Raw genomic sequence first — 127,190 nt, 5'->3', positions numbered from 1 at the left:
GTATAGATTCTCGGACCCGAGCCTCCTCTGATCTGTCAGATGGAAAATTCGCCCAAAAATTGATTGACGTTGACCGTTGACGCCATCATCGAGACCCCAGCTGGCAATTTTCGTCCTGCATTTCAGATTTACGTTGCCTAACAATTTGCGGAAAAGCAAACCGCCCAATTTTCTTTGTTCAAATTTAGAATGTGATTTTATTGCGCGTGCAAAGAAAGCCGCCCAGGAGATCAAACCGGTTAGGGTTTTCTCTTTGGTAGTTGAGCTGAAAATAGTCTCGATGACGTACCATGGAAAGTATTGTGGTCTTACTAGAGGTTGTTGCATTGATTATGAGCAAATGGATCGAGAGATTAGGTAGCCTTTTTTGTTTGAAAATCGCCACGAATGAAGTTGCTACTAGATTCTAGACCTTGTTGATGCACAGGACCAATTCGATTTTACTCATCAATACTTTTTGTCTTAGAATTTATTGAAAAAAAAGAAACAAATGACTCACAAAGTACAAAAGAGATTAAGATAATAGGGTTATAGAGAATCGTGAGATGTAGAAAAGTCACTATAAATATGAATTGTATAATATACTTGTGTGAGATATACAGTGGAATTTTGTATTGTCAATGTTGAGATTAATATATTGCAATAATCATGTCGACATTTGAATTCACGTGTATTAATCAATAGTTATGCAGGCTTAATCGGTTGGATTTTCTATTTATGATGCCCTTTCAAAAGTGCTAAAGATATATTAGAACTGAGAATGGAAACTAAGGATATATTAGAACTGAGAATGGAAAAAATAAAAATAAAGTGTGAATTTTGAGAAAAGTAAACAATCTAATTAAGAAATTTTCTAGCACCCTCGTTATCCCTTTGCTATTTAGTTTTTTTTTGTAATTTGTATTGATTTGATTTCATTCGTAAAATAAGAATCTATAGATATGTGAGTTCGAAAGGTAATTAACATCATCAGAATTCCTCCAGAAAACATCATCAATAGTCACGTTCACTATTCCATCCATTTATTTAGAAATTAATAATGCATACAAATTGTAGTTTTAGGGTTAGGTACAAAGGAAAAAAGAATATAGATAAATAAAAGTCATTGAAAAGTTTTTAAAGGGCCACATAAATCCGATTACTATTCATTGTCCTGTCGCTTTAATATAAAAACCATTTGTCTGGAATAGAAAATAAAAGTCATTGAAAAGCTTTTAAGGGACCACATAAATCCGATTACTATTCATTGTCCAATTGCTTTAATATAAACATTGCATGGAAGTAGGTAAGAGCTCTAATCAAGACTGTACAATTTTTTTAATGACATTAGTAGCATTTCTCTTGTGATTAATTAAGACTTATATGTTGCAACTTAAAAGATGAAAGCGCTTGTAAAAAAAAAAAAAAAGATCTTAACGATTTGCAGTAGCACTAACTACAAAAAGCAATTTAATGATGAGTGAATTAATCAAACTATTGCACGCGATTAGAACAACACCAAATATCGAAATAACGTGATCTTTTGGAACAAAGTTTTAGCTCATCAAGGTAGCAAAATGAACTGTATCTTTCTACGTTTCTTTTCTATAGATCGTGGTCATAGTTGGTGAAATTCCATGGAGAAGGTAAGGTAGTTGTGGATGGATTGATTTGTTCATCCTAACTTGACCATGTTAGAGAACGACATGCATGACAATAACATAAAGCAAGAAAAGACATTCTAAAATGGAACATCTTGACGAGGTTCCAACTGGGAAAATTGGTAATTCGGGAAGCAAATTAGTGGGTAGGAAGAAAATAGCCCGATTGATGCAAAATAATAATAAGAATAAGAATAGAAAACATAGATTAAGATATAATTAATTTCATGCCCTAATTAAGTTATAAATTAATATTTTTTTTTGATAATCCAAGTCATGGGCATAGAGACCTAGCTATTCAAAGCTCATAAAACACTTTGCAAATCCAATCAATCTGTTAAGTTTGAATCATTGGTTTAAGCAACCACGCGATTAGTAGGATGGGAATTAAAAATCGCCTAATAACTTTATCACTTACATCAATATTGAGGCGTTCCAATTGATTTATAATTGCAAAAGTTTGTAGATGGAACTGCGCTCTAAACCATATTCATGTTAAGTGTGCCCAGAAAAGATTTTTGTTTTGTTTGCTGGTCATATTAAGAAGATGTAGCTGGAAAGGTGCATCTTGAGCATCTAGAAAGTTGGGTCTTCCATGAAGAGACTGAAAAGAGGAAAATGACAAGTCGGAATTTGAGTCTTTTCTTTTCGTTTCCACTTTTCACCTAAAACCACAGAAGAACCTGGTTTACTTTTCTAAAACCACAAAAGAAATCTATTTATTTTTTATTTTATTTTTTTGTGCCGCTTCTAGGTAGAAGTAACTCTTCAATTTGTATATACTATCAAATGAGCACAAGCATTGAGTGTGTTCAAAAAATTGGGATTTAAAAAATTAATTAAAGCAATTTTCTTATAACATATTTGAATCATCAAATGAGGGAAATTATTAAGAAAATACACAACGTAAAAAAAAAAAAAAAGTGTGTAAATAAGTATAGGAAAAGAAGAATGTTGCAAGATCTAGCATCTTTTTTAGGAAGGCTGTTGCACGGTAGAAAATCACAAAAATTTGATACTAAAACGTTTTGAGAGACAATTATGAATTTATGCCATGCATATAATATGTGTAATATGAATCATTAAGGATATTCTAGGGAAGGAAAAAATAACTGAGATTTTTAAAAACAGAAGATTTCCTTACATTATCTAAAGTACAAAAAATCATATCCATTCGAATTCATGAGTGCTATGTACATATAAATTGCTCAATAAAAATTGTCACACAAAATTATGGAGGATAGTTTGTAATTGTTCTTGCCTGGATAATTTGATATTGACATCATAATCTAGTTTGAACTTTTTTTTTTTTTTTTTGGTGAAAATCTAGTTTGAAATTGGATGGAGCTATTTTCACATCTTTTTTTTTTGGCTAAAATACAGCATTTTTCAGTTAACTGATCAAATCGTCCTCTAAATACTAAATAATTTGAGTACCTCTCTCTCTCTCTCTCTCTCTTCAATAGAATAAAAAAAAAATTCATTTTATTTAAAATTCAAAAGGAAAATCTCTAAAGTAAACTAAAATATTACTTGATTCAATTCAAGTAATATGTAATTGCTTGATTATGAAAGTTTATTTGGAGAAGATATTGATGGTCTGATATTTTGAAAACATCTTGAAAATATGATGGTGTATTAGATGACATAATATTTTTTGGAATACAATTGATATATTCACACGTCATGTTCCCAATTCAACTTGGCATGCTATTGTTCAACCACTTGGCAATGTGGTTGCCCCCCCCTCCGCCCTCCCCAAAAAATCTCAGCCACGAATCTTTTTCTTCCCCGTCGACTGAGATACAGGAAGATAGTATAGGATCTCTCACCTCAAGGTGGATCCTCCCTATTATTTCTTCCTTTAAGCCTTTTAAGGACATGTCTAGGTCCAAAGAATTCAATTGATATCTGCACACATCATGTTCCCAATCCCATCATAACCATGTGGTCGGCATTGAGGCGCAATGCAAGAGATGCACCCAGGGTCGACACAATTCATGGCAATAGCGTCAGGGTGCTTGTGTTAGCAATTCGAGGATGAAATTGTTATTATTATTTTAGGGGATTTTTAATGGCCGAGAAGGCCTCCCGTGCACATATTGGTCGCTAATGCCTTCTCCACATGATAAACTCGGCAGGCTAAAATCAGTTTTTGCGTAAAATGATTCATACGTCTCACTCGAAGAATAAAACATCCAAGCACGCTGTTCCGGTTCATCAGGCTCCTCACGAGCTAATCCTAAGCCAAGAAAATGTTATGTTCCACTACACATATCCAATTATATATGTGTGGATTATTACCATTTCTAATTTCCGGTTTGCTGATGTTTTTCTTTCCAATCATTTATTCAGGATCCGTTTATTTCGTGGAAAATGGGACATTTCGAAAAATATTTTTCAGGAAGTCATTTTCAAAAAAATGAATATTTTTTGTTTAATTAAAACTTAAAAATGTTTGGAAAATATTTTTCACCTGACATTGGTGAGCATGAAAACGAACATTTTTGAGATCGACAATAAAGGTTCGTTTTCGTGAAAATGGAAAACAAAGAAAATAAAAAAAAAATAAAAAAATCATTCGAATAAAAAAAAAAGAATAAAAAGAAAGGAAATGAGGATTTGTAGAGGTGTGAGATAAGAACAAGTGAGGAAAATATTTTCCACTTAACATTTTGCCAAAAAAATTTATTTTCTGTGAAATAAACGACGGAAAATGAGGAAAACGTTTTCGAAACTTTTGTCCAAGAAAAATTTATTATCTCGACTTTTGTCCTTTTCCCCTTGTCGTTTCCGCCGTCGAGACAGGACTCGACCTCAAGGAGGTCCCCCGTGGGGACTGGGGGAAGTCTGGAACGAGGCCAACACCTTCCCCGCCGAAAAGACGAAACTGCCCCTTGACTTTCCAAACGTTGACACGGACGTCGTGGGGAACGCCGGCCCGCCTCACCTACTCCCGCGCGGACCAAAACGCCCCTCCTCGTCCAATTGGAAAAAAAAAAAACATGTAAAGCCAACCCGGTCCCACTCGATATACGTATGGTCAACCGTATACAGTATCTGGCGTGAGATTTTCCACGCATCGGAGGGTGGCGGATGATTTGATTCAGTCAACTTTTTTTTTTTTTTTTTGGCGATCCGGGTATTGGAGACATGTAAAATGTGATACCAATACCATGTACTCAGCTCATGGATTGTTCTTCTTTTACATTATTTAATCGAACTTCTAGAAGCTAAGGCAGCCGCGGAGCAGACGTACCAAATTTGGAGGAAAATTAAACTGATGTGACCAACCTAAATTATAATTAATCATTGTGTATCGTCATCAAAAGACAAGGATAGATCTTAGAAATTTTTTTTTTTTTTTTTTGGGTTATGTCCATGTCCATGTTCATGATTATCATTGTTTATCGCCTATTGGCTAAGAGCCTTTGCCTCCGAGGACGGTTTGCACAAACTCTAATTTAATTGGATTTCAATGAGACGAGGGAAACTAAGTTGTTGACTTGAATTGTTGTTGGTGAGAGCCTTAAACTGCATAATTCTTGCCTTCAAGTGATGTATATGTGTCCAAGGATGAACAATTATGGCCAATTTAATATGAGAACCAATTGATCATCTTTCAAGCAAAAGATTTGAGAATTCAATTCAATTCACGATTCATGGCCTTGAACCTATTTTGAAGTGGTTTCGAGGTTGATTCTTTGGTAAAACCAGTTTAAAACCAAATTCTTTGACTCTCTTTAAAACCAAAAAAAAAAAAAAAAAGATAATGAGATTTAGCATTCCAACGTAACTAAATCATTATGACGTAAAAATAAAAAAAATAAAATAAAAATAAAAGTAAACCAGTCCCTGGATGGCCCAAAACACCAATTGGTTTGGTCCTAGGATCAACGGTACGATTCTTGATTTCAAAAATTGAGAACCAACTCTAATAGCGTGTAGAACATGTTCATTTTAAAAGTGATCATTCCTAAATATGTCTACCTCTTACAACCTATATTTATTTATGAAAGTGACTTGTTGGATTTAATCATACTAAAGTCATGGATTAGAAGCAACAAAAAATTATGCAAACCCCACACAAGTTTAACACCTTCTAATAGTTTCTACCTAATAAAAAAGCTGATGAAGTCAAGAAGTTCTGTGCCGTCTCTAGCAAGTTTCAGGGACTAGTCTTCAATGTGCCACCGGTGCCCTTTGCTCCCAAGAAATTCTACTACCAAGAAATACTAGTCTTGAATGTGCCACCGGTCCCCTTGGTTTCCAAGAAACAGTAGTACCGAGCTTTTGATCCAAATTCTGTAGATACTCCACCCAAAGTCAAGGGAGGGCAGCACTGTCTTTTGCCTCTTGAACCACCTATGTGGACTTATCACCCATCACTCTTTTCATAAATCAATAAACTATAGCCCCTCTCCGACAGACATATGCGTTGCAGTGGAAGAATTCCATGCTGTGTGTAGAACATGAGACTACAAATATAAAACCCCATTCACTTTGCCAAAACCAAGTCGTAACCTTCTCTTCTCCTTCTCCTTCTCCTCCTTCTTCGACTTTATGTCTGCAATTGGACTGGAGAGCAGGTGATGATTTGAAAACCATTAGCCCACAATTTGTCTCTGCCTTTGAAGAGTCCCACCAACCATCTTGCGATCTGCAACGCCCAGATCTCTTGTATCAGGCCTCTCATTCTTCGTCAGTTCTTCCATTTCTTGACAAGAAAGATTAGGATGATTGCTTAGTGTTTGCATCCAAGAAGTGCAAGTTCTGAAGTTCCTGGATCAGTTCAATCAGAAGCTTTTCTGCAAATGGCTGTGAAGAAGATCTCATGGAGGTGTATGGTCCTGAGCTGTTACAAAACGAAGGAAGAAACCGAGAAGTGCAAGCCCAAGAAGGAGGTGACAAAGCAGAACTCGTTCCAGAGGCTCTCTCTACTGGATTTGAGCAACCCCAGTTCGACGACACTCTCGGAGGACCTCTCGATATCACTCGCCGGATCAAACCTCCATGTGTTCGCCCACCAGGAGCTGAAGCTGATAACGCAGAGTTTCTCATCGAGCAACTTCCTCGGGCAAGGCGGGTTTGGGCCCGTACACAAGGGATTCATCGACGACAAGCTGCGGCCCGGGCTGAAGGCCCAGCCCGTCGCCGTCAAGCTCCTGGATTTGGAAGGGATGCAGGGTCATAGGGAGTGGCTGGTACGTCCAAAGACCTTTCCGTCATCCTGACCACACCGAAAATCTTTTCCTTACAAATGACGTAATTTTTAATCATTTTGATTCCTTCTTATCCACAGACAGAAGTGATCCTTCTTGGGCAATTGAGGCATCCTCATCTGGTGAAGCTGATTGGTTACTGTTGTGAAGATGAACATAGACTTCTGGTCTATGAATACATGCCTCGAGGGAGCTTGGAAAACCAATTATTCAGAAGTACGTATTTGATCAATTCAGAGTCCAACAATATTCTCTCACTTGTGGCTTTTAAGGAAACTAATGCATTGGTATCGGTCTTCAGGGTATGCGGCAACTTTACCGTGGTCCGCGAGAATGAAAATAGCGGTCGGAGCGGCAAAGGGTCTGGCGTTCCTGCACGAAGCAGAGAATCCGGTCATTTATAGAGATTTCAAGGCATCAAACATATTGTTAGACTCTGTGAGCATCCATTCAATGTCCTATTTGCCTTCCCATCCCCAACTTGTGTTTTCACCGGAATTGAATGATATTGTCGCTTTATTTCTTATTGATTTTTGCAAACTTTATGCAGGATTATACGGCAAAGCTCTCAGATTTTGGGCTTGCAAAAGATGGTCCAGAAGGTGATGACACACATGTCTCAACCAGAGTGATGGGGACACACGGCTATGCTGCCCCTGAATACATCATGACTGGTAATTTTTTTTCTCTAAGATTACCCAGAAAGAAGTTCAATTCTTTTTTCCCATAGAGCACATTGTTTTTACTAAGTAAAGCCAAATTCACCATCAAGCAAGTAGCTCATTCATAATAGGGCGACACTATCTTTCATTAGATCATACTTCAAATCATATAGTAGCAAACTTTTAATGAATTTACGTCTTGAACATTTGCTCCTCATATGGAGAGAGCTCATATTTTTCAGCAGGTCAATAGGGTTGCAATGAAGAGTTTGCACGCCTGTAGACTAAGTAGTTTGGTTCAAACCAAATATTTCCTAACCCTTATGTTCACGTTTCAAAACAGTTAGTTGCTTTGATCCCCCTCCTACCCTTTAAAGTATATAAAGAAAAAAAAATGATAAATGCATTACATCTTTATAAACATCATATGTTCCATCACTAAAGTCAAATGTGTGTTCATTTGCCTTTTAGGCCATTTGACAGCGATGAGCGACGTTTATAGCTTCGGTGTAGTACTCCTAGAACTCCTGACCGGAAGGAAATCCGTGGAAAAGAACCGCCCTCACCGGGAGCAAAACCTTGCTGAGTGGGCCCGGCCCATGCTGAATGACTCCAAGAAGCTCTCACGATTGATGGACCCGAGGCTCGAGGGGCAATACTCCGAGAGCGGGGCACGGAAGGCGGCCACGCTGGCCTACCAGTGCCTGAGCCACAGGCCCAAGATGAGGCCAACCATGAGCACAGTGGTCAAGACCTTGGAGCCACTCAAGAACTTTGATGACATCCCAATTGGCCCATTTGTCTACACAGTCCCCATGGAGATTGATTCATTGCAGAAAGAAGGAAAACGGAAGGAAGTGAAGAAAAGGAATGGGCATCGTCACCATAACCATCAACTTCACCAGGGCCATAGACACAATCACCGTCACCATCACCAAGATGTCAGGCCTCCAACGAAGTCTCCAAGTCACTCTGATTCTGCTCTTAGACACAACAACCACACGAATGGATTGAATTCTCCCTTGAGAAGCTGTTGAAGCCTAATGCAAATAAGATTGGGAATAGATTTGCCAAATAGTGTGCAACACAGTATAGGGTCAAGGGCAAGGTTTAACTCTCGCAAGTTAGTTTCGAGGAGGCTGTTTTTGTCCTTTCCTTTTGTCTTTTGGATAGTTGACGAATGTCTGCGGATCACTATTATATTTTGAAATTGTAAAAAGTGCTTTTTTTTATTGCACATAGTTTTGTTCTCTTTAAGCGTCACTCTTTAATCAAAATCTTTTTTTTCCTATGATTTTGGCAGTAAAAGGGGTATATAACCCCATCAACTTATGTGTCCATAGAAAATGCCATTTGAATTTCATGTAATCATTGAACCCATAACTTAATTTAAATGAAACAAAAGACTTGTTCAAAGTTAACCACCGACTTCATGAATTGACTCCCTAAAATAAATGAAAATGCTCAGTATTGTCAAAAAAACAGGTAAGCAATTTGAACACATGTGAGATATTTTCCAAGAGACAAACTGCCTCCTCCCTTCTCTGAAAATATATTATTATTATAATCTCGATCTTGATTGTATAATTGTTTTTTTTTAAAAGTGATTTGTGGACCATCTTCCTCGGAAAATAATAACAATTACTTAATGTTAAGAAAAGATTCTTGATCGTACTATTTCCGAACAATTTACACGTCCGTGCTGAGGTCATCATTTAAGGAGCAAGATGATTACAAAGAAAAAATATGCTGAAGACAACAGTCTAAAAGTCAAATCTAAAAACTGGAGGAATCTCGGCCATGCGCGTCCCTCGGCATAGGCCAATAATTCGAGGGCCTTTTTGGGTTCTCAATCAAGATTGTTTTGTCGTGGTGCAGAAAAATGAGCGATCCCAAACATGAATCATTATGAGAAGATTGAACGTGCAAATTCAGCTAAAAAGCACTAATTGGTTGAGGGGATAGATGTGATGGCTGAATTAGCCGACATGTTTTATTTCAATTTCTCGAAAGCAAATAAGCTCGAAATGATGTGACTCACTTTCTATGCCTCCTTTTCGTCCAAAACCACGAGATACATGCAGACAAAAATGTCTGTGCTGGATTGAAAGCATGATGTTGCTGTTGAAATTAAGCAATCGAGAACTTCGAGTAAAAGGAAGATTAATAAGATAATCAAGTATGAGCAAATTAGCAACAACAAAAAAAAAGCTTTGCTCAAAGATGTTAAACGAAATATGATTGAAAGAATGTATAGTGAGACATCACATTATCGCTAGCGAACTAACCAGATTGAAAAATTGATGAGTTGAACGTTACTAGATATGGCTTATAAAATGTTCTATAAAGACAGTATAATTAGAAAATTCCTAATAGATGCGTTTGGTACAACAAGTTATCAAATGAATAAATCAATTAATGTATGATCATCTACCAAATTAAACCCAATCCATCAAATTTTCACAATCACTTGTGAAATCATGTCCATACGCCGAAAAGGGACACGGAAAGTAGCAGGTAACCGTGCACTATGATCAATATAGTGTACCTCATGAGGAATGATTTAATCAGGCCAATAACATTTTCCCTCGTGAGGCAATTCCTTCGTGTACTTTCTCTCAAGAACCAACTTCTCTTTCATTAATTCATGAGTTTTGTTCCACCTAACAATGTAAGGAAGGAGTGGGGACTACCATTAAATCCACCTTGAAGTTCGTCGTGATCGCCGTCTTGGTGTTCACGGCTTCCATGGTCGATGGTGCCGAGGTGATGCCGATGTGACGCGCGGACGATGGCTATTGTGGCTGCCGTGCTCGGACGGATGTCCTTGAATATAAAGTGGGAGTTCATACAATTCGAGGGTTCCGGCTTAGGGTACTGCTTTATGAGGCTTTTTCTATGTGCTCTTTATAAATCTGTCAAATGGTTTACGAGCATGGACCTGTGTGCTTTCTACAATCATCTGCCAGTGCATATACTGCGAATTAACACATTTGTGGAATTACTTGCCGATAGTAAAAATAACTAATAAAGTATATAAATATATATACACACACATGTATGTATATGTATACAAAATTTTGCTACACTAATATCTTTTTTCAAGAGAATATAAAATGACTTAGAGTACTTCTCGTTCAGCAATTCAAACTTTAGCTCTCAAAGGCACCTGAGATAAAATTTTGGTGTTTGATAACACAATTTCAAGGGCCTTTGGTACAAATTTTTTCTTCACAAACGCTCAAAACAAGGCAAGTCCACCTTTAATTTAGGTCGCTTTAGGGTGCGTTTAATTTGGTTTTGGAAGAATGTCTTTAGGAAAATACAAAAACCTTTGAGCTAAAAGAGTATTTGAAATGTATTAGTGTTTGGTGTATTTTAAAAACACACTTAAAAGCAATTTTGATTTAAAATAGCATTTAGTATGAACTACACTTAGTAAATGATTTTTGCTTCTTTTTTTTTTAATGAAAAACTTCGAACTATTTGCCAACAGAACTCATCCGTTGTTGGCAAGCCAAATTGGCCGTTGGCCAGCCTCGCCTAATGTCACGCAACCTTAGATGAAGGTGGCGGTCACTCACTAGCTGTTTGTCGATTACTAATTGATAGTTGAGGCAAAGTTAGGGTTTTCAAAAGTATATTCGGAATTATGGAACTGAGACAAGGCAAGATTGGAAGAAAAAAAAATCTATTTGCATTTCAGAAATGCGACATTTAACACATCTCCAAACTTGTCATGAGCTAAAGGACTAACAAATTTTATTCCTTCCAACATCATCCTCACTAAACTATCTAAGTTTCAATTTTATCCTAAAAAAAAAGTGTTTTGGATTTTTCGACGTTTAGTTCACAGAACATAAACTAGTTAAGAAAAACATTGTTTGGTCAATGGAAAAAACACTTTCAAAGGTGAGGAAAATAATTTTCTCTTATGAGACCACTAGTGACTATTCTAAAAAACTTAAGCTGATAGATAAAAATATGGTTTAATATTTAATTTCTCTAATACTCCCCCTTACGCATAGACTGGGTGTAATTACTCTAACACTCCCCCTCATACATGGGCTGAACTTTAGCCTAAACTTAAAGCGTGAAAATATATAATTGGGGAAGCAAATAGGAGCATGAAAAGATTTGAAATGCAGACCTCTTGCTTTGATATCATATGAAATTTTGTAGGATCATTACTAATTGTTCTAAAAACTTAAGCTATTAGATGAAGACGTGGTTTGCTCTTAACACCGACCAACCTTGCCGTTGAAGCTCAAATGCCATGCATGTTGCCGCTTGCTTGACTCCGTTCAATCTCCCTGAACCACCGCCACCGCTTGTCATTGTTGATCCTATCGCCGCACTCGAACGCCCCTCTCTCGTCAAAGGAGAAGACCCGAGTGACTCTCTTCCTCCTCCAGAGCAAAAAGAACCTCGAGTGTATCATCACACATTTGTCACTTAGCAGCCCTCACCCTACAATTCCACCTCGACCGCATCCCTTCTCCACCACAATCTTGAAGCTGACAAAGTTGAACCACTTCGATGAGATTCGAAGGTTCCTCGAGCAATCAAAGGCGAGACCAAATTTGAAGAACGAGTGTTACATGTGCCACACCATCATGCTTTGCAGGCAGGGCGAGATGATTGATGAGGCGATCAACACGTTCGAACAGGTCAAAGCACTCAATAAATGCTCAATCCTCGCAAGGAAATAGCAATTCTTCCCTGACTTGCTTGCAAATTTTAGGATCCTCGGCAGCAGAGTCTGCGCATTCGCTAGCTGTGAGGACGCAGTCGCGGGAGGAGGCGAGTTCGAAGGTGGCTGAGGTTGGGGCTATTGAAAAAAGAAAAATAATTAAAAATTCGATTTTATTTGTAATTTTTTTCAAGAAAATCAAATTGGATTTTCATACGACACAATAGAAAATTTTTTCTAATTCATTTTTAGGTTTTAGCTAAATATTAAAAAAATATTATTATGTTCCTGAAAAATGACTTTCTATAAAATATTTCCTAAAAAAGTCACACTTTTCGCGAAACAAATAGAGCATAAATAAACATATCTCTAAAACTTGTATTTGATTTTAACCACCGTGCACCATGGGCTGGCATCAAAATTTGCTTAAAGAGATGTATAAACTCCACACAAGCGGAATTCATTAAGGAAGAGACTTGATAATTGCCAAGAAAGCTTCCAAAGATGGGAGAATTATCAAAAAACTTATAAACCCCTTGTAATTGTTTTAATTCAGTCATCATTTTTTCTTTTGGATCAATTCAATCTTAAACATTTTGTATTTATGTAATTTTGACTAGCTAGCGTTAACGTGAGAGCCGGTCGTCCGACCGACACGATGTAGACAATTTTTAATAATATTTTATTTTCTATTACCTATTTTCTTTTTCTTTTTTTCTTTTCTTCCTTCTTTGCTTCTTTTCCCCATAGTGGCCGGCAAGCCTCCGTGAGGCTTGGGGGCTGTGGGTGAGGTGGATTGCGATGCCCTCAGTATGTCATGACTAACACAATTACTAAAGTCTTTTCACTTCTTAAGTATGCAGAAGCGTATACGGTTAAAGAACACCCAAGATATATAAAAATTCAAAGGAACACACATGGAAATACAAACTAGGCAATCTCATTTCATTTCTTGTTTATGTATATTTTAGGTGACAGGGTCAAGGTATACTAGGGGACGAGCAAAAAGGTACCACTACTCCGTACCACACCTAGAAGCCTTAGGAGCTGCATCACCCCGATTTGGATACCATGCATATACTATATCATCTGTCTCCCACCCACAATATGTCCAAAATCTTGGCTTGGTCTTCCTAAAATGCTACTGATCTGAGAAATAATGATCAACCAAGAGTGAGCGCAAAGCTCAGCAAGCAAATTACTAACCATTTTATACCACATAAGTCAATAACAGCACGTGCGATGAAGTTTAAATATAAAATATAGAAAGACTATTTCGAAATCAACTTGCCCGAGAACCTTTCTCAAAATTAGGATAACAAGGGGAAACATTTCCTCTAAAAACAGTGACTCAATAAAACTTGAATGAAATCTAAGAATATCAATGATCATTTTTTGCTATGAATTAGCTACTACCATCTTCCGGGGAACCCTGTTACCCCTTGGGCATCTTGCACCCATCTAGCATCGCGAGAACATTTGAGAGAACCGTGTTACACCCCCCAAGCATTCAAAGGAACCTAGTTATCCCTCTAGGCATCACTACTACCACTCGGGGCATCATTGTCCCAAGGACCGACGGCATTCCCAAATCACACACTCATTCCTTGGTGCAGCAATTCCATAATTCAATTTTAAATATGCCATCCACTAAGTTAATGTACAAGAATCGTTCAGTGTCTATCATCAACTATACTTTATAAGCTATAGAAATGATACAAATATTTAGTTTGGCAGTGTTAGCCAAAATGATGGTTTACAAAAGGGAGTTTAGCCAAAATTAGCAGAAAGAGGGCAGCGCCCCCGCTTGAAGAAATCAGGGCATTTGCCAAGTAAATCAGTTCGAAAAATTACAAAATGTTAACACATGGATGAGACTCTGAGGAAGGTTTTTTGTGAAGAAGTCAAAGTTAGGTTTAGCTTGTACAGGTCTCAATAATTTTCTGCAATTCGGATCAAAACAAGGAAAATCCAGATTGCAACAAGTTCAGGAAATGGCATTTTGGACGCCTAATTAAACTCCAAAAATCATGGAAAAATTCCATATTATATTTTAAGATGTGATCTAAAAATTTTATGAAGGACACAAGTTCAAATTGTTTATAAATAAAATCCTGTAGAAAATGGAAACCGAGTAAAGGTTTGGAAACGGCTTATAAAAATAATTTCGAACCTGCATAATTTTTTAAATATATTTTGCACATATAAAGTTTGAAAAATCTGAATTTAAAGCATGTTGTAAAACAAGGCATAACGTATAACTTTCGTGAAGAAAGTCTTATCAAATTTGTACTACAAAGACCTGCACAAAATTAGAAAATTTCAGTCCACGGTAAATTGACCCAAGAATCATCGTAACCTCAGATTCGTCCATAACTCGTGTCAATTAAGCTCAAAACAATGCACACTTCAATATCAAGCATTCCAACAATATATTAATATATTCAATGTACTGACATATCACCACTACTCACAACACGTATTTTCCGAAACTGTTGATGAACACAATTAAGCATGAAACCAACCGAGGTGACTACAACTCAAGGAAATCGACCTTGACGTACAAACGACAACTTATGTACCGTAAACGGGCAGTAATTCACTTGCCTCAGGTCTGAGTCGAGTGTTGACACGGCTTGATGAGGTCTTGGAAGTCCCGGTTGCAGCTGTTTTCAAGCGGTCCGAGTTGTGTGAAGGAAATGACGCCGGACGGCAAGGTGGCACGAGCGGTCGTTGGACGAGGACGCGTCGCTGGTGAGGTTGATTGTCGGGACTGTGGTGTCGTGCGCGAGATGAGAAAAACACCGAGAGAGAGTGTGAGGATCGGCGATGAGGTAGGAAATGGAGGAAGGAGAGGGAAATACCGCTGCTATTTTTGTTTCCTGGTCTCCCCATGCCTCCACCGTTTGACTTGTATACTTGGCAGCCAAAAGGGAGCAACGTGGGGGCTGGTGGCATTGCTGATCAGCTCCTCTTGCAATCACGTTTGTTGACTTAGAATAGAAGTTTTGCCAGCTGGTGACATGTCGCCCATTTTAGAGAAACGGTGGGAGTGAGGGAATGGCACGGGGCTTTGTTCTTCGCGTTTCTTCTTCCACCTATAGCTGTTGTCGTCCATGAGGAAGGACACATGGAGAGAGAAAGCGGTGCGGACAGCTGGGTGGCATCACGGTGGCGTCACGCTGAGGGCTAGTGGCTGGACTCGTGGTGACGTGGAGTCACAGGTGATGCGGTAGCGTCGTGGGTGAGGTTGAGGAGGCGAAATCAACGATGGCTCGGGTGATATGTCAGAGCTATGCTAACTTGGCAGAGCGAGGTGGCTCGACTGAGGTGTCGCGGTTGGTGGTGGGAAGGCACAGTTGGCAAGACACGGCAGTGACGTGAATGACATCGTCCGGTGACGAGTTTGGTGTTGAGGTGATGACTACTAATCGCTTGAGGATCACAATTCCGTCGAGTGAAAATCCGGATGTACACAGATTCGCCTAGATCTAAGTGAGGCTAGCCTCACCATGACCTTGAGGGGCTCAGGCGAAGGTGGTCTTGCCCACGCCTAGCGAGGCTATGGCTGCTTCACCCTAACCCCTTGGCCTCAGCCAAATCTGGGTGAAGCCCCTCACCCATGGCCGCTAAGCCAAGCTTGCTACCATTGTGGGAAAAAGAAGCAAAGAAGAAGAAAAGAAAAAAAATTAAAAATCAAATAAATCAAATAAAAGAGGTCTAAATCTACGAGGAAAGAGAATATACAATAAATCAAATAAAAAAATATTCCCCGCAATCGAGATCAATTCAGATCACTATCTATCGGTAATAGTATCTTCACCACTCCCCCTTAAGCTTGGCGGTATATAAACATCATGGACGCCTAGCTTGCTTAATAAATACGAATGTTGCCTTTGACATAAAAGCTCGATAAAAATGTCCACGGGTTACTCTACTGTTCTTATTCCTCTTTTTCTTATCACCCACTTGGAATCTTGTCTCGAATGAAATAATAATTAACTTCTACATGCTTCATCCTCTCATGGAAAACTAGGTTCATTGTGAGTTTAAGCACATATCATTATCACAGAATAAAAATAGTGGCTCATTCACCTATACCCTGAGATCTTAGAGAAGGCCTCTTATCCAAACTATCTTACAGCTAGTTTTTGTCATCGCTCAATATTCTACCTTGATGGATGATAAGGAAACAACCGATTATTTCTTTATCTTCAATGAAGTAAAGAATCTCCTAGTTTTATACATAAACATGTAACAAATTTTCTACTTGTTGAAACTTAAATTTTGGCGATCTAGTCATTTATTTATTGCATGGAAAATTATGGGTTAATTTTATCCCTAGAAAAATATTAATTGCATAGCATATAAATTTATGTGCATTTATTTTTAATTTGCATTTTTGCTTTTATTGGACCGATGGCAGATGGGTTCGAATTAGTGGTTCTAAGCTTTAACTTGCAGGCCAAACTAAGCTCACGAAGCGAAAAAATTGGTGAAAGTCCTTTTTTTTTAATGATAAAAAATTATCAAAAATTATCTCATGAAAAAATAGGGAATTTGAATTTTTTCAGGATATGATGGAATTTTTTTGGATATGGCAAATAACAAAAAATATTGCAAATTTGGAAAATAAATCTTTGTGGATATGAATTTGGAAAAAATTAAAACCTAATTCTTGGCCTATAAATAAGTTGTTCGCATAGGGTTTCAAGGGCCACACAATTGAGAACACACGGCCAAAAAAAAAAAAGAGAACTCACGTTCTCCACAGAGAGAGAGAGAGAGGCAATACCGAGGAGACGACTCCTTTTTCACGAAAATGGCGATAGAGCAAAGTCAAAATACCGTTCCAGCCATCTTTTTGGCGTCGTGCGGCCTCAGTTCTTCATCCGCAACGCCTTGTTAATGAGTGCTACCCTATTGAGCTGTTGCCGACACCATGGTTTGACGTGCCCGAGTTGTGTCGAGTTCCCCGATGTACTGTCCTCATCACGTTTAAAGCTCTTGGTTTGTGGAATTTCCAGCGAATTGCTCCGACAAATTTTAATCCCAACCCTGAGCACACCACCAAGAGTTGTTTCATCGTGCTGAGAAGCATCACCGCAAAAAAAAAAAAAAAAAGCCTTGTTGCAATCCGTCACCGACCTTTGCCCCGTGATCTCTCCGGGCTGAGCACCAGCAAGACCCGCCCCGTAAGAGCCGGACCACTAGTGGCTACCCTCATCGATGACCCCGGCCTCGACAACTCGCCACTCGGATTGTACCGTTGAATTTCTTTGTTTTGCGGGCTGACTTGTGCACCGGTGACCAGGTGGCCATGTCCCTATGATTCCTGAGTATATCGTCCGTGAAGAAATTCACTCGTGTTCACACTTTGGCGTCCATCAAGTCATGACACTACCGGTTGAAATGAAAGAAGAAAAATACGAGAATTCTCGATGGAATATTTGAATTCACGGCCACTCATGAAGTTCACCTGAAAAGTTATAGCCAAAGGACAATTGGCCTCCGTGTAGCCCGAGGCGGTGGAAATTTGGCTTTTGGTGGGAGAGGGGGGTTAGATAAAAAAAAAAAAAATAGAAATATAAGGGGGCATGGCAGCAGGGGAAACGCCGGCAGTAAGGGATTCGAGGGTTTGGGGTCTAATTCTTTGATTCTATATATTGCGTTGGTCCTTGCCGCGCATTTGTTTTGATTTTGCAGTCAACCGAGCACCACACCGTGAATTACCAGCTCGAGCATCCCAAGCTGAGATGTCTTGCTGGCTTGCCCTGAAGCACAGCTGGTCATCACAAGCTGGCCCCCGATTCGATTTGGGAACGTCACCTGCATGACATTGTGAATTAGGTAAGACTCTCGATTAATTTGATTTTCACATATGTCGCTGCCTAATACATAATATCGCAATCTTTCTTTGAATGTTTTGATATCGCCATATCAAAAGACCTCCATTAATGCTTGTCACGAAAGAACCATCTAGGGTTTGGCTAATGATCCCTCATTAACTTTCGGTTCAGGATTAATGCAAATTTTTTAATTGACAATCTATTTTTGGTGGGTCGATTAGAAACCCAAGTAAAGTAATAGGAGTTTTACTTTACTCCTAACTGAGATTTGGAATTTGGGTGGGGGACTTGATTTCTCTAATGCCCTTTCGGTACCATTCTTTTAATTTCAAAAATGTTTTTGCAGGCAGCTTGAATTGATTTTAAATTCTAACATGGAAAAATCGCCAAACCACCAATTTCCAAATTTCCAGGACTTACCTTATAAATGCAATATTAAATTAAAATCCATATCAACAACCCTAGATATGGTTTCTAATTAACAAGCAATTACTCAATTTTATGTTTTCGCTTTTCTTAATGAAAATCATAAGATGCATTCTAATAATCTAATATGACATGGCAGCATGACCTAAACTATATGACATGAAGAAATGCAATAATTAGATGCAATCTAAATGACCTAATTCTAATGACATGCAATGACATTTTTTATTTTAAAAATGCAATCTATCCTAGAAATTGCAACTAACTTAACCTTAAAACAAAATTTATGAAATTTGAAATGATCTAGCTAGATTAGATTCTATCTAATTTAAACTAGGGATTAAGTCATATTAAATCCTAATTTAAACTAAGACATTATCTAAATCTAAAATGCAATTTATCTGAAAAAGGTGATATAAATTTAAAATGAAACATGTAATTCTAATCTAATATGCACAATGATTTTTTTGTGTTTTTCTTTAAGAAATTCGAAATTAAAACTAACACATAATTAAACATGCAATTCAAATAAAAAAACTAACAACCTAAATGATTGCGCTTTCTTTTTTGGATTTTTTATTTAAAAATTCATAATAAGATTGCAATCCCAAATATGCAAGATGACAACAAACCTAATCCTAATTAAGATTTTTTGATTTTTGATTTTACGAAAATAAGATTTGACTCAACCAACTTGACGATAGCAAATCAAACAAAAGATAAGATTGATAAGATTGATATCCAAAATTGAACCATATCTCGCGTGAGATCGGGTTGGTCGATTTTAAATTAAATCAAATCGAATCTCGGACTTGAGATTGGATTGTCGATTTTTGAAGTGATTGCGAGTCGGATTTCGGGCGCGAAAATCGGACTGTCAATCCTGCTTGATAGACTATTTCATATTAGGATATCAATAATATATTGAGGAGCAATTCCACTAAAACAGAATATTAAAAAAAAAAGGTAAAATAAAAGAAAAGAAAAACCACCTAATCAGATTTTCTTTTTGTTTCTTTTTTCTTCCTTCCTTTCCACGCTCCGTGTTCGTGGCAAGTCACCAAAGCAGAGGATCGGAGGTCCGGCAGGAGAAACTCCGGCAAAGGCAGTGGCTGTGTGGTGGGTCACCGTCAAAGGAAGTCACGGTGGTCGGAGCTCCGCCGAAGGGACTCGATGGCTGGTGGACACAGCTGCAGCAGCTGGTCACGGGTGCTACACGGCGTCGCTCGGATGGGGAGCAAGCTCGGAACGGCGTGCAGGGGCAGAGACCGATTCGGCGGAGGGCTGCTACAGGCGTCGTGGGTCGTCGCAAGGACTTGGGTGGCAGCAGGCCGCCGGGATCGCGAGATCTGGACAGTGGGCCACGAGCAGAGGACTCCGGGTCGCGGCACGGCAGAGCAACTCAGGTGTCAGCACTTGGGCAGCAATAGCGTCGGATCGCTAGGCCTCGGGGCAACGGCGTCAGGCTTCAACGGGGCCAGCGGCGAAGCTTCAGGTGTTGGGCTAGGCGAAAGCAGCAAGGTGCAGGCGGTGGGCGGACGAACGGCGATGGTGTTGCGGTTTGCTCGCGGAGGAGGTGCGGCGGGGCGACGTCGGACCGTCGTGGGTCGGTGCGGGCTGCAGGCGAATCACCGGCTAAGGCGTGGCTGCGTTGCTGCTCGGAGACCGGCGTTCGGATCTGGACCTGCTGTCGTCAGGGGCCGCGAGCAGCGAGCGAGGAAGGCTGGGTCGCGGCTATTGGCGTCGGACGAAGCGAGCTGTCGGAGCGGGGCTCAGGCGCGGCGGGCTTCGTGGCTGCGAGTGGAGGGCAAAGCAGAGCCGGCGAGCGTGAGGGAGACGATGAACAGTAAACGTCCCCTCACCTCTGCCTTTTTACCTTCTACCTTTTCCCCTCTCTCTCTCTCACGTTCTTTTTTTCTGCCCTGTGTACTTTCTGCAGCTTCTCTTTTTCTTTTCTTTTCTGAAATTTTTTTCAGAGAAGCCCCCCACACTGGTCATCGTACACGGTTGCTTTTATAGGGAGTAAGAGATAACCTTTCGATTTCTTCTTCAAATCTACATCTGCGATACATTTTCACCAACCGATCACTATTGATAAAGATTTAAGATTATGATGAATATTTTTCGAAATCCAAATCTCACAGAGATAAATCGCAATATTTTTTTCACCCATGTCTTTCTTATCCAAAATATTCATATCAGGAAAAATTTCAAAACTTTATATTCCCACAAGATAATTTTTAATTATTAAAAAGACGGGCCGGCAATTAAGCGCTGCTAGCGGGCCGATCCATCTAATTTGAATATATCCGCCACCGGTCCAATAAAATGCAAAAAATGCAAATAACAAATAAATGCAACTTAAATCTATATGCTATGCAATTAATAAAATTAACCCCTAATTTCCTATGTAATAAATAAATAAACTAAATCGTCAAAATTTAGGTGTCAACAATGCTTATAATTGACAATCCGATTTTCGCGCCCGAAATCGATTTTGAAATCGCACGGAAAAATCGCCAATCGATTTCACGCTCGAGATTTGATTCGCGATTTTGTTTAAAATTGGCCAATCCGATCTAAGATTGAGATAAGATTCGCCAATTTATGGATATTAATCTTATCTTGTTCTGATTTGCCATCGTGTGGTTTGAGTCGACTTTATTTTAGTAAAAGAAAAATCCAAAAAAATTGAGTTAGATTAGGTTTATTGTTTTAGGGTTATTTTGGATAGGAAATTTATTTATTTTGAACTTTTGAAAAAGTAAAAATCCAAAAAAAAAAAATGCATTCATTTAGGATGTTAGCTCTTCTTTTTTCAAATATAAATTGCATGGTTAATTATGTGTCAATTTTTAATTTCGAATTCCATAAAAAAAAAATTAGAATTTTGGCATTCTTTGCACGTCATTGCATATTAGGATAAGATTGCATTTTTTTTTAATTAATTATAGGTTTAGATAATTTCTCTTAGATAGATTGCATTTTAGGATTAATTGGTTAAGATAAGATTCTAGTTTAAATTAGGATTTGGCTTAACCTAATTCCTAATACAAATTGAATAGAACCTAGCTTGATAATCCTTGCATTTTTCTAATTTCGAATTTCATGGAAAATACAAAAATTGCCTTAGAATTAATCAATTTCATTCTTTAGGATTGACTGCATTTTATTTATGTCATATAGTTTAGGTCATATTGCCATACCATATCATTCTATGTTAGGTTAGTAGCATGCATTGCATAAAGCATGATTCCCATTAAATAAGTGAAAAAAAATTGTTTGTTAATTAAAAATCATATCTAAGACTGTCGATGTGAATTTTGAACTAACATTGCAGATGATATCATTACTATCAAGTAAGTCCTGCAATTTATTCACTACTTTATCTAGATGTTAAATTATTGGTTTGCGCACCCGCATGATCACTTCACATGTTAGGAAAGTGAATTAAAATAAATTCAAGCTGCTTGCAAAACATTATTTTTCAAAATAAAATAAAAGGATACCGAAAGGGCATTAGAGAAATCTAGCGTAACCAAGTCCCCAAACTAACAATCTCTGGTTCATAGGAGTAAAGTGAATCTCCTGTTACTGTAGTTGAGTTTCTAATTCGACCCAACCAAAATAGATTAGTGGCAACTCTTAATTAAAAAATCAATTGCATGTTAAGAACTTGAATCTAAGTTGTAAATTAATATGGGCTTGGGAGAGTCCGAGCTAATTTTAGGCTTAGTAATCCATTAGCCAGATCATAAGTGGTTCACCTAAAAATTTGGTCACGACACTACTCATAGGACAAGTAGTATAATCAATGTCACAATATGCTGACATCTCCATGTTGCTGTCTCGAGATAATAATATTCCCAAACTCGAACACCCTTTCAAGTATTTTATAAACTTTAATGTTGCATTCATGTGAGAGTGTTTTGGAGCATGCATGAATTGACTGAGAATATGTACCTTGTAGCAAATGTCAGGTCTGATCATGGTGAAATAGATGAGTTTTCCAACCAGTTTTGGTTAAGCAAAAGGGTCCTCAAGCAAAGGATCCCTATTTATGAGTGACAATCATTTATCATATTAAGCTATTGTCAACCTGACATTCAGGTCGATTGGAATAGCATCTAGCTTAGATCTTGACAATCCTGCTTTTGATATAATTTTTAAGATAAATTTGCGCTGAGAAAAATGCCCTTATTTGACCATGCAATTTATATCCCGAGAAAGTATTTGGGAGGCCACAAATCTTTAACGTGAAATATAAAATGCAGGTACTTCTTAAATCTATCAATGGCAGATGTATCATTTCCCATAATGAGTATGTCGTCCACATATATGAGTAAGTAGATTGACAATGTACCTTGTCTCCATGTGAACATATGGGCCTGAAAAAAAATTGTCCAAGGTTAGATTGACCTCTAGGACGTGCTCAACAGGGCTTGATTGTCCTTCATTGTCTGATGGTCTTATTTGGTGTTCCACAAGAACGTTGCCTCCTGTTCGGTTGTTGGGAGATTCTTCATCACCTTCAGACACACCAGAATTTGTGCTTTGGTTCTTCGGCATGGTGCCCCCCTTTGTTGACTAAAAATTTCTTCCCAGGTCTGGCGTAAATGATGCTGCCAAGCCAGGAAGATGAACCAAAATCAAAGGAAAATTTTTGGGAAATGATGGAAAAAAAAAAGGTATAATGGAAGCTAGATGGATGAGGGAGGCTCTAATACCATGCCGGAAGTTTAGATGATCGAAAGCAGCAGATGGTTTGGAGAATTTGTAACTCTTTTTATATGTGTCTAATTACATCACTATTTATAATACAAGAGGTCTAAATCTATAAGAAAAGAGTATATACAATAAATAAAATAAAAGGACATTCCCCGTGATTGAGATCAATTAAGATCACTATCAATCGGCAATAGTATATTCAACAAAACAAAATATTATTAAAAATTATCCATATCAACGTCGATCGAACAACCAGCGTTCACGTTCATATTGACCAGCCAAAACTAGCCGAATGGACTATATTATCGCATTTGCAAAAGTTTCGGGATTAAATTGACAAAAAAGAAATTATAACTGAAATGACACAATTATAATAAATTTATGATTTTTTTAGTAATTTTCACACTTCAACTCACCACGCTTGATTCTCTTTTATGGCCGTTCCGTGCAAAGACTATTTGGTCGAAGACAATCTCATACACGTTCACCGCGTAAAGAATTGCAGAGATCCAATCATAATCTCCCCCTCTAACTTCCTCGAATTTGCACAGAAATTGTCAACACGGCCAGATTCCTCACACCAGAGAAAAAATCTCACCACTTCCCTTCTCTATTTAAGAGCAATCATTTCGAAAAGTTCCTCATAATGCTGTCTCAGAACCCCCGAAATCAGGAGCAAAAAATGTAGAAGAGCAGCCGTTTCTTGAAGCAAAGGAAGCAAAGAGAAAATGCAAGGGGACTTGCGCATAGACAAGGCGCTCCGGAGGCGGCGAAGGCGTCCACGTCGTGGCCGGCCCGGCCTTGAGGAAACGGGAGAAGACGCCGTCACAGTTGCCGCCCGACTTTGTCTGTTCCTCCTCTTTGTCGTTGCCATGGCTTTGTGCACGTATTTTCTCCTTAACCTGTTAGGATTTGCTAACGCGTGATGCGATTCGATCCGAGGGATGGTCGCACGTGATCGAGGGAAGGATCTATCTCCATACACCTCTGACCGCCGGGAACGCTGATCGTCGTCTAGTCTCAATCGTGATGCTAAGTTCGTACTCTGATTTCATGTGGCGGGGTCGAAGAAGAATCTTTATAAGAGGCCTCGTCCTCGGACGTACCGTAGATTGGAGGACTCATTGTCCTAGTTAGTCTGCATTTCTTTTTTTCCAGTTCAAAGCAAAGTCATCATTATTTTTATATTTTAAGTAGTGGTATAATTATTTTTGGTTATAAAAATTGTGGGTTGCCAGATGGAACTTTTACTTTCTGAATTTTTTTATAGTTTAGTGTCTGAATATCTCATTTAATGTTTGAATGTCTCCAGCTGACGAAGATCTAAGGTAGCCTTGTTTCCTTTTCTCATTATTTAAAGGGAAAATTGTGAATTGGGTGTTGTTTTGATGGGCTTATTGGGTGAAATTGAGCCATGTAATAATTCAGAGATAAATTTCTGCGAAGATGAATATAATTTTTTAACTAAATATTATTGCAAAAAAAGGGGAGGCTCTAATTTGTACGCTTTTTTTTAATTAAAAAAAAGGGTACTTAGGGTGACAAAATCACACATCTAATTTCAAAATTAAAAATTAAAAGTCGAATAATATATATTATATCCTTTTAGTTGAAGAAGAGTGAACATAAAGAGGCGGTGTCATTTATAAAGTCAATCAATCAAATTTCACAATCACGTGTAAAGCTCTTGTTCACACCCCAAGAAAGGACACGCAAATTAGTAAGTAATCAAGCAACATGATTTGAAATATTGTGCCTCAAAAGTACAGATTAAGCTTAAGTAGGAAATGACAATTTTATCCGGAGGGAAATTACAAATCTAGTCATCACTTGGCATCATGGCGTTCTTGATTAAAGAAAATATCCAAATATGAAGCTTATCATCAATAATATACAATTGGATATATATGTATATATATAATATTATTTAGTCGCTCAATCCAAATCCATCTTCAAGTCAAAAAGCACAAGTAAAATGATAAAAGAATCAGCATTAAATGACAGAGCCAATAAAATAACTGATAATTGGTGAGGGTGGACTATGAAACTCAACATGCGTAGATCTTTAATAAATTAGGGGATAAGTGCTACATAAATCCTAAAACTTATCACGAAAATGCAATTGAATTCTAAAACTTGTAAAAAGTGCAATCAAGTTATAAAACTTGTCAAATTGTTTCAATCGAGTCCTAAAGTTAATACCATTAGCATTTTTAACGAAAAATGCTTGACATGGCCTTTTAAATAATTTTCTTTTTTTCAGATGGCTTTTTAAATTATTTTTATTCAATTTTTAAAAAATAGATTTAAAAACTAAAAAGAAAAGTTAAAATTTATTTTTAAAAATTTTTAAAAATAAAATAAAATAAAATTAGCGCCACCGCCGCCGCCCATTGCTAAAGGGGGGCGACCATCGCCGGCCCCTCCGACGATGGGTGACGACTGCCTTTTGTTTCTTTTTTCTAACAATTTTTAAAAATAAGATTTAACTTTTCTTTTTTTAGTTTTTAAATCTATTTTTTTAAATGAATAAAAAATAATTGAAAAAGCCACTTGGAAAATAAAAATTAATTTTAAATGCCACATCGGCATTTTCCGTTAAAAAAAGTCGACGGTGTTAACTTTAAAATTCGATTGAAACAATTTGACAAGTTTTAAGACTTGATTGCACTTTTTGCAAGTTTTAGAACTCAATTGCATTTTCGTGACAAGTTTTAGGACCTCTGTAGCACTTATCCCATAAATTAGACAGCCGAATATTAAGACATAGTGCTTCCAATTAACATTAAAAAAAATACAAGTTTCATACATTTCTTGCATTATTGATATGCTCTCTCCACCTTATCTTCTATGAAATGGACCTCTCCGACACTTTTCTATAACATGGTATTTTGAAAATATTTGATAACTTAAACAGCTCAACCCGACTTGGTGAAAGAGCCCACATGTATATTTCAAAGAAATATATTTTAGGCTTTTAAATTAAAAAAAAAATTACACTCATTATTGATCAAAGAAGGCAATAAGTTGCCAATATAAAATAAGTGGTTCATAAGTCACGATACATCCATTATCGATGCATTCAAGAATGTACTTCGTATTAAGAACCAACTTCTCTTTCATCGATTCATGAGTTTTGCTCCCCCTAGCAAATGTCAAATTTGCATGACTTGACTGAGAATATGTACCGCATAGCAAATGTCAGATTTGATCATGGTCAAATAGATGAGTTTTCCAACAAGTCTTTGATAAGTAGAAGGGTCCTTAAGCAAAGGATCCCTCTTTACAAGTGACAATCTTTTATCATATTCAATTGTTGTCAACTTGACATTCTAATTGATTGAAATGGTAGCTGGCTTAGATCTCGACAATCTTGCTTCCATAATTTCTAAGACAAATTTGCGTTGGTTGAGACAAATGCCCTTATTTGACCATGCAATTTCTATCCTAAGGAAGTATTTGGGAGTTCCTAATGTGAAATATAGAATGTAGGTACTTCTTAAATCTATCAATGGCATATGTATCATTTCCCATATGTCATCCACATATATGAGTAAGTAGATTGATGATGTACCTTGTCTCCATGTGAACAGATGGGTCTGAAAAAAATTGTCCAAGGTTAGACTGACCTCTGAGACGTGCTCAACGGGGCTCTATTGTCCTTCATTGTCTAATGGTCTTGTTTAGTGTTCCGCAAGAACATTGTCTCCTGTTTGGCTGTTGAGAGACTCTTCATCGCCTATAGACACACCAAAATTTGTGCTTTGGTTCTTCGGCATGGTGCCCCCTTTGTTGACTAAAAAATTATTCATATATCCGGCATTAATGATGCTACCAAGCCAGGAAGATGAACCAAAATCAATGGAAATTTTCTGGAAAAAGATGAAAAAAAGAAGGGTATAGCAGAAGCTAGATGGATGAGGGAGGTTCTAATACTGTGTTAGAAGTTTAGAAGATAGAAAGTATAAGATGGTTTGGAGAATTTGCAACTCTTTCTATATCATTCATGTGTCTAATTACATCACTATAAACTATTTATAATACAAGAGGTCTAAATCTATAAGAAAAGAGAATATACAATAAATCAAATAAAAGAATATTCCAACAATCGATATCAATTAAGATCACTATCTATTGGCACAAGATCAATTAAGATCACTATCCATGGGCAATAATATCTTTAACAAAATAAAATATTATTAAAAATTATCTACGTCAGTATTGGTCAAACGGCCGGCGTCCATGTTAATATCAACCGGTCAAAATTGACCGGATGAATTATATTAACACATTTACAAAAGTTTTAGGACTAAATTAATAAAAAAAATTATGACCGAATTTAATTATAATAAGTTTATGACTTTTTTAGTAATTTGTCCCCTTTAACCGACCATGCTTTCTGACAAAAAAAAAAACCGACCACGCTTGATTCTCTTTTATGGCCGTTGCATGAAAACGACTATTTGGTCGAAGGACAATCTTATATACGTTTTTTTTTTTTCTTTCAAACAGAATCTTATACACGTTCACCGCGTGAAGAATTGCAGAGGTCCAACCATAATCTTCCCCTTTAAATTCCTCGAAGTTGCAGAGAAATTGTCAACACAGCCAAATTCCTCACACCAGAGAAAAATCTCATGACTTTCCCTCTCTATTTCAGAGCAATGATTTCCGAAAGTTCCTCAGAATTCTGTCTCCGGACCCCCGAAATCAGAAGAGAGACATGTAGAAGAAAAAATCTCACCACTTCCCTTCTCTATTTAAGAGCAATCATTTCCGAAAGTTTCCTCATAATTCTGTCTCAGAACCCCCGAAATCATGAGCAAAAAATGTAGAAGAGCAGCCGTTCCTTGAAGCAAAGGAAGCAAAGAGAAATGCAGGGGGACTTGCGCATGGACAGGCCGCTCCGGAGGCGGCGAAGGCATCCGCATCGTGGCCGGCCCCGCGTCGAAGATATAGAAGAAGACGCGGCCGCCATCGCTGCCCATCTCTGTCTGTTCCTCCTCTTCGTCGCCGCCGTGGCTTTGTGCGCGTATTTTCTCCTTAACCTATTAGGGTTTGCCGACACATAACGCGATTCAATCCGAGGGATGATCGCACGTGATCGAGGGAAGGATCTATCTCCATACACCTCCGACCGCTGGGACCGCTGATCGTCGTCGAGTCTCAGTCGTGATACTAAGTCCGTACTCTGATTCATGCGGCGGGGTCGAAGAAGAATCTTTGTAAGAGGCCTCGTCCTCGGACGTATCGAAGATTGGCGGACTCATTGACATATATATGCGTGTCTGTCGGCTACAAAAAATAATGGGGTGCATGGGGCTAGATCCATCTTGTCCTAGTTAGTTTGCATTTCTTTTTTTCCAGTTCAAAGCAATGTCATCATTATTTTTATATTTTAAGCCGTGGTATAATTATTTTTGGTTATAAAAATTGTGGGTTGCCGGATGGAACTTTTACTTTCTGAATTTTTTATAGTTTAGCGTATGAATATCTCATCTAAGGTTTGAATGTCTCCGGCTGACGAAGATCTAAGGTAGCCTTGTTTCTTTTCTCATCATTTATAGGGAAAATTGTGAATTGGGTGTTGTTTCGATGGGCTTATTCCATGTAATAATTCATAGATAATTTCTGCGAAAATGAATATAATATTTTAACTAAATATTATTGCAAAAAAAAAAAATAGGGGGGCTCTAATTTGTATGCTTTAAAAAAAAAAAAAAGGTACTTAGGTGACAAAATCACACATCTAATTTCAAAAATTAAATTAAAAGTCGAATAAGATATATAATATCTTTTTAGTAGAAGAAGAGTGGACACAAAGAGGCGGTGTCGTTTATAAAGTCAACCAATTAAATTTCACAATCACGTGTGAAACTCGTGCTCGCACCCCAAGAAAGAACATGAAAATTAGTAAGTAATCAAGCAACATGATTTGAAATATTGTGCCTCAAAAGTACAAATTAAGCTTAATTAGGATATGACAGATTTACCCGGAGGGAAATTACAAATCTAGTCATCTCGTGGCATCGTGGCGTTCATGATTAAAGAAAATATCCAAATATGAAGCTTATCATCTATACTATACATTTAGATATGTATGTATATGTTGACACCTAAATTTTAATAACATGTTTAGTCATTTATTACATTAAAAATTATGGGTTAATTTTATTCCTGAAAAAATAGTTAATTGCATAGCATATAATTTTAGATGCATTTATTTTTTAATTTGTATTTACATTGGACTACTGACGGATGAGTTCGAATTGATGGTTCATAAATTTTAATTTGATGAGTCGGACTAAGCTCACGAAGAGAGCAAATCGGCTTACACCCGTATCTTCGATGAGATTTTACGGATTTATTTTTGTAAGATTTCAATTCAAACGTAAATATTGCGTTTGAAAAAACAATCTTCGTGAATATGATGTTGAAAAATTAAAAACCCTAATCTGTGGCCTACAAATATATTAAAACGTGTAGAAATATATTAAAATGCGTAGGGTTTTTTGGGCTACACATTGAATACACGGCCGCATGTAGGAGTTTTTCTAGGTCAAAAATTGAAGACGAAAGAGACTTCGTTTCTAGGGTTTATGGGTAGTTTTCGAGGTCAACAATTCAGGAAAAAAGAGAGGAAGTGTTCGTTTTCTGGGGAAAAAGGACAAAGTCAGCAAGGAATTTTCCTTCTGCTGAAAAGTGCTGCAGAAAGTACAACAGCAGCAAGAGGGAGAAGACGTGAGAAGACAGAGAAAAAAGATAAAAGAAAAATTCATCTTCTTTCCCCATCCGCATCAACGATCACAGCAGACCACCGCCATCAGCGACGACGGCAGCTTCGAACAGCTGCTTCGCCGGCCACGAGCACCGCCGCTTGACTCCTCGCCGCGACGCCACTGCTGCCTCGGTTCTGTCCACGCCTCCTCCGACGCTGTGACCGACCCCTGCACGCTGCTCCGACGCCTGTAGATCCGCTACGAGCCTCCTGCAACCCGAAGCCCGCGACGCCTCTTCAGTTTCGCCCTCTGCTGCTCCCGGCGACCCGACGCTCCGCAGCTCGCGAACTGTCCCCTCGCCGCGACCCACTGTCCCCACCCGTCGTCCGAGCACCAGGCCCGCTCCGCCAGACGCCCCAACGCCGTTGCTTCCTGCTCGCCCGCCACCGCGCCGGAGCGCCTCCCGATCCGCCGCACCCCTGCTGCCCGAGTCCCGCGCCCAGCTCCGCCGGCTGTCTTCCTCGCCCTCGCCGCCGCGCTCGCACCGCCGCGCCTCCACCTCCGCCGCGCCCCGCCTCGTCTGCTTTACCGATCTCGCCCGCGACGCTCACTGCGCTGCCTCTGCGTGCCCGACCATCTGAAGCCCGCGATCTGCAACTCCCGAGCACCTCCGCCGACGCTCCCTGCTACCCGCTGATCCGGCCACCGTTCGCCTCCGCCCGCGAGCCAGAACCCGAACCCACTGCAACGCCGATTTTCCCCTTCGCCGGAGCCCGACGCCACCGCGCCTCAGCCACCGCGGCTCCGCCTCTGCAGCAACCGACGCCGCCGCGCCTCTGCACCCGCGAGCTCGTCCCGACGCCACTGCAATACCAGTCACCGCTGCAACTCCGAGCGCCGACGACCGCGCGTCTACCTCCGCCCGCACCTCCCGTCGCCGACACCGCTGCACGCTCGCCCGCGCCTCCCGTCGCCGACGCCACAGCATCTCTGCCCTCGCCGGAGCTCCGACGCCGGCCATCCGACCTCCCCGTCGCCGCGTACACCCGCATCGCGCTGCTGTCCTCCCTGCAATACCCCTCTTAGGTGGTTTATTTTTCATTTTTTTTTTATTTTATTTTTATTTATTTATTTATTTTAAATTTTGTTATTGCTTAAGTTAGAACATGATATATCAATGTTAATTATTTGTATGATTTAGGCATGCCCAAAATTATTGTAATTATTAATTTACTCCGTAAGACGTGGGATCATTTTATTTAATTATAGTAATTTATGGGTATTTTTATAATATTTTAATTGTTAAATCATTATAGTTATTAATTTGATCAGTAAGACTTCGAATTAAATTTTTAATTATTTTGAACTTAGGTTATTTTTAGATTATTTTAATTATTTATTTGATGAATATCTTGATTGTTTAGATATAGTTGATTATCTTGGAAAAACACTAAAAAATCAAAAGAAATCAAAAATCAAATTTTGCTTTGGAACTGTTGGTTTAGTAAATTAATAATGCATTTTTAGGATTGCACTTTTAGATAATTTTTGAAATAGATTAGGATTGATTTTAGATAATGTTTGCACATTTAAATAATCTCATTTTTCTTTTAAAAAAAATAGTTTTCTAAGATAGAATATGGTTTAAGTCAAATTAACCCCTAAAATAAATTAGAAAATTATTCATTTTAGATAATTTAATTAGGGTTTTTATTAATTCCGAATTTCAATAAAAAAAATACAAAAAATATTAGGTGCATAGTTTGCATAATAGGTTTATTTAATTAGAATTTGTTTGTTAGTAAAATTAGGTCATGTAGTTAGAATGCATGTTTTAATTTTGAGATAAAAGAAAACTCAAAAAATAAATAATAATAATTACTTGCTTTAGTGTGTTAAATTCATTTGGTATAATTTATTTTATTAAATGTTTAATAACCCGCCGCGGTGGCTCCGCTAGATAAGACCCCGTTGATCCTTGCCCTCAAGAGGTGAAGGGTTCAAAACCCAGTAAAGGCGCTTAGTGCCTTAACCGCTTGCACGAGGTGGTGGTTCCCTTTGCGGCCTTAGGGTTTACTCGCCGACTACCAGCTGTACGGGGTACTCTGGGTCATAAAAAAAAATGATTGAGCATCTGCGTGATCACCTCATTACATAATAATAATTTAGGTTAAAATAAATCCAAACTACCTACAAAAATATTTTTGAAATTAAAAAGAAATGGTACCGAAATAGCATTAGAGAAATCTAGTGTAACCAAATCTTTGTACCCTTAGTCTCTGATTCGTAAGAGTAAAATAATTCTCTCATTATTTTACTTAGGTGTCTAATCGACCTACCATAAACTAATTAGTGGCAACTCCTAAATAAAATCCATTTGCATATTAAAAAAAATTAAACCTAAGTCGCAAATTGGTATGGGTTTTGGAAAGCCCGAGTTAAGTCTAGGCTTAACAATCCATTAGCTTAATCTTAGGTGGTGCACCTGAAACTTAAGTCGCAACAATATATATAATAATATGGGAAAATTTCAAATAATGACCTAAAGTGAGCCTATTTTCTCAAATAAAGACTCGAAGTAGTTGTTATTCCAAATAAAGACCTGAAGTGGCTAACAAGTCTCAAATAAAAACTTGATCTTGCTGGCCGGCCAAAATGCTCACTAGCCGGTTTCCGGTGGCCAGAATATAGACAATTTTGTCCCAAAAATAGAGATAGAAATTAACAAACCTACCACCGCACTGAGTAGCACTACTGGTTTCGAGCTTTCTCCCCCTCATGAAGGGGAGAAATTCGAATCCCCAGCACGTTGCAAGTGGACTTTACCTACTTCACGGGGGTAGTAAGTTCCTCCGTGGGCTCTAGGGTTTGCCCGCCGGCTGTCGGCTTACGGATTTCCTGGATCATCAAAAAAAAAAATTAACAAACCCTAAAAACAAAACCCCCAAACTCTTCACGTTCTTTTCACCTAAAAAAACTCTTCACATTCTCACGTTTTTCTTCTTCTACTCTTTATCTTCTCCGTTCTTTGTCCTCTCTTGCTTGGAGCACTGAAATTTTCTATTAATGGAACATGAATTGAAACACAACAAGAAACCCCTACCTTCATTTCTTCACATCTTCTTCTTTGTTCCATTAAGAGAGAATTTGGATTCTTGAAACAAGAGGGGACAAAGAACGAAAAAGATGAAGAGCAGAGGAAGAAGAACGTGAAAAGTTTGGGATTTTTTTTTTTTTTTTTTTTTTTAGGTTTTGTTAATTTTTATCTTCTTTTTTTGGACAAAATTGCCCATATGCCAGCCACCAAAAATGTCACACACTCGCTGGCCGGTGAATATTTTGGCTGGCCGGCGAGTTCAAATCCTTATTTGAGACTTGTTAGCCACTTCGGGTCCTTATTTGAAATAATGGTTACTTCAAATCCTTATTTGAGAAAGTAAGTTTACTTTGACTCCTTCTTTGAGATTTTCCCTAATAATATTTAGTTGCTCAATCCAAATCCATCTTCAAGTCAAAAAGCACAAGTAAAATGATAAAAGAATCGGCTTAAATGACAGAGCCAATGAAATAACTGATAATTGGTGAGGGCAAACTATGAAACTCCAAATGCGTAGATCTTTAATAAATTAGACAGCCGAATACCAAGACATAGTACTTCCAATTAACATACTAAAAAGTACAAATTTCAGACATTTCTTGCATTATTGATATGCTCTCTCCACCTTATCTTCTATGAAATGGACCTCTCCGACACTTTGCTATAACATGATATTTCGAAAAATTTTGATAACTTAAAAAGCTCAACCCAATTTGGCGAAAGAGCCCACATGTATATTTCAAAGAAATATATTTTAGGCTTTTAAATTAAAAAAAAAAAACATTCATTATTGATCAAAGAAGGCAATAAGTTACCAATATAAAAATAGGTAGTTCACAAGTGACGACACATCCATTATCAATGCATTCAATAATGTACTTTTGTATCAAGAACCAAGTTCTCTTTCATCAATTCATGAGTTCTGCTCCCCCTATCTATGCAAAAGAAGGAGCTCCTATAGATAAGGCACGTCCTATCGCACAAAGCTCCATATACGCACTCTCGCTTAGAGCAATGGAGCACGACTGAAAAGTTCCAGTGTTGAAGTTCCTCTTTGATCGCAATTCTTGGTGTTTATGGCTTCCATTGGTTAAAGAAACATGCCTTCTTAGCGTTCATGGCTCCCTTAGATTTGGCGTCTCCCGAGCCTGATGAGGCCGATTCTATCTCGGCAACGCCGGATCTAGCATCTCCAGCCCTAACCCAATCCACGAGACTGGGAAAGGGTCAGGCTTGGGGCATAAGCGTGGCACGAAGAGATTGAGAGAGGGTCAGGCTCGTGCGATCAATGTCAGCGAGTGCAGCAATGTCGCATCGGCGAGGGTGGGCCTAGTGGCGTCAACCATGCGAGCGGAGGTTGTGGGTTTGGTCTTCTTCTCTCTTCTAAGGCCAAAGCACGTTTTCGGGGGCAAGGACAAAGTGGGGGACAAAAAGAGAAGAAAGGAAATTAGAGACCATCGATATGGATTGTCCATTTGCTCAGCGGCTGATTTGTTCAAATCTGGAGGTTCTGAATTGACCTAAATTTGGAGCATTCTAGCTTTAGAAGGGGTCAATCCCCTAACATAGATAATGAGAAAATTATCCAAAAAATTTTAAAATTATTGCACATTTGTCAATTCAGTCCTAAAGGCCCCATTTGTTTCATGGAAAATAAATTCCGAGAAAAATATTTTTTGGATTTTCTAGCGTTCGTTTTCCGTAAAACCGACTAGTCAAGTAAAACGCTTTCCATTATTAGAAAAAACACATTCAAAAGTGGGGAAAATATTTTTCACTAGTGAAAAACATGTTCCATAACATCTTCCACCTTACTTTATTTCACCAAATACATTTTCATTTTTTTTTTTTTTTCTTTTCTTTTTTTCTTTCATTTTCATCTTCTTCCTTGGCCTTGGCCGATCACTAGCCACTGCGGCAACTGGCGATTGGCCTTAGGCAGGCCTCACCCAAGCTCGTTGAACTGGTGAAGCCAAGCTCGCCCGACAAACCTCAGCTTCGCCAAATCAAGCAAGGCTCAAGTTGGCCTGCAGTTAGTTGACAGTCGCCGTCGTGGCCAACAACCAACCAAGGCCAAGGAAGAAGATGAAAAGGAAAGAAAAAAAAAAGGAAAAAAAGAAAAGGAAAGGAAGGAAAAATTTAAAATTTAAAAATGATTTAAAAATATTTTCTGAAAACGTCATATTTTTCACAAAACAAATGGAGTCTAAACCTTTCACATTTGTCAATTGAGTTTTAAATATTTTCACCTTTAACTAATTAAGTCCATTCGACCAATTTTTCCCATAATTTGTTAATATGGACGCCGATCATCCTATGTAGCACAGCTGGTATTGACATTGACAATTTTTGTATTAATTTGTTCTTCTTTTCCCATTTTTTCTCTTTTTCTTCTTTTTTTTTTTTTCAGTGAAGGGCTACAACCCCTACCCATGGCTGACGAGGGTGTTACGATTCAATGACCCTTGCCCAGTGGACCCTCTCCGGCCATAGAGAGAGAGAGAGAGAGAAAGACAAAGACAGAGACAAAGACGGAGACAAAGAGACAAAGAGAGACAGAGAAGGAAAAAGAAGAAAACATAGATAAATAAATTTGACTAATTATTAAAAATTGTCCCTAGCACCAATGTCCATGTTCATGAATTCCGACCAAAATTAATCATATAGATTCAATTATCAAAATTTAAAAGATTAGAACTAAATTAGTAAAAGTGCAATAGGTTTAGAATTTTTTTGATAATTTTAACTACCATGCACCAATGGGCCACCCTAGGAATTTGCTTAAAGAGATGTATGCATGGTTCTAAGGTAGAATTGAGAGCCTAAGACTCAATTGATGAAAACTTATCCAATTCCAAGTTTTAAAATATGTAGGGGCATGCCCAAGTTTGAACTTTTTTCCGATTGATAGATAACCTAGAATCTAGAAAAAGTCTTTATGTTTTTCTTATTATATGTCTTCGCACAATCTTAGGGTATTTCATGGTGTCCAATGATGAATATGTAATATAAAACTATTAGTCTAGATTTCATATTCAACGATATCCAAACTGAGACTTTTACTTTATTAATATTTCATTTTTTTGCGTATCTAAATATTAATTATGATAAGTGGATTGTAGCAAATAGTAATCGTTAAAGATGATGATTCACTACAATCATTCAATTAAGAGTACACGTGGAACTTGGATAAGCTCTAAAATTGATCCCAAAACCTATGACAATGTAAGTTCTAAGTTGAGTAAGCATGATAGATTCGGATTCCAAAAATTAGGAAATCTATTCTCTCCTCTCCGTTCTCACCCCTAGACGTATGAACTCAAACAAGCCTAATTCACTGAAATGCCACTTGATATTTGCCAAGAAAGCTTCCGAAATACCTTTAGTTCTCCTATTATTGTCGTTGCCTGCACAGAGTATCTGGTCAAGGCAATTTCATACACGTCCAACGCGTAAAGACTCGTTTTGAAACCAAATCACACTCTTCCTTTTACTTCCTCGAAGTCACGCAGAAACATTCTGCATACGACCCGATTCTTCATACCAAAGAAAATACTCATGATTTTCTTCTCTATTTAAGAGCAATAATTCTCAACAATTCGTCATAATTTTGTATTAGAACCCTCAAATACAGGAAAGAAAAATTGTAGAAGAGAAGCCGTTTCTTGAACAAGCTTCAACATCCTTCCAATTTCTCTCCTCTGTGGGTGTTCTTGTTTTTTGGGTTTGAAGTAAAGGAAGCGAAAGAAATGCAAGGGGACCTGCGCAGGGACATGGCGCTCGGAAGGCGGCGAATACGCCCACGTCACGGTCGTGGCCGGCGCCGCCTCGAGGAAGATGTAGTAGAAGACGCCTTCGCCATCCGTCTTTGTTTGTTCCTCCTCTTTGTCGCCGCCGTGGGTTTGTGTATGTACTTTCTCCTTAACCTATTGGGGTTTGCCAACACATAACCCGATTCGATCCAAGTGATTATCAGATGTGATCGAGAGAGGATCTACCCTTGAACGCCGGGACCGTCAAAAATCTCCATCGCGATCCTAAGTACGCACTTGATTCATGCGGGGTCAAAGAAGAATCTAAGAAGCCTCGGACTTGGACTAATCGACATATATGTGCGTGTTTCTCGGGTTGAAAATAATGGGGTGCGAGGAGCTAGATATTATCTTGTACTAGTGACTTTCTTGTCCTTTTTCCAGTTCACAACAATGTCAAACTTTGATGATTGCCACTCATTTTTTGAGGTTCCCGTTTCAAAGTGATGTTCTTTAGTGAAATCAGCACGACACTTCCAAAAAAACCAAGGTCAACTTCACAAATTCTTGGCATTTACCTCGCACAGAATCGTCTTTTTTTTTCTTGTAAGTCGGAAATTATCGAATTTTTCTTATATTTATAAACAAATAAAATAAAGATTCGACTGAATTTGAAGTTCGGGATCTCTAAGATGCGTTAAATCACTTTTCCTGAGGCAATTGCTGCTTCCACGATTTATCACATTCATAGGGAAGTTGACTCTAAGGGCACGACAATATCTGTCCAATTTCCTAAAAACTCCCAGCATTAGACTAGCCCCGCTCTGCCAAGAAGTTTTTTTGTCTTAGAAAAAACTTCAAATTTTACGTTAAATTCCAAATTTACCTTGACTGTTTTTTTTTTTTTTTTTTGGGATAACACCCCAAATTTTACATCTAGTCCCAAATTTGCCCTAAATTTTGCTTTGACTAAAAAAAAATCACCAATTTTCAATCTATTCTCAAATCTAGCCCCATGGTCTAGTCCTAACTTGACATGACATTTCCACATCAATAACAAGTCTACATCAGCGAGGTGTCTTGGAATATTATCTCAATAGTCATACCATTCTATGATATGAAAATTAGGGACGACCAATGGCAATTTTTGGATAGAGAGCTAATGGTGGTAGATTTGGGACTAGAGTATAAATTGGTGAGATTTCTCTTAAATAAAAAGGGCTAGACCTAAAGTGTTTTTCCTTTGGACAACTAAAATTTCAAGGTAGATTTGGACTAGACCTAAAATTGATGGGTTTTTCTAGACAAAAAAAAAAAGTCTGGGAAAGAATTGGGAATCTACCTAAAGTTGGGGTTTTTTTTTAATAAATTAGGCTCAACTAATTTCTCGAAACTAATCATAATGTAGACTAGCTAATCACAATCGACGGTCGCAATTCCCCATTTGGATCATAATCTTGGGCTTCGAGAGTCACAAGAGTTAAACGTCATCCAGACAAACTCAAGCCCAATTTTCCAAAGGACCCAACGAAGATCTGTAATATGAGAGAGCCCATCTAATGATCCAATGCTCTTAGGCCTACTAGCGAGCCCACACGCAAATAATAATCATTATTGTTTATACCCTCCTTCACATATTTGAACTCTTCATCTCCTCACCTCTTACTTTTGATATTGAACTTTTTCCCAAAAGCACATTACAAATTCCACAGTCAATTTACATATGTGCTCTTAAGACTAATATGTACTTAAGCAATTGCTCTCATGGTGATATGCAACTTGTGTCATTTTGTGAAGATCTGTTTTCTTTATGCGATAAAGCCCTGCAAACGAACGGGAGATAAGTGCCAAATCAGCACATTTGCACGTTCTATCAGATCCATTCCCATGAGTTCAGTGTGTCTTCGGCAATTAAATTATCGATAGAGATTCGCCAGGTGCTCCAAAACCTTAAATACCCCCATTAATATTAAAGGAAAAAAAAGGTAAGTTATCTTGTGGGGATATATGTACTCAATATATGAAACGTCTCTTAGGAAAATTGTAATTTCATTTAAATAGGGTTTGATTAGGCAGAGAAGACACCCTAACGGGTGAAAGGATTTTCCTGGCATGTGTTCTTTCCATTATTTTTCCTCTCTTAACGAGTCCTTCTTTTCTAGTTTGAGGCTTCATTTTGGAAAATGTGACATACATATTTTCCAGAAAAATTGCAATATTTTTTATATTCAACTGAAACATGAAAACAAACTGAGAAATATATGTTGTCATTTGATTAAAAAAATCTGATTTGATTTTCCTAAATAAACATACCTTATTTGAACACTTGCGCATAAGCAACCGAAAATTGAGTACAAACACTAAGGTTTGGAGTTTGGCCTCAATGGACCTTGACTCGAGCATGCGTACCTAGTCCCGAGTGCAAGCATCGGCATCAATCTCAGGTTTGGCCTTGATGGATCCAAGTGTTGGAGACCAGGGCACAAGCCGACTTCAATGAATTCGAGCGCAAGTGTCAAGGACTCATGCGTGGGCATCAGAGTGTCAAGCCCAACCTTGATGGACTTGGCCTTGATAAATAGGGGTGCAGACATTGGGGTCCCGAGCCTAGCCTTGGAAGGACGCAGGTATGGGCATAAGTGGCAAATTCCCAAACCTAATTTCAATGGAACAAAGCCTGAACACAAGGCGTCGAGGTCCCAGGCCCACCTTCAATAAACCCAAGCACTATCATTAAGCTTTGCCTCAATGCATTTAGTCCCCAATGTAGGGACATGGATACTAGGGACCCAAGCTCGGCCTCAATGATATGGGCACGGCCTCGATGGATACAAGCCTGGGCATCGAGGACCCAAGCATTGGCACAAGGGTCGCAGGACTAGCCTTAATAGGCCTAATCCTAGGCATGGGGTCTTGAGCTTAGCCTTAATGAACCTAGTCCCAAGCCTGGGGTCTTTAGCCCGAGTGCTTTGGACCTGAGCCCAACCTCAATGGACCCTTGCTCAAGCAAGACCACTGTGGTCTCAAGCTTGGCGTTTGTTGACCCTAGCCAAGTCGTTGAGGAGCCACCAATATTTTGAAGTCCTAGACCCTCCTAGACTCAACCACCAACATTAGTGTCCCAAGTCCAACCTCTATGGATTTAGACCTAGGTTTGAGGTTCCAAATCTAGTCTCATTGACCTAGGCTTGGCTTCAATTGATCTCGGTGGACCCAACCCGAACCTCGAGGCTCAAGTCCACCATCAAGGGCCGAGAACAAGTGTCGAGGTTTCTATGCCCAAACACTGTGTTTCTAGTTCAAGTGTAAAAATCTAATCATATTTTAAATAAAATTTTAATTTTTCAAGAAGAATTATTTTCTTGGATTTAAGTATATATTTTTCTTTGATTACAAAAACCATTTTCCATTAACTATTTTTCCTAAGCAGTCCAAACACCTAAAAATGAAGAAAAATCATAAAACAAGCGAAGTCTAATCACTAGCGCGTCAGTTTCCCAAAAGACCCATGATTTGCAAAAGATTTTTCAAATAACAGTTGCTCATGTCACTTATAAAAATATAGGAAAACATTTTTATCTACCATAAAACTAATTAAGCATAAATTACTATCGATTGTGAAAATATAATGTTTATTGACTAAATTTTTTAAGAAATATATTTTTGGAAAATATTGCAGCGTCGTCACGATTACTCCACCGTGAAGTAATGGAACTAGTACTACTAACGATGTCGCGAGGATGACTCCATCTTCCAACAAAAGTACAACTCCGCCTCGGGTCATAAATTCCCCAAGCCCGCGTTCCTCAGTCAAATCTCCAAGCCATGGCGACCCTGGACTCCGACGTGCCGATGACCCCTGCCGGCGAGGGGTCCAGCAGCGCCGCCGCCGCCGCCCCTCCTCCTCCTCCGTTGTCCTCCTCCTGCTGCTCGTCGTCGTCGTCGAGGAAGCCGAAGCGGTTCGAGATCAAGAAGTGGAACGCCGTCTCGCTCTGGGCCTGGGGTAACTTCGCCCTCTTAAACCCTAAACCCTATTTTCCCTCTGCTTCCTTATAGCTTTATGGGTGCATTCGGTATTGATCGGAATCTCCGTTCCCTCTGCTGGGTTAATTGCAGATATCGTCGTGGACAACTGCGCTATCTGCAGGAACCACATCATGGATCTTTGTGAGTTCTTGGTCGGCTGCCTCGGTAACGTGATTTCGAAGCCTATTTAGATTGTGTGTGTGATCTCTGAGGTTGTGTTTTTTGGGTTCTTGTCGTCAGGCATTGAGTGCCAAGCTAATCAGGCGAGCGCGACCAGCGAGGAGTGCACGGTCGCTTGGGGTAAGCATCGAATTTTCGCAATTCTGTCTGTTTAGGGCGCCGTCATAGTGCAGCGTTGCGGTTATTAGATATTTTCTGTTTGATGAGGGAATAGTGGATTGCGATGATGCTAGAATTTGGAATTTAACTGATGATGCGTGGTGAATGTGGGAGCATTGGGGTTTTTAATTAAGGGTATTCGTCGATTGGTGTTCTCGAATCAAAGCATGTAGATGGTGATTACTGTTTATCTTATGAGCAAATCAGTGTTCTTTGAGAGTAACCTCAATTTGTACTTGAACACGTGCATTATCAACTTTCATCACGGAATCATAAAAGGTCTGTTATTATACTAAAATGAAGTTTCCGGTGTGAAGATTTCTGTGATTGAAAATGCTATGTTTCCTAATTGTAATGATTCCTGTGTCTATTTGCTTTGGTCTTCTTTCAATCCCTTATCAACTGAGGACTTAGTCATTAGATCAGTTCTTCTGAATGGGGATCAGCTGTAGGAGGGAAGATCTTTGAGGGTTTTGATACCCATCGTTCTGGGCTTATTTCTCTGTAATATTCTCACCAGTGGAAATTTTAGCTTTTTAAGATGATTTGTACCCTAATAAATTGATCTTTACCAACAGTCCATTTCGCCTCACATGAATAAGACTCGCCATGATTGATATTAGCATAATGGAAATTAGAGGAAAAAGCACACTTTGATGTATGAGTGCACTTTTTGCTCTCGGAATAGTAGGAGTTCGTTGCGATCAGTTGTGTTTTCGTTGCTACTTGTGTTCGTAGTTTATATTGGCATATTGACTACTTTCCTTAGCTGAAATTTTCCATGTGGGGCACAGTCCATTTCCTTGTCTAAGATGTCCCATTTACCTGCCTAAGTGTGCCCACTGTAAAAGTTTAGTTACAACATTTATTATGAACCATTACTCCTGGGTTCTCTGACCAACAAAAGAGAAAAAAATTCTGGGTGCTTGAGAGTCAATCACTTAATATTCTAATTGGGAAGTACTATATAACAGTTTGTACTCTTTTGAGAGTAATCGTCTGGCGGTTCCCTTGTTGCTCTTTCATTGTAGTTGTAAAATTATTTTGAGGAAGGAACGCTCTGCCCTGTTTTAAGAAACTGGATTACCATGAAGATGATTCTTTTATTCAATTTTAGTCTATCTAGGTTTCTACTATCATAAATGATAGATGGATGATTTTAATTTTTTAAGGTTCATTGTTCTTTTGAAGAACAAAAGAAAGGTCCATTATTCTTTTGTTATCTCTGGTAAGAGCAGTCTGTTTATCTTGGGCAACTGTTTCCTTGGCTCATCAAATCTCTCTACTTGATGCTATAGGAGTTTGCAACCATGCATTTCATTTTCACTGCATCAGCCGATGGCTCAAAACTCGTCAAGTGTGTCCATTGGGTATGTTTTAAGCTGAAATCCTTGTCTCTAATTAATTACACATTGCTGAATAGTTTAGGTATGTGGTCTGATCTTTTGATTGTGCCTTGCATTTTACAGATAATAGCGAATGGGAATTTCAGAAGTATGGTCATTAGAGCCTCCTATTGGACATCCTTTTGCTGCTATTTCGATACTGCACTTAAGTCGGAAGGCACTATGTGTTGAGCTGTCGAAACATTTGACTTTCAGCCCTCTAACTTCCCCCCTCCCCCTGTTACAGTTTCATTGAATGGAGAGTGATCAGAAAACATGATTTGCAGTTAATGCGATTCTCTCTCTCTCTCTCTCTCTCTCTCTCTCTCTCTAGTCTGCAGGCTGTTCTATTGGGGTCTGCATATGTTACGTGATTTTACATTAGGCATTGGGCTGTGATTTGGCGCTTTAGTTAGGCTATGCTTCTAACTTTTGAGGCGTGAAACCTGTTGTGCATAAGTATCTCTGCTCTCTTTGTTACCCTCGTGTTCCTGATGCTACTCTTCCCCGGAGCACGCTCTTCGGTCCCGACTTGGTAGTGTTGATTGGTGACTCAGATAATTATATAGCTCGTGCTAAGTTCAATGGCTCGTGCATGTAATTGAATCCCAGTCATCATAAAACCGAACTAACATTTTGCAGAACTTGCGTAGCTGCCGTTTTGTAGCCTTGTTCCTTTCCTTTGTGGAAAGGGCGAGAACGACGGTACCTGGAGGAACTGTTCAAGATGACAGGTTGTGCATTATCATCGTTTTTCATTCGACTCAGTTGTCACAGCGGTGCGGCCAATGCTACATTTGTAACTCCACTTCAACTCCAAACCGATTGTGTGGAAAAAGTTGAACTAAACGAAATTGAATGGAGCACAGAACCGGAGAATGTGAAAAACAAAACTACAAAAAGGAAAGGAAAAGGAGATAGTTTTTCTCATGGGTGGGGCAGGCACTTCTATCCTATAGTTTCCTATATGATTCATTCGAGGGAGAGATTGGGCTTCAAGAAGTAGTGAATGGTCTTATAAATACACAAATGCATAACTCTTCATGTATTCTAATTGCTTTCTATTCATCACCGTAGAATTGGGTTCAAATTTTCCCTTGCCCTTTCTCATCAATGGACTCCTAATGGGTATGGAGGAGTGTGGTTTGTTTTATAAGTTTATACCTCTCTATCTATCTTTGAGATGTTTCGAATTTTCAAAACTCCATGGACACACAGAAGAGAAATGCCATTCCCACTTGGACTAAGATATGATTTTTACTTGTTCAAATAATAATTAAGGTAATGTAGAGTCAGGAACAACAAATCTATTTATAATAAATAAATCCATTTTGAAAGTTTGTTATTATGGGTAGTTGCTGTAAGAATCTGACTCATGATGTATATAATACTTGAATTATTGATATAGATGCTACTTAATTGGTTCTCATCCTTTAGAGACTATGAGTGTAATGAGAGCATCCATTGACAAAAGAACACTCTAGATAATAATCTCACGATTATTGAGAATAAATCAAATCAATTTGTTCAATTTTTTAATCTTTCTGACTTGCTCTCATGCAATCAAGGTCAAAAAGATTTTTAAGTACTGATGAAATTCCTTGAAAAAAAAAATTGATAATCCTTTTCAAAAAAAATCAATCATTCACAAGTACCGATGAAGGATTCTTTGAAAAGTTACAAATTGATAATCCTTTTCAAAAATCGAATTGACTCTATCTTACACATACACAAGTCCTATACTTCTTGTTTTTGATAGGATTCCTTACGAGCGTTATTTTTATCTATCATTATCTAAAAATAATCAATAAATCAATCATTCACAAGTATCGATGAAGGATTCCTTGAAAAGTCACAAATTAATAATCCTTTTCAAAAATCGAATTGACTCAATCTTACACATACACAAGTCCTATACTTCTTGTTTTCAATAGGATTCCTTACGAGCATTATTTTATCTATCATTATTTAAAATTAATCAATTTATGACCAAATGAAACCAAGAAAGAACACCTCATGTATAGAAATCCCCTTTTAAGATCAAACAATTCCAACAAATTGCATAGGTTGTATATGCAACATCATCTACCATATCAATATCAATGAACCTAATTATTGCAATTGCTCCGTATACCTTTTCTAACTTGTAGCATCTACTTTTAGTTCAAGATCCCTTTTACTAATTGATATTAAAGAATTAGTATATGCATTTTGTCCAAAATGGAAATGGGCTATGAACTTATAATTTATAATCCGATGATCAAGTCAATTCCATAATTATAAGTTCATTTACATATAGATTAGATCAAAACTTCTTGACCATACCGTTCCACGAAACATGCTCTTTGCTTCAGAGTTTATAGTGTTGAATCAGTGACCTAGATTAACACATAGTTTGTGCCCGATTTATTAGCATGTGTATGTAGTCGAATCCCCATCATCATAACAACCAAACTGACATTAACATCGTTTTTTATTATCTGGCTCAATAGTCATACCGGGGCAACCAATGCTACTTTAAAACTCCACTTTGATTCCAAATAAATCGTGTGGGGGAAGCTGAACAAAACGAAATTGAATGGAGCTTGGAAAATAGAGAGGGAGAGAGTGAAAAAAAAAGGAAAAAAGAGGGAAACGTCGCCTGAGAGATTCGAACTCTCGCGGGGAAACCCCATGTACTTAGCAGGCACACGCCTTAACCACTCGGCCAAAGCGACGGTTGACGACGAGGTTGTCATGATATTTATTTTATTTTGAAATCTGATGTAGCGCCACCGCAAAACAGCCCGTTGCTATGTAATCGAGCGCGGAAAAGGAAACGGACGGCAATCTCAAGATTTTTACCATGTCTCGTTACATGTGCAACAAGCAATGGGAATGTTATTTTTTTCTGGTCATTCTCGTGACTTCAGATTTCTTACTCTCATGCTTATCATTCACAGAACTTACATGATTCTTTTCTCATGCACTATATCAAACTCACGAAATAACCCAGGCCCACCATAAGAAATCTCCCCACGCGGTCTCTCTCTTCTTCTTTTTTTCAAGGTGAAAGAGAACCTTTTGGAGGACTGACCTTGGCAACCAATTATATATATGTCCTACATGCGGGGAAATTCAATCCAAAGTCGCGACGGGCTGTATAATCAATTTGCAATTACACGCGAATTTGGTAAAGAGGCAACCTCTCTTTCCAAGTGGGCACCACGAATTAGACATAAAGTGACCATCCTAATACCACAAAGAGAGTGTGGCCCATATAAAATTATTCTAACTGCTAGTAGGTGACAAAGTAGGCAATCATGCACTATGATAATTCCATATAGCATGTGAACCGTGAAGCACGGAGTAGCTATTACTACACGAGGTCCCCTTATGATGTTTAATTAGTAATGCTTTTCAAGCGTGGGGCATCGTATCGAAATTTAGTTGACGATGGAGACCGTAGAGGTCCGGGGATCATGTTAGGATTAGGTGCTCAAATGCAACGAAATAGCAAGACACAAGATTTATCCCGGTTTATCCTTAAATAAGAGCTACATCTAGTAGAGAATTTCATTATATTTAGCACCATCGCGCCTTTATGTTACAACCTTCAATTACAAGAGAAAAAGACTATATATACTAAGTAACATTGCTCAAAGATCCCTGCCTGCTCATTGGAGAAAGACTTCCATGCATTCTTATCGATAGAGAATATAAGCTACACCCCTACAGGTCATTGGATACTATTTGACGGCATCTCGCCACCTTCTCGTGGTGATGCGTGAGAAACCCTCCTTACAAATCTTAAAAGGGTCCCTTTTAAAGTTAGGCATCGATCACATGAATGAGTTGGCCATATTCGAGCATCCATCTACGCGATTCCGCAGCATTTCTTTCTCTGTCTTCTTCCTCCTTTTTCAATTGAAATGTCTAGGGATTTCTGGCTTGAGGAGGGGGAGGAGGGGGAGTCGGTGGAAAGTGCAAAGACGCAAAAAGGTGGCGTGCGGTTCCTTCTCTTTGCGTCTGTTCGATAGAAAATCTGTGTTTGTAGAATTCGCCGGAAGATTTGGTATTTATGGCGCGCGCCGCCCGATGCCAAAAGGGATTGGGCTCAATCGTCGCCACCATCTCCGGTTTTTGCATGTTTTCTCCCAACTCGCCCCCATCCCTGTTCCATGTGAAATCATGTTTTCTATTGCAACTTTTTCCTTTGGCTTGCTTCGATGTCTTGACTATCTTCCCACCACTCTCCTCAGCTTGGTCAGTGAGATCCACGCGCCCATAATGAAAATCCAAGTTCGCTCTATTGAACTTTGATCTAACTCTCGAGCCTTTTATGAATTCCACCTTTCTGTCGTTTATTTTTAAAAATATGATATTTAAAAAAATATTTTTAAGAAGTCATTTTTTAGAAAAATATTTATATTTTATGATGTTTGATTGAAATCTGAAAATTAATTAAAAATATTTTTAACTGTTCAATAAGAAAAATCTTTTTTTTGTGCACCAATTTCAAAAAAAATTATTAGTGTATTTTTAAATCGATTTTTAATTATTTTTTACTCTTATTTTCCTTTTTTTTTCTTCATTGATCGGTTGCTAGTCACGTCATTGGTTGACAAACTCGCTTGTGGCCAATGATCGGCGCCGCCACCGACCAATGAAGAAGAAAGAGAAAAAGAATAAAAAAATAATTAAAACTCAATTTTGAAATATAAAAAGAAGAGGAAAAGGTATTTGATGAAGCAAAGTGAGGTAAAAGAATGTATGAAAAATATTTTCCTCTTTCTCAAAAGTAGAAAATATTTTCTCCTATTTTTAGAAGACTTTTTCGCTCCATGAAAAAAAAATTCCCCAATCAACTCATTTTCCATGAAACGAAGATGGAAAAATCCAAAAACGTTTTTTTTTTTATATTATTTTCCGTGAAACGAGCAAAGCATTAGTTTTAAAGAGGTTACCTAGAGCTTTAGGGCGTTTGGTAGTCAGATTTGAGTCTAGATAGGATAATTTGTTATCCTATCCAATGTTTGGGAATGTCCACCGGATCGGACAAACCCAGATACATCCGGATAAAACGCCGGATAAAAATCCAGGGGAGGGGTGGGATAAGCCCGGATTGGATAAGATTTTTTTTTTTTAAGGAAAGAAAGAACTTAACAAAAGAGAAGATATCATAAGCATCTACGTCAAATGGATGCCTCCGTCTCTCCGATTCATTGTCAGTCCCTCTTCTTCCACTTCTTCTCCCATCTTCGCATCTCGCCGTTTTCAATGGTGGCCACAATTCCTAGATCTAGGGCTTTTTCATGGCATTTAATTAATTAAATTTTCTATTTTTTAATTTTATAATTTAATTGAATATCATATTTATTTTTTAATCTTATCCTGAAGTGCGCCAAACACTTGATAGGATTAGATATGTCCGCCTTTATTATCCAGATGATTTAATATCCTACTTTATCCTATCATATCCCGATTATTATCCCGACGACCAAACATAGCCTTATTGGATAAAAATTAAAAAGAAAAAATAAATTAAAAGTTTGACTAAATTACGTGACAAAGAGAAAGGAAATAACTCAATCTTGTTTTTACCAAAAAAAGAAAAAAAAAAACTCAATCTTGCGTTGGTTGCTGTGACCATTGCTGATTGCCTCCCTTGACGGACATAGTCAACAATGGCGACCACCCTTGCACACTCGCCTCTCCACGGAGACTGTTGCGGTGGTAGAGTTGCGTTTTGTTGTGGTGGTTGTCAACTTGTCACTTCCACATAAAAATGCCTAGAGAGACAATGAGTTTGAGGACATAAGTGAGTAGCGATTTGCAAGGGCATCGAGGTGGTTTCATGGTCTCAAATTTGCTGGGGCGAGCACAAACAATGGTCGCCAACAATGCTGGTTGTGACATTGACGGCAACGTCATTACCACGGAAGGCCCTATTATTTCCTTTTACGATAAGTGCATTGAAAGTTATAAAACTCATCACGCAAGTGCATTTGACGTCCAAAATTTCCAAAAAAATATTCATATTAAAACTCGTCGAATCTGTGTAACGAAGTCCTTTTATTAATTCCATCAAATTTAATTAGCGGAGAACGCTAACGTGTCTTTTACATTATTGTTTTCGCTATTCCCTATAATGCCGACATGAATAAAACACGAAGAACACTGCCAACCCACGCGGTTTTGGTCCGAATCCATCACAAGTTTCGGGCGGCTACCAAACGCGGCGTCGGCGGATCGTTAACTGCTGGGACAACCGCGCCACGGCGCGCGTGACGGAGGTGGAGGTTGGTCGAGAGACGCGAGTGCGAAGTGACTCGTGATGAGTCAGTCAGCGGTGGCACGCACGAGCCGTGAGGTGTGGAAACTGGAAACGGGCGGGTACCGCCGCACTCGGATTGGACCGTTCCGGTCAGAATTGTTGACTCCTCGAACACGAAAGAAAAACAGAAACGAGGAAAGCGGGGAGGTAGTAGCCGTTAGTGTGTGAGTAGGCAGTGTCGCTGTCGGCGTTGCTCTCCCTCCCCTGGATTGGCGTGATCTCGTCCCCCCACGCGCTACGCGACAGCATCATGCGGCCCCACGCCGTGCCCCGCGTGTCCCGATCCTTCCCTATGTACGGCGTGTCGAGCCTGCGTTCCCATTTTTGCCCCTCGATTTCGTCGGAATTTCTTTTTCAATTTTCTTTGATATGAACCGGTCACTCATACATGTATGAAGCTACTCGTTCATTCGTTTAAAGTCCTAAAACTTTTCAAGTACATGCGATTAAATCCCAAAGCTTTCTTTTAACCAAGAAAATCCTCAAATTTTCAAAAGGTATAATCAAGTTCTATAATTTATCATAAAAATGCAATCAAGTTCTGAAAATTTTAAAACAAAAATTAGGTATAGAACTTGTCATGTCAAAAAATGCAATTAACAAATGGACTTAATTGGACAAATCAACAAGTTTTAGGAATTGACTTTACTTTTAAAAAAATTTATAATTCTATTGCATATTCATAAAAGTTTTAGATTTTAATTGCACTATTGTAATAAGTTTTAGGACTTTTAATATACTTATCCTTATAAAAAAAAAATCATTGTTGCTTATTAAAAAGAATTACCCATCATGATTAAAAGTCTAAAACACTGTCAAAAAATTATATAAGCTTTGAAAATTTGCAAAATGACCTCAGATGTGGGTCTACTAATGGCAAATTTCACGATTGAAAAAAATAAAAGAAAATCAAATCAAATGCCGAATTCTGAAACTTACCCAAAAATATACGAATGCTAGTAATGTCACGTTAATGGATCGCGTTATATAAGTAAAAACACTTTACATATCACAATCAAAAATGTACTGCATTTCAAAAGGACTCGTGATACAATTATATCAAGTTATGCGACGGGCCTTCCGTGACTAGTCACATAGACAGTGAGCACAACCAAACTAAGCTCTGTGAACATTAATTTCCACATACGAAAGGGCCTTCCGAGTGCAGTGGCATATTCGTAATAAGAGCAAAATCCAAGCCCCTTCTCTCAGAGAGCCGAACATATAAACCCACGACACGAGCGTCCCTCTGTGCACTCTCCTTCCTCCCCATCTTCCTCCGCTGACAATGTCCCCCTACTAGCCACCCCCACTACTGTGCCTCCACTCTCTCTCTCTCTTTCTCTCTCTAACCATATCCATTCTCTCTCTACCTCGCCTCTCCCCCGGCCATGGCCAACCTCCGCATCCGCTCGCTCGCCGCCCTGCAATGCCTGGCGCTGCTGCTGTCCTCGGCAATCGCCGCCGCCGCCGCCGCCGCCGCGGCCAAGAAGACGTACATTGTCCACATGAACCCCCACCACATGCCCTCCTCCTTCGCCACCCACCGCGACTGGTACGCCTCTAGCCTCCAATCCCTCTCCTCCTCCTCCGACGCCTCCGCCGCCGCCGCCGACCCGCTCCTCTACACCTACACCGCCGCATTCCACGGCTTCGCGGCGACCCTCGACTCGGACGAGGCCGACGCGCTCCGGTCGTCCGCCTCCGTCCTCGGCGTCTACGAGGACACCGTCTACGAGCTCCACACCACCCGGACGCCGGCGTTCCTGGGCATCTCCGGCGACCTCGGGCTGTGGGATCCGCAGGAGGGCCCCAACGGCGGGAAGAGGCGCGCCTTCGGGGACGTCATCGTCGGGGTCCTGGACACCGGGGTCTGGCCGGAGTCGAAGAGCTTCGACGACGCCGGGATGCCCGAGTTGCCGGCCCGGTGGAAGGGCGCGTGCGAATCGGGCCCGGACTTCAGCGCGAAGTCGTGTAACAAGAAGCTGATCGGAGCTCGGTTCTTCTCCAAGGGATTTCGCATGGCCTCCGGTAATTCATCATTGACTTGACGATTCATCATTTTTAGTAAGTAATGACTGATGGGGTTCGGTTTTTAGTAAGAATGAACAAGAATCTAAGTGAAAGCATTTCATTCGCGTCTGAATTGTGTGATCTGCAGATATTTGAATGATCATTGAGTTGATTCTTTAAGAAAAAATTGCTTGATTGAATTACAATTGAACTGTTCTTGCGTCCTCTGGGTGATGACTTTGCATTTTGTTTTGGGTTAAATCGAAGGTTCGAGTTTCTTGAAGAACCCGAAGGAAGTGGAGTCGCCGAGAGACCGGGACGGGCACGGGACCCACACGGCCAGCACCGCGGCCGGGTCGCCGGTGGCCAACGCCAGCCTTCTCGGGTACGCCAGCGGGACGGCTCGCGGGATGGCCGAGCACGCTCGTGTGGCTGCTTACAAGGTCTGCTGGAGCAGTGGCTGCTTCGGGGCGGACATCCTCGCGGGGATGGACCGAGCCATCCTTGATGGTGTCGATGTCCTCTCGCTCTCCCTCGGTGGCGGGATTGCCCCGTATTACCGCGACACGATCGCCATCGGCGCGTTCACTGCCATGGAGAGGGGCATTTTTGTTTCTTGCTCGGCTGGAAACAGCGGGCCAGCGAAGGAATCACTCGCCAATGTGGCGCCTTGGATCATGACTGTTGGTGCCGGAACCCTCGATCGCGATTTTCCAGCATATGCCTTGTTAGGCAACGGCAAACACTATGCCGGAGTCTCGCTTTATTCAGGGCCTGGGATGGGGCATAATCCCGTGCCCGTGATTTATAGTAAAGATTCCAATATCTCAGGCCAACTGTGCTTGCCCGGGTCGCTCGACCCCGCCCTCACGCGTGGGAAGGTGGTGCTGTGTGACCGGGGGGTGAATGCCCGAGTTGAGAAAGGTCAGGTGGTGCGGGACGCGGGCGGAGTGGGGATGATACTGGTGAACACGGCCGCGAACGGGGAGGAGCTGGTGGCGGACAGCCACCTGATCCCGGCGGTCGCAGTTGGGAGGAAAATGGGGGATGTGATAAGGGAGTACGTGAAGAGCGACCGGAGCCCGACTGCGGTGCTCAGCTTCAGAGGGACGGTGGTGAACGTGAGGCCGTCGCCGGTGGTGGCGGCGTTCAGCTCCAGGGGGCCCAACACGGTGACCCAGCAGATACTGAAGCCGGACGTGATCGGGCCGGGGGTCAACATATTGGCCGGCTGGTCGGAGGCAGCTGGGCCCACAGGGCTGGAGTCCGATACCCGGAAGACCCTGTTCAATATACTGTCAGGTAATGGTTGCTGCCTAACGGCTAGTTCTCCATTTATGAAGTGTTGCTCACATTTCCTAACGTGATGTTGACATGTGAAAACGTTGTAGTTGGGCGTGCTCCATTTACTTTAATGTGGTAGAGTCTGCTTGAGCATTACAAAAGGCTAGGCTGGCTTGCATAGACTGACTGCTAAAAGAGGTACCACCTTCAGTGAATAATGGTGGCTTATAAGTCTAAAAATAATGGAGAAGGTGGTCCCAATTGATGAACCAAATTGGTTGCATCGAACGGTGATCTATGGTGGTGTTACAAAACTTGATCTGCAACATGATAGAATGTGGCAGTGCAATCGCTTGTTAATCTTTAGATGGCATTTAACCCAAAAAAAAAAAAAAATTGAAAAATCTTCAGATGACATTTTTGACATTTGCTGAGAATTCGCATCCGACCCGATCAGCTTATCGTACATAGGCCAATCCTCTTGACCTAGATGAGAGTGGTGTCGTGTGAAGATCTAGTTTCAAGGATATGTTGATGTGGTTTTTATGTTACTATGAATGCTATCATCACTGACGCTCTTAACTGGTTTTTCAAGGTACGTCCATGTCATGCCCGCACATAAGCGGAGTCGCGGCGCTGCTCAAATCTGCCCACTCAAATTGGAGCCCAAGCGCAATCAAATCCGCTCTCATGACCACTGCTTACGACCTAGACAATACCAGGTCCCCCCTCCGGGACGCCGCCGGTGGCACATTCTCCACTCCATGGGCTCACGGTTCAGGCCATGTGGACCCCCAAAAGGCCCTCTCTCCCGGCCTCGTGTATGACCTCAAGGCTGAAGACTACATCGCCTTTCTCTGTTCCCTAGACTACACCATCGACCACGTGAAGACAATTGTCAAGCGCCCTAACGTCACATGCTCTCGAAAATTCTCCGACCCTGGTGAACTCAACTACCCATCATTCTCGGTGGTGTTCAATGACAAGAAGGTGGTGAGATACACTCGCGAGCTGACCAATGTGGGGGCCGCAGGGTCCATGTACAATGTGTCGGTCACAGGCCCGTCAACAGTCGGGGTGACGGTGAAGCCGATGAAGCTCATCTTTCCAAAAGTCGGGGACAAGATGAGGTACACGGTCACCTTCGTCTCGAAAAAGGGCACGAACCCAACAACAAGGTCGGAGTTCGGCAGCATTGTTTGGAGCAATGCTCAAAACAAAGTTAGAAGTCCGGTGGCCTATGCATGGACCAAGTTGGTGAGTTGAGCGGTCAATCTTTCGGGCTTTCGGTGTGGTGTTTCGGCTTTACCCTGGCTGGCTCAGTTACGAGCTGCTACTTGTGAATTAAGTAGCTTAGCTTTTTTCAGCCAACTAGGGCGGAATCAATACAACACTGCATTGCACGGTGTTGCTATCGATCCGGTAATTCTATAGTAGGCCTAGAGGATTGAAGGGAGGAAGAGTGAAACTTGTAATTTGATTTTATGGTAAACGTTGATGCAACAGAAGGCGTGTGAAGCTGAGGTCTCTGTTTTTAAAACACCTCAGACAAGGAACTATGGGAGCGACAAGGAAGGTCTTTTTATAATGGAAGCACCTCATGGTATTGTTTTACTTATGTGGTTCTTTGCTTGTAGGCTTTACTTTTCGTGTTCCAATGCTCTGGTCTCAGCCAGGCAAAGTGTACCGATCCGTCTTGTGCTTTGAGCAAAAGAAAGGACCATGACGAGGTTTTGCAAATTCTTAGGCATTGAGAACAACACGAACACCACCGTAAGATAATTACTAAATATTTCAGTTCAATCGTGGAAGTAAGTGGCGCTTGTCAAATCTTCTAGATTTAATAAAAAATGATGTCATGGCTCACGAGAGCATTTATATCAGGACGACATGACTCTCACTTCAATACGTTTTTTTTGTTTTTCCCTGTTCGGATACAAATCAGTACGAAATTTTTCAAAAACATGAACAGTGACCATCTGGGTCCTACTATAATTTCAAAGGATCCGCACCCCACCTGAAAATCGGTCCAGGCCTGACCTTATCCCCAAATATGCAGAGCCAACTTGCCCTTTTCCTTCATTGAGTCTGAATCCTGGAGTTTGTCTGGTAATTTAGGCCCGTCTTTTTACTTTCACCGAACTGCAAATTCTAGCATAGGCTAAAAAGGAAGAAGAATATGAGCAGGTTCAAGAAGCAGAGTAAGATGCCGCAGTCCAGCTGCTCAGATGAGACTTAACCGATGAAGACGAGCGCACAAATCAGCTAATTGACGCATTGGAATTTCGCCTATGCCTTTAAAGTCATGAAGACGAGTGCACAAATCAGCTAATTGACGCATTGGAGTTTCGCCTATCCCTTCAAAGTCATGAAGGTGCTTACACTAACCCCCCTCTTTTTTCAGATTCATGTCAGTAGCCAGATAGGTAGCTTGGCATGAATCTGCCACACGAGTCATTCAGGCCAATAATTTTGTCCCTCTTCAACTTGATGAATGGATGGTTCCCTCCATGATAGCACAAATTAGCGAATGGAAACTTTGCCAATTCAACTATTTCATTATCTTCATTGGTCCTTTCAACATTCTCTTATGAACGACTCAAATATCGAGGAGGAACAAGACCGAGAATATTCATATAAACTTTGTGCTAGTAACATAAATAGCGAGGATCACAACATATTTTTTTACAGTTACAACTGAAACAACAGCTTACCTTCGGGCACTTAAGGCAGGACAAACTAGGCCAGGAACAGCAAGAGGAACTAGGGCAGGAAAAGCAAGAGCAACTAGGCCAGGAACAGCAAGAGCAGCTAGGGCAAGAGCAACTAGAGCAACTAGAGCAAGAGCAACTAGGCCAGGAATAGCAAGAGCAGCTAGAGCAAGAGCAACTAGGGCAAGAGCAACTAGAGCAAGAGCAACTAGGGCAAGAGCAACTAGAGCAAGAGCAACTAGGGCAAGAAGGAAAGGAAAAGGTACAACTTCTAAAACAGCAAGATATGCCTCTACAGCAATCAGATTTGGGACACGAGCAACACCGACACTTGCGTGCTGAGCAACTTGGACACGAGCAACATTTAGATGAGCTGCACGAGTTGCATTTGCAGCTGCAGGGCAATTGTAAATGAACTGGGCACGCAGAACAGCAGCAGCAGCAAAACCATGAGAGGCTAAAACAGGACATTCCGCTGCAAAGCCAAGGAGCAAAACCACAGTATATCAGGAATCATCTTAAGTTGACAGTTTGACTTCTATTGGAACAAAGAAGTTATATTGTCCTTCCCCATGAGCTTTTGAAATATATCCTTAAGGCCGTATAGTAAGGGCCAACATTCACAAACAGGGTTATTGCAGATAAAATTCTCCATAAAAAAAGGATTTATGATTAGATGAGCTTCTTCTGCTAGTTTCTAAATGATAATCAGGATGATAAAATGATAGAAAATAACAAACAGTCAACAGAATTCAGCATGCAATTTCCAAAGATGATGTAAAGCCTGAGATGAAGACAGTTCGTGGAAGGATCACCAATGACAACTAAAAGTGAAAGAGTCGAGGAGTTATTGTGATGTACTTTTGTGGGGAAGAGGGTTGAAGAGGCTTACTAAAACAACACAAGCCTTTAGCATAATATAGCAGCAAATTTATGCAGCAGGCAGAGTGATCGATCTTCTACATACTTTTCAATTGTACAGAACGGTATGGCAAGTATACAGAAATGTATCTCCTCTTTGCAATCAAATGAAACTACCAAGCATACATTCAATTCAATCAAAGCTGTCCGAATGCTGTGAATCTAATACCATGCCAGCATGTCATAGAATATGGGATGATTAAATGCACTCTGCTTCTTGTGAAGTATCTGAGTCTAAATTAAAATAAGCAACGGAAGAACAAAGCACCAAGAGTATCAGCAAGGATAATGAAGAACAAAAATACAGAAAAGAAAATCCTACCAGAGCCACTTCCAAAAGCGGCAGGATTTATTTCCCTTCCGATCTCTGCATGAAATTGAACCAAAAGGATAAAAAATACCATATCAATTGTATCACAGGTTGCATAATCCAATTATCTTACATGAGAGGATCGCCCTTTGTCACAACAAAATCGGCAACCCTGCAAGGCCGTCACATTCAAGCAGAAAAAAAGAGTTAGCTGATGGACATGAAGCGAGCTTTCCAACCAACATTGTAATTAACTGTTTATATACTTCTACAAGGAATTGCAAATTAAGCATACTCTTTGCAGCATCTGGAAGCTGGTGGAAGTCCATCAAGAGACTTTAATTCTTCCTGCTCCAAGCAGAGATTCCACCCAATTGTCAAGATTACATAACCACTAAGTTTTTCCAGTAAAAACTACTGAAAAATATAGGGAGAAAACAGAGAAAGAGCAAGTGAAGATGATCAAGCACAATGCATTAACGTTACAAGAAGCACCCCACTCATAAGTTCCTCATCATCACAAATTAAACTCGTCGTGAAAGGGATTAATTTACACTTGTTTAACTTTTCCACCACAATTTTCTTCCCAAGGATCTGTCTCAGCTCTCTTATACCCACCAATCACACTAAGCAACAAATACATTTCCCAAAATCACAATTTTTTTTCCTTTTCTTCTATCATTTTTCGGGTACAACAGGTAATTCTCAATAAGAGACTCCAAACGGCAAAACTCAAAGAGTAAAGTAAAACAAAAAAATTAAGAAATCAAGCCCAAAAAACTCTAAAAGAGCTGAGGACCCACCTCAAGAAAACCAATTTCTCTCTCCAGCATTTGCACCTTCGCAGCCTCCCGGCGCTTCCCATACAAGTCCGGATACTCCGGCGGCGACTTCGGGCACGGCGGCGGCAGCGACGGCACCGACGACGAACAGCCCGGCCGAGCAGCCATCCAACAACACCCGCACTTCCAACTCGAACCAAAATCAAATCGATGGAAGATCCTCTATGCCCAAAAACACACGCTCAAACACTACACAAGACCACAATATAACCACAATAATGAAAAACTAAAACCAAAAGAAGAAGAAAGAGAAAAAAAATGGCAACACACGCAACACCAGGTGAACAATAATGCTCTGGACAGGAGGTTGACAAACCAGGAGGAGCTGCGGAAATGAAACGTTAGGTGAAAGAAATTGAATGAGAGCGCAATGGCAATGCCAATGGGCATACAAGAAAAGGTCCAGTGGCAGGGGGAGTAATTAGTAGCCTCTGACAGGGACAAAGACGACCCGAAGTCCGAAAAGATCTCTGCGGAAGCAGCAGGACATGGCAGGGGGCTGAAAGCGGCAGTGTTTTAATGCAAAGTGCCAAAAATATGAATGCAGATTTTCACTTCACTCGCACTGCATCGCGTGTGAAAATTTCTCGACTTTCCCTCCGTGCCTCCCCTACAAATTCATTATAAACGCAAAATGGGGTTCTTGACAAACAGTACTTTCGATCAAATTTAACTGGTTAGCCCCCGAAAAATGGAAAAAAGATTGGATCTTTCTGGAGACAAAACAACTGGAGAAACTGGGTTCTGATCTTTTTTCTTTTTTTTTTTTTTCCTTTTACCCTTCCTTCCCCCCATTTTTTTCCCTGTTTTTCTTGCTTTTAATAATGGTAATGACAGCGGTTCTGGGAAGGAGAAGTTAGGAGTCGCAGTAAATCAGTAGTGGTAAAGACGGCTGTGAAAAAGGCCTGCAAACCCAAGCGTGTGTACGGCGACATATTTCTTATTTTCTTTTTCCTCTGAGGAAGAGTTGACAGTTCTTTGGTTCAAGCGTCTTTGGTTTCAAATAAAGAACTGAATGGATCGTGAGGAAAGGACCAAGAAGAGCACCGTCGCTGTCCCTCCCCCTCTGTTTCTCTCTCTCTCTCTCTCACTGAATATGTGATGTGAATGCGTCTGCGCTTATTTTTAGCTCTTCTCAGCGCAGGAGGAAAGCGGAAAGCACGATGATCGTACCTCAGACGACACGTGAAAGCTGCGTAAGAGAGAGAGAGAGAGAGAGCGTGTGCGTGCGAGAGACAGAGAGAGACAGATACAGAGAGAGAGAGAGAAAAATGGCTGTTCTGTTCTGGGTGTTTTACGAATCCAGCTCTGATTTTGAGATGAGATTGGTTTATGGATTAATTAAACCTACAAACCCAGAAAGGGAAAAACATAATGAAAAAGAAGTCAAGAAAAGGCAAAAAAAAAAAAAAAAAAAACCGATAGTGGGTTCTTTCATTTTTGCAGCAAAGATTCGAACTTGAGCCTCAAACTCGAGGAAAAAGTATAATGGGGGGTGAGCCAGAGCCAGGAGAGGGATGGTAGAAAAGGTTTTATGGAAATTCACATCAAACTCACCCCACTTATATGCATAAAACATGCGAAATCATTCAAAATATATAAATTTTGGCATCTGAAATGAGACTAAATTGTTACATAATCTTTCTAGACTCGATATTATGTTATCTCGTTTTCGAAAATTATTTGGTGTAGGTTTAGATGTTATCGGATTATATATTGTCCTAGGTCAAAACCCAGTGGTCATTATTATATGACAAGGTCTACTTGCATGGAGTCACGTTCCTTTCATGGAGGGGTTACGGAAATTTTTGAATCGAGGATCTAACTCTCCCTCAGCTTTTGACTGACAAGTGTTGATAATGGTGTTAATTAAAAAAAACAGCTAGACATTTAGGGCTCTTATTCAAATAAAATAAAGCTGGCTAGTGTACTAAGATAGGGGCATAGATAGGACCCACGATGTCCCCTAACAGCGACATGACATGGCTCCCCTAGATTGATTCATTTCAATTGACTGTTGGACTCTATCCAAAACAGGTTTGAATTGACTATTTCAACAAGCATTAGATGTTTGAGTACATAGTCCCGTTGCGGAAAGAAATAACGACTTAATAGTCTCTAAATTTATTTAATATGACTCATGAATTTTAATTTAATGTGTAATGTAATCGTTGAACTTTCAATTTATTCATTGTAATCTATAAATTTTTGGAACATGTTCAATTTATGTAGTCCCTGAACTTGAATCAATAGAAACACTATATTTAACATTTTTATATAGTTTGGGGACTAAACTAAATATGTACTAAAAGTTTAGATATCACATTAAAAAAATAAAAATTTAAAAATTGTATTTTATATTGAACGGAAGTTACAAAATTATATTAAATAAATGAAAAGTTCATAAATCATATTATATACTATATCAAAGTTTAGAGACCATTTATGACTTTTTTTTAATATAATCATGAAACTTCGTATAAAAATATTTTAGGCCCTGATATTATATAGTATTTCGAGAGTAAAGTTTTGCTCGAAATGCTATAAGAGTTAACTCTTGAATGCACTGGGTCTTCATATGGTAGTGCCCTCTCCAGATCATTGGGGAAGATGAATCAATCAAATTGCGTGAGTATGACTTGGATACCACCTGCTCGCTTATCCAAAAATAAATTACTTTTCTTCATATTATGAATTGATAAACGTAAGAAGGACAAACAGGTGAGGATCAAAACTTCTGTGAGAATCCGTAATCAAAATACAGAGCATAACACTTTATTTTATTTTTATTTTTAATTTCGAGACAAGAACGCAAACATCTAGCTACTATTATTATTATTTTCTACGGATCACACTTTATTTTATCTTAATAAACCTTAATTTAAATTTATTGCTTATAGATTATCATTATTTTCACATGCATTACTAGTTTTGCAAATTCACAATATCCAAACTCATAGGCGAAATGGAGCTGACCGATGCGCCATAAGCTTTTTACATGTGGAAAAGATGGTACGTATGTAGGTATAGATATGCGAGACTAATCAAGAGAAATTTTTTGAAATTTAAACTCTATTTACTTTGCAAAAAATGAATAATTTAGAAAAAAAAGATTTTCAAAAAATTATAACTTATATTTATTGAAATAATCAATCAATAAAAATGCTTTTATTATGACAACAATTTATTTTTGCATATTTTCAAAGATGAAATTTTTTTTATTCATTCATTTTTGTAAGTGACACTTACAATGGATAATTCTATGAAAAATTGCTTTCGAATTTTTTTTTTTTGGTGTAAATAATAAATATATTGAGCTTAAACCAACCTATATAGAGAGATCACGACACCACAACTCACACTCAAAATGAATAAGAAGCATGATGAGTGGAAGGGTGCCGAGATAAAAGGAAAAGCCAAACAACGGCACAACAAGCCAAACAGCTAAAACCAACAATGAAAACTAGTCAACCCACAAAGAACCAATCTAAAATGACCAACTAACCAAAAGAAGGCAACCAGCCGGCCAAACAAAAGCAACCCACCCAGAAGACCCCTAAACAAAAAACCGGGAGCCATCTAGCGAACCAAGCAGCCTTCAGTCATTCAGCGGCAACCACAACTACGGCTCCGAAGGAGTAGTAGAGAAGATGCACAAATCAATCCCCCAGCTTCGTTGAAGTCTCCTATTTCTCGGATCATCCTCAACATTTTTGAATGTTAAGCTTATCCCTTATAATTTTAATGAGGTGGTTTTTCACGGCTGGAACTGCCAAAGTTTGATCCGCGCATCAAATAAAGCATTTATATTATTAAAATATTTTAACTGTCTCCTTAAAATGAGGAAGAAACCTAACTATTTATATTTCAATCATAATCCAAGATGTGACTATTTGCATTATATATAAGTGCATTAGCCGCATTATTTTTTTAATAAAAGAGTTACAATTTGAAAGGCAAAATCGTTCCAAACAGACTATCACTAAGACCTTCCGAACTTGAATTCTTGCTAAATGAGTATAATGCTTGATATTAAATCTCCAGCTTTAGCACAGTTGATTGGGACATCGGAAGATTTCCAACTCAGGAAATTGAAGTTATCTATTAAAATCCCACAAACTACATGCCAAATGGTCTTGAACATGCCTATTTTAGAGGTCAAACGCCCAAACCTAATGATTCACGGGACTTATGAGGTATTTCATGATTCTCTAAATAATTAGATTTCTTCGCCCATGTCTTGAAATTACCCTAGAAAAGAGCTTATATAACATTTTAGTGCAGTTAGAGCCAAACTGCGTAAGAAGTAACCTCTCTTATTATGAGTATACGAAGTTTGAACCTCTTGCCTTTTTTCTTTTATATATACCATTGTGAAAATTAACTTGAATTCCTATATTTGGATGGATAAAATAGTATACCATTGAAATGAAATGACTATAGTATCTTATTTGTCAACTACTTAGTAATCCCATAACTACACGATAAGTATTGTTCGTTATTAAGGTGTATTTATTTTACAAAAATAAGTAATTTAAAAATATTTTCTTAAAAATAATCATTTATATCAATTAAAATAAGGGTTAATACTCTGAAAAATCCAAAATCGCACACTTCAGTAACAAATTTACCAAAACTATTTTTTTGACCATGAAAAACTCCAAACTAATACACATGCGACAAATTTACCCCGACTGACCATATAAAATCACAAACTAATACATTTATAACAAATTTACCCCAAACTAATTTATTCGATCGCAAAAACCCAAAAATGGTAAATTTGTGACAAATATACCATTCGTTAAATTTGATTAATATCACATGAAAATAAAAAAAATTGTAAATTGTGGCAAACATAGCATAAAATCTTAAATCGTATATCGCTTAACTATCACATGTCATTTAACTTAATAATTTGATAGTAAAATTTAATGAAAACTAACATAGGGTAAATTTGTCACAAGTGTACCGGTTTATGGTAAATTTATTAAAGGTATACCAGTTTTGGGTTTTTAGTGGTCAAAAAATAGTTTGGGGTAAATTTGTTACATGTGTATCGGTTTGTGGTTTTTCGAGAGCAATCAATCTTAAATTATTATTATTATCGATAACAATTTATATCTAACCATATTAATGAATGATGCAAATTATTTTTAGTTTATTTATTTTTGTAAGTAATATAAGTGATCATCTTTATGATTTTTTTTTTCAAATTAATAATTTTTCACGAAAGAAATGAAATTATAATGAAGAGTCTCGACTTTGTCAACAACGTGGCAAGAACTTTGGGACGTAAAATTTGAAGGTATTCCGGGGGTGAAGGAAGAAGTTTTTTTTCTCCAACTAAGGGAACAATATATGAAGGCTAACATATTAAAATAAGAAATGCATTCAGGGCTGGGAACTGAGTCATTGGACTACTGATAGAAGCATCTATCGGAATTTTATTTCTTGCTGATAAGATGCGTGCTTTGTACGGTATTTAGAACTGACCCGTCTAATCAGTATCCTTAATTCTGGACACTGATCTTGAAATCGACGAGTTCTAAGCCAAGTAAGTCAAGACGATAAATTTTGTACAGGAAATGTGGAAAACTGGAGGGGAGGACGGGGGTGGGTGGGACAGACGGGGATGAGACGACAGGACGTCTCGCTCTTTCCCGAAGTACTACGGAGCAGCAGAATCGCGTGGCCCTGGCAGCGACGTGTCGGAGGAGGTGATGGGGTGGTGGGGGCTTTGGTCAGAACCCCGCAGTACTCTGGAAAAATTACTGAGCCAAAGTCCTCTCCCCGTGTAACGCTCCGCAGTGTCGTTTCAAGAAGGAGAGAGGAGAACGGATGCTCATCATTTGTGGCTTTCCCTCTCTCTCTCTCTTTCTTTTTTCAGTGAGTCTTTTCGTGATAGATAAAACTCGCGACAAAAAAAAGAAAGGAAAAGTCCTTCTTGCACTCTTTTTCACGCTCAACATTTTATTTTATTTTATTTATTTTTAAGGGTTCAAAAAGATTGATTTTCCTCCTCTTTAGTGGATGTATTATAAAATGAATTGATGTAATGAAAAAAAATCTCAAATCGATATATCCGTCACAAAGTTATTATTCATTGATTTTTGTTAAATTTTATCGTTAAATTGATAAATTGAACGATATGTGACAGTTTTTGGATTACGAATTTATTTATTTTTAGTTTTTCGTGGTATTAATCAATTCATGATTTGTTTGTTTCGTGAAAATTAACCATTTTCGAAAATATTTTTTCATAAGTCATTTTCCAATAAAATAATAATATTTTTTTGTGTTCGATAAGGAAAATATTTTCTAAGACTTCACCACTTAGGCATTCATTACTTATCGATCTATAAATCCATCAAATATGAATTTGCCTTTAAATCTTGACAAACTTGTTTCATATCTTTGTTTCCACATTGTCACCAAACGCTCATTTACTCTAAAAATGTTCGTATGGATTTTAAAAAGAAGCAAAAGAGAAAAGAAGCAAATCATGTACAGCCCTAATGAGAATCTTCCAGTTGAGTGGCTTGTTCTCCTCCTATGTCTTTTGTGTTTTAATAAATAAAAGAAAAAAGAAGCAAAGCATGTAGAGCTCCTTGCTTAAACAATGTACAACTACATGAGAGAGTAAATAAAGAAAATGATAAGCAAGAGTGTAGAGCATGAGTTCGAGATTTGCTGGCAACAACTGACGACTAGCCAAGAAAAGAAAAGATGGGAAACAAAGAAAAGAAAAAGAAAAAGAAATAGAAAAGAAATAGAAAAGAAAAAGGAAATTAAAAATAATTCAAGTAAAAAATAAAAAGAAAATTAAAAATAATTCGAATAAAAAACGAAAAGAAGAAGAAGAAAGGAGGAGGAAGTGAGAATTTGCAGAGGTGTGAGATAAGAGAGATTAAGTAAGGAAAATGTTTTATACTATTCAAAAGTGGAAAACATTTTCCCTAATCTAGAAGACTTTTTTCCTTTCATGGAAGACATCTTCTCCAATGAATTTATTTTCAATAAAACGAACATCAGAAAATTCAAAAAACGTTTTCCCGAAAATTATTTTTCACAAAACGAACTGTTTTTAATGAAAACTACTAGAAGAAAAATTTGCAACAAATGTATTAGTTTGACAATTTTAGAATTTGTCACGGGTGTATTAGTTTATGATTTTTGGTCAATAAAAAATTATTTTGAGATAAATTTGTTATAAATGCATTAATTTAGAATTTTTTGTGGTATTAACCATTATAAAATTGGGTTGGAGTATTTTATCTTTCCACATTTTAAAATATTTATTAATGACTAAAACTCATTTTATATCTTTACACGGTCTAGATCTATGAGTATGACAATATAGTCTATTGCAACATGTATAGCTGAATTAATTTTATTTTATATATATATGTTAGACATTTTAAAATGCTTCTTCTATTTTGTCTTACATAATTGATTCTGTCACATCTTTCTCGACAAGACACTCGAATTTGTATTAGAAATTAAAGAAGCCTATTCTATTTGATATTGTTTTTGATGTTGAAAGGTCTATTTTACTTTAATATATATGCTTTGAGATTCATGAATAGTATGATAGAAAAGTCATGAACATTTGAAAGCTTGAATTGTCCAATCGAGTTAGTCAAGGCTCAAAGATCACGCCAAGCTACCCTTTTGAAACTCGTCCATCAACTAAAAGAACATGAAACATATGTTGCAAAACAATGGCGTGTTTACGTGCACCAGTGGTATAAATCAAGCAATCGAGTCTAAAGTTCAGATATCTATTATTATAATATAAAAAGATAAAAGAAGGAAAATAAATTTCACAATGAACACGTGATAGGTAGCACTTCTGTCAATGCTTATGGGCCACGAGCTATAATCAGGGTCCAGCATTATCTATTTTGATGGATGATTTTTGATGGGCTTCATCTGAAATATTCACCATAAATATAAAAGCATCTAGAAGAAAAGAAACTAAAATTCATGTCCACTGCTTTTTTAGCCTCGAGCTTCTAACGAGAATCTTTCATGTCTTCACTGTTCTTCCTTTAGTCGTTTTCTTTTTCCTTTCTTTATTTTCTCTTGTTATTCTGCTTCCCTAGGTTTCAAAACCTCTCCTTTGTGCCAACTTTAGCCTTTAGAAGATCTAACCTAGGGGTTATATTTAGTTAAATATAAATTTTAATCTCTAAGTACCTGCTAAAAAAAAAAAAAGTACCCGTCTTTCTCACTTCGGGTCTGAATTCAAATGGCCAAACTTTATGTATTCTCTTAAGATAAACATTGGGAATACAGTCTTGTATCTCTCTGATAATTATTCAATGTATGTAGAACATAAAATCATTGCACCCTAATTAGATGGTCAAGAAGTCTCGAACATCCCTTTGTTAGGAAAGGAAAAAAGATCTACTTTTAGATTGTATAATGCGGATAGCCATCGGCATCTAAGATGGTTTGAGATCTTTCTTTATAGTATTTTTTGCTTGGAAGTTTTTCAATGGTGGGGCAACATCAAATCAAAAGGACTTACTGACGCTAATTTGTTTTTTAGTATAAGTTTTCAATTCATAACTGGACGTGTTTTTTCATTTCATTTTATTATAACACACTTTTTTAATGATGGCGATTCGTCGTCCAATTATTCTCGCCGTGCATGGTCCTAAAGAAAGCCATTGGAATATATTCGGGGGAGAGTTTTTAAGGGATAAAAGTAGTACCATTTTTCAACTACTATGGAAGAAGCTGTCTCCTCCAGCTATTAAAATAAGGACAAGGCTGCCCTCATTGCAGAGGTCTCTCTTGGTCGACCGTGATGGATGGACTTTCATACAAAATTACTTTTTGTAATAGTCTTCAAAATTCTCTTTTCTCTCTGGAGATTGGTTTGGTGAGTGGGGCTTAGAATTTGTGCGCTGTCTGTATCTTTAGTGACAGAAAGATCACGATGCTTCCGCTAAACAAGATGGCATACGATATCTTTGCAACTTAGTTGCCAAGTAACTTTGGTCATACAAATAATTAAGCAATTAACTCCTCCATCTCTTTCAACAAAGACAGGTTGCACCGTTTGCAGAGGCATCTTTGCTACTTCGCTTTCCTTTTTATGACCACGAGGGGACTCTACGCCATTCTTACTTGTGCCGGTAGTTACCTGGCTTTGATTGGTGACTTAATATGGCGAAAACAAATAGGTTTCTTGTTCTCCCTCTTAAGGTTGGACAATCTTAAATTTGGCACCAGGTGTGGCGTTTGTTCTTTTGGATTATTTATATGTAAAATGCGAGGGATCAAATTTATTAATTAGATTGAATCGACCATTTATATAAATATTGAATTTTTATATATCACTTTTTGTGAAAGGCACATATGAGAATCCGGATGACAGGGTCAATATATTAAATTACATGGGAACGAATTTAAACTTTGAGAAAAGGATGTTCGGTAGCTAATTAGTGGCTCCTAGTGCGGATTTATTTGAGCCAAAAGGAGGTTCCTCCTCATTCCACTGAATATTTCAGCCCCTAGAATCGGCTCTAGGGAATAAAGTTCCCCATCCATTTGAACGAAACCTATGTTTTTCAACAGGAGGTAATAATAGCTAGTCGTACCAAAGTTAAAAAAATAGTCAAGATCTTGGGTCCAGTCCTTGAGGGTGCTTTTGCCCGGCTGCCCCATTTTCAAAACGTTCATGAAAGACTTCTTATGTATTTTTGTCACTTAAGAAACGGGCGGCGCTATTTCCATCCACTAAATAGCTTCGTTCACCCATATTTATACTAAAAACTTAATCTTTCAATTGTAGTTTGAAGTGATGGCCCCACCCCTTTTTTTTTTTACCTATTTTTTTCTTTTTCAATGCATGATAGCTCCATAATTAAGCATTTCACATATTTTGTTTTTGGGTTAATAAATTAAAAAATTTCAAACTGGTACACGTGTAGCAAATTTACTTTAAAATAATTTTTTGACCACGACAAATTTCAAACTGATATACCTATGATAAAACTATCCCAATTGACTATAAAAATTTCCAAATTGGTAATGTTTGTGACAAATTTATCCTAAAATAATTTATTTGACCTCTTAAAAAAACCTTAAACTAGTATATTTGTGAAAATATACATTTCGTTAAATTAGATTAATACTACAAAAATTACAAAAATTGTACAACTATAATAAACGAAAGTAAAATCCAAAATCGATACACTAATCAATTGTACATGTCATTTAACTTAGTAATTTGACAATAAAATTTAATGAAAATCGACATAGGATAAATTTGTCACAAGTATATTAGTTTGGGATAAATTTGTCAAACGCGTACCGGTTGGGGTTTTTGTGGTTAAAAAATTAGTTTATGATAAATTTGTCACAGTTATACCAATTTAAGGTTTTGTAGGGCATTAACCCTTTGTTCTTTAGCATATTAAAGAAAAGTGAATAGAATATAATTGAAAAGTCTATTCTTCATCATTAATCTAATAACAACTTATCTATTTTTTGTCCATCTTATCTCAAAAGCTCACTTTCTTGATGAACTTTTTGTTAATTTCATTAGTTTACTATTTATATCAAATATCCTTGTTTATAATATCAATATACTGGCGATATACTATTATACAGAGAGTGTAAGAAGTTAGAGGTATATATAAGGAATACACTAAAAATATCACGTACAATGAGGTATCTTGTACAATGAGGTATCTTGCTAGTTTGTGTGAATAATTCATTAATGACATTAATTTTTATCAATTCAAATAATTATATTTTATTGGCATTTTTTTTAAATTATTACTTTATGCAATATTTTGATTGATTAAATTTCATCTCCTTAAAATTTATTTATAAAGATAATTGACATCGTGAATAAGAACTAGATTTCTAGGAAATTTCTCTTTGGATAAAATAAACTTTGATGGTAGTAATATAAAACAATACAAAAGACATAGCACGTTTGATATATGTGTAAAATCTACAACAAACAAAAACTAAACATATTAAATTCTTAGTTATAGTAAGTAGACCCTAAATAGATATAGAAAAAGTAAAAAAAAAAAAAAGAAAAAATAAATTTGGTACCATCAAAATTTTTTTTTTTGGGTCAAAAGTACCATCAATTTGAATTGCAATTGAATGATGGAAGGCAATTTTATCTTTTTGGTAGAAATTGGTTGGAATTAGTTATATAGGGGGAGGAATAGCATTGCCCAAGAAAATTATACATTTCTTTCTCTTTATAAACTCTTTCTTATGATGTAGAAAGTCCCTAGCCACTACATAAAAAGTATTAGAAAGAAAATGCAAAACTCCAAATATGACATTATAATAACACATGGATGGCGATGCGGATTTTTATTGAGTGCTTGAATATGATTCATTTGCTTAATTAATCACTTTAATAGTTACGGGAACTTTGAAATTTGATTTATATAGACATGAATTCTTAAGTTTCTGATATCGATTATGTTTAAAAAATTAACTTGAATTTGATCACGATCCATTTATTTAAAGATGCACTCACAATCTATATTTATATATACACACACATCTTATGTTTTGATCCTTATTGAATTTCGTCGAAGTTGAACGGGTGCGTGAAGCAGCAGTCTTCATTTGCAGCAAGAAAAGCGAAGTTGAATGCCAACACTCCAAAGAGATTCTCTAGACTCCAGTACTAGCTTTGCCAAAATATTCAAAGCTCGCCAAACCTCCTTTTGAAACGCTGCATAATCTTGGGCTTGAAAAATCAATAAATGAGACATTCCGTTGATTCTCGCTTCTTCTCTTCTCCATCTTCACCGCCCTTACGTCCTCTATATAATCTGGTTCATTAAGCAAGAAACAATATCCACAAGAACGACCGGATAAGAGGGCACAAGATCATTGAACGATGGCAATCGTGAGCAAGGTGTATTGCTCACCGGTGGAGGCTGCCCTTGTCGTTCGGAGGAGGCCGCACGCTGTCGGCGGTGGAGGGTTCGTGGTGACAGATTGCAGCAGCACACGAGTGATTTTCCGGGTCGATGGATGTGGAGTGCTTGGTACGAGCAGCGAGCTTGTTGTTAGGGATGGAGACGGAGACACCCTCCTCCTCATCCGCCGCAAGGTAAAAAAGCATCATGTGGTTCATATGCACATCTCCCCTCGAATTCGTCAGATGTTGAATTGAGATTGTCCTTTCTGATTGATGAATATAGTCAGTGCACGAAATTCAAGCTCCTGATGATAATTCTTGTAATATTTTGATGAATAACACCGGTTAAATCTTTTGGACAAGTTTTAATATCTCTCTCTCTCTCTCTCTAAATTAGGCAGGAGGGATCATTGAAGCAATGAGCATCCACAAGAAATGGAAGGGCTACATATATGACTATGAAGGTTCCCAGAAGCTGGTGTTCAGCATCAAGGAGCCCCATTCAACATCCTCAATATCATGCTTCTCCGGGAGCTCATCATCTTCGGCTATCAAAATCTCTCTGGAGCCCAGGAAAATCAACGGTCCAGATGGGATCTTCCACATCAAGGGTCACTTCCCAGATAGGGATTGTAGCATCGTTGACTCTGGAGGCAACCCAATAGCACAGGTCCTAAAACTATTTACTAAGTCTGCTCAATGAGAAAGTACTCGGCTTTCTACATACTGATTATGCCTATTGCGAGAAAAGTGATGACCTCCTTCGACACCCAGAAGCTTATTAGTCACTTAACTAGCGTTTGTTGGCATAGAACACATCTAAACTATGATATACAATGCAAACGCAATGCGGGGAAAAAGTAATGTAAGAACGTGGAGAGACATACTGGAGAAAGGCATTATGTTGACGTTCGCACTTCTGGTTTCAAAACAGAGATGGCGAAGAACTACTAGACTGATGTGCTTGACAATGCTTCACAGAAAACATTGACTGTCTTTCTGATTTATGGAGCTAGAGCCCTGACTAGCACCCATTCGTTGTTTTTATAATGAGATTCTTTTAAATAAAAAGACTTGACATGTCTTTTATTTCTGATGTGATTTACAGATACAGAAAGAGATGGGCGAATTAATGGCGAGCAAGGATGTGTACCGTGTGATCGTGAGGGCTGGAATCGACCAAGCCTTTGTCTGTGGAGTCATTGCTGTTCTTGACCACATCTATGGTGAATCCACCGTCTGCTAAAAGTCAAGAACTGCCCAAAAGCCCTGATCATGAGAGATTATCCCAATTCTCTCCCTGACATCGTCTATTTATTCATGTAAACACGCATTAAGATTTTTCTTACACGAAAGAAGTCGAGTATGATTCTGGTACATCTGATTCTTTAAATGTACAGCAAGTCTTGGTTGGTGTATTTGGATGAGTATGCTGAGTTGGATGTTTATACTGTAGGAGTTTATACTGTACTAGTTAACCACGCAAAGGTCGATGGAATTTCTTTCTTTCTTCTCAAGATTTGACTAACAAAAGTAGCTTTTTCTTCTTTGCGGCTTTAAATATCGATGACCTGGAAGGTTGAACATTTTATCCATAAATGATCCCATCTGAAGCTTCTGAGCATAACGCAACTTGGATGGACTTCCCATGGTCCCAATCATTAAAAGAGGGTTGTTCAAAGATGTGCTTGACGTCGAAGCAATATTTTCTTTCTTTTGGGCCCAGTTATGCCACTGAAAGGGAATTCTATGCGTCTTCATCAACACGCCCAAAGAGAGGGAAACATTCTCGGCTTGCTCTAATTAATACAGATTGACAAGAAATGGAGTGACTAGTGAGAGAGAAGAAAGGAACTCAACCCAGAAATGGGAGTCTGCAACAGAAGCTGCACATCACCATGTGCATGGAAACTTGTCCTGTCAGACAACTTCTTGTCTTGTCAATCATCCTTAAATGGATTGAATAACCTCATTTGCTTTAACCTTAAGAACTCCTGGAAAATACCCACTTCTTTTTTTGGACTTTGACCAATTACATTTCTTTATGTACCTTGATGACACCCTTTGAAAAAGTTGTTTGGATTCCCAATATGCAAATGCAAAATGAGGAACATGTATTGGAATGAGATTGAAATTGCATTTACACAAACATCAAATATTCCAGCTGTTAGGATGACACCCTTTAAGAAGTTGTTTGGATTCCTAATATGCAAGGGAAGTTCAAACATGTGCTGGAATGAGATTAGAATTGCATTTATAGAAGTATTAGATGGTCGGGCAACTTGACGCATGTACATGATAAAACCCATTAAGAAGTTTTGATTCCCAATATGCAAATGCAAAATGGGGAAATTCAAACATGTGTTGGAATAAATGCATTTATTCAAGTATCGGATTCGTGATAGGCGAACCGTATCGATGTTATCAAAATCGACTTTGGATGACCAGTCCAAATAATTCGAGAATTTATAACGGGTTTTCACGCACCAAGCTTTGCCGAGCTTAATTGAGCCCATTAATGTATTTCAATTTAGAATGGACATATTTAATTTGTCCAAAGTAAAAAGGAAAGTCGCTCGAAGGCGTGTACTTCATAATCCTTTGTACTACCTTTTGGTGGGAAACCAGTACTACCCTCGTCTTGTACCGCGATCCGCCGAAACCACCTCGTACTGCAAGTCGGGACTCGAGAGGCCGAGAGCTCGCCGGCGACTTCCTCTGTCTTTTTCCGAGAATTTAGACTTCTGCGTTTCTGCTTTTGCAGAATACAATGGTCGCTAAATCGCAACCCGACAAGCGATGCGGCTGCGAAATTCCTTGGAATCTTCCTCTCCTCTTGCGGAGTTTCATTGGACGATTGCAGAAACCAGGATATGGCCTGATGGGTCCCCCACCACGAACGCGCTTCCTTCCGTCGGACGCAATCCGGATTCAATGCTCTTCCTTGCACCCGAGGAGATTGTGCAACAGGGTCGAATCGAAAAGACGATAAAAATTCGAAATTCGAAATGATGGGACGGTTTCGTTTTCGCCAGAATTAAAGAAGATCGATCTTGGGTGAGACCCTGCTCCGACAATCGGACGCGCAAGATGCGCCTATACAAACAAGACGACCATTCATCCAGATCCGGAACAACTGCGGTTCGCGTTGACAATCGCGGATTGATAATACAACAGATTCGGAGATGGAAATTACACGGTGAGAGGGAACAGAGAAGACCGAACAGAAAGACGTCGAAAGCAGAGAATTCTGAGGAGCAGCGGCGGCGGCGGCGGCGGAGGAGGCGGAAACCTTCAAGCGCAAGCGCAGGGGTTGTCCAGCACCACGGCGGCCACCCCCTCATCGTCGAACCTGAACACGTAGTAACCCACCGTCAGCCCGCCGACGATCGCCAGGAACACGCCCCCGTTGAACGACATGATCGCCAGCATCAGGAGGTAGCCGATCGCCGAGTTGAGCCCGAAGAGCAGAGCCGCCCCGAGCCTCGCGGATCTGGCCAGCCGGGAGGCGCCGGCCTTCAGGAGGAGCGGGGACGCGGCGGCTGCGGCGGCGGCCGGCGCGGGGGACGCGGCGGCGGAGGCGGAGGCGGAGGAGGAGGCGAGGGATCTGAAGCGGATGCGGCGGTCCTCCATGTACTGGTAGAAGGCGGAGACGAGGAAGCAGGCGGCGAGGGAGAGGAAGTAGCTGGGCCAGGAGTCGGTCCGCCATGAATCGACGAGGAGGGTCACGTACCTGCTCCAGTACAGCGTCATGTGCATCATCTTCGCTCCTCTGTTGTTCGAACCCAAGAGAGAGAAAGAAGAGAGAGAGAGAAAAAGAGAGAGAGAGAGAGAGAAGCTCTGTTGCTTTTGTTCGAGTTTGAGTCGAGGACGAAGAGATGCGACTGTTAGATACATCGACTTTTCCGAAAACTAAATAAAATGAATTTCCAGCCTTTTTCATTTTTTCTTTTCAGTTTGGGAATTTTTTTGGGGGACGTGGATGGACTCTTATTTGGGCCATCATAAGATTCTATTGGGCCTTGAGTAATCGAGCCCATATGGAAATACGTCGATACATGGTTCGGCTCGCTAGAGGGGCGTGGTTCCGCCCATCAGGTGCCTGTGGATGGGACGACTTCCCGATCGAGATTCCGACATTCGTATTAGGGATCTCGTGCTTCCCGAGAGTTTTAAATAATTCGGAACTTAGTCGCCACTCGTGAGTGGAGCATAATCACTCGAGGATGTAATTACCTGCGAACTCTTAATTTTGATATGGATTGCCCATCTTTGATCGGATAAAAATAATAATCACTCGAGGATGTAATGCGAAAAATATTAATACCCATTTGATATGTTATTTAATGATTTAGTAGGGCCGTCCTTAATACAAAAAAATCATGAAAAGAGAGACATCAAATGTCCTTACTCTTCTAGAATATTCGCTTCAAGTAGATATAGGCATGTTTCCCGCGACTATTTCCACATTATCAATACTGCATTTTATGGGAACAGGGTTCTTGAGATAGAAGTATATAGTAATGAGAATGCCTAGGACAATTGTCTGTATGATGGGAATGATCGTCCATGTTGGCAGCAATTTCCCATAAAGCTGCCGTAAAGCACTTGCGTTTCTCCATAGAGGTTATTAGACAAAATAATTAGTTTGTAAAACAATCACTAGTACCAAAACATTAAGCCAATTTAGTTGTTACCGTCACTGCCACCGGGAAAAACTTGTGAACGAAAAACGGGTTTACTAGTAGAAGGAGGGGGAAAATCTTGTCCACCATAAACGGGTTTACTAGTAGATGGAAGCCTTAGTGATGGATCAAGTGCGCCGACTGCGTGCAAACACAGAAAGAGGAACACGAGAGCGGTTTTGCTCCTGGGCACCTTTCCCATAGAGAGACATAGGTTGTAAATATGACATTGGTGGAAGAAGCATATTCAGATTAGTTGTAGGGAGCATGGAACTTATCAAGGAGATGGACAAAGTTGTAGCCAAGCATCCAAAAAACTTGTTGGCTGTCGAATGAGAATGAGAGAAGATGAAGTGATGAGATTGCAAGAACAAGAAAGATGGAGAAGCATGATTTTAACATCGGAGACTGGAGGGAGAAACCACTGAATGACAAGTAATGCCCAAAACAGAATTGGCCGGCTTAACATGTGGCTTTCGTTTGCTATAAATGCATATATACATTAGTGTGTGATGAGAATTGACGCATTTATCATCGCATCACTCTTAGATACGATAGAAGTCTACGTTTACATATAAAAGTAGTATAAATAATATATCATCTATCATTCTTCGGAACGATGGAAGTCCACGTCGGCCACCTCCTGTCGCCCGTGGCCACCGTCAGCAGTCGATTGCTGGCGATTGTGGGCAATGGTTGCTGCCGCCCATAGCTTATTGGTCCCCACCCACAACCCACCGACCGAAGACTACCACCGTCCACTGGCAGCTTGCCGCCGCACGACCACCACACGATCGTTGCATGATAGTCGTATGATCATTGACTGTCACTGCCAATCGTTGCCGCACGACTGCCACCCATAACTCACCAGTCACTGCCCCTCTTGCGGTGGCGGTCGGCGGTGATGGACCGCGATCATGTGGTGGTCGTACGGTAGTCGTGTGGCCGGTGGCGGTCGGCGGTGATGGACCGCGATCATGCGGTGGTCGTACGGTAGTCGTGTGGCAGTTGTGTGATGATTGTATGGTGGTCGTATGGCGGCGGTCGTGCGATGGCGGTCGACGGTCGGCAATCGTGCGAGGATTGTGCGGCGGTCGTGCGGTGGCAGTCGACGGTCGGTGATCGTGCGGCGGTCGTGCGGCGGCCGTGCAACGATCGTGCGGCGGTTGTGTGGCGACGGTCGCGGTCTGTGAGTAAGAAGAAAAAACAAATAAATACAAAAATTTATAAATTTTAGTACCCACGTGATGTGTTATTTAATGATTTGGTAGGGCGAGATCGGTCCTTAATACAAAAACATCACAAAAAGAGAGACACCAAATTTCTTACTCTTCTAGAATATCCGCTTCAAGTAGATGCAGGCAGGTTTCCTGCGACCATTTCCACATTACCAATATTGCATTTTATGGGAACGGGATTCTTGAGATAGAAGTATATAGCTATGAGAATGCCCACGACGATTGTCAATATGACGAGAATGATCGCCCACGTCGGCAGCAAATTTCCCATAAAGCTGCCGTAAAGCACTTGCGTCCTTGCGTAGAGGTTTTTAGACCAAATAATTAGTTTGTAAGACAATCACTAGTACTAAAACATTAAGCCTATTTAGTTGTTACTGTCACTGCCACCGGGAAAAGCTTGTGAACGAAAAACGGGTTTACTAGTAGATGGAGGGGGAAAATCTGGTCCACCATAGACGGGTTTACTAGTAGATGGAAGCCTCGGTGATGGATCAAGTGCGCCGACTGCATGCAAACACAGAAAGAGGAACACGAGAGCGGTTTTGCTCCTGGACACCTTTCCCAGAGAGATAGAGGTTGTAAATATGACATTGGTGGACGAAGCATATTTAGATTAGTCGTAGGGAGCAGGGAACTTACCAAGGAGATGGACAAAGCTGCGGCCAAGCATGCGAAAAACTTCCTGGCTGTCGAACGAGAATGCAAGAAGATGAAGTGATCAGATTGCAAGAGCAAGAGAGATGGAGAAGCTTGATTTTAATGTCGAAGACTGGAGGGAGAAACCGCTAAATGACAAGTAATGCCCAAAACAAAATTGGCGGGCTTCGCATGTGGCTTCCGTTTGCTATAAATGCACATATACATTATCGTGGGGTGAGAATTGGCACATTTATCATTGCATCACTCTTCACGCTTAGGTACGATAGAAGCCTACGTTTTCATACACAAGTAGTATAAATAATATATCATCTATCACTCTTCGGTATGATGGAAGTCCACGTCGGCCACCTCTTACCGCTTGCGGCCATCGTCAGCAGCCGAGTGCCGGCGACGGTTGTTGCCGCACCGTAGCCTACTAGCCGCCGCTCACAGCCCATCAGCCGACGACGGCGCCACCGTCCACTAGCGGTTGCCGTCGCACGACCACCGCATGATCGTCGCACGATAGCCGCATGATGGTCGACCGTCGCGCTAACCGCCGCGGAGGACTGTCGCCCACAACTCACCAGCCACTACCCCCTCTTGCGGTGGTGGTCAGCGGTGACAGTCCTCGATCATGTGGCGGTCGTGTGACGATCGTGCGGTAGTTGTGCGGCGGTCATGCGGTGGGCGTGCGAGACACCAAATGTTCCTACTCTTCTAAAATATCCGCTTCAAGTAGATGCAGGTAGGTTTCGCGACCATTTCCACATTACCAATACTGCATTTTATGGGAATAGGGTTCTTGAGATAGAAGTATATAGCTATGAGAACGCCCACGACGATTGTCAGTATGACGGGAATGATCGCCCACGTTGGCAGCAAATTTCCCATAAAGCTGCCGTAAAGCACTTGCGTCCCTGCATAGAGGTTTTTAGACCAAATAATTAGTTTGTAAGACAATCACTAGTACCAAAACTTTAGGCCCGTTTGGTTCAGCTTTGGGGAAATGCCATTGGGAGAATGCAAATACCTTTGAGATAAATAGGTTTTCCGAAATGATAGATTGTTTGATAAACTAAAACTGAAAAGTGCTTTAGGGAAATGCAAAACTGTTTGGTAAACTTGTATTTGAAAAGCCATTTGGTGTGATCAAATTAAGTGTTTTAGTTTTAGTATTTTTAAAATTGCAAAAAAGAAACAACGAGTATATAATATTTTACATTTTCATGTTGAGAGTAATATAAAAGATACATATTAGTAAATTTATTTAAAAATTATATTAAAAGAATTTGATTATAGATTAAATGCAAAGCTTAAATTTTAGCCTAAGGTTCTTTTGGGTTTGTTTTTAACTTTGAATATATATTTTAATTATTGCAGTATTAATCATCTTAGTTAATTAATGATCATTCTAGTGTATTGATAAAAGTTGGGCTATTGATTGTCAGAAGAAAAAAATGATATAAAAAAAAAGTGAACTTTCCACGTGGGACCAGTTCCATAAACCTGCCCGATTCCTCGGACAATTTCCGGTATCATTTTTCAGAAGTAGTGCTTGGTAGATGGTTCTCGGTTCCAAGGTGAAAACCACCCACACAAACTACGTTCACCCCTAAATTCTTAACCACATCAGGTCACTTTGTATTGCAGGTCTTCAAAGGATCAGAGAGCTTCATCGTTCAATACATCTATTGTGAAAAACGAGCATAATTTGGACCCATCCTAACCAAATTCCTCATTATAGACTTTGCATCGTCGATGCTTCGGTTGAGAATAGTATAGCACCCCACCATCAAATCGGCATCACAGCATTTTTCTTTTTGGTCGGAGGAATCACAACATTTGAAACATCTATTTATTTATACAGCTCAGTTTACTAGCATTGCTCATCTCAAGATAAAGTCTTCAAAACTATGCTCAGAGACATTGCGCTTCGTGCTGCATCATGCATGTATGACCTGGTACAATTACAGTAATCCCTTTGAGTCAAACTCGAAAGATTGAAAGTATTGTCCCAGTAGTAATTCGTAATTCCGTGTCAAAAAGTCTATACCGGACTCTGCAATTGGTGGTTGTAATACCGTGCAGAGGGGGATCGCCATCGATCCAACCCATTCACCGACGTGAAGAAAGCTTTTTTTACACCAGGAGAGGCTTCCATAGGAAGCTCCCGTCCCGAAACGACTAACACTAATTTTGGGCCCCTAGCGTTTCAATCACACAACGGTCGTGCATCTATCTCTATCCCAAGTAAAAGCGGAAAAACAGGAAAAGAAACCGACTAGGCAAAAATATTATTCACAGGAGCCTCTTTTTCCTCTGTAGCTACGTGCAATGAGTGGCATCTTTGGATGAAGGACTGACTCGAGGAAGAGCAGGTGTCTCAGACGTTCGCATTCGAGTTGATTCGCGGATCTTGAATGGTTGAAAGTTTTCTTGCCTTTTCCACCGCTCAAACGTAGTAGTATAATCTCCAGAGTGTCCCGTTGTCCTGGAAATGGAGCATTTTCGTATTAGTATGGCGAGGCCTATATCAATTCTTGCACGTACTTATGTCGCAAGTGTCACGCCCCGATCCTCGGGCACGCACACATCCTTCTACCTTGGTCGATTTTAATATGCGATATCCCAGGACTAGTATCGCCGACCCTTTCATTTATTAAGCACATGCGGAAGCAATTAAAATCCCAGACAATAAAACGATGGGATAGAAAACGTTGGCCATATTTTTCATATTGAAATTTATAACCAAACTTTTATACAAACCATAAACCACTTCGAAACTATTCACATCAAAATGGATTCTCAAAAGAAGATAGACTCTCAGTCCATCCAGGCCATACTCAAGGCCCCTCTCGAGATTATCTTCTTCTTCCAAAAATCTTTTTCCTTAAGATTCGCCTCCGAGTCTTCCTTCTCGGATTCCTCCTTCTCAGCTCTTCAGTGGGGTCCTGAAATGGTTTTCCCCAAAGCGGGATGAGACTACGTCTCAGCGAGTTCTACCCCACTAAGCCCGATTAGAAAAACTATTATACTACGGGCTGCCTAAACACGCACGGGGCGGAGGACTTACCTTGGCCTCGATCCCACACCGGAAGTCGGTACAATTCATAATAGGCACCCAAGCAATCATATCACCCGATCGAAGCATCGATCAAATCGACCTAGTCGATTATATTCCAACAAGACCACTCACGGTCATTTCCGTTCAGGCATTCAATTCACCACATCAAATCAAAGCATCGACCTAGTCGATTACATGCCAAACAAATCAATCCCCACTGTGGGATATTTAAAAGCTAGGCCACGTGTATTCTCCGGGACGACCTTCCAAGTCTCCGAGTTCACGTGCCTCGAACTTGGGCTCACGTGCATTCTCTCGGGCGACCTTTTCGCCAAAGTGATGCATCAAGTCACCGAGACCACGTGCCCTTTTAGATGCTGTACTTAGTCACGAGCTCCATCAATGCTCTCGGGCGTCGATTCGCCAAGGTGACGTACGGTGAACACTTTACTATGCTCTCGGGCGTCTTTTTCGCCAAGGTGATACACCGATCACGAGGCCAACGTAAACAATTCAATATGCTCTCGGGCGTCTTTTTCGCCATGGTGATACTGCGATCGCGGAGAGCCAACATAAACAATTCAATATGCTCTCGGGCGTCTTTTTCGCCATGGTGATACACGATCACAGAGCCAACATAAACAATTCAATATGCTCTCGGGCGTCTTTTTTCGCCATGGTGATACACGATCACAGAGCCAACGTAAACAATTCAATATAATCAACCACTAATCTCACGTGCATTTTCCAGGTGATATTCCAATTCACCGAGCCCACGTGCTTCCTTTCGTGTGATAACCAATACCCAACGATTTCTCAATCAATTAATTAAATCATCTCAACAAAGCATTATAAATGCTGAATAACATACTTGGTCAATCACCAATCAATAATTCAATCTCAATCGATTCCAATCAATTTAGGGTAAATCCCTAAAATATCACAATTTATTCAATTCCATACAACGTGGAGCTCAAATAAATAAACGGACTGCGCCACGACGATCAGCACGAGATTTCGGTCGTCGGCCATCAAAATCTTAATTTCCAAAAAAAATAATTAATTTATTTATTAATTTCGAAAATTAAATAATTATTATTAAAAATTCAATTTAGCTCAAAATAAAGCCCGATTAACTAAACGGACTTCACCACGGTCATCAGCACAATATTCCGGTCCCGAGCTATCTCAGTTGAATTTTCGGAAAATAAATAATTAATTAATTAATTTCGAATATTAAATAATTAATATTAAAATCCCATTTGGCTCAAAATAAAGCCCGATTAAATAAACGGACTTCACCACAGTTGTCCGCATAATATTCCGGTTCCGAACCATCTCCCTTGAATTTTCGGAAAATAAATAATTATTTAATTTAATTCCGAAAATTAATATTTAAATACAAAAATCCACTTAGGCCCGAAAAGCCTAAGTGGAGCCCACTAAGGGTCCGGAAAAATGAGGCACTTCCAATAATTAATAGACCACGTCTACTTGCTAATTACACAATCAATTTATCTAAATCACATCACAATTGACTAATAATTGCTAATTTATTCTAATCTAACAACCTAAACATAATTAATTAAATCTAAACCAGCTTAAAGCATAATTAGCCACTAATCCTGGATTAGTGAGATTACTCACCAAATCGCCCGCAAATCGGATCAATCCGATGGCGGCGACGCGAGGAACGACAAACTCCAAAGCACCGCTCGGGTTCGGGGCCGGGAAACGGCCCAAAACGGCCTTGAACCAGCTGGAAACCCATTTCGTGGGTCTGCTGGAATGGCTGGAAAAACACACAAACAGCAACCTACAACCACGGCAAGGGCGGCAAGGCGCGGGGGAAGGCCGGTGGAGGTCCGGCGGCTTCAAACGGCGGCCGGAGGTGGCCGGACGGGGTGGAACGAAGGCTGAGCAGAGGCCAAACGGCCTGAACGGCGCACGGCGGGGACGACGAGGTGCGAAGGGGCGGCGGCGGACGCGGGGGCGTGCGCGGCGTGCAGGGGCGGCGGTGCGGTGGCGAGCTGCGACGGTGCGGTGAGCTGCTGTCCTTCCTCCGTTTCTGGGTTCCGCGAAGAAGAGAGAAGAAAGAAGGGGAAGAAGAGAGAGTGAGAGAGAGGGATGAGAGATGAGAGAGAGATTTTGACCGGTCAAAAGAAAAAGAATAAAATAAAAGAAAGCAAAGTGGAAGACAGCAAGGGGTGGTCGGCTGGGGAGGGTTTCGCACGAGGGGAAAGGGAGGAGAGAGAAGAGAGAGAAAATAAAGAGAAAAAGGGGAGAGAGAAAAAGAAAGAAAAGAATACAACTATTCTCATTTTTCTTTTCTCTTTCTATTTCCTTTCTATTTTCTTCGATCTTCGATTTTTCCTTCGACAATTTCTTTCTTGAAATTTCGGACATGAATAAATTGATAGACGATGAGACGGTCCCAAAAATGGTGTGACACGTCAGAATATTCGATTCCCAAAATAGAATTAAATTTCGTGATTAAAATCGACCGAACGCGATTTTAGTCCAATCCAACCAATTAGGTAGTTTTAGGGATTTTACCGCGGTTATATCCCTTAACTCACCCAATAGGTTAGCTAACTCGTGAGTGATCGGCTCAGAGAAAAAGGGCCATAGGCACGTCGACAGAAATGCGCATTTCATTTTATCGAAACGAGGTCGAATTTCGGGATGTCGCGACAAGACCGGTCTTACCTCCTTTTCTAGGTCATAGGCACATCACAGAGATTGGTTTTTGAACTATAGCTACGTCCGAGAATTCCCACCACTCGTACAAGATTGTCTCGCGGTAGGTTCTGAATTAGTTTATGAAGCTGCATCTTTTCTCTACGGGTCATTGGCCTGAAAATGGCATTTCCAGTATCCCCGTTAGAGGCCATCTTAAAAAAACTTCTAATAAGCAACCAAAGTAAGTATAAACATCATTCAGCTACTTTCCAGTTTCAAAATATCAAAGTTCACCACCATCACAGGTATCGGTATTGATACCACACATTTAGGACAAACAGATACTATTAAACAAAGATTACCCTCATCCTCTGTTTTACTTTTCTTATTCATGTGCTGTCATGAGCACCTCCTAGGGCCTATCCCAAACTTAAGGATGAAAAACAAAAGAGAACAAAGGTGGAGGGGAGGAAGAAGTCAATGACTATCTAAATTTCACGAGGTGAAAGTGAGAGACAGTCTGCTCAGGAAGTGTGAAGCTTAATTACAAAGAGGACTCTTGTGAATGTCTAGCAGGTCTACCTTAGGCCCACCTACTCCTTCATGCTAGTTCTTGGTGCAAAATATTTCGAAAACTTAACAAAACACGAGAAGATGCATAAAATGTAAAAAAAAATTCATACTGAGAAAAATTGCAAGATAGAAAGTAACTGGACCTTGGACGTTTGTGGCCTTTGGCATGGAGCAGACCTTGTCTCAATAGCACAAACTTTATCCTTTTCTACCAAATCCGTTTGAGAAAATTTTGATTCGTTGTTTTTACCAGCAGAACCCTGTGTCGGATTAAGACACAGAACAGAACAAAGTCCACGTAAGAGAATTGGTTAGATTTTCTTATTTTGGATATGAAAGCAAGAGAAGAAAAGAAGAAACCAGAAGAATAAGTACATTTTCACTTGGTTGAAGTCGATCACGACTCTTGTGTTTAGAAATGCTCACTGAGGAAGAGGAAGAAAATATATTTATCTTTTTATGGGGACGTTCCACTACATCACCATCAGATGAGGTAGCCGAGCAAGTGGGTTGTTGTCTTCTGCTTCTCAAGTGTGTTTCTAACTGATGCAGCTTCAATACTGGCTCTTGCATCTGAATCAATAAGCAAAGAATTTTCCAAGTTCAAATTAGGGCTATGATGTGTGATTCATCTAACTCAACACTACACGGCACTTAATCCAGCTAGTTGAAAGACTCATTCTTTATGCAAAGAAACAAGGAGCAAGGGAAGAACATCTCCCACACACAGAAGAGCATATAAATGCATTATGTCCGGTAATGAAGGTAGGGGCAGGGAGCCATGAAACCTTGAGGATCCTTGCTTTGAATGAATAATTTTAAAACATAGGTGTCTTAGAAATTTTGTTAAAGCTTTCGCCAACAGGGTCCACCATGTTATTAACTCAGCAGATACTTCAGCAGATTGACTGGCCAAAGGCAATCAAACTTCTCGTTGAGATGCAGTATTTAGAACTCTTTCTCGATTAACACGAGTTCCTCCCTTCCTGCTGAGCACCAGAATCGACTTACATGCCTTTCTACACTGCAAGCCATGAATGGAAGAGAGGAAAGGGGGGAGAAAGAAGTGCTACTATAGACGGATAGCATAAGGACATCCAAAAGTGGAGGTGGAAACATATAATCTAAATCATTGAAATTAGGATCTCGAGTTTGTCTGTCCATACACAAATTTGGAGATGTCACCTCGATCAAGGACTCGCTAAATATTACTGGTTAACCAAATAGCATCACTGGCTCATCCTACTCTTTCCATTGAGTACACCATATTCAAGAAATAATAGATTAGACAGAACAATGATTGCTGCTGAAAGCCATAAGCAACATGCTTCCATTGCAAACACCAGAGCCTCATTACTGAGCTTCAAAGAGTATCAGATTAACTACATTATCCAGGCTATCCAACAGCACATTTATGTTGATCAACACCATGAACTGCCCCACATGCGCACAGTGAAGGAAGAACCAAAAGCTGACTTTTGTTGTGTTACTCACTCGAATTCTCAGGAGACAGAAAAGGAAACCAGATATACCTTGTCGACTTCACGAGAGAGGTTGAATGTGGCCAGCCTAAGAAACGACTTCAGTCGCTCTCTCCTTGTATCTGAAAAACCAGGAGCTATCGCATAGAGGCATAGGTTGTAAATATGACATTGGTGGACGCAGCATATTCAGATTAGTCGTAGGGAGCAGGGAACTTACCAAGGAGATGGACAAAGCTACGGCCAAGCATGCGAAAAACTTCCTGGCTGTCGAATGAGAACGCGAGAAGACGAAGTGATCAGATTGCAAGAGCAAGAGAGATGGAGAAGCTTGATTTTAACGTCGGAGACTGGAGGGAGAAACCGCTAAATGACAAGTTATGTCCAAAACAGAATTGGCGGGCTTCGCATGTGGCTTTCGTTTGCTATAAATGCATATATACATTAGCGTGTGATGAGAATTGGCGCATTTTTCATCGCATCACTCTTCACTCTTAGGTACGATAGAAGCCTACGTTTTCATATAGAAGTAGTATAAATAATATATCATCTATCACTCTTCGGTACGATGGAAGTCCACGTCGGCCACCTCCTACCACCCGCGGCCACCGTTAGCAGCCGATTGCCGGTGACTGCGGGTGACGGTTGTTGCCGCCCGTAGCCTGGCCGCCGCCCATAGCCCATTGGTCGACGATTGCCACTGATCGTCGGTAGCTTGCCGCCGCACGACCACTGCACAATCGTCGCACGATAGCCGCATGATCATCGATCGTCGCTGCCGACCTTTGCCGGAGGACTGCCGCCCATAACTTCCCAGCCACTGCCCCCTCTCGCGGTAGCGGCCGGCGCGAGTGCGATCATGCGGTGGTCGTGCGGCGGGCGGGCGACGATCATGCGGCGGTTGTGTGGCGACCGTCGGCGGTCCGTGAGTAAAAAGAAAAAACAAATAAATACAAAAATTTATAAATTTTAATACCCATGTGATGTGCTATTTAATGATTTGGTAGGGCGGGATCGGTCCTTAATACAAAAACATTACAAAAAGAGAGACACCAAATGTTCTTACTCTTCTAGAATATCCGCTTCAAGTAGATGCAGACAGGTTTCCTGCGACCATTTCCACATTACCAATACTGCATTTTATGGGCCAAACGCAAGGTGTGAGGTTGAGTCAACGGGCCTTCTGGCCCAGGATGCTGCGCTTGTTTGACCAGAAAGCCTAGGCCTCCATCTTTCTTTGTTTTCAAATTGGCTGACCAGTAGTTTGATGTGTGTAAATTGATGTGCTATCGCTCGACAAATAGCATAGGGGATTCATAGATTGGAGGGACAATATCTCATATCTCCAAGAGCTAATAAAAATTTAACCATATCTCATATCTCCAATAAAATTTAGTATGATTTGGTAGGGGGCCCTACCTTAATACATAAATATCACATCCTTAATACATTAAGCATCACCCTTAATAATGTCCTTATACATAAACATCACGGAAATTCACGAAATTTACTTTTCATCCTTAAGAATATTCGTTCCCACGACCATTCCAGACTACCAATGGTGCATTTAATGGGAATTGGGTTCCTAAGATAAAAATACAAAGCTACGAGAATACCCGTGATGATGATCACTACCACGGGAATGATTGCCCACGTTGGCATCAAACTTCCCTAATGCTACCACCGTAACGCTTCTCTTCATGGAGAATTTTTTCACCATAGACGGGTGGGTTGTCAGTAGGAAACGGTGATGGAAGCCTCGGTTCACTGCCGTAATGCGTCTCTTCGGGGGTGCAAGTGCGCCCACTGTGTTTGCACACAGAAGGAGGCACATGAGAAACTTCATGGGCACCGTTCCGTGGGTGAGAATGAGCAATGGGCACCTTTCCCTGGGCTCTTGGGCTGTCGACGAATGAGAGAGAATGAGAATTTCAAAGAACAAAGAAAAATAATGGAGGGCACAGAAAGAGGATGAGAAACTTCATGAGCACCTATTCCCTGGGCTCCTGGGCACCTTGGGCTGTCGATGAATGAGAGAGAATGAGAATTTCAAAGAACAAAGAAAAATAATGGAGGGCACAGAAAGAGGACGAGAAACTTCATGGGAACCTTTCCCTAGGCTCCTGGGCACCTTTCCCTAGGCTCCTGGGCTGTCGACGAATGAGAGAGAATGGGAATTTCAAAGAAAAATAATGGAGAAGCAAAATAATGGAGAAGCCCGCCCACTGTATTTCAAAAAGAGGAACGAGTCATGGGCACCTTTCCCTGGGCTCTTGGGCTGTCGAACTGGGTGAGAGAAATGGGCATAGAGAATGTCAAAGAACAAAGAAAAATAATGGAGAAGCCGAATGAGAGCACCTTTCCAGGTGAGAGTGAACCTTTCCCTGGGCTCCTGGGCTGAATGAGAGAGAATGAGAAGATTTCATAGAACAGAAAAATAATGGAGAAGCTTTTAAAACGACGACAAGTAATGCCTTGCCCAACCGTTTGCTGAGAATTGGCGCGCACTACCTATACCCGTTTGCTATTAATGTATTGGTCGGCTGGAATGCTAATACGATGAGAATGAGAATTGATCGTATTGGCACACTACCGTTTGCTATTAATGGATAATACGAGAAGATATTGCGTAGCCTCCACGTCGACACCTGTCCAGTCAAGCTCTTCACTTTTCTCACACGTTTTCTAAAGCAACACGAAAAGGAAGGGACCAAAGCGTAGAAACCTCCACCACGTCGACGACACCTGTAATATTACTCATTTTAATCCTATGATGACTTCTTGCAGATGAATAAAGTGGACAAGAAAAAAGATTGCTCGCTTTGAGGCTGGCTTAGTAACGTCTTGGCTCACTACCCGTTTGCTATTAATGTATTGGTCGGTTGGAGCATAATACGATGAGAATGAGAGTTAATGCAATCCGAGAAGATATTGCGTAGCCTCCACCTCGACCACGTCTTGGCTCACTACCTGTTTGCTATTAATGTATTGGTCGCTGCCGATTCGTTGCCGGAGGACTGCCGCCCCCAACTCACCAGCCACTGCCCCCTCTCGCGGTGGCGGTTAGCGGCGATGGTTTGCGATCATGCGGTGGTCGTGCGACAATCGTGAGGCGGTTGTGTGGTGGCCATGCGACGATCGTGCGGCGGTTGTGCGATGAACATGAGACGGTCGTGCGGTGGGCGTGCGAGGATCGTGCGGCAGCGGTCGACGGTCGGCGATCGTGCGACGGTCGTGCGGCGGCCGTGGGACAATCGTGCGGCGATGGTTGGCGGTCCATGAGTAAGAAGAAAAAAACAAATAAATACAAAAAATTATAAATTATAATACCCACGTGATGTTTTATTTAATGATTTGGTAGGGCGGGATCTGTCCTTAATACAAAAACATCACAAAAAGAGAGACATCAAATGTTCTTACTCTTCTAGAATATCCGCTTCAAGTAGATACAAGTAGGTTTCTTGCGACCATTTCTAGACTACCAATGGTGCATTTAATGGGAATCGGGTTCCTAAGATAAAAATACAAAGCTACAAGAATACCTGTGATGAGGATCACTACCACGGGAATGAATGTTGCCGTAATGCGTCTCTTCGGGGGGTGCAAGTGCGCCCACTGTGTTTGCACAAAGAAGTAGGCACACGAGAAACTTCATGGGCACCGTTCCCTAGGTGAGAATGAGAAATGGGCACCTTTCCTTGGGCTCCTGGGCTGTCGACGAATGAGAGAGAATGATAATTTCAAAGAACAAAGAAAAATAATGGAGGGCACAGAAAGAGGATGAGAAACTTCATGGGCACCTTTTCCCTGGGCTCCTGGGCACCTTGGGCTGTCGACGAATGAGAGAGAATGAGAATTTCAAAGAACAAAGAAAAATAATGGAGGGCATAGAAAGAGGACGAGAAACTTCATGGGCATCTTTCCCTGTGCACCTTTCCCTAGGCTCCTGGGCTGTCGACGAATGAGAGAGAATGAGAATTTCAAAGAAAAATAATGGAGAAGCCCGCCAACTATATTTCAAAAAGAGGAACGAGTCATGGGCACCTTTCCCTGGGCTCCTAGGCTGTCGAACTAGGTGAGAGAAATGGGCACCTTTCCCAATGAGACCTTTCCCTGAGTGAGAGAAATGGGCACAGAGAATGTCAAAGAATAAAGAAAAATAATGGAGAAGCCAAATGAGAGCACCTTTCCAGGTGAGAATGAACCTTTCCCTGGGCTCCTAGGCTGAATGAGAGAGAATGAGAAGATTTCAAAGAACAGAAAAATAATGGAGAAGCTTTTAAAACGACGACAAGTAATGCCCCGCCCAACCGTTTGCTGAGAATTGGCGCGCACTACCTGCACCCGTTTGCTATTAATGTATTGGTCGGCTAGAATGCTAATACGATGAGAATGAGAATTGGTCGTATTGGCGCACTACCGTTTGCTATTAATGGATAATACGAGAAGATATTGCGTAGCCTCCACGTCGACACCTGTCCAGTCCAGCTCTTCACTTTTCTCACACGTTTTCTAAAGCAACACGAAAAGGAAGGGACCAGAGCGGAGAAACCTCCACCACGTCGACGACACCTGTAATATTACTCATTTTAATCCTATGATGACTTCTTGCAGATGAATAAAGTGGACAAGAAAAAAGATTGCTCGCCTTGAGGCTGGCTCAGTAACGTCTTGGCTCAGTACCCGTTTGCTATTAATGTATTGGTCGGTTGGAGCATAATACGATGAGAATGAGAATTAATGCAATCCGAGAAGATATTGTGTAGCCTCCACCTCGACCACGTCTTGGCTCACTACCTGTTTGCTATTAATGTATTGGTCGCTGCCGATCGCTGCCGGAGGACTGCCGCCCCCAACTCACTAGCCACTACCCCCTCTCGCGGTGGCGGTCGGTGGCGACGGTCAGCGATCATGCGGCGGTCGTGCGACAATCGTGAGGCGGTCGTGCTGTGGCCGTGCGACGATCATGCGGCGGTTGTGCGATGATCGTGAGATGGTCGTGCGGCGGGCGTGCGAGGATCGTGCGGCAGCGGTCGATGGTCGGCGATCGTGCGGCGGTCGTGCGGCGGCCGTGGGACAATCGTGCGGCGATGGTCGGCGGTCCATGAGTAAGAAGAAAAAAACAAATAAATACAAAAATTTATAAATTTTAATACCCACGTGATGCTTTATTTAATGATTTGGTAGGGCGGGATCGGTCCTTAATACAAAAGCATCACAAAAAGAGAGACATCAAATGTTCTTACTCTTCTAGAATATCCGCTTCAAGTAGATACAAGTAGGTTTCCCGCGACCATTTCCAGACTACCAATGGTGCATTTAATGGGAATCGGGTTCCTAAGATAAACAAAGCTACGAGAATTCCTGTGATGACGATCACTACCACGGGAATGATTGCTGCCGTAATGCGTCTCTTCGGGGGGGTGCAAGTGCGCCCACTGTGTTTGCACACAGAAGGAGGCACACGAGAAACTTCATGGGCACCGTTCCCTGGGTGAGAATGAGAAATGGGCACCTTTCCCTGGGCTCCTGGGCTGTCGACGAATGAGAGAGAATGGGAATTTCAAAGAACAAAGAAAAATAATGGAGGGCACAGAAAGAGGACGAGAAACTTCATGGGCACCTTTTCCTTGGGCACCTTTCCCTGGGCTCCTGGGCACCTTGGGCTGTCGACGAATGAGAGAGAATGAGAATTTCAAAGAACAAAGAAAAATAATGGAGGGCACAGAAAGAGGACGAGAGACTTCATGGGCACCTTTCCCTGTGCACCTTTCCCTAGGCTCTTGGGCACCTTTTCCTGGGCTCCTGGGCTGTCGACGAATGAGAGAGAATGAGAATTTCAAAGAAAAATAATGGAGAAGCAAAATAATGGAGAAGCCCGCCCACTGTATTTCAAAAAGAGGAATGAGTCATGGGCACCTTTCCCTGGGCTCCTGGGCTGTCGAACTAGGTGAGAGAAATGGGCACCTATCCCAATGAGACCTTTCCCTGGGTGAGAGAAATGGGCACAGAGAATGTCAAAGAACAAAGAAAAATAATGGGGAAGCCGAATGAGAGCACCTTTCCACGTGAGAATGAACCTTTCCCTGGGCTCCTGGGCTGAATGAGAGAGAATGAGAAGATTTCAAAGAACATAAAAATAATGGAGAAGCTTTTAAAACGACGACAAGTAATGCCCTGCCCAACCGTTTGCTGAGAATTGGCGTGCACTACCTGCACCCGTTTGCTATTAATGTATTGGTCGACTGGAATGCTAATACGATGAGAATGAGAATTGATTGTATTGGTGCACTACCGTTTACTATTAATGGATAATACGAGAATATATTGCGTAGCCTCCACGTCGACACCTATCCAGTCCAGCTCTTCACTTTTCTCACACGTTTTCTAAAGCAACACGAAAAGGAAGGGACCAGAGCGCAGAAACCTCCACCACGTGGACGACACCTATAATATTACTCATTTTAATCCTATGATGACTTCTTGCAGATGAATAAAGTGGACAAGAAAAAAGATTGCTCGCCTTGAGGCTGGCTCAGCAACGTCTTGGCTCGGCACCCGTTTGCTATTAATGTATTGGTTGGTTGGAGCATAATACGATGAGAATGAGAATTAATGCAATCCGAGAAGATATTCCGTAGCCTCCACCTCGACCACGTCTTGGCTCACTACCTGTTTGCTATTAATGTATTGGTCGCTGCCGATCACTGCCGGAGGACTGCTGCCCTCAACTCACCAGCCACTGCCCCTTCTCGCGGTGGCTGTCGGCGGCGATGGTCTGCGATCATGCGGTGGTCGTGCGACAATCGTGAGGCAGTCGTGCGGCGGCCGTGCGACGATCGTGCGGCGGTTGTGCGACGATCGTGAGACGGTCGTGCGGCGGGCGTGCGAGGATCGTGCGGCAGCGGTCGATGGTCGGCGATCATGCGGCGGTCGTGCGGCGATGGTTGGCGGTTCGTGAGTAAGAAGAAAAAATAAATAAATATTAAAATTTATAAATTTTAATACCCACATGATGTTTTATTTAATGATTTGGTTGGGCGGGATCGGTCCTTAATACAAAAACATCACAAAAAGAGAGACATCAAATGTTCTTACTCTTCTAGAATATCCGCTTCAAGTAGATGCAAGCAGGTTTCCTGCGACCATTTCCACATTACCAATACTACATTTTATGGGAACGGGGTTCTTGAGATAGAAGTATATAGTTATGAGAATGCCCATGACGATTGTTAGTATGATGGGAATGATCGCCCACGTTGGCAGCAAGTTTCCCATAAAGCTGCCGTAAAGCACTTGCGTCTCTGCATAGAGATTTTTAGACAAAATAATTAGTTTGTAAGACAATCACTAGTACCAAAACTTTAAGCCTATTTAGTTCTTACCGCCACCGAAAAACCGGGTTTACTAGTAGATGGAAAAACTTGTCAACGAAAAACGGGTTTACTAGTAGATGGAAGCCTCGGTGATGGATCAAGTGTGCCGATTGCGTGCAAACACAGAAAGAGGAACACGAGAGCGGTTTTGCTCCTGGGCACCTTTCCCATAGAGAGACATAGGTTGTAAATATTACATTGGTGGACGAAGCATATTTAGATTAGTCGTTGGGAGTAGGGAACTTACCAAGGAGATGGACAAAGTTGCAGCCAAGCATTCGAAAAACTTCATGACCGTCGAATGAGAATGAGAGAAGATGGAAGTGATCAGATTGCAAGAACAAAAAAGATGGAGAAGCTTGATTTTAACGTCGGAGACTGGAGGGAGAAACCGCTGAATGACAAGTAATGCCCAAAACAGAATTGGTTAGCTTCGTATGTGGCTTCCGTTTGCTATAAATGCATATATACATTAGTGTGATGTGAATTGTGTTGGAGAAATCTTCCTTGAGTGTTTTGAAGCTGACAAAACGTTTCCATCAGTCTAGTCTGAAGATTTGCAGACTCTACTATTTAAAGTCTGAAGACCTCCGGACTGCCAGACTCAAGACTCAAAGTCTATTCTCATTGACAGTTTCTAGTCCGTCGAAGAAGGCCTATCCAGGACTGAATGGTTCGTTAAGGATTTGACTTTATTTGGAGAAGATCTCTTGGCTGGATATGACATAACGGAATCCTTTGTTCGAATCAAGATTGATTGAGGATCCGATGATTGGCGAAGTATACTTGGAAGGTTCTACTTATGGAAACCGAGATCCTGATTGTATGGGCGAGCAGGATTGATGGGCTATCGTCATGTTCCTTAAATAGCTCGAATGATCTTGCTAATTGATTCTGTTCAACGGGAAGATTGGAAGAATTCCTTTGGTAAGTGCCAATGGGTATGATGGCATAAAGGAGTATATAAGGAAGACATTCCAGTTGTTCGAGTGGGTGCGCGATAGAAGAATTCCAAAGTCTAAAACTCTTTGTTCTTAGTCAATTCATTTGTTGAGCGAAATCTTGTACGCAAAAGAGAGTTTATATCTTTGAGAAACCTTGAGGAAGTGTGGTAGAGTATCTACACTGTGGAATCAAGGGAGAGCTTTACTGTAACAACTCTTTTGTTAATGGTGAAATCCAGCCGGTGGGCTGTCAGTGCGGAAGAGTGGATGTAGGCTTGGAATAAGCCGAACCACTATAATTTCTGTGTTCATTTTCTCTTCCCTACTCTCTTTTACTTTGATCATAATTCGTTGTGTTAACAAAAGGCGAACTTCCTTTCGACTGTCTATTTAGTATTGCTCACTTATCACGAGAAACTATTTTTACACCTATTCACCCCCCTCTAGGTGCTTATACTAGCTATCTCAAATTGGTGCATTTATCATCGCATCGCTCTTCATTCTAAGGTACGATAGAAGTCTATGTTCTCATACAAAAGTAGTATGGATAAGTACACTATCAATGCCATAAGTTGTGTACGGCAGTCACTTTGGTGCCAAAAGTTTATGTCAGATCACTTAAGTGCCAAAAAGTTTGAAAAACGCTCACTTTGGTGCCAACTCTGATACGGTTGGCCAGAAATCTGACATGACACTTTTTTATTAATTTTTTAAGCTAATGTGGCTCGCCGGAGAGTACAGTCAGCATCCTAACACCAAAACGACGTCGTTTAATGTCTCCCCCAATTCAAAACCCTAAATCTCTAGCCGGTCGCCGTCCTCGATAGCCCCCATGCTCGGTGGCCGCGGCTCTGACCCCGACTTCGACCTCGACCTCGACCCCGACCCCGACCCCGATGATGGTCACTCGACGGCTGCGGCTCCAACCTCGACCCCGACGATGGCCATTTGACTGCCGTGGCTTCGACCCCGACCCCGACCCCAACTCCGACAACGGCCACCCAGTGGTCACAGCTCTAACCTCGCCCCGACGATGGCCACTCGGTGGCCGCGGCTCCGACCCCGACCGTGACCTCGATGATGGTCACTCGACGGTTGCGGCTCCAACCCCGACCCCGACGATGGCCACTTGGCGGCGCGGCTCCGACCTCGACCCCGACCCCAACCCCGACGACGGCCACTTGGCGGCCAAGTCGAAGGCCGTGATCTAGTCGGTGCTCGGGAGGCTGCCGACGAGTGCACCGCCATTGATGTCCCCCTCTCCATCTCCGATCTCCCGACGAGTGCCCGGCTGCGTCTTCCGGTACCTAGGCTTCGACGACCGGGCTGGTGCTCCCTCGTGTGCCATCGAGGTGTCCAAAAAGCGCCGAGCAATGGCGGCCTGCGACGGCGGAGAGGCGAGTGACGACGGAAAAACCCATAATTTCAATCCAAAAAAAAATAAAATCCCCAAATGAGTTGAACGGCGTCATTTTTATGAGGCCATCCATGTAGGATGGCAAAACGACGTCGTTTTCTTAAGGAGGACCAAAAACTACGTCATTTAAAGGCCTTGTCAATTTTTTTAAAAAAAAGTCACGTAATCATTTTGGCCGGAATCTTTCGCCGGTGGCACAAAAGTAATTGTTTTTCCTTCGATTTGGCATTTAAGTGACTCGACGGAAACTTTTGGCACCAAAGTGAGCATCGTACACAACTTATGGCACTGATAGTGTACTTCTGCCAAAAGTAGTATAAATAATATATCATCCATCACTCTTCGGTATGATGGAGGTCTACGTCGGCCACCTCCTGCTGCTCGCGGCCACTGTCGGCAACCGATTGCTGGCGACTGCCGGTGACGGTTGCCGCTGCTCATAGCCCATCGGCCTCTACCCTACCCCACCCAGGCACACCGCCACACATATCCATTGTCGGGGCAGCTTACCGCCGCACGACCACCGCACGATCGTCGCACGATTGCTGCATGATCGTTGACCGTCGCTGTTGACCGCTGCCGTAGGACTGTCGCCCACAACTCACTAGCCACTATCCCCTCCCGTGGCGACGGTCGGCGATCATGTGGCAATCTTGCGACGATCGTGCGTTACTCGTGTGACGGTCGTGCGACGATAATTCTTTTACAATCATCTACTATTGATTGCGCCGGCTAAGGTGGCTCAGCTTGGCCCAATAAGCACTCCACCAAAGATAAGTTGTCGGATGATATGCATGCCTTCGGATCACTTCTCTTAAACACTTGCAGTTGGAGTCCCGATCGAGCAGATCTACTTTCCCTTACCCACATCAAAACCTCTCTCAGAGCTAGGGATTCGGTCACCACAATCGTCGAGGCTTGAAATTTTTTTGCGAAGCCGTCAATGAGAACGCCAGTAGCGTTTCTACATACTCCGGCCACTGCTCCCGCAAGCGACGATTTGCACCGGGAGGCGTCGATATTCCACTTCAGCTCCTGTGGGCTAGGTGAGACCCATTTCGTCGGGATCTTTGAATGGGGTTTCTGTCTTCTGCTTCTGCTTAGTTCTTTGTCTGCCCTTTTCGTGTAGTGATCAGCGATTGTTCGGGCTTCAGCTTTAGTGGTAGGCCGGTCGGGCTTCCTTCCTTGAAAGTTGCGAGGGTATAGATCTGAAGCCGATCGGCGGCGACGTTGGCAGCAGCTTATGATCTTTTCCTTGTTCTGTTTCTCCGAGGCGGAATCGAAGAGTAGATCCGCCTGGTGTTGAAAGGCGAAGCACGGAGATCAACTCTTCATCGATTCACTCAAGGTAAGCAAAACGAAAATCCTGTTAATAGTGTCCGATGAGGCGAGAACCTTTTGTGTCGAAGTACATTCTCGACATCGAAAGTTCAGGGCTAGGATGCTGCGCGCTGCGCACGGCAAAAGAGTCTTTGGCTGAGGTCACTGAGTCGCCTCTCTGGGCTAATGGGCTGACGGGTATCGGCTGCTCTGCTCTTTTCTCTGGGCTCTGGGCTCATGGGCCAATGATTGATGGAACGGGCACTGAACTGCCGTCGCTAGTCTGGCCCAAGGCCCAGGATGCTGCGCCTGATTGCGAAGAGAGGTTGTTGAGTTGAGTTGACGGGTCCAACTCGGCCCGTCGGCCTTTCTCCGGGCTTAAAGGTGTGAGGTTGAGTCGCGAGGTTGAGTCCGATAGTCATAAGTCAAGCCCTGGGCTCATGGGCCAAGACTTCAGTCTTGGGCCTAGGGCCCAAGCTAGGCTGACGGAGACGGGCCGCCCAGGATGTTGTGCTTGCGCACAGCCATAAGTCAAAAGCCCTGGGCTTATAGGCCGAGGTTGAGTCAATGATGGAACGGGGCCGCTGAATTGGTCAGTGGCCCTGGGCCCAGGATGCTGCGCATGGCTTCTGATTATAGAGCTGAGGTAGCTAAGGTTGTTTGGGCTGATGGGTTGATGGGTTGTTTTCTCTGGGCTAATGGGCCAAACGCAAGGCGTGAGGTTGAGTCAATGGGCCTTCTGGCCCAGGATGCTGCGTTTGTTTGACCAGAAAGCCTAGGCCTCCATCTTTCTTTGTTTTCAAATTGGCTGACCAGTAGTTTGATGTGTGTAAATTGATGTGCTATCGCTCGACAAATAGCATAGGGGATTCATAGATTGGAGGGACAATATCTCATATCTCCAAGAGCTAATAAAAATTTAACCATATCTCATATCTCCAATAAAATTTAGTATGATTTGGTAGGGGGCCCTACCTTAAAACATAAATATCATGTCCTTAATACATTAAGCATCACCCTTAATAATGTCCTTATACATAAACATCACGAAAATTCATGAAATTTACTTTTCGTCCTTAAGAATATCCGTTCCCACGACCATTTCAGACTACCAATGGTGCATTTAATGGGAATTGGGTTCCTAAGATAAAAATACAAAGCTACGAGAATACCCGTGATGACGATCACTACCACGGGAATGATTGCTGCCGTAATGCGTCTCTTCGGGGGGTGCAAGTGCGCCCACTGTGTTTTCACACAGAAGGAGGCACATGAGAAACTTCATGGGCACTGTTCCCTGGGTGAGAACGAGAAATGGGCACCTTTCCTTGGGCTCCTGGGCTATCGACGAATTAGAGAGAATGAGAATTTCAAAGAACAAAGAAAAATAATGGAGGGCACAAAAAGAGGACGAGAAACTTCATAGGCACCTTTTCCCTGGGCTCCTGGGCACCTTGGGCTGTCCACGAATGAGAGAGAATGGGAATTTCAAAGAACAAAGAAAAATAATGGAGGGCATAGAAAGAGGACGAGAAACTTCATGGGCACCTTTCCCTATGCACCTTTCCCTAGGCTCCTGGGCTGTCGACGAATGAGAGAGAATGAGAATTTCAAAGAAAAATAATGGAGAAGCAAAATAATGGAGAAGCCCGCCCACCGTATTTCAAAAGAGGAACGAGTCATGGGCACCTTTCCCGGGCTCTGGGCTGTCGGGTGAGAGAAATGGGCACCATTCCCAATGAGACCTTTCCCTGGGTGAGAGAAATGGGCACAGAGAATGTCAAAGAACAAAGAAAAATAATGGAGAAGCCGAATGAGAGCACCTTTCCAGGTGAGAATGAACCTTTCCCTGGGCTCCTGGGCTGAATGAGAGAGAATGAGAAGATTTCAAAGAACAGAAAAATAATGGAGAAGCTTTTAAAACGACGACAAGTAATGCCCGCCCAACCGTTTGCCGAGAATTGGCGCGCACTACCTGCACCCATTTGCTATTAATGTATTGGTCGGCTGGAATGCTAATACGATGAGAATGAGAATTGATCGTATTGGCGCACTACCGTTTGCTATTAATGGATACTACGAGAAGATAATGCGTAGCCTCCACGTCGACACCTGTCCAGTCCAGCTCTTCACTTTTCTCACACGTTTTCTAAAGCAACACGAAAAGGAAGGGACCAGAGCGCAGAAACCTCCACCACGTGGACCACACCTGTAATATTACTCATTTTAATCCTATGATGACTTCTTGCAGATGAATAAAGTGGACAAGAGAAAAGATTGCTCGCCTTGAGGCTGGCTCAGCAACGTCTTGGCTCCCTACTCGTTTGCTATTAATGTATTGGTCGGTTGGAGCATAATACGATGAGAATGAGAATTAATGCAATCCGAGAAGATATTGCGTAGCCTCCACCTCGACCACGTCTTGGCTCACTACTTGTTTGCTATCAATGTATTGGGTCGCCGATCGCCGCTGGAGGATCGCCGCCCCAACTCACTAGCCACGCCCCTTCTCGCGGTGGCGGTCGGTGGCGACGGTCCGCGATCATGCGGCGGTCGTGCGACAATCGTGAGGCGGTCGTGCGGTGGCCGTGCGACGATCGTGCGGCGGTTGTGCGACGATCGTGAGACGGTCGGGCAGCGGGCGTGCGAGGATCGTGTGGCAGCGGTCGATGGTCGGCGATCGTGCGGCGGTTGTGCGGCGGCCGTGGGACAATCGTGCGGCGATGGTCGGCGGTCCGTGAGTAAGAAGAAAAAAACAAATAAATGCAAAAATTTATAAATTTTAATACCCCCGTGATGCTTTATTTATTGCTTTATGTGAAGCCGATCGCGCGCGACGTTGGCGTAGCTTATGATCTTTTCCTTGTTCTGTTTCTCCGAGGCAGAATCGAAGAGTAGATCCGTTGGTGTTGAAAGGCAGAAGCTTCTGGAGATCAACTCTTCATCGATTCACTCAAGGTAAGCAAAACGAAAATCCTGTTAATAGTGTCCGATGAGGCGAGAACCTTTTGTGTCGAAGTACATTCTCGACATCGAAAGTTCGGGGCTAGGATGTTGCGCGCTGCGCACGGCAAAAGAGTCTTCGGCTGAGGTCGCTGAGGTCACCTCTCTCGGCTAACGGGCTGACGGGTATCGGCTGCTCTGCTCTTTTCTCTGGGCTTTGGGCTTATGGGCCAATGATTGATGGAACGGGCACTAAACTGCCGCCGCTAGTCCGGCCTGGGGGCCCGGGATGCTTTGCGCCCGATTGCAAAGAGAGGTTGTTGAGTTGAGTTGACGGGTCCAACTCGGCCCGTCGCCCTTTCTCTGGGCTCAAAGGTGTGAGGTTGAGTCGCGAGGTTGAGTCCGACAGTCATAAGTCAAGCCTTGGGCTCATGGGCCAAGACTTCAGTCTTGGGCCTAGGGCCCAAGCTAGGCTGACGGTGACGGGCCGCCCAGGATGTTGTGCCTGTGCACGGCCATAAGTCAAAAGCCTTGGGCTCATGGGCCGAGGTTGAGTCAATGATGGAACGGGGCCGCTGAATTGGTTAGTGGCCCTGGGCCCAGGATGCTGGGCATGGCTTCTGATTATAGAGCTGAGGTAGCTGAGGTTGTTTGGGCTGACGGGCTGACGGGTTGTTTTCTATGGGCTCATGGGCCAATCGCAAGGCGTGAGGTTGAGTCAACGGGCCTTCTGGCCCAGGATGCTGCGTTTGTTTGACCAGAAAGCCTAGGCCTCCATCTTTCTTTGTTTTCAAATTGGCTAACCAGTAGTTTGATGTGTGTAAATTGATGTGCTATCGCTCGACAAATAGCATAGGGGATTCATAGATTGGAGGGACAATATCTCATATCTCCAAGAGCTAATAAAAATTTAACCATATCTCATATCTCCAATAAAATTTAGTATGATTTGGTAGGGGGCCCTACCTTAAAACATAAATATCATGTCCTTAATACATTAAGCATCACCCTCAATAATGTCCTTATACATAAACATCACGAAAATTCACGAAATTTACTTTTCGTCGTTAAGAATATCCGTTCCCACGACCATTTCCAGACTACCAATGGTGCATTTAATGGGAATTGGGTTCCTAAGATAAAAATACAAAGCTACGAGAATACCCGTGATGACGATCACTACCACGGGAATGATTGCTGCCGTAATGCGTCTCTTCGGGGTGCAGTGCGCCACCTTTGTGTTTTCACACAGAAGGAGGCACACGAGAAACTTCATGGGCACCGTTCCCTGGGTGAGAATGAGAAATGGACACCTTTCCCTGGGCTCCTGGGCTGTCGACGAATGAGAGAGAATGAGAATTTCAAAGAACAAAGAAAAATAATGGAGGGCATAGAAAGAGGACGATAAACTTCATGGGCACCTTTTCCCTGGGCTCCTGGGCACCTTGGGCTATCGACGAATGAGAGAGAACGGGTGTTTCAAAGAACAAAGAAAAATAATGGAGGGCATAGAAAGAAGACGAAAAACTTCATGGGGACCTTTCCTTGTGCACCTTTCCCTGGGCTCCTGGGGTGTCGACGAATGAGAGAGAATGAGAATTTCAAAGAAAAATAATGGAGAAGCAAAATAATGGAGAAGCCCGCCCACTGTATTTCAAAAAGAGGAATGAGTCATGGGCACCTTTCCCTGGGCTCCTGGGCTGTCGAACTGGGTGAGAGAAACGGGCACCTTTCCCAATGAGACCTTTCCCTGGGTGAGAGAAATGGGCACAGAGAATGTCAAAGAACAAAGAAAAATAATGGAGAAGCTGAATGAGAGCATCTTTCCTGGTGAGAATGAACCTTTCCCTGGGCTCCTGGGCTGAATGAGAGAGAATGAGAAGATTTCAAAGAACAGAAAAATAATGGAGAAGCTTTTAAAACGACGACAAGTAATGCCCTGCCCAACCGTTTGCTGAGAATTGGCGCGCACTACCTGCACCCGTTTGCTATTAATGTATTGGTTGGCTGGAATGCTAATACGATGAGAATGAGAATTGATCGTATTGGCGCACTACCGTTTGCTATTAATGGATAATACGAGAAGATATTGCCTAGCCTCCACGTCGACACCTATCCAGTCCAGCTCTTCACTTTTCTCACACGTTTTCTAAAGCAACACGAAAAGGAAGGGACCAGAGCGTAGAAACCTCCACCACGTCGACGACACCTGTAATATTACTCATTTTAATCCTATGATGACTTCTTGCAGATGAATAAAGTGGACAAGAAAAAAGATTGCTCGCCTTGAGGCTGGCTCAGCAACGTCTTGGCTCACTACCCGTTTGTTATTAATGTATTGGTCGGTTGGAGTATAATACGATGAGAATGAGAATTAATGCAATTCGAGAAGATATTGTGTAGCCTCCACCTCGACCACGTCTTGGCTCACTACCTGTTTTCTATTAATGTATTTGTCGCTGCCGATCGCTGCGAGAGGACTATCGCCCCCAACCCACCAGCCACTGCCCCCTCTCGCGGTGGCGGTCGGTGGCGACGGTCAGCGATCATGCGGTAGTCGTGCGACAATCGTGAGGCGGTCGTGCGGTGGTCGTGCGACGATCGTGCGGCGGTTGTGCGACGATCGTGAGACGGTCGTGCGGCGGGCGTGCGAGGATTGTGCGGCAGCGGTCGATGGTCGGCGATTGTGCGGCGGTCGTGCGGCGGCCGTGGGACATCGTGCGGCGATGGTCGGCGGTCCATGAGTAAGAAGAAAAAAATAAATAAATACAAAAATTTATAAATTTTAATACCCACGTGATGCTTTATTTAATGCTTTATCTGAAGCCGATCGGCGGCGACGTTGGCAGCATCTTATGATCTTTTCCTTGTTCTGTTTCTCCGAGGTAGAATCGAAGAGTAGATCCGCTGGTGTTGAAAGGCAGAAGTTTCTGGAGATCAACTCTTCATCGATTCACTCAAGGTAAGCAAAACGAAAATCCTGTTAATAGTGTCCGATGAGGCGAGAACCTTTTGTGTCGAAGTACATTCTCGACATCGAAAGTTCGGGGCTAGGATGCTGCGCGCTGCGCATGGCAAAAGAGTCTTCGGCTGAGGTCGCTGAGGTCGCCTCTCTGGGCTAACGGGCTGACGGGTATCGGCTGCTCTGCTCTTTTCTCTGGGCTCTGGGCTCATGGGCCAATGATTGATGGAACGGGCACTAAACTGCCGCCGCTAGTCTGGCCCAGGGCCCAGGATGCTGCGCTTGATTGCAAAGAGAGGTTGTTGAGTTGAGTTGACGGGTCCAACTCGGCCCGTCAGCCTTTCTCTGGGCTCAAAGGTGTGAGGTTGAGTCGCGAGATTGAGTCCGACAGTCATAAGTCAAGCCCTGGGCTCATGGGCCAAGACTTCAGTCTTGGGCCTAGGGCCCAAGCTAGGCTGACGGTGACGGGCCGCCCAGGATGTTGTGCCTGCGCACAGCCATAAGTCAAAAGCCCTGGGCTCATGGGCCGAGGTTGAGTCAATGATGGAACGGGGCCGCTGAATTGGTCAGTGGCCCTGGGCCCAGGATGCTGCGCACGGCTTCTGATTATAGAGCTGAGGTAGCTGAGGTTGTTTGGGCTGACGGGCTGACGGGTTGTTTTCTCTGGGCTCATGGGCCAATCGCAAGGCGTGAGGTTGAGTCAATGGGCCTTCGGCCCGGGATGCTGCGTTTGTTTGACCGAAAGCCTAGGCCTCCATCTTTCTTTGTTTTCAAATTGGCTGACCGGTAGTTTGATGTGTGTAAATTGATGTGCTATCGCTCGACAAATAGCATAGGGGATTCATAGATTGGAGGGACAATATCTCATATCTCCAAGAGCTAATAAAAATTTAACCATAACTCATATCTCTAATAAAATTTAGTATGATTTGGTAGGGGGCCCTAGCTTAAAACATAAATATCACGTCCTTAATACATTAAGCATCACCCTTAATAATGTCCTTATACATAAACATCACGAATATTCATGAAATTTACTTTTCGTCCTTAAGAATATCCGTTCCCACGACCATTTCCAGACTACCAATGGTGCATTTAATGGGAATTGGGTTCCTAAGATAAAAATACAAAGCTACGAGAATACCCGTGATGACGATCACTACCACGGGAATGATTGCTGCCGTAATGCGTCTCTTCGGGGGGTGCAAGTGCGCCCACTGTGTTTTCACACAGAAGGAGGCACACGAGAAACTTCATGGGCACCGTTCCCAGGTGAGAACGAGAAATGGGCACCTTTCCCCGGGCTCTGGGCTATCGACGAATTAGAGAGAATGAGAATTTCAAAGAACAAAGAAAATAATGGAGGGCACAAAAGAGGACGAGAAACTTCATGGGCACCTTTTCCTGGGCTCCCGGGCACCTTGGGCTGTCCACGAATGAGAGAGAATGGGAATTTCAAAGAACAAAGAAAAATAATGGAGGGCATAGAAAGAGGACGAGAAACTTCATGGGCACCTTTCCCTGGGCTCTGGGCTGTCGACGAATGAGAGAGAATGAAAATTTCAAAGAAAAATAATGGAGAAGCAAAATAATGGAGAAGCCCGCCCACTGTATTTCAAAAAGAGGAACGAGTCATGGGCACCTTTCCCTGGGCTCCTGGGCTGTCAAACTGGGTGAGAGAAATGGGCACCTTTCCCAATGAGACCTTTCCCTGGGTGAGAGAAATGGGCACAGAGAATGTCAAAGAACAAAGAAAAATAATGAAGAAGCCGAATGAGAACACATTTTCAGGTGAGAATGAACCTTTCCCCGGGCTCCTGGGCTGAATGAGAGAGAATGAGAAGATTTCAAAGAACAGAAAAATAATGGAGAAGCTTTTAAAACGACGACAAGTAATGCCCTGCCCAACCGTTTGCTGAGAATTGGCGCGCACTACCTGCACCCATTTGCTATTAATGTATTGGTCGGCTGGAATGCTAATACGATGAGAATGAGAATTGATCGTATTGGCGCACTACCGTTTGCTATTAATGGATAATACGAGAAGATATTGCGTAGCCTCCACGTCGACACCTGTCCAGTCCAGCTCTTCACTTTTCTCACACATTTTCTAAAGCAACACAAAAAGGAAGGGACCAGAGCGCAGAAACCTCCACCACGTCGACGACACCTGTAATATTACTCATTTTAATCCTATGATGACTTCTTGCAGATGAATAAAGTGGACAAGAAAAAAGATTGCTCGCCTTGAGGCTGGCTTAGCAACGTCTTGGCTCCCTACCCGTTTGCTATTAATGTATTGGTCGGTTGGAGCATAATACGATGAGAATGAGAATTAATGCAATTCCGTGAAGATATTGCATAGCCTCCACCTCGACCACGTCTTGGCTCACTACCTGTTTGCTATTAATGTATTGGTCGCTGCCGATCGCTGCCGAGGGACTGTCGCCCCCAACTCACCAGCCACTGCCCCCTCTCGCGGTGGCGGTCGGTGGCGACGGTCCATGATCATGCGGCGGTCGTGTGACAATCGTGAGGCGGTCGTGCGGTGGCCGTGCGACGATCGTGTGGCGGTTGTGCGACGATCGTGAGACGGTCGTGCGGCGGGCGTGCGAGGATCGTGCGGCAGCGGTCGATGGTCGGCGATCGTACGGCGGTTGTGCGGCGGCCGTGGGACAATCATGCGGCGATGGTCGGCGGTCCATGAGTAAGAAGAAAAAAACAAATAAATACAAAAATTTATAAATTTTAATACCAACGTGATGCTTTATTTAATGCTTTATCTTAAGCCGATCGGCGGCGACGTTGGCAGCAGCTTCTGATCTTTTCCTTGTTCTGTTTCTCCGAGGCAGAATCGAAGAGTAGATCCGCCGGTGTTGAAAGGAAGAAGTTTCTGGAGATCAACTCTTCATCGATTCACTCAAGGTAAGCAAAACCTGTTAATAGTGTCCGATGAGGCGAGAACCTTTTGTGTCGAAGTACATTCTCGACATCGAAAGTTCGGGGCTAGGATGCTGCGCGCGCGCATGGCAAAAGAGTCTTCGGCTGAGGTCGCTGAGGTCGCCTCTCTGGGCTAACGGGCTGACGGGTATCGACTGCTCTGCTCTTTTCTCTAGGCTCTAGGCTCATGGGCCAATGATTGATGGAACGGGCACTGAACTGCCGCCGCTAGTCTGGCGCAGGGCCCAGGATGCTGCGCCTGATTGCAAAGAGAGGTTGTTGAGTTGAGTTGACGGGTCCAACTGGGCCCGTCAGCCTTTATCTGGGCTCACACGTTTTCTAAAGCAACACGAAAAGGAAGGGACCAGAGCGCAGAAACCTCCACCATGTCGACGACACCTGTAATATTACTCATTTTAATCCTATGATGACTTCTTGCAGATGAATAAAGTGGACAAGAAAAAAGATTGCTCGCCTTGAGGCTGGCTTAGCAACGTCTTGGCTCACTACCCGTTTGCTATTAATGTGTTGGTCGGTTGGAGCATAATACGATGAGAATGAGAATTAATGTAATCCGAGAAGATATTGCATAGCCTCCACCTCGACCACGTCTTGGCTCACTACCTATTTGCTATTAATGTATTGGTCGCTGCCGATTCCTACTGGACGATTGCCGCCCCCAACTCACCAGCCACCGCCCCTCTCGTGGTGGCGGTCGGCGGTGACGGTCCGCGATCATGCGGTGGTTGTGCAGCGGGCGTGCGAGGATCGTATGGTGGTCGTGCGGCGTGGTTGACGGTCGGCGATCGTGTAGCAGTCGTGCAGCGGTCGTGCGACGGTCGTGCGACGATCGTGCGGCGGTCATGCAGCGACGGTCGGCGGTCCGTGAGTAAGAAGAGAAAACAAATAAATACAAAAATTTATAAATTTTAATACCCACGTGATGTGTTATTTAATGATTTGGTAGGTCGGAATTGGTCCGTAATACAAAAACATCACAAAAAGAGAGACATCAAATGTTCTTACTCTTCTAGAATATCTGCTTCAAATAGGTACAAGCAGGTTTTCCGCGACCATTTCCACATTACCAATACTGCATTTTATGGGAACAGGGTTCTTGAGATAGAAGTATATAGTTATAAGAATGCCCACGACGATTGTTAGTATGATGGGAATGATCGCCCACGTTGGTAGTAAATTTCCCATAAAGTTGCCGTAAAGCACTTGCGTCTCTGCATAGAGGTTTTTAGACAAAATAATTAGTTTGTAAGACAATCACTAATACCAAAACTTTAAGCCTATTTAGTTCTTACCGTCACCGCCACTGGGAAAAACTTGTGAACGAAAAACGGGTTTACTAGTAGATGGAGGGGGAAAATCTGGTCCACCATAGACGGGTTTACTAGTAGATGGAAGCCTCGGTGATGGATCAAGTGTGCCGACTACGTGCAAAGATAGAAAGAGGAACACGAGAGCGGTTTTGCTCCTGGGCACCTTTCCCATAGAGAGACATAGGTTGTAAATATTACATTGGTGGACGAAGCATATTTAGATTAGTTGTAGGGAACAGGGAACTTACAAAGGAGATGGACAAAGTTGCAACCAAGCATTCGAAAAACTTCATGACTGTTGAATGAGAATGAGAGAAGATGAAGTGATCAGATTGCAAGAACAAGAAAGATGGAGAAGCTTGATTTTAACGTCAGAGACTGGAGGGAGAAACCGCTGAATGACAAGTAATGCCCAAAACAGAATTGGTCAGCTTTGTATGTGGCTTCTGTTTGCTATAAATGCATATATACATTAGTGTGTGATGTGAATTGGTGCATTTATCATTGCATCGCTCTTCACTCTTAGGTACGATAGAAGTCTATGTTCTCATATAAAAGTAGTAGGGATAAGTACGCTATCAATGCCATAAGTTGTGTACGGCAGTCACTTTGGTGCCAAAAGTTTATGTCAGATCATTTAAGTGCCAAAAAGTTTGAAAAACGCTCACTTTGGTGCCAACTCCGATACGGTTGGCCAGAAATCAGATGTGACATTTTTTTATTAATTTTTTAAGCTAATGTGGCTCGCCGGAGAGTATAATCAGCATCCTAACACCAAAACGACGCCATGTAGTGTCTCTCCCAATTCAAAACCCTAAATCTCTAGCCGATCGCCGTCCTCGACAGCCCCCACGCTCAACGGCCGCGACTCCGACCCCGACCTCGATCCCGACCTCGATGATGGTCACTCGACGGCCGCGGCTCCAACCTCGACCCCGACGATGGCCACTTGACTGCCGCGGCTTCGACCCCGACCCCGACCCCAACTCTGACAACGGCCACTTGGCAGCCGCAGCTTTGGCCCCAACCCCGACGATGGCCACTCGGTGGCCGCGGCTCCGACCCCGACCCGACCTCGATGATGGTCACTCGACGGTTGCGGCTCCAACCTCAATCCCGATGATGGCCACTTGGTAGCTGCGGCTCCGACCTCGACCCCGACCCGACCCCGACCCCCGACCCCAACCCCGGACGGCCGCCGGTCGGCGGCCAAGTCGAAGGCCGTGATCTAGTCGGTGCTCAGGGAGGCTGCCGACGAGTGCACCGCCATTGATGTCTCCCTCTCCATCTCCGATCTCCCCAACGAGTGCCTGGCCTGCGTCTTCCAGTACCTAGGCTCCGACGACCGGGGCTGGTGCTCCCTCGTGTGCCATCGAGGGTGTCCAAACAGCGCCGAGCAATGGCGGCCTAGCGACGGCGGAGGCTGAGTGACGACGGAAAAACCCTAATTTCAATCCCAAAAAAAAAAAAAAAAATCCCCAAATGAGTTAAATGACGTTGTTTTTATGAGGCCATCCATGTAGGATGGCAAAACGACGTCGTTTTCTTAAGGAGGACTAAAAATGACGTCATTTAAAGGCCTTGTCAATTTTTTTTTTTTAAAAGTCACGTAATCATTTTGGCCGGAATCTTTCGCTGGTGCACCAAAGTAATTGTTTTTCCTCCGATTTGACATTTAAGTGATCCGACGGAAACTTTTGGCACCAAAGTGAGCGTCGTACACAACTTATGGCACTGATAGTGTACTTCTCCCAAAAGTAGTTTAAACAATATATCATCCATCACTCTTCGGTATGATGGAGGTCTACGTCGGCCACCTCTTGCTGCTCGCGACCATTGTCGGCAGCCGATTGCTGGTGACTGCCAGTGATGGTTGCCGCCGCTCGTAGCCCACCGGCCGCTACCCACAGCCCACTGGCTGACGACCGCCACTGTCAGCTGGCAGCTTACCGCCGCACGACCACCGCACGATCATCGCACGATCATCGCACGATCGCTGCATGATTGTTGATCGTCGCTACTGACCGCTGCCATAGGACTGCCGCCCACAACTCACTAGCCACTGCCCCCTCTCGTGGCGACGGTCGGCGATCATGCGGCAATCTTGCGACGATCGTGTGTTAGTCGTGTGATGGTCGTGTAGTAGTCGTGTGACGGTCGTGCGACGATCGTACGGCGGTCGTGCGGTGGCAGTCGATGGTCAGCGATCGTGCGGCGGTTGTGCCGTGGTCATGCGACAACAGTTGGCAGTCAGTAGTCCGTGAGTATGAAGAAAAAATAAATAAATACAAAAATTTATAAATTTTTACCAAACACATTTCTATTATTTTTCTATTCCAAGAATAAAAAAATTGTATAATTATTAAACACCTTATTTTACTCAGAAATTGTTTCTGGAGTAAAAATAGAAAAAAACTATTTCTGAAAAGAAATAGTTTCCCGGAATAGAAACATTGCCATGCACACCGTCATCACTCGAGGATGTAATTCCTTGCGAGCTCTTAGTTTCGACAAGAATTGTTAATTTTTGATTGGATAAAAAGATGGACTTCATCGAGATTTACAAAAAATGGTAGTAGGTATCATATGATTTTAAGTTACAACTGTCACAAAATAGTTTTTCATTATGTACAAGCAGAATAATTTGATCTTAATCACTTTTTTCCCCCAAAAAAGAAGAATTTTGTTGAGAGTTACTTGCGGTGCGTAAATGGGCTCATAGGAAGGTGCAAAATATAAACTTTGGAAAAGATAATGATAGATTTTTTTGCATTCATTTTTTTTTTTTTTAGTGATATGAGAATTTCATCGGTTCTCTCTTCATTTTTAACGTCTTCAAAGGAAATTTTCTGACTATAGTTCTTAATTAAGTTATACGAAAAATCAATTGACAAGTTTATTTCAATTTTGTTCATTTTTAAGGTCTTTGAATACTTTTTTTTTGATAAATTCTTAATTTTTTTTGATAAATACAATGGTTGCAAAGTACCGATTAAAGTCCAATCAAGGAGGATTGATGGCCAATTAAACTGTCAAATTGGAGTTCAAATCAAAAGTAATTGGATTTCAATATGTGTTGAAACCTAAAAAGGACTTTGTGAAATTCGAACTACTGAAATAATGCACCCTCGTATATTGGAAAATAAATAAGAAAATTGCCCAAAATTTTATTGGATGTAATCAGATGGCTTACATTTTGAAATGCCATATGCTTACTCAATGACTCAAATTAAACATAAATTTCTTAATGAACATGATTGAAATGCATAAAGAAGGAAGAAAACTTACAAACTATTGTCGCGACCTCTCTTTTTTTCGGCGCCCGCAATCGGGTACGAACGCCTAAGGAGGCTAATGGCTCGGCTGAATTTATTAAGCCAAGACTCTCCCAAGTCCGCCAATTCACGACTTAATAGTTTGAGTTTTTAACCTGTAAATTAATTTTAAAACGGAGTCGCCACTAATCGGTTTGGGGTGGGTCGATTAGAAACCCTAAGCGAAGTATCGGGAGAAATACTCGCTCTGCGCAACGAGAGAAATTAGGATCGGGACTTGATTACACTAGTTAATCACTAATGCCCTTTCGGTACCTAATCTTGTTTAAACCCTAAGGCTTTTTGGATTTTTGAGGGATTTTTCCATACATTTTTTTGGAGGAAAAACATTTTTGAGTCTTTTCTCATTTTTGGACATAAAAGGGATTTTTTTGGATTTTTTTTTTTTTTGGAAAAATACAAGTCTTTTGGCTTTTTCTGAAATTTTTTTGGCTTTTTCATGAATTTTTGGCTTTTTTGGATTTTTGGCATTTTTGGAAAATATGAAATATTTTTGATTTTTTTGATTTTTCGGAAAATAAAATATTTTTTAATATTTTTGGAAAATAAATTATTTTTTGATTTTTCTCGATTTTTTAGAAAATAAAACATTTTTCGACATTTTTTTAATATTTTTTCGATTTTTAGAAATTAAAACATTTTTTTAATATTTTTTCGAAAATAAAACACTTTTTGATTTTGATTTGATTTTTTTTTTTGAAAATAAAATATTTATTATTTTATATTAAAATAATAATAAAATAAAACCGACCCGGGTCGGATCCGCGAGTTGGGTCCGACCCGGCCTAGCGACCCAAATGCGGACGGGCCGCAACGTGGCCCGACTGGATTTTTCATAATTTTTTTATTTCGTTAAAACGAGCGCCGTGGCCGGGCGTTTGGGGACACCGGCCCGGCCGACGACCCGGTCTACGACCCGTTCCGCGACCGGCTCCCCGCGAACCCTACCCGACCCGGATCCGAATCGCGACCCGGTTTTTCGCCGCGCCCGCACTCGTGGAATCCCTACCCGGTCCCGATCCGGCCCGACCCGACAACCCTGGGGTCGCAACCGGAAAATCGGGAACCCTAGGGTTCCCGATCGCGGCGCCGAGGCACGACAAATGGGACGATAGCGGCGACGGCCGGCGGCGACGGCGACGGCGGCGGCAATGACTTGTAGTGACGAGAGTTGGAGTACGGGGGGAAACTATGGCGACGCAACGGCGGCGGTGGTGATAGCATTACCGCTCGTGGCGATGGCGTCCGGATGGTGGTGGCGGGCAACTCGGTTTCCCGATCCGGCGCGGCGTCGACGGACCGATCACGGCCGCGGGTGGGGCACGACAACAAGCCGTCGAAGCAACGGCGTCGGGGCGAGGCGAACGGCGGCATGGCGGCGTCCCGGCGGCAACAACAACAGCAAAAAAACTCGACCAGGACACTCCTCGGCCTTGATTTCTCCTCACTTAGGCGATCCGAGCCTCCACCGGCCGGATCGACCTTCTCGAAATCACTCGCGCCCGCCTTCCCGAAGTCTCGGTGGAGGGTGGGCTGAGCTCGCGACTCGAGCTCTCTCTTGCGCTCGCCCTTCGATCCTTCCCGATGTCTCTCAGTGAAGGATTTCCGAGCTCGCCACACCCTCCGACGATGCTTGCGGCCACCTATTTATAGGCGAAGGAACTCCGGTCGACGGAGGGGCTCGGTCGCAGCCTCGGCTTGCCCACCGGTTCCGCTCGGCCAACCGGTGTCCCATCGAGCTTTCAGTGGCTCCGCTCAGCATTGATGGCGCTGCGATCTTATCCCCTCCGGCCGACGTCGCCCTACACTCCTCGGCCGTAGGCCGTCCGCGCGCGTCGCCGGCCACCGCGCGTGGGATGCAAGCGGCGAGGAAGAAGAAGATAGGAGGAAGAAGAAGAGAGAAAAGGGGCCGGGCCAAGGTTGAAGGAAAATGGGCCATATGGGCCACGCGGAGGGAGAAGAAAAGGAGAGAAAAAGATGGGTTGGGCTTTTGCTTTTTTTTTTTTTTTTGGTGTTTTTATTTGGTTTTTGTTGCTGTTTTGTCTTTTTATTATCTATTTATCCGAAAAGACAAAATTAAAAACTTAATTAATAAAACTAATTAAAATTGAGGTGTCAACAGCTGCCCCTCTTTGAAGGTGAGCTCGCAGAGGTTGCATTCAAAGACGACCGATGCCTCAATTTTATCCATACATGCGTAGCAGATTATATTTTACTTGGGATCTATTATTCTATGTAGGAAAAGAGCAATATAACTTTTCATATACTAAGACGGATAAGAAGATACCGTAGTTACTTATCGGGAGGAGTGAGATAGGGTGTGAACCCCGAGTTTTGGCAAGTATCAAGGCGTCATCTTACCCGGTGATATGAGGAGGTTGTTTTTCCAGGGCTCGAACCATTCTTCGGTCACTGTTAAAACAATCAATGATTTGTCTAGGATCCGAACCTTTCTTCGATCGCCTTGACGGGAGATCGCTCTTCCAGGACCCGAACCATTCTTGTCGCCCTTTGTTGGAGTAATCGTGGTTTGTCTCGGACCCGAACCATTCTTCGGTCGCCGTGACGGGGAGACGCTCTTCTAGGACTCGAACCATTCTTCTGATTCGCCTGTTAAAACAATCCATGATTTGTCTAGGACCCGAACCTTTCTTCGGTCGCCTTGACGGGAGATGCACCGACCTTTCTCGGGCATCTCATTTGTGGGTGCCTGATTTGTATCGAAGACACCAGTTGGTACCCGACCTTTCTCGGGAGATGCACCGACCTTTCTCAGAGCATCTGTTTTGTTGGGGTGTCTGACTTCTGTCAAGGACACCGATTGGTACCCGACCTTTCTCGGGAGATGCGCCGACCTTTCTCAGGGCATCGATTTGTGGGGCGTCTGACTTTTGTCGAAGACACCAGTTGGAACCCAACCTTTCTCGGGAGGATGCGCCGACCTTTCTCAGGGCATCGATTTGTGGGGTGTCGACCGTCGAAGACACCACCATACCCGACCTTTCTCGGGAGATGCGCCGACCTTTCTCGAAGCATCTATTTGGAAGATACCGGACGATCACAAGCATCGGAGGGGTACACAGACGATCACAGTACAAACTCTTGGTGTATGGAATATCGAGGACGCCGAGATATTCGTGTGGAAATATCGAGGATGGGTCTTGCATATATGTGAAGGTCTCTCACTGCTGGTATTTGAGAATATCGAGGATGTACCTTGGATATTCATGAAGGTCTCTCACCTCTGGTAAATGGGAATATCGGCGTGCCGAATATTCGTGAAGGTCTCTCACCTCGGTAAAGGGAATTGAATGTAGCACGAGGCTTACCGGGATTGCCACGGGCACTTAAAAGGGTGGAACACCTAGATAGCCACAAAGTGTACAAAGTCTTGGGATACTTGGATGAACACAAGTACTTAATGATACAACCTAGGACCACTCAGTTGGTCCAAGGGTAAGAAAGCATACCTGGGTAGGCGCAAGCACACAAAGCAATGGAATGCTTGAATAGCTGCTAATTATTTGGGGACAACTCGAGCAAGCTGAGTGTCATGAAAAGGAAGTACCTAGACAAGGGTGGGTACTTGATGATATGGGGATACCTAGACAGCAGTAGGTATTCCAAGAGATACTTGGTCAGTCACAAGTATCAATACTCTGGGGACAACTCGAACAGGTCGAGTGTCAGGAAAAAGGAGTATCCGGACGGTGGCCGGTACTCAAAGACAATGGGATACTAAGACAGAAGAAGCATCGAAACTCAAGGGACAACTTGAATAGGTTGAGTGTCAAGAAGAGAGTACCTAGACAAGTGGTAGGTACTTTAAGACAAATAGAGATATGCTTACTCGGCAATATCTCCGATCTCTATGAGTATGTCTCGTTTATTTGCATAGTATGCACACATGATTGTATATGCTATAAATTCATGAGTTCAAATGAGATTCATGCATGATAATTTTGTCAGTTCTGCATCTTTTGATTTCCACTAGGGAAGATTTTGAAAGACAACCTTCATTTAGAATGTAGATGTCTTGAGCATGCCAGATGAGGGACTTTCGCCCGAAAGGACTTTCCGCTCATTCTCATGGAAAAGGCTATCCTGACCATTGATGCAGGATTTATAAGGACCACACTATCTCACTGTCATCATGTCAGCAGGGGTCCGAGTATTCTCGCAAACAGTACAACTTTACCAATGTGAGAGGTCTTCGTTGAAAATGTGATGAAGTCTTGGTCAGTAGTTCATCAAATGGGACCATCAAGGTTGAAGCTGATGGACGAAAAGGTTGCACGATCATCTCCGGGTTTGCAAGTCAAGAGTCCTGCGAAAAGAGATAGAATAGTCTTGCTCGTACTTCTTCGAGCGAGGCTTATAAACATATGAAATCCCACGTTAATTGAAGTGCCCCTATTCTGAAGAGACTTTTACAATGGGAATGTGATGTAGACTTGGCTCACATGTAAGAGGGTGAGAGTTGGTGACCTGTCTCGGCGTTTGTCGCTAGTCTTTCTTGTCATATGGAGGTTCGTGGACCACAACAACAACTTTTTCTTGGCTATATTTTTTTACTAGAGGGCATTGGCCTTGCTTTTACCAGGCACACTGCTTTTTTATGCCCTTACTTTTTATTCCAGTTCTTCAAATATGGGCATTGACCTTGCTTTTACTAGGTACACTGCTTTTTTATGCCCATGTTTTTTCATTCTTGTTGCTTGAGAGCTGATCTTGACAAGTTCAAGCAAACGCCTTTGTTAGACTATTGAGTCTTCATCTTTTGTCGGCGCTTTTGATTATCTTTGCTCAAACGGCGGTAGCTTATGCTTTGCCTCCATGTGAGGATGAATTTACGAGACTCAATTGGGTTGCACAATGAATACAAGTGCGTAAAGAAAGAATTGCTCTTCATGACTCTAGGGCACTTAAATTAATGTGAGTGTTCATATGCGGTAAAGACACCCAAAGATTGATGCAAGTGCGAGCAAGAAAATTTCTATCTCTCTTCTCACCTTGTGATGCTACTTTGCTTCTAATCCCCCGTGTAGGGGTTGATCTTGACAGGGGTATGAGAGAAGCTTCATCAATGTATGGGGCTCAATGGGGTGAGCAATGGAATGCCTCTCACTATTTTGGTTATCGTACCATTCGCGAGAGAACTCTTTACCCCTGCTGACCATGGAATCTCTGCACTCGTCTCACAAGTGTATAGATGGGGGACTGTGTGTAGGATATGGCTTGCCTGTCATCATTCTGACACGCCTCATCCAGCATGCTCAATTAATCTTGTATTCTTCACTTAGCTGTCTATTCTGATAATCCTCAGTGGAATCAGTGACTTAGACAGACGAAATCATCATGTATAATTCATCTGGAAATGACATGCAACATTTTGAATATGATGGAGTTTGAACAAGTGAATGGTTTTGACTTGCAAAAGACCCTATTGACCACTTTAGGGGCTAACATAATAGTGTTTCCAAATATGTTAGATTTTGAACATCAAAAGGGTTATTCGCAAATGGACGTCGATGGTTGTCCCTATTGATTAGGAATATGACACATGAATGATCGGTCGGGGTTGGGAATACGATCGGGCATCTCTTTTGCCTCTGCGGAAGAGAAGATGTACAAGTAGATCAATTAGTTTGGCCAAAATTAAATGTGAGTTGAGGCCTGAAGGTTTTGTCATTTGCTTTGGCAATACTTGAGATGCCATTTTGCTTGGGAGAGTTTGTCATGCCTCTCATTGATTTGTTATCTTTGTTTTTGATCAGTTAATCCGCAACAAACAAGACATGCTTCTCATTGATTTGTTATCCTTGCTTTTGTGATCAGGTGATCCCGCAACAAACAAGAGGGAATGTGTTAGTCATGAACTCTTTCAAGAGTCGAATAACCGGAAGCGATACAACTTTACCCTTCACCGGTTTGCGAGATGATTGGGTGAACCTAAAGTGAGAGGGGACTCGAAGTCCTATGTCCCTTGCTTCATTAGGTCAATTATTCTCTGAATTAGCTCTGGATGACATGTCTTTTTACACGAAGCCGGTGAATTTAATGTGGGTCATTTCCACGTACTAGCTTGGCCAATATTGATTTGCCTAACCATTGAGTTTGGTTCTTGAGTTGTGATGCTCCTGTCAATAGGGAATATGTCAAAAGTGAATTCAAAGAAGGGGAGTATTGGAAACGATACCAAATTACTCTTCTCCAAAGTTTGTATTTCTTGACTCGATGATGTTTGAATGTCGATGACAGCCTTTTCGTCTTAGCATAGTTTGACATTTCTTTCGATTGGCCTTCCTCACTTGTGACCATGTATGCATGATTGCTGGTTGTTGATTTATCTTCAACGCATTCCTTCGTGGAATTTTTCCTTCGCCTTTGATCGGGCAAAGTCATGTACCTCAAGCTTCTATGGAATCCGAGATGGACAATCAAAACCTCCAATTCTCTAATGGCAATTACTTCTTGCAAGAGCATGTCGGAACAAGAAGTGAGGCTTCCGCATTCTAAGATTATTGACTCAGACGAAGGTTTCTTTTAACCGACTAGTTCCCGAATGACGCATCCTTTACACCGAGTTTGGGCAAAATTGACAGGATTACTCTTATGCGTTTGCACAGGTAATGTTGATTTGTTCAAGTTATGCCATCGAGTTTGCTTCTTGATTTATGACACTTCCTTAAAGACTGGTCATCACCATTCATTTTTCTCCATTGAGTCAAACACACATTTTCATGATGGTGTAAATACATCACTCATATATAAAGGTGCATAAGCATTTTCATTCTGATAGAGAGGTGCTTGGCAATGCCAGACAATAAACATCTTTCAAGGGTAGTACTTTTTTACAGCATCGGAATTAACTGGTTTGGAGAATTCCCGCCCATCCATTTCGATCGAGAATCAAGGCTCCTCCGGGGAGTATCTTCTTTATTACATAAGGACCCCTGTAATTTGGGGCGAACTTGCCTCCGAGCTCTGGAAAGATTGGCAGCGTCTTTCTCAAGACTAGCTCATTTACCTCGAAGTGCTTGGTCGTACCTTTTGATTGAATGATCGAGCTACCCTTTGCTGGTAACACCGACCATGACAGAGGGCTTTGATCGTTTTTCGTCGACCATATTCAGTTGTTCGAGCCTTTGTTGCGTCCATTCTTCCTTGGACAATCCCGCCCGGGATAAAATTCGCAGGACGGATTTCTACTTCCACGAGCAAAACCGCTTCCATGCCGTAAACCGGGGAAAAAGGCGTTGCCCCGTGGAGGTTCGAATCGAAGTTCGATATGCTGTTAGTGCAAAGGGTAACCTCTCATGCTAGTCGCGGTAGTTTTCAGCTGTCTTGGATAGGATTTTCTTGATGTTCTTGTTGGCGGCTTCCACGGCTCCATTCATTTGTGGACGATAAGGGGACGAGTTCAGATGCTGGATTTTGAACTCAGAAAACAATTGATCAATCAACTTGTTGTTCAAGTTCGACCCATTGTCGGTGATGATAGCTTCCGGTACGCCATAACGGGCGATTATGTCACGTCGATGAATTTCATAACGTTTCGTGCAGTTACGCTTGCATAGGATGCGGCCTCGATCCATTTTGAGAAGTAGTCAATTGCGACCAAAATGAACCGGTGCCCATTTGATGCCTTTGGATTGATTGGGCCAATCACATCAATGCCCCACATTGAAAATGGCCACGGCTCGATAATCGATGCAATTCGGTTGGAGGGACATTTATCTTGTCCCCGTGGATCGACAACGATGACTGGCTTCGCACATGGTGAGCACAATCGCTCTCCAAGGGGAACCGTAATAACCCAATCTCATTATTTTCTTGGCCAACATACGTCCATTCATGTGAGGACCACATACTCCCCATGTATTTCTTGCATTATTTGTGTGGCTTCGTTTGCATCCACACACCTTACTTGACCGAGTTATATGATCTTTTGTACAAATTTTCACCGCCGACGAAGAACCTCGAAGCCATTTTCATAAGGTATTTTCGATCGAGGGAGTGCTTTCTTTAGGGAATTCTGCTTTTGGATGTATTTCATGATGTCGTAATACGGGGTTTCCCATCGGGTTCTTGATTATAGTCATGCGGTGGGCTGTCTTGTCAAGACTTCAATTTTCAAAGGCTCTACTTCTAACCCCTTCGCTACTTGTAACATGGATGATAGTGTTGCTAGTGCATCAGCAACCGGTTACGGATTCTAGGTAGGTATTCAAATGAGATGTCTGGAACTCTTCTACCAATTCTTCCAAGTAGTCGTGATAAGGCACTAGTTTGGCGTCTCTTGTCTCCCACTCGCCCACGCCCGGAGGATAATTAAGGCGGAGTCACCGAACACTTTAGTTTTGACACTTCCATTCCAATAGCCGCTTGTAGGCCGAGGATGCATGCTTCATATTCGGCTATATTGTTGGTGCATGGAAACATCGGTTTTGCAGCCACGGGATAATGTTGCCCATTCGGGGGATATCAAGACCGCCCGGTGCTCGAACCCGACAAATTTACAGCTCCATCAAAAAACATAGTCCACGTGTCCTCTTCTACCGCTGAGATTCGGTCATGCGGGGAATGATCATCGCCTACTTCTTTAGGGCAATGCGCTAACATATCAGCAATCACCCGACCTTTAACTGATTTTTGCGACATCACCTGGATGTCGAATTCTGAGATTAGGATTTGCCATTTGGCCAATTTTCCCACCAAGGCCGGGCAACCAAGCAAATACTTGATTGGGTCACTCTCAATTACAAGGAATGTCTGGTAATGCAAGGTATCTGCCGGAATCGTGCAACACCCATACCAATGCAGCACGGAGTCTTTTTTCGACTTGGAGTAGTTTTGTTCGATGTGGTGAATTTTTTACTCAAATAGTAAATGGCTCGTTCCTTCCCATCATGGGGTCCTTTTCGTGCCAACATTGCACCTAGGGATTCACCGTTGATGGTAAGGTAGAGGGTCAAAGGGTGTCCCGGAGTCGGGGTACTAAAACCGGGTTTCATCGGTACCGCTTTAAATTTTCAAACGCCAGTGCCGGCAGTCATCATCCCATTCGATTTGTGCATCTTTCTTGAGAAGTTTAAAGAAAGGTTTTGCAATTTCGAAAAGCTGGGAAATGAATTGCGCAATGTAATTTAATCTTCCCAGGAGGCTCCAGACTTCTTTTACAGTCGAGGGAGGAGGCATCTCAAATATCGCTTTAGTTTTTGACGGGTCCACTTCTATCCCTTTACAGCTCACAATGAATCCAAGTAATTTGCCAGAGGTTGCCCCGAACACACATTTTGCTCGGTTCAAGCGCAACTTGAACTGGCGAAGTCGATCGAATAATTTTTCCAGGGTCTTCACATGGTCTTCTCCATGTCTGGTTTTGGCGATCATGTCATCGACATATACTTCAATTTCTTTATGCATCATGTCATGGAAAAGGGTGACCATGGCACGTTGGTAAGTTGCTCCAGCGTTTTTCAGGCCAAAAGGCATGACCTTATAGTGAAAAGTTCCCCATGGAGTAATGAATGCCGTCTTTTCCTTATCTTCCTCCTTCATTTTTATTTGGTTGTATCCTGAGAACCCATCCATGAAAGAGAAAAGTTTGAATCCAGCAGTACTATCCACAAGAACGTCTATGTGAGGTAGTGGGAAATCATCCTTTGGGCTTGCTTTGTTCAAATCACGGTAGTCGACACAAATCCGGATTCGACCATCTTTCTTCTTCACTGGTACAATGTTTGCCACCCAACTAGGATATTGCGAGACTTCAAGGAAGCCTCTTTGCCAGAGCTTCATTACTTCTTCTTCAATCTTTTTTGACAATTCGGGCTTAGCTCTTCTTAGCCGTTGCTTCTAGGGGCCACATCGGGGTTGGTTGGCAAGCTATGCTCCACGATCATTGGATCAAGGCCTGGCATATCGGCATAAGACCATGCGAATACATCTTGATATCTCTTTAGGAGGGCAATTAAGCTTGCGGCTTCTTCTTCAGGAAGGTTCGCGCCAATCTTTATCTCCCTTGGATCTTCTGTGCTGCCTAAATTGACAATGATGGTGTCTTGATAGTAGGGGCCTTGCTTCTTCGTGGCGCTTCCAATTCCATTGAATTTCGCCGGAATCATCAAAATCATCATCGAGTCATCGAATTGCTATCATGGCTACTTACGTGCTGGTTTGGACCGTTCCCATACCTCGCCCGCCGCCATTATATTATTCCGTGTCATAGAGTAGATAGGCTAAGGGAACAAATAATGTTAGTAGTATGCATGCTTCTTTCTTTTGAAAAGGTGATAAATTGCTTTTAAAGATTAAAGACAAGGAAACATGAGGAGACCCGGGCCTCGCATTTCTTCTTTCATTTGATGTTGGCTATCATCAACGGGCCGGTTTGGTGTGTCTCCTCATGCCCTCAAAATGTTTTCAACTTTATTTATTAGTAGACGGATTTATAGGGTGGTTTCAAAAAATAGTTCCTTGAGTGGAACTGTTGTTGAAAACAAAGCAAGCCAGACTTTAAGAAATATGTACAGGCTCCCACGTAGGGGAGTATGCAGAGGAGTTAAAAAGGATTCTCTTTGGAGCGGGCCGCACCCATTTCCCCGACGGTCCCTCGTTGATAGCGCCCACAAAGAAGTCTTCATACCGGTTGCCGATCCACGTCTCCTTGTGCTCCGGCTTTGGGATTTCGGATCATCCACGTCTCCCCATCCATCGGGGACGATGTTGTGGTGATGATCATAGAAACTTTGGGAATTGAATAATTGACATAGTAGTCAAATTTACCACTTGGTTGGCCCAAAGTGTCTATGATTGCTTCTCCTTTATGCGCCTCCTTAGCATGCTCCGGGAACATGGTACGGGTGCTGGGTACCACGAGGAGGTGATCATTGCCAAAACACAGCCATGGAGAGCGGAAGGTGAATACCCCAGCATCCAAAAGATCTTGGACCTTGTCTCTCAGGATGGTGCAATCATCTAGCGAGTGTCCTAATTCCCCGAATGGTAATCGCATTGCTTGGATGGATCATAATCAATGAAGTACTCGGGGTAGGATGGTTCAATTCTCTGCCGATTATCCCTTGCTCTAGGAGGATGGGAAAATAATGGCCATTGATTTAGGAAGAGGCGAATATGGTCGTGTGCTTCTTGGGGATAAGGGTAGCCGTGCCCCTCGCCGGAGTCGTGTCGGTAGGGTCCTCTTCATTTATCACCAGCTCCTCATTGTGACGAGAACGGAATGCACGGGTAGCTTGAGCGAAGTTTTCTGTCAAATGGTGTACGTCTCGCGTAATTCTTCGACTTGGTGTTGAAATTTGGATGAACGAAGTTATCGCATGTCTCTTCTAATTGCTCTTCCTCAATGGCACCTATGAAAATATCCTCGAGCATGGTGGTCATGTCATCTGGCCCCTCCTTAAGTGAGGGCCAAGTTGTGTCTTCCTGGGTTATGGGCAATTTCACACTTTCGGGGTTGAACCATTTTGGAGTATCCACTTCCTCTTCCTCATGCATCATCTTGACTGGGCTGGGAAAGTTTCCTCGAGACGGGGATATACAAGGCCGACTTTTTTTTCTTTGCTTTTTCTATCGGGGAATATCCCAAACCGACGGTATAGGGTCTTCTCCGAGCTTCAATAAGTGACGAATGCCCTGGCCTCTCCTACCTGACCCTTGTCTGGAAGGAAACCGTGTCCTACCATGATTTTTCCTACCATGATTGCAGCACTTGATATCTCGGGGACGAGGGCAAAGTCCCTCGAGTTTCGTGTATAGTAGACACGAGCTCGAACGATTGATAGCTAGCTTCGCTCTTGTCACTAGGTTCAACATAAGGAATGGCCGTCTCGTGGTAGATGCGGTGATCTTCTTCTCCCGGTGTGATCGTTTTCCTCCAACCACGAACTTCACACTTTGGTGGAGGCTTGAAAGTCTTGCTCCTACGACGTGTATCCATGGGCGCCCTAAGAGGAAGGTGAATGCGTGGGGATATCCATCACCGGGAACAAAATTTTGAATACGGTTGGGCCAATTTGAATGTCGAGCTCGATCTCTCCCCTTTGTTTCCTTCTTTGTTCCATCGAATGCTCGAACGAAGTCTTGGGTACATGGATCCATGATCTCTCTATTTTAAGGCGACGAGTGTCGCTAATGGACATATGTTAAGAGCAGATCCGTTGTCAATCGGCACTCGAGCGATGTGAGATGCGTTGCATTTGGCCCGATATGTAAAGGCCCTTGGTGTGTCCTCTACCCTCCTCGGGAATCTCTTCATCGAGAAAATGCCATTTGATCCTTTAGAAGGATGGTGCGACAAATTCCTCGAGTTTGTCATGCTCAATAGTTTCGGGGACATGTACTTCACTTAATACTTTCATGAGGGATTTCTGGTGCTTGACAGATGTCTGAAGCAATTCCAGTAGAGAGATCCGCGCCGGTGATTTTCGTAACTGTTCCACCACATTATATTGGCGGCCTTAACTACGGCCAAAAACTCCTTGGCTTCTTCGTCGTGTGACGGGGCTTGCATCGAGTATTTGCTTGAGCATAGGTTCGCGGATCTTGTGACCAAACCAACATCAAGGTCATAAGACCATGGTACCGCATTGTTGTATTTGTATTTGTAAGGTTGGGGAATTTCAATGACTATAGCCGTTTCTACTGTTGATGCTTGAACAATGGCTCCTTTCCTTTCAAAGACGCTCTCGGGTAAGGTGGAATCATTCTTCTCCTTTTCCGCATTTAGCGCCGCAAATTCTTCCTCCCAATTGATGAGGACTTGGGATATGGTAGAAACTATGTTGGCGTGGCCGGCGTGCACAATTATTCCGGCCTCTATCATTCTTAATACCCTTTCCTCCATTATTGCGAAAGGCGGTATTTCATTGCCCGGATAATACCCGGTTTCTACTAGCCCTCGATAGATGTCGACCATATGTGCATTGACATTTCTGATTTGACCAAACCCCGGGCGAATATCATGTTTACTTTGTCGGCATGATCGGGGAGCGGATTGCTTTGGACATTCGGCTTCGCGGTTTGGAATGAGAAGGCCTTAGTATCCAGCAGGTTCTGGATTCGATGCTTAAGGACGAAACACTCATCAGTTGAATGGCCTACTTCTCCCATGTGATAATCACATTTTTTGGACGGGTCATAGCCGGAGAAGTTTTCAGCATTGGGTCGTCTTGGCTCAGTTGAAAGGAGGCTCTTGTTTCGGAGGATTGCCAAAACACGGGAGGGAGATCCGGAAGCGGAGTGAATTGTCTTCGGTTGTTGTAGCGGCAGGGTGGACGGCTATTAGTACATTGCTGGCGTGCTTGTACGAACGGTTGGGGGTGATCGGTGTTTGCGGTGTAGGTGGCATTGACATCGATCAAGGATTCTTTATCTTTTTCATGTTGAGCCTTCTGGCCGACGGGAGCGAGGCTCGGTGAACCAGCCCATCCCTTAAACTTGTCTCAATTTGCTCTCCCCCTTTGGAATGAGTTGATTGAATGATTCAGCGATCGTAGTCACCATCCGATTGCGGTATTCGAAAGGAGGGTTTTGATGAACATTTTTCTCAATTCAAAGTCGGTTGGCTCGGGACGATCAGGCGGCGAGATTCCTCCATCTAATGGCATATTCTTTGAAGGATTCTTGCTTTTTCTTTTCCGTGCGGTCAAGATCCTCGCGAGAAGGGTAATGTCCATTATGAATTTGTACTTGTTTGAGGAATGCTTCACTTGCTTCACTCCATGTGTCGATGAGGTTTATGTTCTTTTTTATGTACCATCTCGGGGTGGGACCTATCGAGCTTATTTGGAACAACTGGATCATTAAAGGTTCATTATTAACGTCTTGGGTCATTCGGACCAAGTACATCACGCAAGTGAGCTCTTGGGCAGGTCGTGCCATTGTACTTCTCGAACTCGGGCATTTTGAATATTTCCGGCATTTTGACCTTAGAGTAGATGGAGAGGCATTTGGAGTAGGATCTTGAAGGCCCTGCAATTGCTTTAGCCTCTCTTCAAGCTTCTCAAGGCGTTTGTCATGTTCAGTCTTAGACAAACTATTGGGCTTTGCTTTCTCGACTACGATTTGGTGCGTATCCTCCTCCAATTCGGGCATGTTATCATCGGTATCTCTTCCTTGATCACCTCGGGTAGACGATTGCGGTAACAATACTTCGATTGAGGCTGGGGCGGGAGCCAATTTGCCTTGGATGGAATCTATCTGCTTTGAGAGTTGCTGAAGCACATTGAAGACTTGCTTCATTTCACTTTCCATAATCTCGACACGGCTTGGTACATTTTCTTCGGCCATTCTATCTTTTGGATTTGGCGAATACGACTATGATGTGATTTCTGCATAAAGAAAATGGAGAGAACGTAAGCCGGGAAACGTATGGAACATTGGCCCATGGCAAGGGTCACATCATTTTTATTTATTAGCGGGAGATTTATACAATGCCAAAAGGGCTTTTACACAAGTCAAAACGACCCTAGATATTAACATTAGGAATATTCACATCAAAAGTCCCGCTGCCCATTTTATATGCGATGGGAAGCTCCAGTCTTGTGAAGCCGCTTGCTTCTTCGTACTAACTTCGATACGTGTCTCTTCTTTGGTCTCCAAGCTCTTTTCAAGAGATTCGATTCGCCCTTGCGGGTAAGTTTATCAACTACATCGGGGATTCTTGGTTGCAACTCCTTGGGAATTATATGGTTGAGGATGTAGAATGTTGATGCATGATGAACTTTTTCTTGTTCCTTTAACCTTCGGGGCACGACGATCTTTTCAGTGTGACATCTACTCCATGCGTTCTGAATTATGCGGATCTCCTCCAAGTAGTTGTAGTCCGTGACGGGTGAAAAAGATTCGGAACAATCTGATTTGAGTGGTGGCGGGACTTCTTGAAGGACCCGCACCGACGAGCCACCCTATATGGATAATATGAGGTAGCTCAGGAGGAGGCCCAAGAACGGGATGGGGTTGTAATAATTAAGCGCAAAGCGCGCCTCTCCTGCAATGAACCATTTAGCTCGCCATAGGAATGTCTCGGGGACCGGGTTTTTAGCAAGTTAATCCATCGAGAATACTCTTCATTGGGAGAATATTTTCCAAGATTTGAAACTTTTGCAATGGGTGTTTAAACTCGTTGATTTCAAATATTTGCATGAGGTGCCCAAATCCTTTGATATGGGAAAAGAACCACATTTGTAGAATTTCTGGAGCGGCCCTCATGATTTTTCTTTTTGGTCCTTGAAACGATTAAGGGATAAAAGCGTTTCGGCTAAAACCATATTCACATATCCCTGCTCCAAAATGACTTGATTTATCACCCATGTGATTGAAGGATCTATAGCATTCTTTCGATGGGGAAAGATAATAAAACCAAAGAATGCTAAGAGGAAGATCTTGGCTTTTTGGGTCATTGACTGTTTTTCAAAGCATTTGGTTAAAGATGATAGCGGAAAAGCATTATTGTTGGCTTGAACAATTTCTCTTACCGAATGATTTTTTAGAAACCGTGATAGACTAACCACGGGGTCAATGCCGATTGGCTTGACAAGCTCGCTTGTGGGCATTCCTATGGTGAGACCGTACTCTTCTAAAGTCGGAGTCAATTCAAATTTGCCGAACATGAAGGTGGATGTTTGGGGCACCAGAAATGTGGTAGTGCTTGCATGACCCCAGTGGATATTGATTTGGAGCAATGGGAGGAGATGACCGATTCTTGATTTGACGCACTCTTGGCCGGGTTGATCTAACTTGCTTCCACCATCCGAGAAGCTCTCTCTTTGGGGTAGGAATGAACTGGATATCAAATCTTCCCATCGCATATAAGGAAGGAAATACACAACCTGACCCTATTTTGCCATGAGCCGAAAAGACTAAGTAAAAGTAAAGAAATCACTTCGCTTTTAAATAAAATGGTAAGCACAAAGACATACAGATGGGATGTGCGGCTCGATTTCTAACTCGGAAGGATTGGTGAGATTAAAAGGATATCCGCCCGTCGCAGTCTTGCGTTAGCGGCATACCCTCCTAATCTCGGCTAAGAAATTCGGGAAAAGAAAGGCAACCTCTACATCGCAGTCTCGCGTTCGAGTCGTATCTTTCTTAACACCATCCTAGAAATCTTATGACGGCCCAGGTCCGACGGCCGGGTTGTGTGTGCCATGTGTAGTGTTTAAAATAGTAAAGCATGCACAACAGTTTATAATCACAAGATAATTTGTTTTAAGCAAGATTAAAAATCTAAGCCACTGACCTGCATATAAAAAAAAACCTAAGTCAGTAAAGATATTAAACAAGACATAAATGCCTAAGTCCTCAAAATCCCCGGAGTCGCCAAGCTGTCGCGACCTCTCTTTTTCGGCGCCCGCATCGGTACGAACGCCTAAGGAGGCTAATGGCTCGCTGAATTTATTAAGCCCGGACTCTCCCAAGTCCGCCAATTCACGACTTAATAGTTTGAGTTTTTAACCTGTAAATTAATTTTTAAACAGTCGCCACTAATCGGTTTGGGGTGGGTCGATTAGAAACCCTAAGCGAAGTATCGGGAGAAATACTCGCTCTGCAACCAGAGAAATTAGGATCGGGGACTTGATTACACTAGTTAATCACTAATGCCCTTTCGGTACCTAATCTTGTTTAAACCCTAAGGCTTTTCGGATTTTTGAGGGATTTTTCCATACATTTTTTGGAGGAAAACATTTTTTGAGTCTTTTCTCATTTTTGGACATAAAAGGGATTTTTGGAATTTTTTTTTTTGGAAAAATACAAGTCTTTTTGGCTTTTTCTGAAATTTTTTTGGCTTTTTCATGAATTTTTGGCTTTTTTGGATTTTGGCATTTTTGGAAAATATGAAATATTTTTGATTTTTTTGATTTTTTCGGAAAATAAAATATTTTTAATATTTTGGAAAATAAATTATTTTTTTGATTTTCTCGATTTTTTAGAAAATAAAACATTTTTCGACATTTTTTAATATTTTTCGATTTTTTAGAAATTAAAACATTTTTTTAATATTTTTTCGAAAATAAAACACTTTTTGATTTTGATTTGATTTTTTTTTTGAAAATAAAATATTTATTATTTTATATTAAAATAATAATAAAATAAAACCGACCCGGGTCGGATCATGAGTTAGGTCCGGCCAGGTCGGCGACCCAAATGCGGACGGGCCGCAACGGGCCCGACTCGGATTTTTCATAATTTTTTATTTCGTTAAACGACGCCGTGGCGGGCGTTTGGGACGCCCGGCCCGGCCCGACGACCCGGGTCTACGACCCGTTCCGCGGCCTGGCTCCTGCAGAACCCTACCCGACCCGGATCCGAATCGCGACCCGGTCTTCCGCCGCGCCGCATTCGTGGAATCCTACCCGGTTCCGTCCGGTCCGGCCCGACACCCGGGGTCGCGACCCGGAAAATTGGTTCCCGATCGCGGCGAGGCACGACAGCGGGGACGATAGCGACGGCAGCGGCGGCGCAGCGGCGACGGCGGGCAGCGACGGTAGTGACGAGAGTTGGACTACGGGGGGAAACTATGGCGACGGCAACGGCGGCGGTGGCGATAGCATTACCCGCTCGTGGCGATGGCGTCCGATGGTGGTGGCTGGGCAACTCGGTTTCCCGATCCGGGTGCGGCGTCGACGGACCGATCACGGCTTCGGAGTGGGGCACGACAACAAGCCGTCGAAGCAACGGCGTCGGACCGAGGCGAACGGCTACGGCACGACGTCCGGCGGCAACAACAACAGCAAAAAACTCGACCAGGACACTCCTCGACCTTGATTTCTCCTCACTCGGAGCCGGATTCGAGCCTCCACCAGGTCGGATCGGCCTTCTCGAAGTCACTCGCCCTGCCTTCCCGAAGTCTCTCGGTGGAGGGTGGGCCGAGCTCGTGACTCGAGCTCTCTCTTGCGCTCGCCCTTCAATCCTTCCCGATGTCTCTCGGTGAAGGATTTCCGAGCTCGCCACACCCTCCGACGATGCTTGCGGCCACCTATTTATAGGCGAAGGAACTCCGGTCGACGGAGGGGCTCGGTCGCCGGCCTCCCGGCTTGCCCACCGGTTCCGCTCGGCTGAACCGGTGTCCCATCGAGCTTTCAAAATGCGGCTCGCTTAGCATTGATGGCGCTGCGATCTTATCCCCTCCGGCCGACGCCGCCCTACACTCCTCGGCCGTAGGCCGTCCTTCCCGCGCGTCGCCGGCCACGCGCGTGGGATGCAAGCGACTGAGGAAGAAGAAGATAGGAGGAAGAAGAGAGAAAAGGGGCCGGGCCAAGGTTGAAGGAAAATGGGCCATATGGGCCACGCGGAGGGGAGAAGAAAAGGAGAGAAAAAGATGGGCTGGGCTTTTGCTTTTTTTGGTGTTTTTATTTGGTTTTTGTTGCTGTTTTGTCTTTTTATTATCTATTTATCCGAAAAGACAAAATTAAAAACTTAATTAATAAAACTAATTAAAATTGAGGTGTCAACAACTATGATTGGAAAGCTTTTATAATCAAAGGTAAGTACTGAAATAACCTATCCGAACTTTGTATTCAATCTTAGACAAAATCTAATAGATCGATCCATCATGAATTTCGCACTCAAAAAATGATGTGCTCTTTGTGATTTTTTTTTTTTTTTGATGCCGTGAATGTTATGATTGATGTTATGTGATTCAGCTATTGTTGTATCTTTAAATGGGTCATTTCATTATGCATTCTGATCTTCCTTTGCAAGAATCTCTAGCTGCCTTCACTTGTTCACTACTCCAGAGATAATTCATAATGATCACTGATTTCGTAGCTACGAGTATCCTTAGTCAATGGATCCTTTTAGTTCGGTCTTCAACTTTTGCCCATCCTTTGAATTGATCGATCAGGTACTCTACTTAAACTCTAGCCATTGAAAAGTTATGATTGACAATCTGATCAGACTTTCTATCAATGGGTCTTATGGGTCAATTATATTGTGCGACCTTCATGATGAATGAGCTTATTAGGCATTCAATCAATTGGGTCTCGCTGTTAAGTTTATTGTCATGACTTGATTTGGGTCATTAACTTCTTTATGCCTGAATCCAAATTTCTAGCCTAATGTCTGCACTACCATAAAATTTACCCGAGGATGATGAAGAATCAGCAAGGTAGAGTAATCTACCACACGACACATTGCCTCACCTACCTCAGAAAAGTAAGTCACACTGTTGCTTTCGAACCTTCACCTTTAAAAAGAAGGAAAAGGAAAAAAGGAAGGGGAAATTCACAGAACGTAAGGATGGACTTAATTGGCAATTTCATGTGACAAGGATCTTGCTGGTCCTAGACTTGGCAACTTCACAGAAACGCGAGCGACAACATACTTTCAATCCATCCACATAAACCACACGAATTACTTCTGTGGTCTGTGTGAA

The 127,190-nt window shown here is 42.0% G+C and overlaps 7 protein-coding genes, 1 long non-coding RNA gene and 1 other non-coding gene across 10 annotated transcripts; 4 read left to right on the top strand and 5 right to left on the bottom strand.

Annotated features, from left to right (window-relative positions):
- The first annotated feature begins 6,070 nt into the window (after positions 1-6,070).
- On the top strand, positions 6,071-8,810 carry LOC104437994 (serine/threonine-protein kinase RIPK). Its single transcript, XM_010051048.3, has 5 exons — positions 6,071-6,844; positions 6,943-7,078; positions 7,164-7,300; positions 7,413-7,536; positions 7,996-8,810. The coding sequence occupies exons 1-5, from the start codon at positions 6,455-6,457 to the stop codon at positions 8,559-8,561; spliced, it is 1,353 nt and encodes a 450-aa protein (XP_010049350.2). The 5' UTR covers positions 6,071-6,454; the 3' UTR covers positions 8,562-8,810.
- A 31,729-nt stretch (positions 8,811-40,539) lies between these two features.
- Positions 40,540-42,849, top strand: LOC104437993 (RING-box protein 1a). Its single transcript, XM_010051047.3, has 5 exons — positions 40,540-40,791; positions 40,905-40,955; positions 41,055-41,114; positions 42,452-42,523; positions 42,623-42,849. Exons 1-5 carry the CDS (start codon positions 40,614-40,616, stop codon positions 42,658-42,660), a joined length of 399 nt encoding a protein of 132 aa, XP_010049349.2. The 5' UTR covers positions 40,540-40,613; the 3' UTR covers positions 42,661-42,849.
- A 2,324-nt stretch (positions 42,850-45,173) lies between these two features.
- On the bottom strand, positions 45,174-45,255 carry TRNAS-GCU. The gene has a single exon. It is a non-coding gene; the product is annotated as a tRNA-Ser (tRNA).
- Positions 45,256-50,099: 4,844 nt separating this feature from the next.
- LOC104437992 (subtilisin-like protease SBT1.8) lies at positions 50,100-53,769 on the top strand. Its single transcript, XM_010051046.3, has 3 exons — positions 50,100-50,885; positions 51,135-52,169; positions 52,747-53,769. The coding sequence occupies exons 1-3, from the start codon at positions 50,246-50,248 to the stop codon at positions 53,415-53,417; spliced, it is 2,346 nt and encodes a 781-aa protein (XP_010049348.2). The 5' UTR covers positions 50,100-50,245; the 3' UTR covers positions 53,418-53,769.
- Positions 53,770-54,782: 1,013 nt separating this feature from the next.
- LOC104437991 (guanine nucleotide-binding protein subunit gamma 3) lies at positions 54,783-58,027 on the bottom strand. Of its 2 annotated transcripts, none has more exons than XM_039308930.1 (6): positions 57,252-58,027; positions 56,897-57,097; positions 56,389-56,441; positions 56,227-56,265; positions 56,106-56,150; positions 54,783-55,337 (listed from the first exon to the last, which is right to left on the bottom strand). In XM_039308930.1, exons 2-6 carry the CDS (start codon positions 57,041-57,043, stop codon positions 54,800-54,802), a joined length of 822 nt encoding a protein of 273 aa, XP_039164864.1. In that variant the 5' UTR covers positions 57,044-57,097; positions 57,252-58,027; the 3' UTR covers positions 54,783-54,799. The 2 variants fall into 2 exon arrangements, with proteins under 2 accessions (XP_039164864.1, XP_010049345.2); XM_010051043.3 differs by having other exon boundaries at positions 56,897-57,124; positions 57,252-58,026.
- A 10,391-nt stretch (positions 58,028-68,418) lies between these two features.
- Positions 68,419-70,126, bottom strand: LOC120291324. Its single transcript, XR_005549319.1, has 2 exons — positions 70,009-70,126; positions 68,419-69,121 (listed from the first exon to the last, which is right to left on the bottom strand). It is a non-coding gene; the product is annotated as an uncharacterized LOC120291324 (long non-coding RNA).
- Positions 68,785-70,364, top strand: LOC104438033 (protein LURP-one-related 6). The gene is made up of 3 exons (XM_010051106.3): positions 68,785-69,047; positions 69,253-69,525; positions 69,964-70,364. The coding sequence occupies exons 1-3, from the start codon at positions 68,832-68,834 to the stop codon at positions 70,099-70,101; spliced, it is 627 nt and encodes a 208-aa protein (XP_010049408.2). The 5' UTR covers positions 68,785-68,831; the 3' UTR covers positions 70,102-70,364.
- Positions 70,365-71,880: 1,516 nt separating this feature from the next.
- Positions 71,881-72,756, bottom strand: LOC104438032 (copper transporter 5). Its single transcript, XM_010051105.3, has one exon. It carries the CDS (start codon positions 72,750-72,752, stop codon positions 72,150-72,152), a length of 603 nt encoding a protein of 200 aa, XP_010049407.2. The 5' UTR covers positions 72,753-72,756; the 3' UTR covers positions 71,881-72,149.
- Positions 72,757-81,253: 8,497 nt separating this feature from the next.
- LOC104430537 lies at positions 81,254-83,358 on the bottom strand. Its single transcript, XM_039310476.1, has 4 exons — positions 83,275-83,358; positions 82,118-82,315; positions 81,886-82,002; positions 81,254-81,343 (listed from the first exon to the last, which is right to left on the bottom strand). The coding sequence occupies exons 2-4, from the start codon at positions 82,313-82,315 to the stop codon at positions 81,329-81,331; spliced, it is 330 nt and encodes a 109-aa protein (XP_039166410.1). The 5' UTR covers positions 83,275-83,358; the 3' UTR covers positions 81,254-81,328.
- Positions 83,359-127,190: the final 43,832 nt, after the last annotated feature.

Source organism: Eucalyptus grandis, chromosome 3 (assembly GCF_016545825.1).
Source record: "Eucalyptus grandis isolate ANBG69807.140 chromosome 3, ASM1654582v1, whole genome shotgun sequence".
In the NCBI taxonomy this organism is placed as follows: domain Eukaryota; kingdom Viridiplantae; phylum Streptophyta; class Magnoliopsida; order Myrtales; family Myrtaceae; genus Eucalyptus; species Eucalyptus grandis.
The sequence above is the reverse complement of the archived record's forward strand: the minus strand, read 5'-3'. Positions and strand labels throughout refer to the sequence as shown.

Bases quoted from the DNA above. Each gene is read 5' to 3' on its own strand.
- LOC104437994 (XM_010051048.3), top strand. From the start codon at position 6,455: ATGGCTGTGAAGAAGATCTCATGGAGGTGTATGGTCCTGAGCTGTTAC. The intron at 7,079-7,163 runs GTACGTATTTGA...ATCGGTCTTCAG, and splicing joins GGAAAACCAATTATTCAGAA to GGTATGCGGCAACTTTACCG. The intron at 7,301-7,412 runs GTGAGCATCCAT...AACTTTATGCAG, and splicing joins CAAACATATTGTTAGACTCT to GATTATACGGCAAAGCTCTC.
- LOC104437993 (XM_010051047.3), top strand. From the start codon at position 40,614: ATGGCGACCCTGGACTCCGACGTGCCGATGACCCCTGCCGGCGAGGGG. The intron at 40,792-40,904 runs GTAACTTCGCCC...GGTTAATTGCAG, and splicing joins CGTCTCGCTCTGGGCCTGGG to ATATCGTCGTGGACAACTGC. The intron at 42,524-42,622 runs GTATGTTTTAAG...TGCATTTTACAG, and splicing joins TCGTCAAGTGTGTCCATTGG to ATAATAGCGAATGGGAATTT.
- LOC104437992 (XM_010051046.3), top strand. From the start codon at position 50,246: ATGGCCAACCTCCGCATCCGCTCGCTCGCCGCCCTGCAATGCCTGGCG. The intron at 50,886-51,134 runs GTAATTCATCAT...GTTAAATCGAAG, and splicing joins GGGATTTCGCATGGCCTCCG to GTTCGAGTTTCTTGAAGAAC. The intron at 52,170-52,746 runs GTAATGGTTGCT...TGGTTTTTCAAG, and splicing joins CCTGTTCAATATACTGTCAG to GTACGTCCATGTCATGCCCG.
- LOC104437991 (XM_039308930.1), bottom strand. From the start codon at position 57,043: ATGGCTGCTCGGCCGGGCTGTTCGTCGTCGGTGCCGTCGCTGCCGCCG. The intron at 56,266-56,388 runs GTATGCTTAATT...ACGGCCTTGCAG, and splicing joins GCTTCCAGATGCTGCAAAGA to GGTTGCCGATTTTGTTGTGA. The intron at 55,338-56,105 runs GTAGGATTTTCT...TTGGCTTTGCAG, and splicing joins CGCTTTTGGAAGTGGCTCTG to CGGAATGTCCTGTTTTAGCC.
- LOC104438033 (XM_010051106.3), top strand. From the start codon at position 68,832: ATGGCAATCGTGAGCAAGGTGTATTGCTCACCGGTGGAGGCTGCCCTT. The intron at 69,048-69,252 runs GTAAAAAAGCAT...TCTCTAAATTAG, and splicing joins TCCTCCTCATCCGCCGCAAG to GCAGGAGGGATCATTGAAGC. The intron at 69,526-69,963 runs GTCCTAAAACTA...TGTGATTTACAG, and splicing joins GAGGCAACCCAATAGCACAG to ATACAGAAAGAGATGGGCGA.
- LOC104438032 (XM_010051105.3), bottom strand. From the start codon at position 72,752: ATGTATCTAACAGTCGCATCTCTTCGTCCTCGACTCAAACTCGAACAA.
- LOC104430537 (XM_039310476.1), bottom strand. From the start codon at position 82,315: ATGCAAGAGCCAGTATTGAAGCTGCATCAGTTAGAAACACACTTGAGA. The intron at 82,003-82,117 runs GTACTTATTCTT...AATCCGACACAG, and splicing joins GACTTCAACCAAGTGAAAAT to GGTTCTGCTGGTAAAAACAA.